The sequence below is a fragment of the Tiliqua scincoides genome, chromosome 1 (assembly GCF_035046505.1).
Source record: "Tiliqua scincoides isolate rTilSci1 chromosome 1, rTilSci1.hap2, whole genome shotgun sequence".
Lineage (NCBI taxonomy): Eukaryota > Metazoa > Chordata > Lepidosauria > Squamata > Scincidae > Tiliqua > Tiliqua scincoides.
The window spans coordinates 160,377,873-160,522,051 of NC_089821.1; the positions used below are offsets into that span (position 1 = coordinate 160,377,873).

Sequence of the window (144,179 nt, forward strand, 5' to 3'; positions counted from 1 at the left end):
CCCTTAGTAAACATACAAGCACAGCCTTCTGAGCCTGTGTCGCAGGAAAAAGAATCTGCAACCATGAGGGGGAAGATAATGTTATCTTTGGTGTTTCCAGCAAAACTGAGAGGAGAGCATTCTCTCTCCCCCCCCCTCCCCATCCATCCCTCACACACTGAGGTCTCAGCTCCCCTCCAAATTGTTATGTTCAAATGTGTCCTGAGTCAACCCTACAGCTTTCTGTCAGAAAGCTTTTATCAGCCTCTCATTGCTCAATAATACTTAGCATTATTATGTAAATTGTAAGTTTGAAAGCATCTCTCTCCACTCTCTGTGTGCTGCCTGCTTCCAATTGCCATGCACCTGGTCTCACTGTGGTTCTCTGCAGTTGTTGCTGTTGCTGTGTCTCTCTGTTGGGCACCCAGATATGTCGCCTGTAGCCAACCCAGGATCCCAGCATCCAACCCAACACAAGGTAACTTACAGCTCAATCCTAGGCCCCTCGGCCCCAGAGGAACAGCGGTGCTGAAATGGCTGCCACTGTATGGCGAGGTGGCGAGGCAGCTGCTGGAGTCTCCTCAGGATAATGCTGGATAATGCTGCTGCAACTCCATAAGAACAGCCCCACTGGATCAGGCCATAGGCCCATCTAGTCCAGCTTCCTGTATCTCACAGCGGCCCACCAAATGCCCCAGGGAGCACACCAGATAACAAGAGACCTCATCCTGGTGCCCTCCCTTGCATCTGGCATCCCTTGCATCTGCATCTGGCATCCCTTGCATCCAATAGGTCTCCTTGGCTCTGCACCTTCTATTGAGCGGGCACAGAACCAAGGAGACCCACGCAGGACTCTGCTGTCAGGGAGGGAGCACAGGATATGGTGGCAAACTATGGCGGGAGGGCCTTTTCCTCCCCTTCCTCGCCCTCCCCCTCTCCTTTTAAAATGCACTCCCAAGATCCACCATCTTCTCCAACAAGCCAAATCTATGAACTTTCAGGCTTTGCCACTGAAATGCTGGGTCTCGGCCTCAGGAAACCAGATAACCCTCATTGCCCAACTGTGAAACTTTGCACAAGCCTTATGTAGAAGGAGAGAGATATCTGCTAAGGGCAGGGTGGGGTGTAGCAATGTTAAGGCTAACAATGACTTTTGTGCAAGTATAAAACACAAATATTAATTCAAAGACAGAAGTACCAAGTCAGTGTCCATTGCTCAAACAGCGAACTAGATATAAGATAACCAGCTAGGTTGCACTACTGATAGCCACAACCCTTTATAAACCCCAAGAATATTTACAAAGAGTTTTTCCAGTTGGTCCAGATGATTTGAGCAAAGTATAATAAGGGTTTTTTTTTCCTTGAGTGCTAAACATATTCCTCCTAGAGACAGTCTGCTAATTAGTCACCTATTTTTACTCTGGCTCAAAGTTAAAAATTGCTTTGCCCTTTCTCTTTGCATCTCATCGTTTGACTTGTCACTTGATTTCTGTCTCCAGATTTCTGGATCCAGAACTTTAGCTTGCTTCATGAGCAGATGGATCAAAGCAGGTGTGGTCCTCTGCCATATCTGAGCAATTTCACTGACACCAAGCACAGTTTGTGGCTATCATGGTACTGTTACAGGCTGCACTTTAAAAAAAGGTAACATGCACAAATGGGCGGACGACAATCATATGCTGGGATCCAGTGTAATGGTCAATGATATGACTGTCTAGTTCTGTGGTGGAAGGAAAATGGAGACAATGGTGAAAGTGGGCTACATTTACTAAAAGTGCTCAGAACCCACCCACCCCCAAGAAAGGTGCAAGCAAGTTCACTCATTCACATTTATTCTAGACATGGAGTTGATGGGGGGAATGGTGCAGGAAGATTAGATGAGCTTTCCAGAGGAACCTGAGAGAGGAAAGGGAAGATCTCTAGGATGCAAGAAGAAAGAGGGGAAATGGGGGAAGCTAGCAGAAGGAAAAGGTTTTGTTTCTTTTATTCCATAGAATCCTATCAGATTCTTAGGTGGGGTGACTCAATTAGGGGGTCCTCAATTGCTGGTTGAGTACCTCTGTTAGGTTCTGCCTTTGTTTTCTTATCCAGTTGAGGGTGCAGGAACTGGCTGGAAGATAATTGGCTTGTTCTTAGATTGAACCTCAGTCATGGGATAGGTAAGGATCATTGGCGGTAAACAACTTTCCTTTGTTTTGCAAAAGTTGTTTTTCATAAACTTAGGAGTCCAGGGAGGTGGCCATAGTCATAAGGCAGAAAATATGCTGTTCCAGCACAGTTTGGAGCTGGAAAGCTTACTTACATTAGGGGGTGTGAAAACTCCATTTACAGAGTAAACAAGCTCCATTCAAATTTGGAGTGTTGAGCTCCATAGATTCATTCCTGGCCTAGGGATCTGCAATCTCTTGCCATCAGTCTTTTTAATAGCCACATTACTAGCCTGGCCCTTTGATCTCCAGGTAGGTACCTGGCACCAAGTACACATGTTCGGATGTGTGTCACCTGCACATCTTGAATTAAATAGAAATAAAATATTTGAATGATTAGGAGCTGAGCAAGACTCAGCTTTCAAGTACAAACAGATTTTCCCATGTCATATCTAGCTTGAGACTAACATGGGCTGGACTGACAATATGTGAAAGGAAGTTTCAACCATACATTTTGTTTCCTATGCAGGAAGTATAAGAGGGGAGGAAAGATGTTGGATGGCTGCATGGGAATTAGTGCAGAGGGAGTCATTGATAAGCACTGCTTTACCTAGGTTCCACCTCTCAGGAAAGGTCTGACTATTCTAGAGACCTGAAAATAATAATTGATTTGGAAATTATTATACAATATATTTGAATTGTGAATCATACATTCATAGAGGATAGGGTTGTGGCAAAATAATGCCTATAACAGAACTTGGGGAAGAAAATTCCTGGCCAGTGGCATTGCTGGCGGGGGTGCAGAGAATGTGGGCAGCACTGGGTAATGCACATGGGGGGTGACCACTACTGGCCAAAAATTTTAAGATCTTAGTACTTTCAAATAATACCATAATGTTACATATCACACGATATGTGGAATTTCATGCAGAGTACAATGAAACAAACAGTATTGAAATACCTCTATTCTGTCAAAAGCCAAAAAGCCAATGGATGGGTAATAGTGCCCACTGCATGGGAGGAGGTCTATCAAGGGGGTGACGCACTGGCCTCCCTCAATGGGTGACAGAAACCCTAGTGACGCCACTGTTCCTGCCAAAATATGTTAGGATGTTTTCTGATTCTAATTCAAAACATTAGCAAGCTTAGAGGTCAGCTGAAGGTATTTCTGCCCACTTAGTCTGAAGAAATAGACTTCAGTGCCATTTACGATCAGCTTCTGTTCCTCAGGGAACTCTGAGAGCTTCACAGGCAATTGTTTCTCAGGTGACTGAAGAAGGTTAGAATTTTTTAAAGTTGCATCTGAGGGTGACATTTTATTCATTTTAGTGAAGGACGACTTGCCCCTAAAACATTAAGGGACCTTAAAGATTCCCTGAAGTGACTCCTTCATCCTCCCACTGCAGTTTTTAAAGGGAATAACCCAATCTATGTTTCTGATAATACTTCTCCATCAGGACCTCTTCAGAGGCTGAAAGACATTCTTACTCAGTCAATTCTTTACGGGAACAAGTGGTATGTGGCAATCTCAGATGCTTGGATAGTCAGTTCTTGTTATCCACTAGGATTAGGTTCCTAGAAACTCTAGCAGATAGTGAATCCGCAGAAAACGAACCATTGATCCTCTGAGATCAATGGGGTTAGGTACAAGGGGTACCTTGGCGGGAAGGGGTACCTTCCTTGTCATCAGAAAAATCCAGCAGAGATTCTCAGGACATCAGCAGAATGCAACAGGAAGTGGTAAAATATCTCTGAATGCTGCAGAGACCTCCCAGAGGCTGCAGGAACCTTCAGAATGGCACCCACAACCAGTGCAAGACTCCTTTAAAATGACTGGCAGACACTTCCATTGGCCATTTCAAAGGGATGCATGCTGGTCACAGGCACCGTTCTGAAGGTCCCTACAGCCTCTAGAAAGTCTCTGCATAGCAGATAACAAGAACAGAGGTGCGAGTAATGAGAGAAGGTAGCAGTTCTGCCCCTTGTGGCTAAGCAAATTTGCAGGTAGCGAATTTGCATATAAAGAGAATTGACTATAAATTGCTGTATGCACATACAGTGAGAAGCAACAACTGGTCATGACTTCCAAGAGCATGTATGCCACGGGTATACAGTTATTTATGCGTGTGCAGGACCACTGCAGGCTTGACTGTTGCAATTCTCTCTCCAAAAGTAATTGCAGCAACTGACTCACTTGTGAAGTAGCCCTCAGCTAGTTACTGCAGGGGAAGGCATACTCCCCTTAATTATTCAATAAATAAGTTATCCCATTAACCAGTTGCTTCCTAAATTTTCATTAGAGCATTATCTGTCAAATCTGCAGATGTTACAAAGCTTGGACAGTTTTCAAATCTTTTAAAGAGGATAAACTAAGGGCGCAATCCTAACTTGCCCTGGAACAGGCAAGCCAGGAGGCTTGCCCTGTATCCAGCGTGGGATTGTGGCCAGAAGCGGCTTAGCCAGAGGCAAGGGGAAACTTTTCCTTTTACTCCTGGGTAAGAGCTACTGGTGCCTATGGGTCTCCTCGGACTTGCGCCTCCTCTTGAGGTGGCACAAGTCCGACGAGAGCGGAGCAGCTTGAAGCCGCTCTGTTCTCCCCGGAGACAGTGGTTGGGATCTGGCATAACTGCCAGATCCCAGCCCCGCCTCCCGCTCCCCACCCGCCCACCCCCAGGACCGTCCATCGCCCTCCCTCCCTGCTTCCCCCATGCCTACCTGTCACCCTTGCATTGGTTCATCCAAGGGACTTGGGCCAGCCTAACATCAGGTTAGGATTGCGCCATAAACGTCTAAATTCATTTTATTTATTTATATTCCTTTTCACGAAGCTTCAGGGTAGTTTGCAAGAAATGATCTCAATGTACTACAAAACTAGGATGTTTACAGCCACATGAAATCCAGCAAGGATGTGTGAACTTTTACAACAAGCTGTGAACACAAATGGTTGAAAATGGTTGCATAAGCAGCAGCCACAACACTACCAAGATGAATTCAAGAGCACAATCCTACCATGACTTTGGACCGGCACAAGTCCCTTGCACAGGCCTGGGAATGTCACAAACATGCTGTAAGGCACATCTGCGCCTCTTTGTGAGTTGGTAGGGCCGGCTCAAGGACATGCACTGGCCTGGAGAGGCCAGATCTGGCTTCCACCATGCTGGTACAAGATAGGTTTGTGCTGGCCTGGGGACGCCGGTGCAGGAGGATTGGGGAGGGAAGGCGGTAGGCAGGCAGGTGAGCAGGCCAGTGGGCAGACAGGGTCTGGGAGGGTGAGTGGGACCAGCCTCCAGCAGTTAGGCTGGATCCTGACCCTGTCCCCTACAATTTAGCTGGCACAGATCCAACTAGTCCCACTGAGGTGGCTGGGGCCTTACTCAGGATAAGGGAATAATTATCCCCTTATTCAGAGTTGCGCGGCAGCCACCTCCAACCCTGCACTGGATACAGTGCAGGCCAGTCAACCTGCCTGTTCCAGCACAGGTTAGGATTGGGCTGTGAAGATTATACCGGTTTATTACAACACATGGGTCAAAGAAATGATGCTGAAGACCAATGGCACTTTAAGTTCCATTAACAGACGCATCGTATCCAAGATTTCCGTTTTAGTACAGGCAGATGGCCCCTGGCATGCTGTGCTTTGTTTTGGATGGCACAATAAGAAATATGTTGTCAAACTGAAATGATTCAGTGAAGCGGTACAAAAAATTAAATGTTCTAATGTCACTTGCCAACAGTGATGTCATGGGCACTCTCCAATAGATTGTCACAACACTCATGCTACCACACTGTTGTCAGCATCAAAATGGCCCCACTAACTAGGGGAGAGTAGCATTTGTCTAACAACAAATGGGTTGTATTAAAAAAAGTAATGTCAACTAAACGTAATCCTGTGCAGGTCTGTGCAGAAGTCTATGCATTGTGTTCAATGGGGCTTACTCCCAAGAAAGTGTTATAGGACTGGAGCTTTAGTTCCACTTAAATAAATGAGACTTCAGCTCATAACTCAGTCAGGAATGACTTCCTCTGGATAAAGCCCATTACATTGAAGTGCTGGGCAAATAGAATTTATTTACTCCCTAAACAGAAGCACTTTCTTGAGGGGAAACACATGGTTCTGGCAACAAATAGCAGTGGCCCATTTGTCAGCCTATAAACTGATCATCTGTGATGTCGCTGCACGTGTATACCATTCCCCTGACTTTTTTTTTTTAAGCAAAAACAGCATTGTGACACATAAGTTGGGACAGAGGAATCTCTGGAGAAAGGACTGCTTAATCTTTGTGTCACTGGGTAGACACTTTGAGTCTACTCTCTATGGGTAGAAAAGCAGGGATTTTGAGCAGACAAGATCAATGAGAGAAGCAGGTCAGTGGGGAGACAGGTGGTCAAATAGGGAAAAGTTAGGTCCTGAAATCTCCTGAACCCTCTCCCTACCTCCAATTTTCTGTCGTGCATTCTGGTTGTACCTCTTGACGTGGAGGAGGAGGTTGCCATGTTACACGCAGTGAATGGAATGTGTTAAGTGTTGTCAGTGATGGACACAAGCTTAACATTTTGCAAAGATCCATTCTGCCTGAATAACACTACTGACAAGGAGTGTCTCTCACCTTTTCCTTCCTGTATCTGAGAAAACATATCTGCACATGTCAGCTGCCAGCTTTAATTCATTTGACTGGAGGTTGCATGCAGCACGGCAAAGTTTAACTTGAATAGTCTGTGAAGGCAAATTTTCATCAGTAGGGCTGTATTTGTTCATTTTTAAAGGGCAATTTTGTTGCACTTCGGCTACTTAGGGCGCAATCCTGAGGCACCTTCGGGCCGGCGCAAGTCCCTTGCATCGGCCCAGGAGGGTTGCATATGTTCGATAAGGCATGTTTGTGTCTTCTCAGGAGTTGGTTAGAACTAGTTGGTTAGAGCAGAATTCAGCCTCTGTGCTGACGGAGGGACCGAGCCTTGCATCAGCTAAGCTCGGCTGATGCAAGACTCTGGGGTGGGCAGGGAGGAGGTGGGAGGGAGGCGTTCTCGGTGGGGGGGAGGGCAGGCAGTGGGCAGCCTTGGAGGTGGGGGGGAGGGGAGCGGGAGGCAGGGCTGGGACCCAGCAGTTATGCTGGATTCCAATCCCATTCTCCGAGCAGCACGGAGCGGCTTCAAGCCACTCTGCTCTCCTCAGACTTGTGCCACCTCAGGAGGTGGCACAAGTCTGAGGAGACCCACAGCGACGGCAGTGGTTTACCCAGGGGTAAGGGGAAGAGTTTCCCCTTACCTTCAGCTGAACCACTGTGGTGCCCTATCTCGTGCTTGATACAGCGCAAGCCTCTTGGCTTGCCTGTTCCAGCGCAAGATAGGATTGTGCCCTTAGTATATTACTGTAAAAGTGACTAAAATAAGAAATATGGCCTTTTCTTCTAACAATTGGCAGCAGCTTTTCAGGGCAATCTTATGCATGTCTACTGAGAAATAAGTACCAATGTATTCAATTGAACTTACAGGAAATGTGTATAGGATTTCAGCTTTTATTTGTTAAGTTGTAAGTACAGTATATAACACCCCCCATATCTCATAAATGCACCTATACTGAGTTTTTGGAAGTATGCATATCTATTTAAATATGATTGATTGATCAATCAGTTACAAGATAGGAGATTAACAGCCCAATCCTGAGCTGCCTGGTGTGCAGGATTGCGTGGCCAAAATGACTTCCAAAATGGCTACCGCGGTATCCAGAGTACGCCAGGCAGCCGCCAGCAGCTCCTCAGGAGAAGGGGACATTTGTCCCCTTCCTTGAGTAAGGGAAGAAGCCCCACAATGGGACTACTTGATTTTGCGGCGGCCCTTTAGCCAGTGCAAAATCAAGGAGTCCCATGTTGGGCTGCACAGTCCTACACAGGACTCTGAATTCAGTGGAGCTGGTCCCTCCCGCCTCCCACCCTGCTCCTCCGCCACACCTCCCCCCACCTTCTGCTCACCCCAGAATGCCTCCTCCCTACCTCCCCTATGCCCCCACTCATTTCTCTGCCGCCTGGCGCTCTGGGCGAGCACTGGCTGGTGGACTGCGAACCCAGCACAGGCTTGCGGTGGGCTAGCTCCAGTGCTGGGCCCAAAGTAAGCCTCGTGAATGTGCCTTATGGCATGTTTGTGACAGTGTGCGCCAGTGGTAAGTTGGCATGTGAAGATCTGGATCAGGCCTTAATTTATCACTTGACTGCCCTGCTCTTAATTCCATATGATACATTGCAAGAAACACATTTACAATCATTTCAACAACTTACCAAGCTAGCAGTTGAAACTGATTGACATTCTCCTCACACCTATAACTAACTGAAGCAAAATACTTCTTGTCTCTTTCAGATTTTGCATTTTCTCCTACTGTTCTCAGTCTAAAACCAACTGATTGCTCTTTGTACTTCTTGGAATTGTGTGGGCTGATGTATTACTTGTGGTGCATTGTCTGATCCTCTCTAATCTCTGTTGATTGATTCTGCTCAGGAACTGGTATGAAACTCATAGCATGCCTCCATTTGATCCAAATACAGTAGTTCTTGTATTCTTCGATATGTTCAGTGTATGCAATTCTACAGATCCTCTGATGCTTTGATGTCATTCAGACTTGTGAAATCCATGGCCCCTGAGCTGTACCACATACACTAGCTGCCTGGGCACAGAAGTCTAATCTCTTTTATCCCCTCCCTGCTTCATTGGCAAAGGATTATCAAGTGCCAGTTGGGTATTAATATCTTGCTAGTAAACTTAGAAGTCAGGTAAGATGTACATGTGCTTCTAACAATAGGTCATTGTCATAAACATGTTTTAAACGATATGCTCTTGTTTAAAATATTTATACCACCTTTCTGTCCATCAAGGACTCACCCCAGGCAACCAACAAGATCAATAAAAACACATTAAAATATTACAATAAGTAATTTATCTACCATAAAATATGTGATATAGATATTGCTGGACTACGAAAACAAGACACAGTTATTACTGGGCTCAAATACCCTTTGAAAAAGTAACATTTTTTCTCTGTGTCTCAAAAACCAGCAATGAAAGAGCCAAATTGGCTTTTCATGGGACAGCATTCCAGAGTTTGGGCATCAACATAAAAAAAGGCCCTGTCTTTGTGACAACTCATCATATTCACAAAGAACAGGAGGATATAAAGTAGGTCTCCAATGATGACCTAATCACCTAGCAGGTGGTTCACATTGCAGGACATTGTCTTTGCAATATAGTGAACCGGGAGTGTTTGAGGGTTTAAATACCAAAACCAGGACCCTAAGAATTTCTTCACTCAAAAAAGCAGTGAAGATAGCACAGTACCATAATAATGTCCCATACTGTGTTTTCTGAGTCCCACTTAGTAGTAGTTATACATCTATATTCTAAACCAACTGAAGTTTCTATGAACTCTTCAAAGACAGATCCACACAGAACATGTTACAGGTGTCTAATCCGGATATTACCAAAGCATGTGAGACACTGGACAGATTTGGCTTGTCTAGGATTGGATACAGTTGGCATACAGGCCTCCAGCCTGAACTGGAGGGGAGAAGGAACCACTCCTCTCCACTGTCTCCACCTGGGCATTCAGGAGCAGTGCTAAATCTATGAGCACTCCCAGTGAAATGAAGCACAGGTTATTTAATCAAGCTTTTGATTTTACAAGCTGATTTTTCCCAATATTATGACAGACATACCCCTTCACAAAGTCTATAGCCTCAGTTCCTCATCTGCTAGCTACTGCTGCTTCAGCTACTGCTGCAACTCTAGAGTAAATTACAGTCAGCACCCACAGTGTGCAAGATATTGTACCAGACATACAAGTGACATTATTCCTGTCCCCAAAGGGCTTGAAATTTACACTACAGACTTCTTTCACTCCAGCTTTAGTAATACTCAACTTCTGCTATACACAGTGGAATTACCGCCTGAAATGTTCAGATTAGGACTTCCAGCATTTTAAAAATGATCTGAAATGGCAAGAAATAATCAAGCATCAGGTAACTGTAACTAAGCCTGTAATACTGAGGTCTATTTCATATTTGTAGTCGTTTGAGAGTACCAGAATCTGGAGCAGTTTCAATCCACACTTTATTTATGGCTCAAGCCCTCCTCAGCTGTTTGCTATGCATGAACAGCAAATACATGAGGAAGGCTACTGAGAATGTGCTGGCTGGCTCTGCAGTGGCTGCCCTGTAGTGAAGCTCACCATGGCCAGGCACTCTGCCAGTAGCCTGTGCATCCCCAGCTGTAATACAGAATCTGTTTCTTTCTACATCCCTTTTCATCAAAGCAAACAGCACCATCTGCTGACTGTTTTGCTGCCTTGCCCTGAGCCTATTGATAATACAACAATACAGAACTTCCTTTTGCTGTAGAATACAGTTGTACCCCTACAATAGTTATTGCCACCTCCAACATTATTGGGTGCAAAGATGAATAAACTTCTGATTGTGTATGGTGGAAGATTTTATTGCTTGCTCCCATTGTACAACTGGATTGTACAGGGTAGCAAGTTTTATACCAGGGGTGTCAAACTCGTTTCATACCAAGGGCAGAATGGCATTCATGATGCCTGCTAAGAGTCGGAAGTGATGTCATTAGGCAGGAAGTGATGTCATTAAACAGGTCATAACCAAAAAATAAGCACTTTTTCTCACTTAGGAACTCATCAGCTGCAAATGTGAGACACTGGATACTGTGTCCAGTGACACAGAAGAGAAAAATATGCAAATCTTGATCATATTTCAAGGTATAGGAGAGCCCAATTTTCATGTGGGCTGCCCTTTCAACAGCAATACCTCAGCACTACTCAGCAGCTGAGAGCCTGAGTGCTGGATAAAAAGCTTCTGCGGGCTGCATCCGGCCCCTGGGCCTTATGTTTGACACCCCTGTTTTATACATTGCTGTTTATTTCAGAACTAAAAGTGAAACACATCTAACTTAGGACTTGGGTAACACAGGCGTACAAGCATGTGCCTGTAATGTTGGATCAAGTCCAATTGCCATTTCTCTCTCACCATATGAACAAGTAGCTACCTGACAGTAAGACAAATTGTTCTTTGCATGTTACATAGGGGAAATTCAGCATTCTGTGTATACCATTGGAAACATTTTCTCTGATTATGCAAAACAACCCCTTCTTTTTTGTAAAATTTGGCCCTTGATGCTACACAACAGGAGACCTGCTCAATGGGCTTTTATGGCCACTAACTACTTTGTATCACTGCAAGGTGTGTCTTCATGGCCCATCTGCCTAAATGGTAGCTGAAATAACTTCTACTGTAATTTGAGGAGGGGACCATATCTACGGGTGACCCATACATGAGGCAGCCTGAAACACCTGCTTCAAGCATCTGGCTGGGGAAGTGGCAAATTGACAGTGAGTGTCCAATGCCTCTCACCTCCTCCACCCAGTTGCTGTCCCATCCTCTTCTGGCTTACTCACTTTGTAGGGCTCATTTCCTCCACCAGCAGAGCTGAAGAGGCAGGAAGCTGCTGCAATCCTCTTCCTGTGATAGGGGAGAGAATAACTGCTTCTGCCCTCCTCTGTGCCTTCACTGGGGAGGTAGGGAGGATCTTGGGAGCAAGTCAAGGTCCTTGTCTAGCCAGTGTGGAAGCACAGAAAGAGGACATGGCAGCAGTAGTGGTGGAAAACATAAGCATGCAAGCCAACATAAAATGGGGGTGAAATTTGGGTGCTGCTTGGGTACCTGTTTGGCTTGGGACAGGCCTGGCCATATTTCAGTAGAACAGCATGTGTTCTGATTGTTAGAAGGCCTAAAAAGCTGCTGTATGGATTCTGGCTCCCAAATGCAACTTGTGAGGGATTTGGGTATTCCATTAACATGGTGCAGGGACTATTCAGCATGCATGCATACCTACTTCCCATCTCCTCATCCTGTCATTTAGGAATAGTTTCATATAAACAGGGCTATCTCCAAGTCTGAGGAAAATTAAATCATTTCATACGCTCATTGTCACAGTACAATGAGCTGTTCATCCAACATCTCAATTTTCTCCACATTGGCCTGGGTGGGAGAAATTTGTGGGTGGCATAGGGGGAAAACTCTCCATAAACCATGGTGAGCCCCTGAATATCAATGGCTTTCCACATATAAAGCCATTTCTTGAGGGCCCCATGTGGTGAGCTTAAATTATGCTACATAAAGTGTTGACCTTAACCAGCCTTGAGAGCCAGGGAAGAGACAAAGTGGCACAGCACATGTTTCACACACGTAAGGTCCCAAATTCAAACCTCTGTACCACCAGCTAAAGATCTCTTTGGGAAGAGAACTATAACAGCCAGTCAAAAGTAGACAAAACTGGGCTACACTGAAATGCTGGGGCTTCTTTCAGCTTTATGTAAAAGGATCGGTAGGAGAATCCTGGCATCAGTTCCTGCTTACTTTCATTCTCTGCTTTCCTAAAATTGAAGAATAATTGTCATTTACCTGTTACACAGAAGTAAACCTGTCAGAGATGATGTCTCATCTTGCAGACAAGACCTTTCTGCTACAGAACGCTGCATGCTGAAACACAATGTGCTTTTGCAATCACAAGTAGTTGGTTTTAATAATATATAATTTGTAAAAACTGGTATGAATCTTTGAGATTAAAAACAATGTAAGGGCTTTTGTGCAATTCTGAAAAGAAACCCGTTTGCTGCCATTTTAAAACTAGGCTGGGCAACCAACAGCTCCAAATGAAATCTGTTATTTCAGGGCAGGAGGTCTGGTCTAGAGGGTATTTTGTATTGGCAACCTTCAGTCTCGAAAGACTATGGTATCGCGCTCTGAAAGGTGGTTCTGGCACAGCGTCTAGTGTGGCTGAAAAGGCCAATCCGGGAGTGACAATCCCTTCCACACCGGGAGCAAGTGCAGTCTGTCCCTGGTCTGTCTCCCTGGCTATGGGCCTTCCTTCTTTGCCTCTTAGCCTCAGACTGTTGGCAAAGTGTCTCTTCAAACTGGGAAAGGCCATGCTGCACAGCCTGCCTCCAAGCGGGCCGCTCAGAGGCCAGGGTTTCCCACTTGTTGAGGTCCATCGCTAAGGCCTTCAGATCCCTCTTGCAGATGTCCTTGTATCGCAGCTGTGGTCTACCTGTAGGGCGCTTTCCTTGCACGAGTTCTCCATAGAGGAGATCCTTTGGGATCCGGCCATCATCCATTCTCACAACATGACCAAGCCAACGCAGGCGTCTCTGTTTCAGCAGTGAATACATGCTAGGGATTCCAGCACGTTCCAGGACTGTGTTGTTTGGAACTTTGTCCTGCCAGGTGATGCCGAGGATGCGTCGGAGGCAGCGCATGTGGAAAGCGCTCAGTTTCCTCTCCTGTTGTGAGCGAAGAGTCCATGACTCGCTGCAGTACAGAAGTGTACTCAGGACGAAAGCTCTGTAGACCTGGATCTTGGTATGTTCCGTCAGCTTCTTGTTGGACCAGACTCTCTTTGTGAGTCTGGAAAACGTGGTAGCTGCTTTACCGATGCGCTTGTTTAGCTTGGTATCGAGAGAAAGAGTGTCGGAGATCGTTGAGCCAAGGTACACAAAGTCATGGACAACCTCCAGTTCATGCTCAGAGATTGTAATGCAGGGAGGTGAGTCCACATCCTGAACCATGACCTGTGTTTTCTTCAGGCTGATTGTCAGTCCAAAATCTTGGCAGGCCTTGCTAAAACGATCCATGAGCTGCTGGAGATCTTTGGCAGAGTGGGTAGTGACAGCTGCATCGTCGGCAAAGAGGAAGTCACGCAGACATTTCAGCTGGACTTTGGATTTTGCTCTCAGTCTGGAGAGGTTGAAGAGCTTTCCGTCCGATCTGGTCCGGAGATAGATGCCTTCTGTTGCAGTTCCAAAGGCCTGCTTCAGCAGGACAGCGAAGAAAATCCCAAACAAGGTTGGTGCAAGAACACAGCCCTGCTTCACTCCGCTTCTGTTATCCCAAAGATGACATTGGAAGGTCACGAGTTCAAGGCCACCAACAGCTCCCTGAATCAGGAGACCTGGAAGCAGCTGACTAGCTGAGTTATTCCATCTGCTCTTTGGTGTGAGTGAAGAAGTGTCTTGGCTGCCCTCCATGGAGGCCAGAAGTGAGACCAGACCAGGAAGATCCATCTGAAATGTTGTGTGGTTCTTGAAAGAGAGAACCAAATCCCCTTGAGGGATTTAGAAATGCCTGCCTATGTGGGTGTAAACTGCCTTGAATAAAGTCAGAAGAGTAATCCAATGACCAGAAAGGTGGTATATAAATAGCTAGTTGTTATTATTATTAAATTGTATCATGAATTGCTTTTCCACAATGACAACTGGTATGTTTAAAGCAACATATAGAAAGAGAAAAAAATTAAAAATAAACCACGTACAAATCCTAAAGGCAAATATTTAAACATTAAGAACTCTGAAATACTTTTTTACAAAGTATGCTATCTTCACCTAACAAAAGTCTCTGTATGATGATGATGATGATGATTAACAGTATTTATATACCACTATTCAACAAAAAGTTCACAAAGCAGTTTATAGAGAAAAAACAAATGGCTCCCTGTCCCAATAGGGCTCACAATCTAAAAAGATACAAAAGAACACCAGCAGACAGACACCAGAAAAGACACTGCTTTGGTGAGGTGGGTCAGTAACTCTCCCCCTGCTAGAAAGAGAAGCACCCACTTGAAAAAGTGCCTCTTATCCAGTCAGCAGTGGTAAAAAAGCAGAGTCTTCTCCTGATGATGGGAAAACATCTGTGCATCTCTGATTTCCTTAGGAAGGAAATTCAATCTGTGCCACCACTGAAAAGACACTGCTGTGTACTCAAGATTTTGTTTCTTAAAATGGAAGAACCACAAGCAAGCACATGGTTTTGAAGTAGTTCAATAGTTTAACCACTACCTCTGTGTCTAAGGGTGCAATCCAGAGGCGCCCATGGGCTAGTGTAAGTCCCTTGTGCCAGCCCAGGAGGGTTGCAAACGTGCCATAAGGAGGCTGACGCAAGCCTCCGTGCTGGCTTCCTCAGCCAGGCTTGCGTCGGCCCTGCTGGGCCAATGCAAGCCTCTGGGGTGAGCGGAAAGGAAGTGTTCCTGGGTGGGGGAAGGGCGGGCGGTAGGCAGCCCAGGGGGTGGGCTGGGGGAGCAGGAGGCGGGGCTGAGATCCAGCAATTATGCTGGATCCCAACCCTCATTCCTGGGGAGTTTGGAGCGGCGTGATGCTCAGGAGGTGGCGTAAGTCTGAGGAGACCCATTGGGGAAAAGGTGCCTTACTTGGAGGTAAGGGGAAAAGTTTCCCCTTACCTCTGGCTGAGCTGCCTTGGGTCCCTATCCTGTGCTGGATACAGCACAAGCCTCTTGGCTTGCCTGTTCTAGTGCAGGGTAGGATTGTGCCCTCAGCCATCTTAAAAAAAAAAAAAGCAGAACTTTTCTTCTTGTCTATAAAGTAATGGTTTACAGCCCAATTCTGAGCTGCCTGGCACATGGGGCTGCAGCAGCACCAAAAATGGTTGCCGCTGCATCCTGCACACTCAGTAGGCAGGGCCGGCAGCTCTTCAGGAGAAGGGGATTTTCGTCCCCTTCCCCCAGGTAAGGCGAGTAGCCCTGCAATGGGGCTACTTGATTCTATGGTGACCCAAGGGTCAGCATAGAATTAAGAGGCTCCGTTTTTTGAGCCTCCGAACATGGAGCCTCAGAATCTGGTGGAGCAAATCCTCACTATCCTCACACGCCCTGCCTCTGCCTCCCCCAGCCCTGGGATGCCTCCTCCCCCCATACCCCCACTGCCTGGTGGTCCTCGTGAGCTAGCACTGGCACTTCACCACTACGGCACATTTGCAACAGTGCACACTAGTGGTCAGCCGGTGCGCAATACATAGGATTGGGCCCTTAATCTGTATCACTGCTGAACGCACACTGCTGTTGCTCATCCTGCAGAAATGTTGTTCCAACAGTTTTTCCAGATTTGAAATGAGATATCTGGATATCTGGATTTAAAATGAGATATCTTCCAGAGTTCACACTCTGGAAAGTTTGATCCTTTAGAGCACAGGTGTCAAACATAAGGCCCGGGGGCCAGTTGTGGCCCCCAGAAGCTTTTTATCCAGCCCTCAGGCTCTCAGTTGCTGAGGTGTTACAGCTGAAATAGCAGCCCACATAAAAATTGGTCTTTCCCAAATCTTGAAATATGACCAAGATTTGCGTACTTTCTCTTCTGTCATTTGCAGTTAATGAATTTCTATATGAGAACAGGGTCGATTTCTGACCATTGGCTGCTTACTGATATCACTTTCTGCTTAATGACATCATTTCCGGCCCTCAGCTGGAGCCCTGAATGCTAACTTCCACCCTCTGTATGAAACGAGTTTGACACCCCTGCTTTAGAGCATGGGTCTCCAAACTTTTTGAGTCATGGGCCACATTAACTTTTCTAAGGCGCTGAATGAGCTGGAGAGAAAAAAAGGATAGTATATACTGTATACTGTACCATTTTTCTACATGCTGTACCATTCCTTCATTACATTTTAAATTAGATGTGTGAAGAAAAGTTTGTCGACATATTAAAAATCAATTTTTATTTAATGTATAACAACTCACAATTCTGGATGATAGAAATTTATTTCAGGATTACTGATACAAAACCACTTCTCCAAGCTGTTCCTGGCTCTTTGTCTGGGGGGAGCCTTTATCTAATCCTCTACTTCATGCCCAGGTAGCCTCATCCTGGAGGTTCTAAACCCCTGGTAGCATTCTACACATGCCCCCTTCCCAACCCCACCCCATTGTTATTTGGCATCCCATCACTATATAAATGCCATTTTCTGCATTGGAGAGCTGCTCAAAAAGTCCCTGAGTGTCTCCTGTGCTTGGGGATTGTTTGCCTGCAGCATAGCAGGCAGGCAAGGCAAGCCTGTAACTTCACTGCTTCCTTTGCAGTGGAGAATCCCAATGAGGGAGGACAAATCAGTCATAGGCCATAAGCCTGACAAATAACATTGTGGGTTAGATCTGGACGTGTTTGGAAGCCATCCTGTATGGGCCCCTGCTTTTGGGAGGTTGTAGCATACTTACAGCCCAATCCTATAAGCCCCACTGACTCTAATGGGAGTTACTTCTGAGTAGACATGCATAGGATTGGGTTCTTAAAAATGCCAGCACATAAAGAATTAGATACATTTGTAAAGGAAATATAAGGAAAGTGCTGGAAATAATGTTATTGTTATTAATGTGTTTTTTATCTTGTTTTAATTCATGTTTTTAATGATTATTGTAAGCCACCTTGTGTCCTTTTAGGGAGAAAGGTGGGGTACAAATGAAGTAAGTAAGTAAGTAAATAATCATGACAACCAAAGCAGCACAAAAACAGCACCCATTAGGCAGCTTTCTATACGAGTGTTTCTCAACCAGTGGAACAGGTACGACCAGTGGTACTTGATGTGGTATCTGGTGTACTCATAGGACCCTGGACTCCTGCCATCCGGCAGTAAGACTAGGAATGTGACCCAACAAGCAGCGGTAGGAGGCTCCAAAGCATGCTTTTCCATGTTCAAAAAAGTCCACCCTGAGCCTCTTACTGGTGTTTGTGATGTGGCATCTGTTCTCCCAACGAGAAGTAACTGGCAACTATGTCATTACTTCTGCCAGTTACTTCAGTGGTAGTTTGAAAAGGTGGACCATGTGAAGTGGTACGGCAGAGGACAAACATTGAACGACACTGTTGTATACCAATCTTATTTATATTAGCCACAAAGTTCCAGCTACAAAGTTCCAAAAGTAGGTTATTTTTGATCAGCTGCCTCTTTTGCTCTTCCGAATGTGCCCATTATAAGATTTCCCAACAATTATGAATCCATCCTGTTTCTTTCAAAGGTTTATTATTATTTATTTATTTTACATCTTTATTCTTTTAAATTCATTGGCACATGCAGATGTACAGCCATCTGAACAGCTGGGAACAAATTTCATGTCAGGCTCTCCAGTGCCAGTTACTTCCAATGGCAAATGGTATGTTCTCCAGGCAAATATCCCAACAAGGTAATTATTGGCAGCTGTAATTATGGGTTAAATTGTCATGAAAATCCTAGTTGTTTTTTTTCCCCCACCGAGACCCCCAGGTCTGTATCATTTTAGAGCAGGGGTGGGCAAACTTTCAAGTTTAGGGATCATGGACTTTTATCAAAGAGGGAATTTCAGAAGCTGCAACTTGTTATCTCACAGATGAGAAGCTGCATCTGCTGAAATTCTCTCCCCTACACCATTGCTAAAGGTCCAGGATCCCTACAGTTGAAAGTCTGCCCAGCCCTGCTTTGGAGTAAAATAAGAAAGAGGGGGAGAACTTCATGAAAGCCAGTGGCTTCCTTCTGGCTGTCCACTGAAGGGCTGCACAGTCAGAGATCTGGTGCTCCAAACAGGCACCGCAGAATCAAATCCCCTCCTTTTCCTGCCTCTCCATTCACAGGAGCAAAGACGTCAAGAGCAGACCGGGAAGCAAAAGAGAGACCCAGGAACCAGCCTGCGGCTCCTCCCTTCCGAACTCTCATGATCCGTCCGATTCCCATTGGCTATGCAAAATAGAGAACGCTCAGCGCACCAATGAGCGGCGGCCACGGCTGGGCTCGCCCAAGCGTCTGCTGCTGGTAGAGCTTGGAGCGTGCAGGGGAAGAAGAAGAAGGAGACAAGAGCCGGATCTTTCTGCAAGTGCAACATGGGTGGAAGGCGCTTTTTGCTGGGTAAGGAAGCATTGGGTGCTGTTGTGAGTTGCAATGGGAGGGGGAGTTTGGCATGGGTAGGCATCGCTGCAAGGGTGCTGTGGGGAGCCCAGGGCTCTTGGGTGAGTCTGCTTGGGGCTGCAGCCCCATTGTCTGGACGGCAGCCCAGTGGACTGGAAGCCATCGTGGGAATTGCAAGGTTGCACGTTCAGGGAATCCAGTGTTGGGGATGCTGGATCCTTTTGAATCGTGCCAAGAGAAGTGTGTGTGTGTGTGTGTGTGTGTGTGTGTGTGTGAGAGAGAGAGAGAGAGAGTTTTATTTGTGTGTATTGCATTCCAGAATGCAGCAAGAGCTCCAAAGAAAACAAGTAGCCTTTTAAAAGAAGTCAGTCTTTGTCTTGATGTTTCTATACAGTATAGAGAAAATGCATCTGCACCACTAATGGGAGTTGTAATGAAAGTGTCTCTTGAACTGTATTAAAGGGACAGAGGACGCTTTGCTGCTTAAGGTTTTTGTCACTACAGTGCCTACCACGCAGCCTACAGGAAGGTGACTTGAGCAAGTGGTGGGAGGCTGTGATCTTAAGTTCTTGGTCTTTCCAACCTTGTGATCCCTCATAAGTATACCATACTAGCCAGAAGTGTGCAGACCTTTCATGTGTTTGTGACAATAAGGGGAGGGGGGGAGAAGATGGGTTTAGTGCTAGCCAGGATGAGTACAGATATTTTTGTAAAGGCCACATGCAAAAACTCCAGTCACTTATAAACATCTTACTGTGAACTTTTCTGGGTTTTGATTGGAAAACTCTCTAGCAGGAAAAGTGCTCTTATATTTGCATTATATTACAGTTCATGGGAGGGTGTGTTTGAGTGATATTTGCTGGAGTGAGTCATCATGTAGCCTGCTGGTGGATGATCCCAGTAACTCTTTTGTCCTGGAGTCTTCTTCATAGGATCCACTGTTCGTAAATTTGGGGCGTGTACAACATGTGGGATTTGGGGAGAGGGCCATTTTGTGCAAGCAGTGTGCATCTATACTGGCCCTATAATAAAGATGGATAAACTTTATATGCATTGGCTGAAGCAGGTTAACCTGGTTCTCTCTTGGAATTGAATACCTGGGCTACTAAAGACTGAGAGGTTTTTCAAAGGAACTCCAGTGCTGAGCTTGAATTTATATTATTTGTAGGTTTTACAAAATGTGCACACTTTTTAAAGAACGCTAAGATTATAACAATTAGTCTTTTGATTACAATCCAAGTAGTAAAAACATAAAAATCAGTGTAATAAACTTGCAAATTGGTACAATCGAAAGCAAAGGCAACCCTTGCAAATAGGATAGATTGGAAGAGTCTTGGAGTGAATTCACTGACCAATCCTAAAATGGGCTAGGATTGGCACAGTGACTGCTGTGCCAGTGTTAGCCATTGCAAATGTGCCATAAAACATACTCATGACTACTTGTGAGTAGACAGTGTGGCAGGAAGGCCTGCATCTCAGCAGGTGCTGAATCCAGCCCAACAGCAGCCAGAGCAGGTAAGTGCTGTGCCAGGTGGTAGAGGGGCGGAGTAGGCTGGAATGGAGGCAGGGAGAGGGTGTTTTGGGGCAGGGAGGAGGGGGATTCAGGCCCAGGAGGGAGTGGGAGCAGCAGAGGAGGCCTCTACTGTATCCTAATCCCCATCACAGGCCTAAAAACCTTATACAGGGCTTGCATCACCAACTTAGTCCCATTAGGCAGACTGGCAATTGACTTTTGCCAATGGAACATTTGTGCCATTACCCCAAGGAGCCTGCCCAGTTTCATTGCTAGATACAGCATGGTTCATGTGACCATGCTGCATCCACATTGAATAGGAGCTGTCAATCTGTGCACCAAACTGTTCCTAACCAAATATGATTTTAATTACATTATTAGCCTTGGTATGCTTATTTTTTTTCTTATGTAAATACTGGGGGGAGGGATTTGGAAATCCAGGTTGGGGATTGTAGAACCATGTATCCATGTTGCGTACCAGCTATTCTTGACTTACTCAGGCCAGTGTCAGACTGCTGTTTTTTTTTTTCTTGTTTTAACATACAGGGTTTCTATTGGCCATAAATGTAGTAGAGCCATTGATAATCTCTGCAAGTGCTTTTGACCTTTTTGCTTTATTTTTTAGGTACAGTAAGCTGCACGCTCTTCCTGGCTGTCAGCGGCTTATATTCCTCCAGTGATGATGTCATAGAGCTAACACCAACAAACTTTAACAGGGAGGTCATTCAGAGTGACAGTTTATGGCTAGTAGAATTCTATGCACCATGGTAAGTCTATATTGAGCAGTGTTTTGGAAGGAACAATTACCACTGCTGTATGTTCTGCCTACAACCTTTACTCTTCATGGGAGGCTGGTGGCTACATGCCTGGAAACAAAGTACTTGGTGTTCTTTCTAAACCATGATACAGGTTGTCTGTTGCATTCAACATTAGTGATCTGGTTCAGTCTCTAGTGTTTCTCAATAGTCTTTGATGGTTAGCATAGAAAATTTCACTTACACTGCATACGTGTATGTTTGTCCTATGTGTGTTTCTTAAGGTCTTGGACGCTTTGGCTGCAACTGTGCCCACAATTAGACTGCTTAGATTGATGCTGGTGGAATTGAAGGACCTTCCTGCATGTAGGGTTACCCTCTTTGTTCTTTGTAAAAATCTTCTACCAGGTTGAGTCTTACTTGAAACAAATTAATACTCAGTGCATGTTTAAAAAGGTACACACCACCAAATTTGCCAACTACTGTCATAATTGATCATTCATTAAATTTATATGGCACTTGTCTCCCACACAGGCACCCAAAGTTATACAGGAGCTTTGGATATAGAGTTTATTTGTGTGTGTTTGATATTTTTGCTAAATCTGTAGAAAGAAAAAATTAATTAAAAGCATGATACTACAATCCTATACACCCTTTCCTGGGAGTAAGCCCCATTGACCACAATGGGACTTACTTCTGAGTAAACATGTGTAGGATTATGTTTTGAGGCAAAGAGTGGCTCTATGATTCAGGTTTCTCTGTGCAGGGACCCGAAAGGGGGCGTTTCCTTTTTTTACTAGGCTTGGGAAATGGCAGAAACTACCAGCCTCTCTCACCACCACTGCTCTCTTTCTCTAAAGCCCAGCACAAATTAATACACTTTTTCTCAGCTATGAATTCTCTCTGTGTGATCAGTTGATTCAGAAGTGGGTGGGGAGGAATCTTTTGTGGTGTTTAGTACTGGGACAGTCTTAGTTGTTGGCATCAATGGTTTACCGACAGTCGTCTTCTCATATGTTTTACAGGTGAGTGTAGGGCAGCCACACTTTTCCTCCTTAAAATAGATCTTTATTTTTAAGTAGAAATACAGCAGGTACAACACTTGGCAGGAAGATGCTGTGATAGCGCTCTGCAGCTGTGTTTCAACCTGCTGCCCATTTGAGACGCAACCTCTACCAGAGGGGAAAAATGTGGCAGCCCTCAGCAGGCGTTAAATCTTATCCAGTTTGCATAATTGTGCTTACTTGGAAGGCACCACTCTAGCAACTGACATCAGTGCCAAACTGTCTGGAAAACTTGAGGACTAAATGGAGCCACTGGTTGTGTAGCTTAAAACCTAATGGTCTGTTCACAGCATGTAGCCTTTACAGGTTGCATATGACTGGCAGAGCATATGCTGTGCTGTTCCAAAGTGTCGAGGTTTGATTTGGTACATATACTTTGGAATAAGTCTGGTCTTTTAAATGGCATTAACACAATTGAACTTTCTCTTCTCCCTCCCTCAAAAGGTGTGGTCATTGCCAAAGACTGACGCCTGAATGGAAGAAGGCAGCCACTGTATTAAAAGTGAGTAAGCTCTCCAAAAGATAAATGAAGTATTGCTGCTTGCTAGACTGACTGATTCCAGCTACTTGATCTTTCTTGTTCTCCTGGCTGCATAAGAGTACTAGTATCTCATTCAAGCCTATATTGGGTCTTTTCTCTTACCCTGTTTCATGTGTCAAAAGTTATTGGACTCAATGGCATAGCTAATGGTTGTGTAGCCTGGTGCCAAGCTCAAAACGATGCCACAGAAGTGATGTTACAACTGGAAGTTACATCATGTACAGACTTTTAAAGTCAAAATCGGGGGGGGGGGAACCCACCTCCTCCCTCCAGCATCTCGTCATCCACTTGCTCTGCTGCCTTCCCCCCCCCCCGTCAGTGGCATAGCTAAGGCATATATAGGTTGAGTATCATTATTCGCGAGGGTTCATTCCCAGAACTCAGGTGGATGGCAAAAATCGCACTATAACAAATCAGTTTAAAAAACAAAGCCCTTTGTTCAGTTGAATTAAAAACAGCCTGTTATTAAGACCCTTAGAAAGGATTATCTTTCTTTCACATGTTTAGGGGGAAGGGAGGGGGTCGCTTGGAGAGAGAATGCTTGATGGATTGTCAACTGGCTGCCCTTTCTCTAACTATTGTAAAGGACTGTTTTCCTTTCAGTTAAAGAGCACTTCTCATCATGGTGAGATAAAAATCTCTACAACAGTAAGAAAAGCATTTTAAAGGGGTGCATTTTTCCCCCTCTCTAGGGATCGGCACTTTCCCTCTCATGTGCAGTGGCCATTCATGTTGAGTCAAATCCGTGTATAAAAAATCAGTGTATAACAAGGTTGAACCTGTATCTGCTACCTGGGATCAAAGAGTTTGTAGCCCCCTTTCATGACAAAGCAAATTTAATTAAGTAAATAAATAAAAAGTGTGTTCCTTATCGGTTAGAGACACTGCTGGGGTGAAGAGGAAGGTTATTCTCCACCTGCTAAATATGAGAGGAGCACCACTTGAAAAAGTGCCTCTTTACCCAGTTAGCAGGGATAACTGTAGATATGGAAATGAGAGCTCATATTAACTCCTTATTGGTTCCATGCTGTATCATGATAACATCTCATTGGCTCTCAGAAGAATCAATCTCATAGGTCAGTTTTGGGTTAAGGAAATCCACTTTTTGTTCCAGTGTGGTTTGTTTCGTTACGTTCTGCATTAAATTCCCTTTCCAATGGTATATAGCGTGATGGTATGATTCAAATGTACCAGGATTTTCACAATTTTGGCCACCAGTGTTAAGCTCTGCTTATTACCCCCCTAAAGCTTGTTGCCTGGTGCAGTTGCTTCCCCCTACACTTCCTTAGCTACACCACCTATTGAACTGTACCCTTGCATCTGCGCCTTTTCTTCATAAAAGCTCGTGAGGTGGGTTAGATGGAGAGAGCGAGTGGCTGCACAGAAAAGCCAGACGTCAAAATTGAGCTGCAAGAAGCAGCTGACTTTACTACTCAGCCTGTTTCTTTGTAAATTAACTGCGGTAGTCAAGCTGGAATAGCATTTTGATGTGATTAACACAGTACTTCTTGCAGCATGATTGCAATTTTAACTTCACTGTTTTGGTTTTAGAAAACTGTGACCTTAAGTTCTTGTTTGATCACAATACCCTTGGCAAAAATATACATAATCACACCCGTAGTTACTTATTTAGAATATTTATCTGCCCCATTTCAGCCAAAAGTTCTCAAAGCAATTTTTATCCAAGAAATGGCTTGTGAATAGCATTTAAATAATGTTCATCTTATGGTCATCTTGGACTCAACAGTAGGGCTTCATGTCCTAGAAGCCTCTGCTTTCTAGACCAGCTCCAGGGGATGAACAATATCCAGTCCTGGGCTGCCTCTGCTGCACAGTTCTCAAATCTGTGCTCTTATTAACTGTTAATTAATTATGCTCTTATTAACTAAAATGGACTTTTATAGTGTCCAGGCCAGATAATGGCTGCAGCGCTGAAATTGCAGGTAGTACTCAAAATGGTTTGGTTTCCTTGGCTTAACACACCAACTTCAAACTAGGTCCAAATGACTTCACAAAAATATCCTGTATATAAGCCTGTATTTTTTTTTTTTTTTGGGTCTTGGGATGCATTTGTTCTACTTAGAAAATCTGTTTGTTTTCTAGGGTGTTGTGAAAGTTGGGGCAGTGGATGCGGATAAGCATCAGTCACTAGGTGGTCAGTATGGTGTCAAAGGATTTCCCACTATCAAGATATTTGGAGCCAACAAGAATAAAGCAGAAGATTACCAAGGTAAAAAATACTTTAAAAAATTGTCAAGCTTTGCCCTTTAAATGAAGAAGGTGAAATTGTATCCACTCATTTCTTGTTTAGTGAAGAAAACTGTTATGTCCTGTCACTTGGTGACATCCTGTCACTTGACAGTCTTGAAACTTGGTTTCAAGGCAGTCTCAGTAGTTGAACTGTATTGTAATGGTGCAGCTTTGGATTATCTCTGCAGAGAGGTAGTAGTTGTTTGTGATTCCCTTGTTCCATATCACCATTTTCCTTTTGATTACCATGTAGACCAGCGTTTTTCAAACTGTGAGTCAGGACCCACTAGGTGGGTTCCCATTCATTTCAATGTGTACTTTATTTTAAAATATTGGACTTGATACTACCATGGTATGTGAGTGTATCTGGGGAAATGTTACAGATCTGTTCTTTTAATAGGCTACTATGTATATGCTTAATAATGATAGTCAATAGGACTTAATTCCAGGTAGGTGTGAATAGGATTGCAGCCTTTGGAACGTTTGGAGGATTTTTTTAAATGGATCAGCAACTGCTTAGGAGAGTTCTTCTTTATTTTAAATGAATTTTTAAGCTTTTAATTACTGCTTTGTTTACTTATTGTAAACAAAGTAAATTTGATTTTGTCGTATAGGGTGTAAAATGTTCTTGCTTGATGTCACTTCTGGCCATGACTTCACTTCCAGCTTCATTACATCACTTTTAGTGGGTCGCAACAGATTGTCATTCTAAAAAGTGGCTCCTGGTGTGAAAAACTGCTGCCTTTTGGCAGGTATGGTTTCTCCAGGCACAGCATTGCGGTGATTGGAGCATCTGCCTATTGATTTTTTTTCCATTTCCCTTCTTTGTGATTGTTGAAGTTAGTGAGGATCATGAAGTTCATGATTGGCTTAGGAAGGGATAGGCAGTGTTGTCATGTGATAAATCTTAACATTACTGCTCAGTATTGTGACAGTCTTTCTCTTGTGTCTCAGGGGCCAGGACAAGTGAATCTATTGTTGATGGTGCTTTAAGTGCTCTCCGATCACTTGTAAAAGATCGTCTTGGTGGCAGAGGAGGTGGCTATAGCTCTGGGAAACAGGTACTTTCATGCAATAATAACCTGATTGTTTTTGAGACTAATGCATTTGTAGGCATGTTTTCTAGCCTGGAATTCTTGCACTAAGGCGCTAGAGCAGGGGTGCTCACACTTTTTTGGCTCGAGAGCTACTTTGAAACCCAGCAAGGCCTGGAGATCTACCAGAGTTTTTTTTACAATGTTCGCGCCATCATAACATATAACATTTATGTGTACAATGTATGTTGGTGTACCTTGAGCCCCACTGAGTATAACAGGACTTACTCCTGAGTAGACATGCCTAGGCTTAGGCTGTGAGGCTGCAATCCTAGCCACACTTACCTGGGAGTAGGCCCCATTGAGTACAATGGGCCTTACTCCCGGCGTTTCCTCCCAGAGGCACCTGAAGGGAGGGGTCGGCACTCTGCGATCTACTCATTTTGCCTCACGATCTACTGGTAGATCGCGATCCACCTATTGAGCACCCCTGCGCTAGAGGCTAGTTAGAAAGCACTTTCTCTCTGGGTTTTGTCTGTTTGTGATAGAAATGCAAATAATTTTATTGAGATTTCAATAACACTTTTACTTGGGTGTAACAAGGGGACAACTGGAAGCTGGTATAAGCAGTGTGGTGCATTTGCTGTTTTTAAAGTCTTGTGTATCATTCATGGTTAGGGGGAAACGTTGGCTCAGTCTTGAAAATAATTGGTTGACCCAGGCTGTGGAGGCATGGCTTGGGTCGAGTTGCAAGGCTAGCCTTTGGCAGTGGCTATTTTGTGCATTCTCTGCAGGTGGTAGTCGCTTGCTCTGCTGACTGAGGTAATGTTGCCTCTTTATGGTGCCCAAGCAGGGCATTAAATACTTGCTTTTTTGTAAAGTGCTTGCCTGTTTGCTCCTCTGCTTCTTTCCCAGCACAGTCCTATGCATGCCAACTCAGAAGTAAGCCCCACTGAGTTCAGTGAGACTTACTCCCATGAAAGTGGGTTTAGGATTGCAGTCTTAATCAGAGGCATCCTACCAGTCACTCTGGGGACCCTGCCTTGGGAGGGGGGGGAGGAATGCTGCTTGCACCTCCCCTTGCTTCCCAACCTCCAAACCTTGTGCCTTGTATAGGAGGGCTGGGATTGTTGGCAGCAAAGCCTTGGGGAATGTTCCGTGTGCCCCTGCTGTTTCCTGCCCTCTGGACCTTGTGGGTGAGGAGGGGGAAATTACTGCCTGTGCTCCTGCTGCCCATCCTCAGGACCTTTTTGGAGGGCTGGGATCCTGGGTGACACAACATGGGGGGAGTGCTACCCACACTCCCCATGGGCAGTGGGGGAGAGAGAAGGCAAGAAAATGCCAGATGCAAAGGAAAATACTAGATGCAGGTTGTCTTGTGTGCTCCCCAAGGCATCTGCTGGGCCACTGTGTGATTGGAAGCTGGACTGCATGGCCTTTGGCCTGATACAGCAGGGCTCTTCTTAGGTTCTTATGTTCCTATGCAAGGGGGGGATTTGGACTGGGGGGGTGAGATTATCTGTGTGGAAATTCTGGTGTGAAGAGAGCTGCAGTCCATTGGCTCCAAAGGTGGGAGGGCAGAGGATCTTCTGTATGGTAAAGAATTGAAAAACAGGCTTGCACAGACAGATTTGATAGGAGGAAGCGGGGGGTAATTAGAAACTAAGGGAAGAACCAGCCAAGGCATCTTCTGGGTATGTGGAGCTGCCAGTTGGGGATGTGACCTGTTGTTCAGGCAAACATTGATGGTGGCGTATGAGGAAACCTTAACCATGGTTGCCTTTGAGTAAGATTTAAATAAAATGGCCTGTTCAGCATGCACATCTGTCTTGTGTAATTATTAATGGGGTGTATTATTCCTTTTATGCCTGTGACCATGTCGGCTGACAGCCACAGGCATAAAACATGTATCGCCCATGTGAAAGCGATTGCACTGGATGAAAATATTTTAAAATTGATTAAAATAAAGAACATGTGATGACTGAAGAATTTGCAGGGTAAAAACAAACCGCTGGAAGCAACAGAGAGAAAAGAAAGTATACTTTGGGGTTGAGCGACGAATAGCAAGAGATAAAAAATGTAAGGAGAAATGTCATGAGGTCTTCGGAGTTTAACGGTGCTGCTAAAGGGCTTTTTAAGCTTGCTTGTAAATGGGTGCAAAACTTGATCTGTCCAGATGGCATCGGGCCTCCATTTCCAGCTGTGATGCTTGGAGCTATTAGTGCCCACAGCCCTCTCCTTTGCCAGAGGCAACAATGAGAGTGTCACGTCTACGTGTGAGTGAGTAACCAGTGAGGGCATTCTATTCCAACTACTGTATATGCTTGTGTATAAGTTGATAAAAAGTGCCTTAAAATGGGCTCTGAAAGCATGGGTTGACTTATACATGGGTCAATGCGGTGGGTGGGGCGGTTGCTTGGTAAGGTGGGGGTTGGGACTGGGCTGAGAAGCAGGATGCAGCGGGGGTGGGGGGAAGGGTTCTGAGGCAGCAGCAGAAAGCAAGTAGCCACTTTAGCTTCTTCTCCAGACTGGTGCTTATGGGAATTGTAGTTCTATATAAGGGCTTCTGCTATGGAAGTGCAGCCCTGGATGCCTCACAAAACCTTCAACTCTCATAAGTCCCTTCATCTCCCTTCCCTGACCCTTAGGAGAAGAAGCCTGCTTTTCTTTCCTTTTTGGCTTCTTGCTCTTGCAGCCTCAGAATGATTCCTGGTACACTGGATTTCACACACCCCAAAGGTTTACCCCTGAGTCATCTGAGGGTCATAGAAAATGCCCTGACTTTTGGCTCAAATGCTGCCCCGGCTTATCTGTGGGATCGACTTATACTCAAGTGCCTGGGGGTTTGTATGCTTTGCCCTACAGCAGTGTGCCCAGGCGTCCTCTATTCCCAGGACACGTCCTCCTTTTTAGCCTTGTGTCCTCAAAATGTCCTCCTTTGCCCTGTGAGCAGCCCCTTCAGGCAGCACATAGCCAGCAAAACATGCGCTGCTGATGGAGCATAGCCCCTGCTAACTGGGCAAGAGGCGCTTGTTCAAATGGGTGCTCCTCTTTTATTCAGCAGGGCAAAAGCAACTGGCTCTCCTCCCCCCAGCAGTGCTTTTCTGGTGATTGTTTGTTTGGTGGTGTCTCTTTTGCATCCTTTTAGATTGTGAGCCCTTTTGGGACAGGAAGCCATTCGGTGCACAATCCTATGCATGCCTACCTAGAAGTAAGTCCTGTTGTGCTTAATGGGACTTACTCTCAGAAAGGTATTTATAGGATTGCAGCCTTGGGGCCAAATCCTATCCAACTTTCCAGCCGGTGTAGCCGTGCCATTGGGGTTTGTGCTGCATCCTGTGGTGGGAGGGTCGTCATGGAGGCCTCCACAAGATAAGGGAATATTTGTTCCTCTGCCTAGGGGCTGTATTGCAGCTGCACCAGGGCTGGAAAGTTGGATAGGCTTGGACCCTCAGTTACTTGATTTTCACTGTAAACTTTTCATTGAAAAGCGGTATATAAATACTGTTAATAATAATAGCCCTCTTGTAATTAATAAATTATGTCATAAATTATACATAATATGGTTTTTAATTTAATAATTACAATAATAAGTAATTTGGGGTTTAAATTAACCACATGAAATCAATACACAAAATGAAAGTTTTTAGCTTTCATTTTGTCACATCCTACAATTTTCTTAGATGTCCTACATTTTGGGGTGCCTGGTCCTCGTTTGTAACCACGTTTGTAACCAAGATGACATCTCATCTTGCACTATAGGGTGGCCGTGAAAGTGGAGGCTCCGGCAAAAAAGATGTGATCGAGCTGACGGACGACACCTTTGATGAGAACGTTTTGAACAGTGATGACGTTTGGCTGGTGGAGTTTTATGCTCCTTGGTGTGGACACTGCAAAAAGTAAGTGATGCCGTTTCGCTGTGAAGCAGAGATACTACTTTCCTGTGTCTTGTACTTATAAGCAACTGTGTTGTAGTGGGACTTTGGTGCAAGGTCACTTACCTGTTTTTGCCTGACCCACAGGTGTGTACATTTGGTCCCTGTTGCGTATATGCAACGTTGGGCAGAAATGGTGTAATTTGTTTTTCACCTTGTGGATAGTGGAAATTCATGCCAACTTGTCCTCATTTTGTTGCCAATGAGTTGAAATAAAGGGTACTTGGAAATAAATAAATAAATGTTACTACATCATGTATAGAATATTTGACCATCATTCTGATCACACAACCACAGTGGTAAAAATCTGATATGAAAAGCTGGCCTTTCATGTAAGAAAGCTACAGGATGAGTTCCAGCGTCTTGTGTGGTTTTTTCTTCTTACAGTCTAGAACCAGAATGGGCATCAGCTGCAACAGAAGTGAAGGAGCAAACCAAGGGAAAAGTTAAACTGGCTGCTGTAGATGCTACTGTGAATCAGGTGCTGACAAGTCGATATGGGGTGAGTAGATGCAGTCAATAGCATTGAAGCTCTGTCTCTTTCTTGTGGGGGGGGGCTCTGAGCATGGTCTCTTTTCAATAACTTGTGTTTAACTTGATACTTTGAACATATAAGCCATTAACTGGTTTTTTCAACTTGACACTTGTCTTAAAATACACACAAGGTTACAGCTTAGCCAGGCTTCATTCCCCTACCTCAGGAAGTTCTTACCATTCATGCATTGGTTCCTATGTTACATATCACCCCAATAGAAGAAAAGCTAATTACCCAAACATACAACTTATAGTATGGCCAAGATTTACTTAAGCCATTTTTCAAGGTGACTGTCCTTTTGAGCCAGCTTGCCATTCTGACTTTTCTTTTTAAATCCTATTGTAGATCCGTGGATTTCCCACAATAAAAATTTTCCAGAAGGGAGATGACCCTGTTGACTATGATGGTGGAAGGGTGAAATCAGATATTGTTTCTCGTGCTCTGGACTTGTTTTCAGCGAATGCACCACCACCAGAACTCCTAGAGGTATCCTTGTCCTGCTAAACTGGCATCTTTCTGACTTGCTTTGTAGAGTTGGCTTTTATTTTTAACTGGAGAAAAAAACTGAAGTTAGGTTTTCTGTAAGATTAAGGAATCCAATTATAGCCACTGAAAACTGAGCTAAATGTTGTATAGTTCGTGTATATTTTCATGCATGAACTATATATGTTATGTTGAAAATATGACTTTTTTTCCAACAATAGGATAATTCCTATTAGGATAGTCCAATTGTTCCTATTATCCAACAATAGGATAATTCCATAACATTGCAAAGCATTGTATATTAAAAGCTAAAAGGTAGTCTTTCTGTCAAAAAGCTCTGAATAGCAAGGGGTCATTTGAAAACCCACTGGCACTATAGGATATACTTATGGTTTAATTTTAACAAAATTTTGTTGGTACTGAAATGTGAATTCTGAGGTTTCTGAAAGGCCTTTTAACTGCCTGGTCCAAGCATTCTGTGGTGTCAAAGTAGCAAATCCAAATTGCTAGACCCTCTGACTTTGAAACAGATCAGCTCATGGCTTTGGGGGAAAAAGAGGTAGAATGATCAGAAGTCAAAGAAGTTTTATGGAATAACGGGACTACACCATGTAGCATTTACTGTTCCTTAGCCAATTTTTAGTGCATGTTTTTGCTTGAAGCAAAGCATTTGTTTCTTTTCTAGGTTATTAATGAAGATGTTTTGAAACAAACCTGTGATGCTCACCAGTTGTGTATTATTTCTGTCCTGCCCCATATTCTTGACACAGGTAAGCTAACAACAAAAAGTGTGTTTTCTCTCTCGCTGTATGTATTGCAACACTGACATTAATGCATTTCTTCTGGAATGTTTGTCGAACAGGAGCTGCAGGTAGAAATTCCTACTTGGAAGTAATGTTGAAAATGGCAGACAAATACAAAAAGAAGATGTGGGGGTAAGTGTAGGTCTCCTTGAAAGATGCCTTTCTGGGAAAGTGGCTACACTACCTGTGATGTGGGGAGAGGGGGGTACTGCTCTGTGCAGAATTGTGTACTCTGATCACTTCCTGAAAAGGCTGGGCTAGTACAAATGTTAGTTTGGCTGTTAAGTGGGAGTAAAGGGCTTGGTGGTAATTGTAGGACTACAAATTCCTTTCATGCTGTTCCTCCCACCCTACCCCCTGCTTCAGTCTTGTCTCTCAGTAGCATTAACACAAATGGGGGGTTGGGGTTGGGCTTTCAAACTAGCTGTTAGACAGAAATGTAAATAATCTTAATGCACAACGCAAAGTGCTTGACATGCGCCTTTTTTGCCTCTTTCCTAAGGTGGTTGTGGACAGAAGCAGGAGCACAATCTGATCTGGAGAATTCCTTGGGAATTGGAGGATTTGGATACCCTGCCATGGCAGCAGTTAATGCTCGAAAGATGAAATTTGCACTTCTGAAAGGATCTTTCAGTGATCAGGGGATTAATGAGTTCCTGAGGTATAAATTACTGTCTGTGTGTTTGCTCTTTCATCAATATCTGGATCACGAGAAAGATACATATGGGTTATCTTGAGTTTGAAAAAAGTTTTATTAGCATTCTTACTTTTTTGTAAGAAAAAAAAACCTTTTTTTCTGGGGTTACCTGATCTGGGGTTACTCTATTTTCCAGTTATGATCAAACTCCTCTTCAATGAGGATATTGTAAGGCAAGCACTTTAGGGATGGTGGGAAAATGAGTTGGTAAAACCAAACTGTTGGCTAGTAGACAGAGCATGGATTGAGTCTGAAAAACATGATTTGACAGACTGAGAGCCCAATCGTGTGCTCAGCGGCATGGCTCCATGCTGCCGAGCACTGTTGCAAACGTGCCATAAGGCATGTTTGCGAGGCTCACCGCTGGGCTCCCGCCCGTGCTACCCCAGTACCAGCCAGTGCTGGGCTAGCGAGGGGCAGTCGCCCGGTAAGCGGGGGTGGGGAGGAGGCTGGCAGGGGTGGGGGGAGGCATGCTGGGGGGAGGTGGGAGAGAGCTCTGCTCCGCAGGATCCAAGACACTTGTGTAGGGCTCCGCGCCCTACACGAGTGCCCTTACCTTACCTTACATTGCGGGGTTGCTTACCTTACTCGGGGGAATGGAACAAAAGTCCCCTCTCCCGAGGCACCTCCCTTGGTAGCCTGGGAGGCACAGGGTCCTGTGGCAGCCCTTCTCTGTGACACTGAGTCTGGACACCCCGGGCAGCTCAGGATTGGGCTGCCCCTGGGTTATCTTACACAAAGAGTGTCTGTCTCCCTGGAAGTGATGCAGCAAATTCTAAATATACTGTGGACTTTCCCTCTTTAGGGAACTTTCTGTTGGCCGTGGATCCACCGCACCAGTAGGGGGAGGATCTTTCCCAAAGATTAACACAGTAGAACCATGGGATGGCAAAGATGGTGAGGTAAGAGACACTGACAAACATGCAGAGCTAACACATTCTCCTTGATCTTGTTTGTGATCTTCCCGTAGGCTTATTATTTTAATAGCACTTTTAGAATCTGCACCTTTCTATGGGCGTCATTAAAACTTGATTATATCCTTTATTTCTGTCTAGAATATTATGTCTTTTACTTTCTTTCTGCCCCGTCAGAAAAACTCAGTCTGGGTTCTAAGCTGACAATGTGTCTTTAATGTTTCTTGCTCCAAGCTTTGACTGTGTTTTCCTGTTGCTGGCATCCTTTTGCTTTCTGTATCCTGTTTTGAGCTCCTCTAAATTGAATTTTATCTGTTACTGTCTTTAATTTTTTTAAATATATGTTGAATGTGTATTTTATTGGTGTTTCCATAACTTTTGTAAGATACTGCGAGGGCATAATTTTTAAAAAATGTCCTCTTGCTTCCTCTTTTATATTTTTGTGCTACCTGCTTGTGCTACCTCTGTGTTGCTCCCTTAAGCTTCCAGTTTTGTGTGGCCATGTGATAAATTCTCATCTTCAAAAAAATCTCTTGCTTTAATCAACTTCCACTCCATTTTATAGTGGTTTTTGTTCCAGTTTTACTACTGATTTATTACGCATTATGTAGTCCTATTTGTATAGCCCTATTTTCTATACAAGGGTGTATTCCCACCCTTATCTGTGATTGTCTCTAATTGTGACCCTACAAGCTTGTTGTACAAATGGTAAAGTGTTTGTTGGTAATAACTTTAGAAATATAGGCTGTCTGGTTTGCTCAGTCTGTTGCTGAGAATGAAATTGGAGAAACTTGCTGGACCAAGTTTGCTGAAATTGATAAGCTCCATACTGCTTGCTCATGTTGTGCAATTTAAGTATATTATTATTATTATTATTAACAACAACAACAACAGTATTTATATACCGCTTTTCAACTAAAAGTTCACAAAGCGGTTTACAGAGAAAAAAATCAAATAACTAATGGCTCCGTCCCAAAAGGGCTCACAATCTAAAAAGATGCAAATGAATACCAGCAGACAGCCACTAGAACAGACAGTGCTGGGGTGAGGTGGGCCAGTTATATGCCATGTAGTTCAATTGTACAGCTAAGGGCACAATCCTAACCCCTTATGTCAGTGCTTTACAGCACTGGCATAGCAGTTCCAATGGGGCGTGTGCTGCATCCTGCAGTTGGAGGGCACTCACGGAGGCCTCCTCAAAGTAAGGGAATGTTTGTTCACTTACCTCAGAGCTGCATTGCCCTTATGTCAGTGCTGGAAAGCACTGACATAAGGGGTTAGGATTGCGCCCTAAATACCATGTTTTGGAAGTAGTTTTTGCCTTTAAGTTAAGCAGCAGTATTGCACCTCATGCTTTAATGGGCAGGTGCAGGGCTTTGTCAACAGTTTTCAAACAAATTGTCTAAAATGCTTCATAGAATAGTGGACTGCATTTCAGAATTTAAGACATTGTTCCCATTAGTAGTTGGGCAAAAATGTAAAGCATGTTTGTTAACCATGTGAACTTTTGAGCTTTTAGTCATGACTGAAGCACAGTGAAAAGACTCTAAACTTGTTCAAAGAAATCTGAGAATAAAACTACTGATGTCTCTGTATAAATGCATCCTCTGCTTTAATTGTCTTGTAGCTACCTGTTGAAGAGGATATTGATCTCAGTGACATAGATCTTGATGACTGGGATAAGAAAGATGAATTGTGAGAGCTTGAAGGCACCATGTTTCTTGAGAGACTTTGGGCAGCAGATTGATGGCCCATCATTGGCAACACGTGGGGATATATCGGCTGCCTTTTTGTTGAGAAAGAAGTCCGCTGTCGGAAACTGTAAAAGTGAACTGTGTGCCTCTCAAGAGAACCATCTTAAAAATTCTATGAATTTTTTGTACTCAGTAAAAATTGATTTGTGTTGTGTGCAACAGATATTTCAAGGACAACACTGATCTTTCATTGAAATACCCCTTGTTTTGGCTTTGTCCAACTGGTATGTGCTGTCTGACCTTGACTTGAGACTTTATTATAACTGGTTTTAAAATGTGATCTTTTCTCTCCTAAAGGCGGTTTCTCTAGCTATAATTTCAGTGAAAGAATAAAACCAATATTTTTGACACACTGTGTCATTGCTGTACAGAACATGTTTTGACAAGTCAATGCAATATTCTGGGTATCATGGCAAGAGTTAATGTGTGGAGAACTCATTACCTACTAGCATGGTACATTTCATTTTTTGAAACCTTAAAACAGAATTTGGGAAAAGCCCATGGTGGGTGTATTCTTGACAGCAATGTCATTTTGAGTTAGAGTCTTTTGGAAGTAGTGCAGCATGACGCTGATTTGGGAGATGGATTCTTGTGGGTGTTAGCTTAATCTTATGACTCTACAGGAAGCAAGTTTGTAGAGCAGCTCTTGCCATGTCAATTGTAGGTAACCTTCAAACTGATTTAGCTGCTGTAGGCATTCTGCACAGGTTGGTCTTATAGTTCCTTACAAAGAGACTTGTGAAAGCCTCTGTAGTTCGTATTAAACTGGAATCCCAGAACTTCTTGAAGAGAACAATACTGTTTAGTCTTATGGACAGCTCTCCCAACATTTTGGCCAATCTTCACTGTTTAGTAAACCACCCTTTGAAAAGTTTGAAGTATAATGCAGTCACTTTTCCATTCTGCATGGCCTCATTGATTACACTTACGCTGAGGTGGCTCACTCTGTTAATGAGTATTAAAGGCCTTTTCAAAGCAATTTCTTCCAACAGTTAACACTGAAAGTCTATACTTTATTAGCCTGTTGCTAGCTAAATTCATCTTGTTTTTTAGCTGTTTTCATCCAACATTAGATACTCATACTGACTGGTGGTTGTGGCAGTTCTCATGTGTAAGAACTGTGTTAAATTTTCCTTTCATTGCTAAACTAAAGCAATTGAACAGATTACCACTTCATAGACCCCTCCTCCAATTAGAAATTAAGTTCTACATAAAAGTATCCGATTATGGTTTTTTAATCCAGGAATGTGCATGTTTGGTTCCCAGACCTGTACATTCAAGTTACAGATCCATGACTTAACAATACTTAAGGATAGTCTTTTGATCATATTTAAAATTCTGAACTGCTTTTTTTGTAATTTACAAAAATAATAAATACAAGTGTAATACCACTGCCTTGTGAAACATGTTTTCTAACATGATCAGAAAAGGCTCCCAAAACTAATACTTTCAAAATAGCAGAGGGCAAGATTACTGTATTTGCAATGTCAGATCTGAGAACAATGAACACTTGCTTACAATTACCTTTAAAAAAAACAAACAACCCTGGAATGGAGGTACTTGCATATTAACTCAATTGTTCATTGATAATTGCATCTTAAAATGCCAGAGGAGAAGTTTTGTAAGTCAGGCATCTCTTAGCTGCTGTCCAGAAGGCTGAGATCAATCTTGAAATAGACATAAGGGAAATAGTCTTGATTGCTTAGTTGTAAGCCAGGGATGTCCATAGAAGTCTGGATGCAAAGAAAGAATGAATAAAAAAAGTTAACACTTTCAGATTGGTACAAGGACATTGTACAGCTACCTCAGCCCTCCAGCTGCATTATGAGAATTAGAGTAGTGGCTGTTACAAGGATTAAAAGAATGCCTGTGAACACTCTTACCACTTGAAAGCACCAAAAATTAAGTATTCATATTAGTGCACTCTTCAGTTCCATAGACTCCCCTATACTAGTACAGATGAAGTACCGTAGATACTCAGGTATAGTACCTGAAATTTTTGCCAAGTAATCAAGCTCCAATTCTCACTTCGCCTGATCTTCAGGTCAATCAGAGGGCAGAGCCTTTCAACTCTGAACAGGTTCTGCTTAGGCAGGCAGCTGGTTAGTTGCTATAGTTACTTTCCTGAGATGTTTCAGCCAAAGTTAACCTTTTATTCCCCTCCGTTCCCTTTTGCTGCTGCAACCCGATTCCCTTTTGCAGAGGCTTTGCATTTGGCAGAGGTCTTTTTTTTCAACACCAGGATGGGATCCCCTTTCCATTTGAAGCAACAATTCCCAGGCTACAATTCAATGCAGCATTACTTAAGAATAACACCCATGGAAAGCAGTGGGTCTACTTCTGAGTAAAAAGGATTGCAAATATATGCAGCTGCACCTCTCTGCTGTGAATTGAATTGCACACTCCCAGTTATGTGTTATGGGTTGTATGTTGTATGTGGAGCTTCTGGCTTAACACACCAGACACCTTAAAGGTGGATTTGATTCATGGTTCTCCTGTAGTGGTTGCCAACCTTTTTCACTTGCATATCCCTTGGCAATAATAAATTGTACCCTTCATATTGGCAAAATGTTTGTAATAATACAAGCCCTCATCTCCTCTCTATGAAAACCCAGACTTCATGTATTCATCACAGTGTTTTCTCTTTTTATCTGTTTGAGGAACAGAAGACTCTGCTTTTGCACTGTTTTGCACTAGAAGTGTGCTGAGAAATTCTGGGTGATTGATCACTTTCCATATTATGTTTCAGCTTTTTTACTGTGCTGGTTTTCAATCACTGGTTCATACATGAATTGATGACCAAAAACTAGCTGTTGGTGGGGCTTTCACTAGCTACCTGCCTTGCTGGTCCTTGCAAGGCATTCTGGAGCATGACCTGCCTTTTTCTGCCATTATTCCATTCTTTTTCAAGTACCCCTAAAAGTCCTGTTGAGTGTCCCTGGGAGTACATGAATACCAGGTTGGGAACCACTGTTTTACTGGTATGTTGTTCACAGTGCACTTACTCTGATAGTGTTTACAAAAAGGTGGTGAAGACCAGAATTTAAAAAGAATAAAAATGTATCTTACGATCTTTTACTATGTTTTTAATAAATTAGAGGCTACAGTTCTTAGGTAACAATTAGTGGTAGGTTATTTTTCAGGATCTGGCCTGGGGTAAAATCAGACAAAACTATAGTCAGACACCCCTCTAAGTTTAACCCCCGACTTATCTGAGGGTCATAGAAAATTCCATGATTGTTGGCTCAAAACCTGCCCTCAACTTATCTGTAGGGTCGACTTATGGTCGAGCGTCTGCGGTGCTTGCTTTGGAGAAAGATGGTAGAGGCAGAGGTTGCAAGAGACTATACACACATTTCTGAGAGAGACCCCCACTGAAGACCAAGGGTCTTACTTCTGAGTAGACCAGCATAGGATTATGCTATTCTTCCATAGGGGAGAGAATCCCCTTCCTCCTGCCACCAGAATAGTGACAGTGTATTTGGAAGTTGCTGGACATTTGGAGAATCTGCCAATAGAAGATGTCAAGACATCAGGGGGCTGGAAGGGTAGTGGTAAGCACAGACTACAGAATCAACTTCACCACTTAAAACTAACAACAGCTCTCTCCAGAATGGCATTTAACCTATTTAAAAATGGTGGAAGCCTTGGTGAAATGTAATTAAAAATATGGTGTGGGAAGCCTGTGAGATTTTTGAAACCTGTTCAGCATTTGCCAATGCATTAAGTAGGATGGAAGTGGTAGGGCTCTAGAAAACCAGTTTTATCAGGGAAACCTACATTCTCCAATATCTTCTGCGGTATACTGTTTTAGATCATGGGTTACAGAGGCTCTACCAAATTTTAAAGAACCCACAGCAACCTCCTATGCTGTGGTAGCCTACTTAATCTTCATATTTTTGGTACAAAGGTGTATGTTTATAAATTCATGGAGAGATGGATTTGTAAGTATTCAGGGGAAGTTAGAAAATAAATGAAACACCAGCCCAAGGTTCAGTGCCAACTGGCATTACAATAGTGTACACATAACAAGTGGTGGTGTAAAAACAAGGCCGGTAGCTATCTTGTGTCAGTTGGACACAATGAACAATAAAATCAGCTAACCAAAACTCTTGAATTAGTGGGTGAAAGACCAATGGCAGCAGGAAAAGGGGGATCACCAGGTTCCAGCATCTTAGGAAGATGGTGGTGAGTTGCATAGATCAGAAGTGCAATGTTCTCCTAGATTCCAACTTATTTTTTTCTTTAGTTTTCTATAAAGAACTATTACAGTTTTCAAATTCAATCAGCAGGGATTGAAGGAAAATGGCATTTTGGATTTTTGAGACTATTCTTCTTGTTAAGCAGTTACTATGTCTGTACGGTATTTTTACATCCAGTCACAGGGTATTTTTCATTAAAGGGAGTGAACACTCACATCCATTATACTAGCTGCTGCTACTTCATCCAGATGTTTGAAGACTGCGTTAAGGACATCTCTCAACTTCTTTGTAGATTTCTTGTTAGGCTGCAGTATCATTGCCTGGAAATTCACTGGTAGTCCATACCTTATAAAATACAAAATGACAGGATAAACTATCAACAGATACTAGATTACATTCAGAATGTAGTAATAGGACATAGGCTATTTCAACTATTTCCATTGAGTTTTGGATGGTGAAAAACTATTCACTGGAACAAACTGCCTGTTCCTGATGCAAAAAGTTTTACTCTACCATGACATCTGTGAAGAATTTTTTTTTGGGGGGAGGGGGGGAATCTAATCATTAGAGGTTGCTTATTTTCCCCTTATTACATCAAATCTATTTCACTGAGCTTACCTCTGTCTTGATTTTTAGTATTGTAGCACATTTCACATGATAAAGCAAGAGTTACAGTACAAGTCTTGCCACATTTACTCAGAAGTAAGTTCCACTGCATCAGTGGGGCTTACTCTCAGGAAACTGCATCAAATTGTAGCTGTGAGCATAGATTTATTTCTTTTCACTGAAATAAGTGCAGATTGAAAAATACTAACTTTGGATTATACTGTACAACTCTGAGAATTTTGATCTTTGATATATCAATGCACTTACCTGAGGACGGATTCTGTGAAAACTCTAAGGGCCTTTATATGAATCCAAGCCACAAATGCTTCACTGAAGTTCACCTTTAACCAACGCAACAGCGGACCCTTCGGTGGGGGAAAAAATATGGTAAACTCACTTATTTGGAAGACCATATAAGTATAAAAATGTTCTTAGCCGGTGGTGTCTGTCTGAAATAAGGTTTTCCATATGATAAAAAACTCCCTAATCCATGCTTCATTTTAGCCCTGTTCCAATGCCAACAGCGCTGACCCTGCAGTTGGGCTGGGTGACATGGTCTGAATTTCTATTTAAGAGCAGCAAATTGTCAATTATTTAATCACCATATTTTTAGCACTATGGCAAGCAGCATATGGATTTTCTGTCCTTGGGCATAAAATTGTTCATGACTTAGGCTGGCTGAGTGATGGTGGCACAGGCACAATGTTCCACTCCCATATATTGCTGCAAAAACACAGTTTTACTTGTGCTCTTCTTCTTTTGAATAACTGGAGGGAGGATGGGTTCTGTGATGGGTCCTTTCTAAAAGAGCACACAACTTTTGAAGAGAAAAGAAGATTGGACCTATGAAATGGTGGAAGGATCGCCTTGCTGCTGCCTTGCCACTTAGGTTGCTGAAAAAAGCTAGCTAAGTCTTCCTGTGCTTGAGTGTTAGAGTGCAGGAGCATTCAAAAGATTACAATGACAGCTCTGAAAAAAGGACACAAAATGGAACACTGTCGTCGAGCAGCTCTGTTACGAGCTGCTTTGCACAGCAGTATGATGTTTCTGTGCCTCACGGCCGAACCACAATCACCCCCGGCGACAAGGAAGACTCAGAGGCAGAAGTTCTCCTCCACACTCCTCCTTTACTTATGTACAGATATTTACAAGTCCAAATAGTACAAACGGTACACGATCCACTCTCCAACCAACGTAGCCTCTGGCTCACAATGCTCTGCTTCTCCCACACGCTTGCCTCTGCTGGACATTTATATTTCTTGCAGCCAATCACAGCATTGGACATTACTGCACAGTCATGCTGACTGTGCAGCTGCTGCCACACACACACACACACACACACATGAGATCACCTGATGCAATATCACCAGATATTGCATCAGCATGAAGCTCCCAGGATGCTGTGCACTCCTGGTTTGGCCAAGGCTTCAGGCCTGATACTGTGCAGCCAGTAAATTACCAGTCAGGCCGGGGTTCAACCCGTGACAGTCACTAATTATGACACATACTAGCTTGCAGGCGTATACGATATTTGTGTTATGTTCCATCCAATATTCTGGGGGATATACCCAATAATAGCTGGGGGAGAAATCATAGGTTATATTATGCCTTTTAAAAAATTTGAATATAGGAAGAGTGGGAAAACATGTTATCGGAGCACTACCTTCAGAAGAAGTAGCAGAATGTAAAGAATGCAATGAGTTCACTATTAATGTATCATCCAGAAAGACTTAGGCAATTCAGTGGGACTAGTGTTTATTCCTGGATGGAATAAACCATGTTGTGCCTCACTTTGTCAGGAAGGCAGTGCTTCCTAACATACCTATCTGTCATCTAGGCATGGAATATTGGACAACCAGCTTCTGTGTGCTGAGGCAGCCTAATGCAGCATACTCACATACTGTTGCTTCTTATCAGAAGCCAACTTCTTCATTTCTTCTTTCTCGCATTTCAGTTCTTTCTCATCAAAATAAAATTCCCGCACCATGAACCTGCAAGCAAAAGCAAACAGATCAACACTCAGCAGCTGTATCTTATTAACCCACTGCATTGAGAATATTGGGCCCTGCCTTTTATTTTATGCTGTGTAATAATGGCCACTACAAGTGACGTCAATTAAGCGTATTATAAAGAAGCAGTGGCAGATCATGGCAGCACAGCAACTTCTACAAGTAAGTCAACTCAGGCCAATTGCAAACGCTCTCTAGGAAGACTTCTTGTACCATTAGAATGCTTCCCCCTGAGTGGTGCTAGTCTGTGGATCCAAAGTGATGCATCCGGACCAAGAAAACGGACCTGTTACAGTTAGTGATACATACCTAGAGTCAGTCCATACATCAGAAAATTTATTCTGTTACACTGGGCCATAAATTAAATAGGGCCTACAGCAGGGCAACAGTGTCAAAGCTTCCTATCACCACCCCACAATCTTCTTGATCAAGCTCTGCCCCCGCCCCCAAACATGCTATTTAGGATGCAGTCCTAATCAACCTTCCAGCATCGAGATAAGGGCAATGCAACTCAGAGGTAGCCTCTGTAACTGCCACCCAGCTACAGGATGCAGCACATGCCCTGTTGGCACAGCTATGTCAGTGCTGGGAAATTGGTTAGGATTTGGGCCTTATACAAGAAAACAGAGACATGCAGGGAACAAGTCACACACTGAAAGTAATGTACAATTAAAGTAAAGCGCATGGAGCAAGAACAGTTTACTTGTTTTCTCTTGCTTTGGCTTTGAAGTCATCTATCACTTTTCGGAAGAGCGTTACAGTGAACAGTCCTCCCTCTGCATCCTCGGCTATCATCCTGCAAAAATAAAATACACACTGGTGAGCAGAGGTGGGAGCTACCAGGACAGCTTCATTCCACAGAAGTCAATTATTTAGCACTCACAACAGCAGAGGATGTATATATGAACTATGTCAGCTTCAGCTTCATGCATTTTTGACCCTGTCAATCTTTCCCTTTTTAACTGGATTAGCAAAAGAAAAAGTTTGCTGACTCGTACAGGTTTTATTCCCCAAGAGGCAGATGGTGTGCAGAAGCACATTAGGCAGGTGGGTATACTCAATGAAGAGGTGTGAAACAGGTGTGCCTGTGAAGGATCTAGTGAATTTGGAGAAGGGCAATATTGTTGCCTTTGGCAGTTTGCTTAAAACCCTTTCTTTCATCTACACATCATCATTAAAAACATGCACAGCCCACCAGATGTTGGTGACTGGATTGGCCTGTTGAACATCAGGTCCTTCCCAAGATTCCAGGATCCCAAACTTTTTTGACTGGCAGGTCCCTTGACCTACTGGGCCACTGGCCATGGTGCCCTATTAGGGCTACAATCCTATACATTGTATAGGGTAGTGGTTTTTTGTGTTTTTTTTTTGCAAGAATTCCACAGCTCCCTGGAAAACCACAGCACACTGTTTGGGAATCACTTACCTAGGATATTCACAGATATGTTTGTAATATGGGTTCTGTCTATTTTTATCTACTACAACACAGCCTGGGCTGGACTAGTTCTGTGCAATTTGGGGTCTAGCCAAGATTGTGGGAATCTCAGAGATATCTTCATAGGAATCTTGTTCTTCCAAACAACATTGTTTCCTAGAGCTGTGCTGGTGTAATTTGCTCAAGGCCAAGAACATCAAGATATTTCTTCAGACTTCTAGGCACTGCTCAAGGACTCCAATAACAATTGGCACCACAATGACCTCCCAGAGATGCCCAAGTTCTTCACAGCTCGTAATTCTCATGTTCATTACATATTACTGTTATTAAGGGTGCAATCCTAACCCCTTATGTCAATGCTTTCCAGCACTGGCATAGCGGTGCCAATGGGGCATGTGCTGCATCCTGCAGTTGGGTGTCACTCATGGAGGCCTCCTCAAAGTAAGGGAATGTTTGTTCCCTTCCTCAGAGCTGCATTGCCCTTATGTCAGTGCTGGAAAGCACTGACATAAGGGGTTAGGATTGCACCCTGAGACTGTTTATATACCACTTTTCAACAAAGTATTTCATAATACATTTTACATGGCTAAATAAATCAATATGCTTAACACCTGCTTTAACCCTACACAAAAGAAGCAATGCTTGGATCAGCAGAGTCCAAAGCATCCAAGACTGACACCAGCTCTCACAAAGGTGCTAAACACCATCTCATGGTGGAGGGAACTTTTTACACTTTTGTCTGAATGAGTTCTTCCTTCTCCCTTCATCACTACTAGGCTGACCAGATGAAAGGAAGGTCAGGGCTCCTGTACTTTGAATTGTGCATTCAAAGTAGTTGGACAGATGATACATTTGAATAGTTGGACAGATGACACATTTCAAGGAGCCTTGCATGACAAACTGCATGGGCTTAAATTCCTTTTACTACAAAACTCTTATAAATACAAAAACCTGTCCTTCACATCTGGTTACCCACCCAAATGAGCTACCTTCTCAATGAATGCTGACCTCATATCATGCTCAACAAAGTGCCACCAAAGCGGCACATGCAGACAGTAAGAGACAAGTGCTAAAAGCCTTGGAGTAAGGACCCTGCTCCATAAAAAGATCAATCTGAATTCAAGCCCCGTCAACCCTAGAAGGTCTATGCTTTTCTCTCAGGGTACTTCATTGCTCTTGAATCTCTCATTTCCGGTATCCACCTTTGGGAAGACAGGGAAGTAAATGAGGTTTGATGGGTGGTAAATCTATGAGTCACAACAAGAATGAGTCTTAAGGAAGAATGTACCAGAGATATGAGCCCGTTCAGAAATCTCACTTACTTTGTAGAGCGAGGAACCACCATGTCAGAGAGCGATTCATATGTTTTTTGCCATTGTACATAGCTTGACCTGAAATAAGAAAGAAAACCTTTGTACGTTTACTAAAGCATTTCTTGATTGCCAGGGTTATTTTACATACAGATTGAATTGCAACATTAGAAAAGCCTTACGTATTTATGGAATCCAAATTTGAACCCTGAGTCTAATGCAGAATTTTAGGTCATTTTTTCCATGGGGTACACATCCTGCACGTAGGAATTTTGTGAGCTAGGATTGTGTAGGGGCCAAGTCATGAAGCTATGAACCAAGAAATCACTAGATCAGTAGTTCCCAAACTGGGTTGGGACCCACTTGTGGGTCACCAAAGACTGATGGAAAGATCAGATAGTAAAAGATTAATAATTGCCTCAAGCCCTGAGGCTATTCAGAAATCAGATACTGTAGCTGCTAATTATCCTGCAAAAAGCTCAGTTCCTGCAGTTCGCAAGCATGTGAAAACACAGGAAGATAAATGTTTGAGGGTCTTTTTTCTGATAATTATTACTTATAAATGAATGAATATTTCTTTCTAGCTCTCCTTTTTTAAAAGTCTGGTAAATCTAGATGGGTCCCAATAGAGTGCTGTTTAAAAAAGTGGATCCTGGCTCTAAAAAGTTTGGGAACCACTGAACTAGATTAACTCTCACCTCCGCCACAAACTCTCGAAGTGGCCAATAAGCTACCCTATCAATTTCAAATCTGCAAAAAGGAGAAGACAAGTTTGCTGAGAAAATTACTAGAAATAACTTATGTGAGGTTCACTTTATGTGGAGTGCTTTAAATATTCCAAGATGCTCTGTAAACGTGGAGTATTGTTACATCTATACACAGGAGGGCTGCAGTTGAACTTACTTGGGAACTACAACAAGTAGAGTGATGAGATACTCAGAGTTCAACACAAAGTCTTCCTTGTGCACTATATCAGTTAACGTGCGCGTCAAGAGATTTCCCCTAAGAAATTTAGACAAAAATTAGAAACAATGAAATGAGGAGATACAGTACATGCACTACCAACTGCTGATCCTTGAAAATTACTAATGACTAGTGGTGGTTATAGTGGTACTGAAAAATGAGCCGTCATTTCTTTGTAGGATATCAAGAATTCTTGGGGCAGTTACATCCATCACCACCACCATGATGAACTAATTATCTGAGTGTATTTGGAAATTCAGGCCCTATACCAGTTTTGTATCCATTTCTGTTGGCTTCTGGTGTTCATATCTATGAAGTTTAGATTTTTATTTAACCCTAGTCCATAGTATCATCTTATCTATTTGTTGGTGTTTAACTTTCTAATGGTGCAATCCATCCCTTGACTTGGGCCAGCACAAATCCTTTGTGCCTGCCCAGGAGGGTTGCAAATTTGCCATAAGGCACGTTTGCACCTCTCCAGGAGGAAGCCAGGACGGCACTCAGAGAAGCACTGGCCTGCGGAGACTGACGCAAACCTCTCCAGCAGTTATGCCAGATCCCAACCCCCATTCTCAGGAGAACAGAGCAGCTCCAAGCCGCTCCACTCTCCTCAGACTTGCGCCACCTCAAGAGGTGGCGCAAGTCTGAGAAGACCCATAGGGGCCAGCGGTCCTTATCCAGAGGTAAGGGGAAATGTTTCCCCTTGCCTCTGGTTGAGCCACTTTTGGCCCCTATCCTGCGCTGGATACAGCACAAGCCTCTTGGCTTGCCTATTCCAGCACAGGTTAGGATTGTGCCCTAACCTGCTTCCCCACTATCAGATGCACTGAACAATACTTCAGGATCATATCACTTGTCTGCAAGGCTACATTGTCTGGCAGAGCTATGGACACTGACCTGTCAGAGCACCACCCAATCAAGTCAATGTCCTGTTGCACAGACAAATATAGCACAGAAATACATGCATACTCTTAGAGATACATACACTGTTTTCCTTTCCAGATTCTGGAGATTTCCTTTGATGTTGTTATACACAGCTGCTCGGTTTTTCATGTCCGTTTCTATTTGTGTAAGTTGCTAAATATAAAAAGGGAGAAAAATCCAGCTGAGCAATAAGGACTGAATAGCTTTCTCCAGTTAGCAGTTTTGCAATAATATCACAGATGGAAAAGGCTACAATGAGTGCAGATTTTATTACTAGATTTACTAGGCATCAGAATCCGATGCTGATTGTGCAGTTCAGACAAGTAGCCGTTCTTTGAAAGACGACAGGAACTCAGTGGATGGTTACAGTTGGGAGACTAGAAACATCTGCACATCAACCACTTTTGCTACCTGTTGCATTTTCAGTGTGTTCTGTTTGATGTAACTTAGGCAGAGGTTTAACTAGGGTGAAGACTGAGGGATACCCACCCTAGGCACTGCCCCAAGGGTGGGCGCATGACTGCCCCTCAGGTTTTGCCCAAGCTACAGGGGAAGTACTGGTGGCTTTGCACCCCCATTCCTTCTCCTCCAAAGGGAAGCCTCCAAGGAACGAGGAATATGAAGATGCTGCAGCAAACACCCCCTCATTCAGAGACAATCCAGAAATGACTGCCTGGCACTGCAAGTGGTGCAAGGCAGTTACTTCTAGGTTCTCTCTGGAGGACGCACTGGTGGCTTCATGCCCTCATTCCTTCTCCTGTGAAGGTTCCTCCTTGGAACCTCCTGTGGAGGTTTAGTCTCCACAGGAGAAGGAACGGGAGGCATGAAACTGGCAACAACCCCTCCTCCAGGCAAAACCCAGAAGTGTGACACAACATCACATGGCATTGTGACATCACTTCACCAGGAACTGGGGCAGTGAATTTCGCCTTTAAATTTAAGAATTCTGGCTGGGGGATCCAAAGAACCACTTTAGCTGCATCCTAGAATTTGGGCAAGGAGACTGGTCTGATACTGGCATTCACTGATTAGAAACAGGCCATCACTTTAGGCTTAGGGTGATTGGTTTTTCTGCTGCATTAACTTACTTTTCTATTAAAACCTCTCAGCAAAACACACAGAGTGCTCAGATTTGTTTCTGCTAAAGTAACCCACAGAATTCTCACTGCCTCTAATCAGAGGGTGACTGCACATGATCAATCCTGAGAATGGTTTTTATGAGGCTGCTTATCTGGAAGAAACTTCATATTACCTTTGCCAACACTTCTGAAATATTCTTCAATGGCTGCTTTATGGGATATTTCGCCATGTCCCATTCAAACTTTGTCAGGTAGCTAATTAGATCAACTGAAAAGATATCAATAAATTCATTAAAATAGCAGATTTGTCAACAACAAGCAGCTTCAATATTTTCGAGCCAGGGCCAAATCCAGTGTCACAGCTTGCATCTGACATCCATGTTTGGGAATGATGCTCATGCATGAAAAGATGTGAAACTTTTGTTATAGGTATTCCATAACTGGATTATTTTCATATCCAGCTGAAGCTCACATCATCATTTCTGAGAAAACGGTGAAGGATTGTCCATTCAAATAAAACTTGTGTAGGAATCCATAAGAATCACCCCAAGAATCAGTCTACATATACAAAATGTCATGCAAGGTCTGCCTCTCAGCAGCTCATGGCAATTGCCTCATCAGTGATAACAGTGATGGCTTCAAACCAGAATATCCAGTCCAAATGCATTGAATGCCCAATCATCACTTAAGGCTTCAATCAGGATCAGTTCAAACACACAGAAGTTTTTCCATTGACTTCATGGTGATGTGGACTACATCCTAAACATGTGGTTTGATATATATGTTTCGCCTTACAAACAACAACAAAAATAAAATTTTGAAAACATCAAACCATTGCAGGATCTTTGAGAGAAGTTCAGTCCCCCAGAATAAAAATTCCTTAAGTAATTTGTATTAATTCTGGAATTGTGTGGTGATAAACCAACAGTGAGATGTGGATTCCTTGCTTATAAAATGTTCAGACAAAATCCTGCCCCACATTCCTCACAGCAGTGTGTAATGGAAATGTGCAAGATCTCTCAAGGAGATAGCATGTGGTGTCAACAGTGACCCCTTGCTCTGGCAGGCAAGCATGGGGTTAACATCAGGGCCTTACAGCCCAATCCTATGCATGTCTACTCAGAAGTAAGTTCCATTAGAGTCAATGGGGCTTACTCCCAGGAAAGTGTGGATAGGATTGGGCTATTAGATTGCAGTGAGTGTACTGCACACCTGCAGATACTTGGAGGCAAAAAGGCCCTCAGGTTTAAAAGCAGCACCTGCAGAAGGAAAAGGGGTAGTAGAAGGAGGAAAGCTTGGAGGGAGGAAGGAGAGTTAAAGTGATGGATTAATTGACTGAAGAAATAATGGACTGGCTGATGGACTACTGGACCTTCTGACTGACAAATGGACTAACTGATTAACGGACAGATGGGCAAATGGACTTCTGAGGATTCCTGGGATGGGACTTCTGGAGACTGCTGGAACAGAAACTGCTGAAGACACTGGAGAATGGTGTGCGGCTGTTATGCCCAAGACCTGCTTAGGACCAAGGTGTTGCTGTGGTGGCTGGAAAAGCTGCTGGCAGGAGAGGGGAGGAAAGAGGATCTCTGCAGGTTGAACAGGTGAGCTCCCTGGTGGTGGGGTCCAGCAGTGCTAAACTAGAACCCCAATGTTGGGGTTCAGCTAACTTAGGCACAGACCCATCCAGCCTGCAGCTGATCCCCAAGCTCTGCTGGTCCAGTGTCCATATTTTCACAGCAATGGTACTGTTCTCTTACCTGAGAGAAGCTCCATGGCTGGTGCTTTTTCATGCTTTCCCTGTCCACAAATGGTTTTCCTCCAGAGGGCCATGTAATGACTCAGGGCCTCTGGAGGAAGCTCACAAGGGATGGGGAAAGCTTGAGATGATGGCACAGCAACTTGCTCAGCCACACAAGTCACAATGGAGTTGGCTTATGGTGCTGCCATCCCACTTGGGAGTGATGGTAGAAAAGGAGTGTTTGCTGCTGTCTACTTCTTCTCAGTAAGCTCTGCCCCGTTGGGCCCTTGTAAGAGTTTTGGGCAATGGTGGGCAGAAGTAGACACCTCTCTTTCACCACTGGCACCTGCAGCAACAGCAGCAGCACCATTTTAGAATTTCCAGTTGCCCAACTCCCTGATGCATGTCATGGAACTGCCACAGCTGCCTTATACGCTCACTGCCCAGGTGACACAGGGTAGACCAAGTGAAGGACTTTGCCCCAGTCCTCCAAAGCCTTCTGCTACTCTTGTCAGATAAAATTTCCCATCCATCCCATGCTTGGGCCCTGGATAAATACCATATAAAAACAACCGGTCTCAGGAGAGGAAAATAATAGAATGTAATGGTATAATGATAATATTTAAGCAACTCTACTTTTTGCCTGCTATATGTCTGCTGTGAAAAAGCTTTCCGGCAGCCATAGCTTGCAGATTCAGCAGCTTCCACTTTGATGACATGAAACTTGCTGCCTTTTCAGTATCAGGATTTCCTTCCCTAGAGTTACTCTAGTCCCAGAAAGAATCACTTTACAGTCTTAGATTTCTTGGGTGTGGAAAGTCTAACAAGCACAGAAAGAACAAGATACAAATGGTCCCAAAGTGAACAGACTTCACTTTTATCTCCGTCACAGAAAGGCATGCATGAAATTACCAAGGCCACAAATGAAGGTCTGTAAAAACATGCTGAGAGGGATCGCTGGGCTTTGAAAGGACACTCGGTATGTTTGCTTGGGTGAATGGTGAACGTGCTTGTGGTAGAACTTAGCTCCGCACAATCCTGGTTGGCTGGCACCTGTTAACGTCATGCTTCCCTTCTCAGCCTCTGGAAAATTTTGGTAGTATCTTTAAGTTCCATTTTTTTTTTCAAAAATAAGGTGATGAATCCACTTCGGATAGCATGAATGCACAGGTAGAATGTTTTAAAAACGAAAAAGGCAGGCAGTCTGCCAGAAGCATGGGGTGGGGGATTTGAAACAACAAAATCTGGGGTGGAACCACTGCGAAGTATGTCTGTCAGAGGTGCTGCAGGGGCAGGAGGGAAGCTAGGGTCACCCTGAAGCAGGCAAAACTATGTAAACCTGTAGAGGCTCACATATTCACACGGACTTTATGACACTTTGGAGAGTCCACTATGGAAGAACTTCATCTGCTCACTACAGCATGCTTGGGTTTTGAAACTGGAGGGAGTGGCTCTGATGTATCTCTCAATGAAGTCAATGACAAAACTCTTGTTGATTTTACTGATGATGGTTTGTGCAAGAATAGATCTACTCAGACTCTATCTAGATCTTATACTTCAACAGCCAGGCCAAATTAGATGTGATAACAAAACATACAGCTCCTTAGCAGCCGCCCATCCAATTCTTCCTTCTCCCTGTAATTCTAGCACAACATACCACATATCAAAATGTGACAGTCCCACGTTTTCTCACCCAGTATCAACTGCCGCAAATTATTGCAGGAGGGCAGCTGGGAAAGACACAGAATGTTGTGACATCATATCGTGAGATCATTTCTATTCGCTGATATGAGAGGAACAAGATGTGCGACTGATGTTTTGGGGGGCAGCTGCATGCTTACTATCATGTCTAATTTGCCAGCCTTCACTATTTGTGTTCAGACAAAATGGTCCTTGGAGGATTAAAAGTGTTCATAATGTAGTTTAAGCACAAGGCAATTGATCACAAGAACACTGGTTTGTGTAACTAATTCTCACACAGTCCAATAGTCTCCATGTCCTCTTGCTGTGCATGCAGAATGGTTAGAAGAAGAAGAAAAGACTGGGGAAAAAGAGGAATAAAGGGGGGGGTCAAGCCTGCTGCTATCTGAGTCATAGGGAGATGGTGATCAAGCTACGAGGTTGTTACTAGAGAAATCCGTCGTAACCTGATCACTGTACCCCTACAACCAGATCAGTCAAGTATCAGTCAACCAGATCAGTCAAGATACAGTCAAGTATCACTAAACACATCTATCAATGCATGCTTGCAAAAAACCAGATGTCACCCATACTCAACATACACTTTAGATATTTCATCTTATTCTTCACTCCTGAAACACAGCATGTATTATTACACTTTAAAAGATATTCTACTTAAGACAGGTATTGTGCACAACCAGAAAGGACTGAATTCCACTCTGGTTTTAATATCATCCTAGAAGCAAATTTAACATAGCATTTGAGCAAATCAAGAAGGCTGCAATCCTATGTGCGCTTACTAGGAAGGTAATCCCACTGAAAAGTGTTTAGGATTACACTGTAAGTAATCCTATCTATTCTGTATTCTGTTACTATTGTGTAGTAATCCTGTCTATTCAGATTAAAGAGAGGAGCTATAGTCACAAACTAGTCAACAAAGGGCAGTAATCCAAATCTTTGGAAGCAAGGTCAGTCAAAACTGTTTTGCTTTTTCCAGTTTTCTCAGCACTTGTCAGAAGATTGTCTCCAAACCCAACCTTCAGATAGGGAGAGAATTTTAAATACGTAGTTTCTTGGGTTACGGCAGCCCCAGTTATGGACATCAGCTTTTGAGAATAGAAAAGAAGTGGATAATCATAATAAATGGGACCTGTACATTAAAGAACATCAACTACCAGTAAACAGGAAGGCAGGATGGACAAAAAAAATCCACAGTGGTGGAACTCTAGCTCCAGTTCTGGACATTTTACTATCTAGAACTCAGGGCACTCCTGTCCAGATCAGCTCAAGCCTTCTCCTGTCCTTCCTCAACTACAACTTGCCCTTTTCTATAAACAACTCTTATAAATTCTGGCCTAGTTCAGCCACAGTAATAATCTGATTCATGATCCTGATGCTAGGTAGGTTACATCTCCTGGCTGAGAACATGATAAATACATATACAACAGTGTTAATACTAGAACTGTTTTTTCTCTCACTGCATTTCAAAACAGTTATGTTTTGTTTATTACATCAGATTCATGATCCAGTTAGTAGAGGCTGATGGAAGGAATGGATCCCTAATTGGGTGAAAATTGCATGTACAAATGATTGCTGTGTGCATAGGTAATATGCACATAGCCTTTAAAAAAGAAGATTCCCAGCAACTGGCCATTCAGAAAGGGGGTAGGATCTGGGCTCGGTCCCTGCTCCCACTCCCCCCTAAATAGCTGATGATGGGATATCAGCTTTTAAGAGGGTTAAGAACATTTCCAGCTGCTCCTCCCAGAATCTAAAGGATCAGAGTCCAATAATAGACTAAAAAGCTTGTTTCCACTTTTAATTTAACACCTATTAATGTCTTCAGCAAAATTAAATGGAAGCATACTAGACAAACACTTGCAAACACAAACTAGAACTACACAAGATGCAATTCATATTCCATTATAAACCCTGCCAGTTTTCCACTGATTGCTGCGGGTTTAATACTGCTTGAAGTTGTCACATCAGAAAGATGTTTTCTGCTCCTGGTTACAGATGTGGCCCATTTCCAAGTATTTAATATGTAGCATGAAGAAAAGAAAAATACAGCAATCACTGCATACTTCTCTGGACTGTTAAGAAGAACAAAGAATTGAGAAGGGGGGATGGGCAAGCAATGAGTAATCACTCTTTTTGAATCTGAATTCAAGACTTATAGTCAAGCAGTCACAGGATTAGTTTATCATGCAAAAAGGAGGAAGAAAGCCAGTGCTTACTCACTATACCAACACCCCACCATCTACAAAGAGTTGTGAAAATCTAACAACGAGGCAAAAGGAACTGACTCTGGGTGTGTTATTGTTTAAAACTGGAGTAGCACTCCAACAACTAAACATATGGACCCACCCATCCCTCCTGTTTCCATTGGAAACTGGACGCTACAAAAGGACAACCATACAAGAGCAAAACCTCAAGAATATCTGGGTGTTGTAGTACCTACCTCCATTTGCCAGCAGGTTTTCCTGCACTCTGTCTTTTGAGTCTTCCATAACGTCTCCAATATTCTGGGCAAGTTTCTTTATTACACTTTAGACAAATGAAGCACAGTTAATGGCAGTTCAACTAAGTAATAAAGTTATGAAGTAACTTGCAGCAAAATAATTCTAAACGAATGCTTTTAGAGTAGAGAGGTCCATACCCTGAGATAACTCTTGTACCTTAAGGATTGCTTCAAAGAGGCTTACTGACACTGCCTGACTGCTGATGTGGTACAGTTAAAAAGGTCTAGTGCCCCATCAGCCAGGCACCAACATAACAGACTCTCCTGACATCTAGGAATTGGAATATTTTCTAGCGTTGTGTCGTTTATAGAGTAAGTATGGTACATTCACACAACCAGGCTATTCTGCAGTTTTAACAATCACCTCATGAAAATTGTGGTAATTATCATCATTGCCTAGTGTTTGTTTATGAAATGGTTATCTGCAGGTTAAAAGATCCCTCAAGATATTAGGAGCCAACATCTGATCAACATTCTGGGAGCCCATACTTCTGATCGATAGATCAGGAGTGTCAAACATATGGTCTGCAGGCCGGACAGGGCCCGGATAGAAGCTCTGTATCCAGGCTCTGTGATAATTGGGCTGTCCCTGCACCACTATTAGCTGCTGAGCTTGAAAGTGATGCATTGGCAGAAGTGGTATTGCTGAAAGGATGGTCCATACGATTCCATATCTTGAAAATTTGATCAAGATTTGCATATTTTCTTTTCTGTCATTCACCAATAATAAGTTTCCAAGTGAGGAAAAAAGTTACCAGGTAACTTCTGGTCATCATCTGCTTAATGATGTCACTTCCAGTCCCCAACAGACTCCATGAATGCTATTTGACCCAGTGTACGAAATGAGTTTGACACCCCTGCTATAGACCATGCTTTTTCCCTATCACTGCAAATGAATGACACAAAATGGCTGGGAGAATTCATTAGTTCCTTCCAAATGGTTATAGAAATACATTAAATTTTCAAGTGGCTTTTAGAAAAATTTGAACGCATTAAACCAAGGGTATCTTGTTATTTCATTCATTCAACCTTTATCTGGCATAAATATTTGGTAAATAAGGTCTCTGAACAGATACCATACCGAGAATAGAGACCTAAGCAATACACAGATCTATCTATCTATCTATAGGTGTGTGTGTGTGTGTGTGTGTGTGTGTGTGCGTGCGTGCGTGCGTGCGCACACATAAATGTACACACAAATACATACAAACATAACATTATACATATGTGCATAAATTATTTAAAAAACAGAAAACAGCCAATTACGGACTTTGCCAGGATGTGATCTACTCAATGGTTACTTGGGACCAATAGCTTGGCTCGGTTCAAGTTACTCAGGTTTAGAAACTGCAACTGAAAGGGTTATATGCTCATCGTCACCCCCCAGAAGGTATTGAATTATAGCATTCTCTGAAAGCCCTGTTTTAGCACTAAGCAAGGGAGAGAGAAATTGATGTCTTAGCGTTTGATATTTAGGACAACGCAGCATAATGTGTATAGATGATTCTACTTTGCCTAAGAAGCAGTTACACAAACGTTCTCCCCTGGAGGCATTTCTATATCTGCAGAGTAGGTCATTAGAGGGGGTCGCATTACAACGTGCCAGGGTGAAAGCCCTCCTCTCCGGGGGCCGTATTAGGAGGGACAGATATTTTGGTTGTTGACCAAATGTAATTTTAAATTGGAAATTCAGCGGGGAACATTTTTTTTGTGCTGCACCTAAAATCTCTTGCCTCTCTATGTCATGTAGTCTGGTTGTCATAAGCCTGATAATAACCTCAGGAGAGGAAGCCCCTTGTAGATCAACCTCAAGTCCCATCTGTTGGTTTTTTTTTATAGAATAGGGCTAGGCAAGGAGATCATTGGATCGGCCAACAGCCCCTTTAGCAGCAAATCATGATCAGCCATGAAAAAGACTTTGGCCCAGTATTTTAAAAAACTGGACCATGCATGTAGCTCCAATCTATGTTGACCTGACTCCAGGCAGAGTGCTGCATATGGAACACAATGCAGTAAGCCAAAAAATTTTGTAAAGGGATTTAGACTGGACCCTTTCAATTGTATCATTTAATGCCAAAATCCATACAGGGATGGATTTGGGGTATAACTTTGGCATTAAAAGCTTGCAAAGCAGCTGGTACAAGAGTTGCCCCAAGAAAAGAAAAAACAAGTTATGGCTTGGACAGCTGGTTTGGATGAATTAATTGCAATTGAACGATGGGAGGACCAGGAATGCTTATAATGAAACTAAAGGCCAAGGTACTGGAATTCCTTGACCTGCTGTATTAGTTTTCCATTGAAAAGCCAAGACTGTGGTTTCCATGAGTTCTCAAAAACCACTATTTTGGACTTTTCATAATTTACCTGCAGAGAGTTAGTTGCGAGATATTCAATACAGGCTTTAACCAGCCTTTGTAGCCCTATTTTTGTACGGGAGATTAGAGCCATGTCGTCAGCATATAAAGGTAAAGGAATGTCCACCGATCCCAATTTGGGACAATGTGTGTCAAACTTTGTTAGAAAGGGGGCCAAGTCGTTGATGAAAAGAATACACAAAATTGCTGCCAGCACACAACCCTGCTTGACCCCCTTGTTGATTGGGATTGGAGCTGAAAGGTGACCCTGCGGAGATAATTTCACTTGGCATATCTTGTTGTTTATGCAGTGGTCCCAAGGACTATCTCCAGATGGCCAAAATGAAAAGTATTACCTTTCCAGATGCATAACTTTGTTCACACAAGGTTTAAATACAGTCTTGCTGTAAAGCTTTAGGTTGCCAGATAAGTATCCCATAACCTTGTTGTGTAATTTTTAAACTGGTTTTCAAAGGAATATACCATTTGATGAGAGAGCATATAAAGAGTGAACAGGCAGGCCGAGAGCATCAGAATGTCAAATGCTGCTTTATACTGACGCGGAAAATACCTGGCCTCTCTGTGTAAATAAGTAATAAAAGTACATGGAAACAATAGACCCTGAAAACTCTTGCCCCTTCTCTGCTGTCCTGGCCAGAAGCAGTTCTGACAGGTTTCTGCTGCCTAGCTAGGTTTACCACCACTTCTCACATGTGTTGATCTCATAACAGTCCCACTGACAGCCTGTTTCAATGGAGCAGAAATATAAATGTGCTGGTCATTTGCATAGCCTCTGACCAATCACATTCAGTGAGGGCTTAGGTGTCTGTAACATTAACCCTTGTAACACACAAGTTCTTCTCAAAATGCAACACTTCCTCAGCTAGAAGCCAAGCATGTGTTTCACCTGCCACACCATCATCCTCATTCACTTAGGGGTGCAATCCTAACCAACCTTCCAGCACTGGCATAGCGGTGTCAGTGGGGCATGTGCTGCATCCTGCAGTTGGGGGGGCAGTCGTGGAGGCCTCCTCAAGGTAGGGCAATGTTTGTTCCCTAACCTTGGAGTTACATTGCCCTTAGGTCAGTGATGGAAAGTTGGGTTAGGATTGTAGCCTTGGTCTTGTGGGAGCTAAGCATGCAAGCAACAAGAAGCCTCAGCTTAGCCACACCCTCATACCGTGTTTACTCAGAAGTAGGTAGAAAAGGGTTAGGGCAGTGGTTCCCAAAACATTTTGACTGGCAGCTCCCTTGACCTACTGGGCCATTGGTCACAGCTCCCCTTTAGGGCTACAATCCTATACATTGTATAGGGCGGCGGGCTTTTGTGAGGATTCCACAGCTCCCCTGGCCCCAGAAAGCCATGGCTCACAGCTGGGAACTGGATTAGGGGCTTGCTTTCCATCTAAGTGGCTGCTCTGACCTCAGCCTAGCCTGTCAGCAGCACTAAGATGATAACACCAGACTATGTTATGGGGCTTTGTAAGAATATATAAAGCATTGAATATTGTGTAAAGCAAGAATATGCAATGATAATATGTAAAGCACTGCACCATAAATGTGAAGTTATATTATGCAGAAAGTATGAGTTCTGTCTTACTGAGTCAAGCAGAATGCATCATCTTATTGAAGCAAATACACATTTTATTGATAAATGCTTCCCCCCCCCCCCCGGCCCTGGGTTCCACAAGATTTTGCCAGTCTACCCCTGTGCACTCCACTACCTGTACTGATCCCTAAAGCTTCTAATCTTTTTATTTCTGACAAGGAGTAAAAACAGGATCTGGGCCTTAATTAGGATAACTGTTCTTTAAGTAGAATAAGGCAAACTGGCTCATCCTGGCTGACTTCTAGGGCTAGGTTTAAACAAGTCTAAATTGGGTTAACACAGGAACATTGTGTCTTATCAAAACAACAGCCGCTTGCAGTTTGTGTGTAGTAAATAAGATCTATTTTACCTTTCAGCAAAGCTATCAAGTTTCCCCAACTCATCGGAGAGGCCAACAAGAGCATCTAGTGTTCCTACCTGCAGAAGGACATATAAGTACATTAAGCATAAACAAGCCATTTTTGAGGCATATTTTAACCACCAGCTTTAAAAAAAAGTAAGTTTTCATTGGTAAATGAGATCATTATTCAGTTAGTAAGGTTGTTCATAGGAAATCCAAGGGAGTGCTTTTCTTTAATAGAAAATGATAGCAATGCCTCTCAAAGATTCTGCCAACAAAACGTCTACTATGAATAAGGAAAGAATGTATGTTGCTGTCTCATGATTATAGAGAACAGAAGCCTCCTTCCCATTTTTTGGTTCCTCAGCAACCTTGGAGCTCACAATCAGAAATACTGTCAGTTCTGTCTTGAGCCACTAACCTCAATACAGCTTTTGTTACTGGAGTGTAGTAGACTGAACTATCACCCCAACTGATCACCTCCTGTCTCCCCAACATCTAAACACGCTGTGGAGAGCGACCAGTTGTGCCAACTAAGGGCCCAATCCTATCCAATTTTCCAGTGCCGGTGCAGCCATGCCAATGGGGCATGCATTGCATCCTGTGATGGGGAGACAGTCACAGAGGCCTCCTTAAATTATGGGAACATTTGTTCCATTACCTCGGGGCTACAGTGCAGCTACACCAGAGCTGGAAAACTGGATAGGATTGGGCCCATAAATTGCTCATCTTGTTCTTCATGTCAATCAATTTCAACAACCTTTAATGGCATAGCGTTCTTCATATCTTATTACAGATTCCCATTTTCTCTAAAGTAGATATGAACCAGCACCTCCACCATTCTAGTATATATACACTATCATAACCTTTGACCATGTCGACCACCATGATGTCACACAGTAAGACAGACAAATTTCAATGTAACCTCATACAAGAGAAAGACTAAACTAAAAAAAAAACCATACTTCATATGATGGTGATCTAAAAAGATCTATTCAATAAGGTCACAGCTTATGTTGAACAAAGAGATTCAGGACACTCCCTCAAATAAAATATCACTTTAAAAAGTCTCCAACATATTTCAAAATGTCCACCAATTATTCAATCTTCCTTTTAAAACAGAGTGAAAAGTTGTACTCAAAAGTTCACCGAGGTTCAAGTTTCAGTCTCAGTGATGACTGTCAATTAGGTGTCAATTTTTATTTTCACAGCCTAATCCTGTGTATGTTTTCTTGGGAATAAGCCCAGTGAATTCACAGGGATTGATCCTGGTTGCAATTCTAGGCACGCTTACTTAGCAGTAAACCCCATTAAGTTCAGTGGGATTATTTCTGAGTAAGCATGCACAAAGTAAGGCTGCATATAAATTAACAGAGAGGTTTGACCAACAAGGGTTGCTGACAGACTTTCGGTTTATGGATTACAAAGTCTCTTTAAAGCTTTTCTCCATAGACAACAGATCTGATGGAAATCAAGTTAAAAATCCATTTTTGTCTGCTAGCAATTCATGCATTATTTGACTATACAAAATGGAGCACTGTTTTTATCCTTGCAGTATTTCAAAGAGAAAGAAAATAAAAATGCATACTTCTCAAAGTAATCTTCATTTGACCTTATGTACAAATCATTTGGACATCAATGCAGTCATCCAATGAAGGAAAAGCAAATAGATCCATCCCATCCCTGCCCCTTCCAAGCTGTTGTTCAGGTTTATTCCTTCCCATTTTTACCTTGAGATCTGGAATGATGAACTTGCTGTTGCAGGACAGGTTGGCTTTGGCTGTCACGGTGTTCATCCTGTCCCAGGCCACCATATTTGCTTTATCCCCTGGTGCCGAAATTAACCAGAATTCGGACATGGCGTACCCAGATCCCTTCACTCGGAATCACTACAGCCAAGAATGAAAACAGTTCCCACAAGAAGTCAGTACGAAGGCAATCTTCACGGTTTCAGATTAATTTTTTCAAAGGCAGAAGAAAGCTGAATATTTCAGTCTGCAGAGAGAGAATTAGTCACCTTCCCATCCAACTCTTGAATTAAAATGTTACGTGACCTTCCTCTGAATGTCACAAAAAGGAGGAAGTCACTCTTTCTTTCTTTTTTTTTTTTCTCCTTCTCTGCTCTGAGTTGTTTCATTTGGTCTGCAGGAGGAGTTTACTTCAGGCACCAGTGGCCTTGTGACTGAAAGCTACAAGGGGTTGCAAAAGCAATAATTTTTTGAAAATTATTATTATTATTCCAAGAGCAATCCCACCAACTGAAGTACAACATGAAAGAGACTCTGGCCTACCGGCTGTGGGGTGCTCTAGGATCAATTATGTACTGGAATAAGTAACAAACCCCTTTTGGAAAAACAGCAGTGAGGTTGGAGAGCCAAGGCACTTTTAGGTTGCAATCCTATCTACGTTTATCTAGGAGTAAGCCCCATTGAAGATAATGAAACTGAGTAGACATGCATAGGAGACATCTGAGTAAACTTGCATAGGATTGGGCTCTTATTTTATTCTGTAGGTTAAAATACAGGTCACCACCTCTTAAGACATTTAAAACTTCACAGGGATTTCTCCACTCTTTGAAAAGGTAAAAGCACTCCTTGGCTACTAGCATCCTACTATTAATTTCAAGTGACAGATCAGAGAAGGTTAAACAGCCATGACAGGGAGAAACTAAAAAAAGAGAGGCCTCTCTTACACCGATCCAGGCAAGCACATACTCACAAGTCGCTCGTATGAGAAACCATGCACACAAATTGGTTCCTCAAATGATCCATTGATATGTGTCCCCAAAACAGCCTTGACATACACTGATTCTAGAAGCAACTGCTGCGAAGGAACACTATCACCTAGTGAGTTTGGGGCTAACGCTATACTGAGGAGGTCTGTGCTCAAAGTGCAGCACAGGCATGGATTTTACTCACTGATGTTAGAGCAGATCAGTCTCAGTATCCCATTCTGCAAAATGGGTATGAAAATAATCCCCTTCACAGGCTAGTTACTAGCCACTAGTGTGTGACAAAACAAGATTAGGAGTTCAACGGAGCTCCTGGATTGATTTGAATCACTGTTCTAAGCCACCTTGGGGATCATTCTGATAGAAAAGCAGGGTATAAGTCTATAAATAGTCCTAGACAAAGGATAGGCAGTCAGTACATAAAATGTGGTAGGCTAACCCACTTAAAAAAAACACCTTTTTTTTAAAAAAAAAAAAAACCTGTTTTTCTTATTGTGTGGTTTACTAAGGACCAGTGGTGCAGTTTCCCCCTCCCAAAATTTAAATCCCTTATGATTATTCATCAGGGACACATCTGTGGCCAGCTTCCTAGATTCATACACACCAACTATTGTTAAGAACATTTAAATTAAAATGAGCTTCAGTATTAACTAGGAGGGCATTCCAAAGGCACAAAATATTTATCTTAAAAATGGGGGGGGGGGGAATGGAGGAAGGGATGACCTTGCCATAGTTCTAATGAATATCAAAAGTTACTACAACAAATCCTTTTGAAACACAGGGCTATGTTTTCCTGAATGTACCCAACTGACACTCTCCCAATCCAAAATGGCACCCCTAAGTGCCATTCACAATTTGTAGATTGAGTTTTTTTTTAATGTGGGTGCATCTTGTATGTCAGTCCAAAATGTAAAAAGTGTATTTGAGTTAATATATATGTATTTATCCAGTATTACATACAGAGTAAATATATATTCATATACATTAATACAGTACTTTTCAACCTTTTTCATCTCATGGCACACTGATAAGGCACTAAAATAGTCAAGGCACACACACCATCAAGTTTTTGATAATGGACAAGGCACACCATGTAGCCAGTGGGGGGGAGGGCACACATCCCCCGTTGACCCTACTAATAAATGACCTTCCCCCAAATTCTGTGGCACACCTGTGTACACACACACACACACACACACACACACACACACACAATTTCCTGACATGCCCCAAAACTTGCAGACTCCCAGTTTCATCTGCATAGGGGGCTGAATGAACTTTTGTGCCTGCTCATCTGTTATTCCAGTAGTTTGCTGCCATCACTTAGAGTCGCTTCTTACCCCAAGAGGATCCAGTGCCAGCGGTGGACCTCGCCACAGGGGAAAAGCTGGGAGGAATCCTCTCTTCCATCCCAGGCAGAGTGATCCCCAAACAGACAGCACCGAGAGCCCGCAGCCAGCCCAACGTCTGAGCCCCGCGCATTCCACCCACTCCCAGCCAGCTCTTCCCTGCGGGGCACTCCAGGTTGCTCCAGGAGATCTCCAAGGCGTTCAGCCAGGGTCGCTCCTGCCTCCTTTACCTCCTCGGGATCTCCTCCTGTTGAACTTCTCCCTGCTGTGGAGAGCCTGCGGGGTCCGCCCGGCTCAGCACACAGGAGGCATCCTTCTCCCTCCTGCCCAGGGATGCTGCTGCTGCTGCTGCTGCTCTCCCCCTGGAGATGTCCGCCGAGCCTTTCCCAGGCAGACCTCTGGCTGCGCAGCCGGAGGGCTGCCCTGCCCTGCCCGGGCGGAGCTGCGAGGTACCGTCTCCCCGTAGCCGCGGATTCCGCCAGCTGCTGCATCCGCGGTGGGAGACGCAGCGCTGTCCCTCTAGAACCACCCGCAGCGTCGCCACAGGCAGCGGCTGCCCCGCGCTCTGCGTTTGTGTCTTGCACAGCCCTCCTCTGGTCGCCTGCAGGCGGCGCTGGCGCAGCTCCTCCTCCCTTCGCCGCTGGCGCTGCTGCACCCCCTCCCCGGCTTATGCAGATGACTTGGGGGGCGCTGCTTGGCGCCGGTGGATCAGCTACCCCCAGGATCAGATTTCAAAGAGCTGGGCCCAGGCAGGGGGAGAATCTTTAAGAGCCCAAGCCTGTGCCTGTCTACTCAGAAGTAAGTCTCATTATAGTCAGTGGGGTTTACTCCCAGGTAAGTGTGGATAGGATTGCAGCCTGGGAGCCTAATCCTAGGCACGTCTATTCAGAGAAGTAAGTCCCATTATAGTCAATGGGGTTTACTCCCAGGTAAGTGTGGATAGGACTGCAACCTCAAGGAAGAAGGATTCCAAATAACACTACCATCCATCCTTACAGGTGTGGTTAGCTAGCCACACTTGGGATTGCCAGCTCTCAGGGTGAGGATTGAAAGCAATCCTGATGATTTTGCCAGGGTGTCTCAAAGGATTTCCAACATGCCATCTTGCAGGAAAAACAAATCTCTTGGAAGAGCTTCAGTTGGGCTTGGCCACCCTAGCTTGCACTACCTTATGGCAGGGTCATTCAGTGGGGTTAATTGGTTGCAGAGTTGTGTGGGCCCCCCCACACACACATGCACTACACATGTAATGAGTTGGATGCCCCCACACACACACATACAATTCATATGTAATGAGTTGGATGGCCCCCTATATATGCATTACACATATAATGAGTTGGGTGCCACCCCCCCTCCCCCGCACAGACATGCATTAGTGTACACAGCGTGGGGACCACATGTGAAAATTCTTGAATGTGCTCCCTTCTGTTCATGAGAATGTCTTTTGCCACTCCTCCCCACATCAAGGACAGCCACGCAGAAAGCGTTGGTTTCCCTCAGACAGGTCACTGAAGCAAAATGGCATTAACAATTTGCAAGGGAAAATAAACATTTATTAAATTTATGTCACAGAGCTAGGAACTAAAGAAGAAAATGAGAAGAGCAACATCAGACATGCTTTTTGTGTCTAGGTGCAGGCCAGAGGAATTGGCGAAATATTTTCATGGTGTGAACTTTTGCGTTGCCTGCTTATTGAAGAGAGATGTAACGAAGTGAAATGAAACAAAGTACAAGAAGCAAGTTCCCAGCAGTAGGTAGTATGTGACAATGAACTGCACAATAAAGTTTACATAACATCGTCTAAGGAAAGGTTGGATGGTCAACTATCAAGGATGCTGCAGTCACCTGCATTGAGCAAAGGGCTGGATTAGATGACCTCCAAGATGTCTTCCAACTCTGACATTCTATGATTCTCTGAAAACATTTCTTTCTTCGAGCAAATTGTTCAGCCTGTCCTCCCTAATTCCTGACCACAAGTAGTTCTTCATTCGCTTAATAAGCTTAGTGTCCCTTGCATGCTACAGAGACTGGCAAGGCAATGAGCATTCTCCTGCAAATGTAAATCTGAGGGAACACAGATGCCAGACCTTTTGCCAAAAATTCACTTGCAAAGTTCAAGTGCAGTGGCAGGGCTCCTCTGGAGGAGGAGATTCAAGTGTCGCCTGATTTTTGTAAAACAGGCAAAGTTCATCTTGCAACTTGTTCTTATTTAGATATCATGGATATGTAGTGGACTGGGATTCTATAAACTTTGCAATGTCTTCATCTTCTGCAACAGCCCGTGATGAGTCAATGATGGATGAGAACCAGCTTGAGAGTTTCCTTGTGGTCTTGGCTAGGATTTGGAGGTCTGAAAAAAGCATAGCATGGTAGTGAGGAACACTCCAGCCCCAAATTTATTTTCAAAGCGATAGATTGCATGTTCTGTATTGACTGGGAGCCCAGTCCTATGCAATTTTCCATTGCTGGTGCAGCCATGCCAATGGGGTATGCACTGCTTCCTATGATGGGAGGGCAGTCACAGAGGCATCCTCAAGGTATGGAAACATTTGTTTCCTTACATTGGGGCGGGGCTGCACTGCAGTTGCACTGGTGCTGGAAAGTCATAATAGAAGCACTTTCTCCAGCAGATTCACCTGGGTGTTTTCTTGAGTGCAGTGGCAATAGTTTGCCCCTCAGTGATTACCAAGAAGACTTTGGACACAATCCTAAACAGGTCTATGCAGAAGTAAGTCCTATTGTATTCAATGACTTACTCCCAGGAAAGTAAGGTTAGGATTGCAGCCTTTGTTCGGTTGCTCCGCTTCGTCCATGGTGAATTTGGATCCTTGGAGAAACTTGCTTCAGATATGAGTCAACTGAACTTGTACCACATTGAAATCAGAAGGAAGAACTCAGAGAATTGCATCTTCATAATAAGGTCTGAAATGCTGGCCCAGTGGCATATGAAGGGGGTGGCTGGGAGCCCTTGGCTCCAGGGGGATGTCCAAGAAACTGCCCCAAGGCACCAGGGGTGGCGGGGGTGACCCTGACTGTAGCTGTGATTTGGTTAGTGCTGGCTGTAGCCACCTGCAAGAGAAGCATGAATATTTGTATGATTATTTGTACAAAGTTAGGAAGTTATATATCAATATACAAATAATAACTTTTTTTAGTAAAAAATTTTTTACTAATTTACTGAAAATTACTAAAAAAAATAAATATACAGACTTTCAAAGCTTGTGTGTGTTTGTGCGCGCAGGGGGGGGGCAAATCCTATCCAACTTTCCAGCACCGGTGCTGCCTTAATGTAGTCCCGAGGTAAGGGAACAAATGTTCCCATACCTTGAGGAGGCCTCTGTGACTGCTCTCCCATCACAGGAAGCAGTGCATACCCCATTGGCACAGCAGCACCAGCAATGGAAAATTGGATAGGATTGGGCCCAGAGAGAGAGAGAGAGAGAGTTCAATAAAAGACAATGTTCACTGCCTATGCTTCTTCTCTGGTCATTATTATTATCCATGTCATGTCATGACTATTACTGAAAATAATTTTGTCATAGGGGGTTGCCAAAAATTTATGGGCCCTGGGTGCCAAATGACCTCGGTATGCCACTGCACTGACATGCTCACTGCTTCAGTGTTCTGACCCTTCCCACTACCCGTCCAGGTGGGAGCCCTGTCAGCTGTGGCTATCTGGCAGATCCTATATTGCTGGGAGGGGGCGGTGGCTGGTCAAGTGCTGCACTGGCTGTGTAGTGCCCCAGCAGGCCTTGTGTGTGGTCGACCAAAGGCTAGCCACCATGGCCTTCTTCTGACTCAGTGGTCCTTTTTGCAACCCACCAAAAATCAGTTCACAACCGATGACCCACTGTCATGACCCACAATTTGATAACTGCTCTAAGGCAAACAAGTCCTTCTCAACCTTGGGTCCCTAGCTCCAATATGAGCATAACTAGCATATGTAAACCCTAGTTTGAGAAGCCAAGTTCTCTGTGGCAAAGAAAGTCATTCTTTACATGCCTAGTAACCTTTTTTAAAACATAGTTTTGTTTTGTATCCCTCTGTTCTTAAGAAGGTAGTGTAAAAAGGAGGGAGAAGAAGGGGTATGGACAAAAATGGTCTGCACACTACTAAAGTTTTTTAAAAATTCTCTGTGAATTCTGGTATAGTGTGGCGTCACTTGATCTCTCTGCATCACTGTGGTGCATAGAGATAGAAAAAGGCATTTTCTCTTCATGTCTTTATATCCCTGGTCAATGAAAGCGGCAACCAGTTTGAATTAATACAGAAAGAGCCAGTAAGGACTCTTTTTTTCTTAGGTCTGTGGTTGGGACAGCCCATGGACAAAATGGTACTAAATGCTGGCCCTCTAGTGTTTCTCAGTCAGGACCCACTAGGTAGGTCAAGAGCCCATTTCATGTTGAACCCCTTTCATTTCAATGTGTATTTTATTTTTAAAATATTAGACTTGATGCTACCATGGTATGTGACTGCATTTGGGGAAATGTTACAGATCTGTGTTTCTAACAGGCTACCCATGCATATGCTTTTAACAATGGTAGTCATTTGGGCTTATTGCCAGGTAAGTGTGGATAGGATTGCAGCCTTTGGGGTGTTTTGGGAATTTTAAAAAAACATATCAGGAACTGCTTGGGAAGGTTAGGAGGGTTCTTGATTTGGTTGTATGGGGGTGTTAAAAATTTTCTTGCTTGATGCTGTCACTTCCTGCCATGACATAACTTCCAGATTTGTTACATCACTTCCTGTGGGTCCCAACTTTCTAAAAAGTGGGTCCTGGTGCTACAAAGTTTGAGAACCACTGCTCTAGTATATTTCTTAACTCTACGCTCAGTGACACAGTGATAGAAAAAGACAAGACTGATGCACATTGGAAGCCACTGCTGGGGACACTATGAGCTGAATTAAAGTTAACCTATTCACACTAAATAAGACCCGAGTCAGAAGGAGCACAAATCCCTCTTGGACTGCTTTCATTTGTTCGGTGGGGGAAAAAGACACCCAACTGCCTCCAGCTGCTCCCTTGCTTTTTTTTTTTTTAGGCAGTGAACTCACACTTCACCTAACAAAATGCTGGTTTTGACCTTTAAACCCTATATGGCTTGGGGCCAGGATATCTGTGGGACTGCCTTCTTCCATACAATTTGTTCTGAGCGCTCCAGTCATCGGAGAGGGCCCTTCTATGGGTGCCACCACTTATGGAGGTGTGAAGGGTGGTAGCAAGGGACAGGGCCTTCTCTGTAGTGGCACTGGTTCTATGGCACTCCCATTCCCTTAGCTTCTGAACTGCTCCTCCCTTGGAGGCTTTCTGGCAGGGCCTGATGACACTTCTTGCGACATTTGCCTTTTGATTTTAGGGCTTTTAATAGGAGGGTTTTATGCTGTTTAGCAGGCTGCTTTTTCATCAGTTGACCATTTGCTGCTGGTTTTTAACCCTATTCTGGGCTTTTATTTTATTCTTTCTATGATATCTTAATGTTTATAAATGCGTATTTTTTGATAATGTTTTGGAAGCCACTCTGAGTGCCCAGCAGAGAGGAAGCTGGGTAAAAATCTTGTCAGTATGTAAGGCTGCAAGCCTATCCACTCTTTCCTGGGAGTAAGCACCATTGACTCTAATGGGACTAACTACTGAGTAGACATGCATAGGATTGGGCTGTGAGGCTGCAGTCCTAGCCCCTTTCCTGGGAGTAAGCTCCACTGACTACAGTGGGGCTTACTTCTGAGTAGACAGGCATAGGATTGGGCTCTGAGGCAGCAATCCTAGCCACTCTTTCCTGGGAGTAAGCCTCATTGACTCTAATGGGGCTTACTTCTGAGTAGATATGCCTAGGCTTGGGCTCTAAGTAAGTAACAAAATGGCGCCAGACTCTGTCATTTTTAGCTCTACGGGCTCAAAAGAGAACTCTATGGTCAAGGGCAGGGGGAGGAGCTGCGCTTTGAACCCGGAAGTGCAGGCTGTGCTCCATCTGCTCAAGCCGGCTTGACCCTCGGGAAGATGCAGGTCTCCAGCCTCAACGAGGTGAAGATCTACAGCCTGAGCGCCGGCCGGAGCCTCCCCGAGGTGAGCGCGTGAGCCCCCTCCCACGTGGCTCTGCTGCTGACCCCTCCCCTGCTTTCGAACTCTCCGCTTCTGAGAGTTCCATCCAGGCACCGGCTGCCCAGGGGCGCGTGCTCGCCTAGCCTCGCCTCGCCCGTTAACAGCCTCCGCCAGTCCCAGGCTGAAGGCTTCGAAGGCTCATCGCACCCGCGAGCCCCTTTGCCAGAATAGCGAGGCTGCCATCCTGTGCACACTTTCCCGGGAGGAAGCCCCACTGACTAATGGGGCTTACTTCTGAGTAGACACTCATTGGGAGCCTGCAATCCTAGCCACACTTCTGCAGGAGTAAGCCCCATTGACTCTAATGGGACTTCTGAGTAGATGTGCACAGGATTGCGCTGTGCAGTTGGTGGTGAGCTCTGCTCTCATCGCTCTTTTAGGGCCCAATCCTGTCCAGTTTCCCAGAGGCCTCCTCAAGGTATGGGAACATTTATGCCTTTGCCTTTCCAGTGTTGGACGGTTGGATAGCACTGGGCCCTTGGGAATAAGCTTCAGTGTACACAGTAGTTCTTACTTCTGGGTACGGATGGATAGGATTTGGAGGTCACATGTGTTGTCTGGATCAGTGTTTCTGAACCAGTGGTATGAGCACCACCAAGTGGTACTTGAGATAGTGTCTGGTGGTACTCGTGGGACCCTTGGGTGCCTGTCACCCAGCAGTGAGACCCGCAGTGCAACACGACACACAACAGTAGGAGGCTTGGCTCGGCTCAGCAGGCAGAGCCCAAAGCTTTTCCACACTCCCATGTACCCTGAGCCTCATACTGGTGTTGATCAGGTCACATCTGGCCTCCCATCCCAGAAGTAACTGGTGATGATGTCATCAACAGTTGCTTCTGGTGATACTTCAGATAGGTAGACCACGTGAAGCGGTAAGGCGGAGGACATAGATTGAGAAACATTGGACTAGGTGTACCTGCTTAACCCTTGACTGGGCCCTGCTTAAGAAAGGGGAATGATCACAAACCTGCAGTGTAAAGAAAGAATGCCAATAAGCCCGCAGAGGAACACTTTCTGGTCACTTCATCCACAGCCTCAGATGGCTGTCTTTGCGTTCAAGATGGATGGAATTTGTTGTGGGTGGGTTGATGATTGAATAAGGCTGTGCTGGAGAAGGTAATGCAACCCCAGTCCATGTGAATGTACTCCAAGCCAAGACCAATGCATCCTACATGTTTTTTTTTTCCTTTGGCATTTTAGGTTAATTTTTCTGCAAGCCTTCAGTTGCATGGTAGAGTGGTGCATTTTGTCTGAGAGACAGGTTTGTTTTGAGACTATTTTTCTAATGTATTAGGTGCCCAGCTTTATACAGCAATCTTACTTTCAGCTGGCATGGAGAAGATATAATTTCATCTGTCCACCTGAACAGATTTTTATGAAGGCAGTCACTTTGAGTGCCATGAATGACCAGAAAGTGTGCATCCAGAGTTTGTTGATATTTTTGTTCTTTATGCCAGTTTTGTGGCTGCTTATTCTCTGCCTTCAACAAGGTTTAGTCATGCCTAAGTAAATTGTAACATAAGATGTGCACATTATCTGTGTTTACTTGAAAGTAAGCACTACTGAGTGTGCTGATATTCCTGATCATTTTAATGCTATGATTTTCGAGTGTGTATTTAACAGACAGCCCAACCCTAGGTTGAGCTGCGCAGCCAGGCCATATGGCTTGTGTTGTATCCAAAGCACCTTAAGAGGCAGCTGGAGGTTAGCTCTGGGTAAGGAGATATTTTCCCATCTGTATGGGGCTGTCACTATGGGGCTTCCAGCTATATAGCTGACACAAATCCAGGAAGCCCATGTAAGGCTGCCTAGTTCGGGAGCAGGGTTTAGGATGCAGTGTGTGCCGCCACTGCTACTCTCAACCTCCTCCTGGACCCAATACTCCCTTGTTATGTCCCTGTCCAGATATGCCCCCTCCCCCTCTGCAACACGCCCTCCTGCCACCCTCTCCCACCCACTGCACTGCCCAGCACAAACCTATCAGTGCTGGCCAATGCAGGGATCAGATCCGGTGATGCTGATCCAGTGTAGGCCTCCATGCCAGCCAGTTCTCAAGTAAGCACAAACATGCCTTATGGCATGTTTGCAACACTCTGGGCTGGTGCGAGGACAGCTGTGCCAACCTAACAGAAGGTTTATCAAACATGAGTCTTTCTTTAGTTTGTTTTGTGTAATAATAAATAATAATACAGGTATTTCTATACCGCCTTTCTTGGTCCTCAGATTTCTCCTTGGACTTTATTCAAGGCAGTTTACATAGGCAGGCTAATTAAATCCCCGTAGGGATTTTTACAATTTGAAAGAAGGTTCTATCTTTCAAGAAACCACAACATTCAGATGTTTCTTTCTTGATCTGGTCGCACATTCTGGCCTCGATCATCCTCCGACACTCAGTGCAGATGGAATAACTTGGCTCATCTTGTCAGCTGCTTCAAGTTCACACGGTGCCGGTGGCCTCAAACTGGCGACCTGCGGATGTTATCTTCAGGCAAATGGTGGCTCTACCCTCTAGACCAGACCTCCTGCCCGTGTATACCTCTTGCCCAGGTGTATACCTGTGGTATTTCCATCAATAGGATTGCTGCAAATTGGAACTGGTGATTTGTAATTTTCTTTAACTTTTTTACCTTTGTTCTTAGGGCAATTAGATATTTTTGTTCTTTTTTAATATATTTTTGAAAATCCATCATGTTTATAAAACGAGAAAGATGTGTGTTATCCAAGTATCCTAGTCAGCGGAACAGAGGTTCTGTAGCCAGTCGCTCATAAACTTTCTTTGTTCTTAACTTTGTAGTCTGTTGCATCAGTGCAGATGTGCCTGGTTGCTTGGCTTGGTGGCTGCTGTTCAGTACATGTGAATGCTAAATCACAGGACTGGATAAGTGATATGAAAAATCTAGTTTGGTCTATACTACAGTACAATGAACTGTAAAGAATGAACTGATCAGTTTGGACATGTTCCATAAACTCATTTTTCAGTCCTGTTTTGCTGTTTGTGTAGAATGCCTCTGTCCCTTATCACTGATTCTCTGATTTTGTTGTTACAGTGGCTTTCTGACAGGAAGAAGAGAGCCCTACAAAAGAAAAATGTTGGTGAGTTAATGTAATCATGCCCTTGCATATACAGAAGTGTTGCACAAGTTTCATTTCTGCTTCCAAAGAATGGTATGATGGGACCTACAGTTTAAAGGTTAAAAGCTATGGCTCTGTAATTTGTAGTCTGTAGCTAGCTTTAGGTGCTGGTGTGAGTGCACAATCATGCAACATAGCTTGGAAGTTTTTAAAAAAAGTTTTTAAAGGCATTATCCTTCTCCATTTTTCAGTTCTGTTTTAAAATTTTGGATTTTGATTCTGTAGTCCCTGTTGACATGGTTGCATTTATTTAAATAACTGAAGACGCCACATAGGGTACAATTCAGCTAATACTCTCACTGATTTCCATAATCACATTAAAAACAAGCCTAAATTTTCCTTCCTTGAAATCAGTGGTACTTTAAAAGTTAACTTAATTTTGGGCTGTGCCCTCAGTTATTAAATGAGTAACTTGCATTGTAATCCTGTACATCTCTATCCACAAGTAAGTCTTGTTGAATTCAGTGAATTCATTCAAGGTGCACAACCTTGTAGCCTTAGGCAGCAACCTTAACCAATATTCCAGCACTGACTTAGCCGCAATGCAGGCCCAAGGAAAGTAACAAACATGCCCTTACCTTGAGAAGGCCCCCCTTGACTGCCTCCCATTGCAGGATGCAGCGCACATCACATTGGCACAACCAAGTCAGTGCTGGAAACTTGGTTAGGATTGCAACCTTAGTTATTAAATAAATGTAATTTAGCGAGAACCTTAAAAGGGAGACACAAATCCTTGCAGGATCAGCACATTATTAAATTAAAATTTTCTCTGTCAATTTGCTATTATACAGAATAGCTATAAGGACAGTAAAAAGATGTAGACCTCAGTCCAAGTTTCAATAGTTTTGGAAGCTTTCATTTTAATAATATGAGGTGGCTGTCGTTCTTCCCCAAAAGGAAAATGATGAAGTGCTATGGAGGGAATGATTGAGAGCAGAGGTCTCCAAACTTTTGGGCCAGAGGGCCGCATCAAATATCTGGCGTGATGTGGAGGGTTGGAAAAAAAATTTAAATATAAAATTTAAATAAATAAATTAGAGATAGAACTTCGATGAGTGAATAAATGAATGAATGGACTCATTCATTCAACCTCTCTGGCCCTCAGAACACCCTTCAGACACAATCGGAGCACAGTTCTGGTCATGTTCAGTTGAGTGGGCCAGAGGCTTTCAGGGGACAAGTGGTTGGCTGCTGGCTGGAAAGAGGCTTGCTGTGGGCCACATCTGGCCCCCGGGCCGGGGTTTGGAGACCCCTAATTTAGAGGCAGCTTCCACTATATTGTAATCCAGTTGAGCACCCTAGCATTATATCGGTATCAGTGTCCAGCATCAATTTGTTACTTCAGTGCAGCAGTTCCAAAACAGGGTTGCGGCCTGGTTTTTGGTGGCTCGTGAAACTGGCAAGCTGATAGCTCACAAGGAAAATGTATTGAGCCCTATGGAAAATGAAACTAAGCTGTAACGCATATTTAGTCATGAGTAGATGACCTTGCCTTTGTCCGCTTTGAAGGGGAGGTTGAGAGGAACATAATGCCACCAGAATGGTCCCAGTCCAATGAACGCAGGCCCCAAAAATCTCTCAAGAAGGAAGCCCCCCCTCCCGCTGACAAGGAAAATGTATTGAGCCTTATGGAAAGTGAAATTGAGTGACACATGCATGCTTACAACAGTAGGCAAACATGCCTCAACTCATTGAAGGCCAGGCAAAGGGGAATGCAAGGCCACCAGAATGTTGAGCTCCACATTCATCAGTTCGGGACCAAACACATCAGAATGTGCCCCCCACCATAGAGACTTGAGAGGGCAGGGAGGAGATGGGACGAGGCAGGGGAAGGGCAGTAACAGGAGTGGGGAGTAGTCAGATTGGGCCTGGGAGGTGGATGAGATTGGCCCTTACCTCAAGGAGACCTCCATCAGCTGAAATTCCCCCATGGGATGCTGCAGAGCTTGTGCCGTCGCTGCTGCATCTCTGCACAGGAATTTAGTTATGATTGGGCTGTTGTGTGCAGAAGGCGTATAGTGCTTGACATCTGGGGAACATATCCTCTGCACTATCCAACGTATGCTGTAGCAATTTGGTGTATTTTAATATATCTGTTCTGGGCTGTTCAATCTAAACCTAGGCTCTTGTCTTGCAGCAGTATTTTTGCCATAAGAACAATATACGTCTGTGATATGTCAATTAGGCCATCTTCAACTCACTTGTCTTTGTTTCTAAAGATATTCATAGGAGAATTGAACTTATCCAGGATTTTGACATGCCTGCTGTGAGCACGAAAGTCAAGGTGTCACGAGATGGGCAGTATGTTATGGCAACGGGTGAGTGTGCGAACAGCTTGGTCTTTTCAGACTGATGCTTGCTTTAAGGATTGGTTTGTGAATATATTGTCTCCAAATCCTGAGATAGTACAGTTCATGGCTGAGGAGGACTGGATTGGGTCAGATGCTTATGCGACTTCTGCAGGACAGCAAACCCAATATCTGGCAGATGTTAGTATCGCATAGAGCAGTGGTTCTCAAAACTTTTCACATCGGGACCCACTTTTCAGAATGATAATCTGTCGGAACCCACCGGAAGTGATGTCATGGCCAGAAGTGATATCATGAAGCAGGAAAATTTTTAGCAGTCCTACAGTCCTATCCCCACTTACTCAGGAGTAAATGCCACTGACTATCATTGTTAAAAGCATATACACGTAGCCTGTTAAAAGTACAGATATGTAACACTTCCCCAAATGCAGTCACATACCATCAAGTCTAATATGATAAAAATAAAATATTGAAATGAATGGGGACCCATCTGAAATTGGCTCACGACCCACCTAGTGGGTCCTGACCCATAGTTTGAAAACACTGGATAGAGTGTATCTGCATTTGACGGCTGAAAGCGATTGTGCAGCTGCAATTTCATGATTTTATTGTAATACTTGGCATTTGTAAAGTGCTTTTGAGTACACAAAGCACTTCACATGAGTTATCCTGATGGAATCCTTTCAATAACCCTTTGAGGTAGTTAAATATTATTCCCACACTGGAGCTGAAGCTGAAAAGGGGTGGCTTGTCTTAAGTCTTGTTCGTGGCAGTGGCAAGAGCCAAACTGAAGAAGTTCTGATTTGTAGCTCATTTTTATAGCCACTACACTGTATCTTCAGCTTTCTATGCTTCGTTACATAACTATACATCCCTTACAGGACAATCCTATGTGTGTAAACTCAGAAGCAAGTCTTGTTGGAAGTCTGTGGGACTTACTGCCAGGAAACTATAAGATTGCAACCTTAGTTTGCTTTTGTACTATGAAAACAGAATTTTGAAGCATTTTAAAGACATACAATTAAAATCTGACCTCTTCTGATGTGTAGCATAATCCCATGTTTTTACTCAGAAGTCCCATTATGTGCATTGAGGTTTATTCTCAGATAAGTGTGCATAGAATTACAACCTACTTCCTAGGTAGTATTATTGAACACAGTGGGACTTGCTTCCCAGGAAACGTACATGTTAGGACCTCTGGCATGTATGGGATTGTTCTCTTAAGCAGTATGCACAGGCTTGATTTTCCCTAGCCATTTTTTTCACGGTTGGATCATGTCAGCATTTCTGAAACTGTGATTTCATCAGCCAATGTGTGGTGGGTCTCAACCCAGTGCTTGCTGTTTCACCGCAAAGCATTCCTGGGAGCCACCAAAGACTGCTTCCAGGTTGCACCGGGCCCACAACCCACTCCATTGGCCTCCGCAGCCCCCAGAATGCCTGGGGAAGTGACCAGAAGTGACTTCCAGTTTGTGGATACAACTTACAATTTACTTCCATAACTTCTGGTTTGCTTACACAAGGCATTCTGGGGCTTGTGGGGGTGACTCCAAGTAATACTTTGCGGCATGACAGCAAGCATCAGGTTGCAACCCAGCACAGACGACAAAGTGGGTCATGGCGGTACAAAGTTTGAGAACTGCTGTATCATGTGATTTGGTCCTTTTTGCTTTAAATTTTTCAAATACTGAACTTGATTTTCCTAAGGAATTAAACAGATTTGTTTGCTTACATCAGACATAATATTTATTTCAGGGACATATAAACCAAGGATTCGATGTTTTGATACCTATCAGCTGTCCATGAAGTTTGAACGATGCTTAGATGCTGAAGGTTAGTAAAGCTAATTATGCTGGAAATGAATATGAACTACAGTGCAGCAGATGAGAAAATGTTAGAATTGTGTCAAATGATTAAAATTTGTACAGCTAAATGTGATAGAAATATCTCCAACTAGATCATTTTTTCTAGACCACTTTCTCTTCCTTTTGAAAGTACAGTCATGAGCCACTTAACGATGGAGATGCAAACCAACATCCCCCTCATCAAGCAGAGCTTGATGCTATGTGAAGCCTCCCAAGGTGACAAGGAGCTTTTCTGAGTCTCAGAGAGGCAGTGCACAACCGCAGATGTCTGTATGTGGCTTCTGCCTGACTCAGACTGAGCCCTAGAATGAAAAAATGTCACTTTCATTTTTTTTGAAAAATGTGATTTTTTTCATTCTAGGGCTCATTCTGAGACTGGCAGACATCCTTTGTCTCTAGAAAGGTGGCATCTACAGGTTCAGTCAGCCATGGAGGGTTCCGTAATCCCCGTGGATACTGGGGCATTCCTATACTGTGTTGCAGTTCCTTTGTTTGCTTCTCAAACAAAGGCAGGAATTCAAATCTAATCCAAGAAGAGCATGTTGCCACAAAAGAGAATAACCCTTTGTGTACAAAACATATACTAGCCAGTTTCTTATGGGATTTGTGGGAATAACAATTACAGTGGGCCCTCAGTATCAGTGGGGGATCCATTCCAGGACCTCTGTAGATACAGAAACCCACAGATGATAAAATCAGTGGATCTCGGGTCTTCTAATCCTCTGGAGCCGAAGGAAGCCATGCATGGCCTCCATGCACTTCAAAACACCCTCCAGAGGTGACCAGAGTATAGCTCTGGTTGCCTCTGAAGGGTCCACGTCAGGCTGACCCCACGGGTTTGGGACCCTCAAATAGTGAAATCCATGTGTGAAATCCCAAATCTGCAGATACAGTGGGCCCACCGTATATACTTGTGACTGGCCAATTCAAAAGCAGGAAACATGGGGGCAGCCCTTGAACCTCCCCTTGGCTATGATCAAGGGGGTGGCCTTATCCAATGGAAAGGCATAAGCAAGCCTGGCCTGCTGCCAGCCTGTCCCATTTGTCAGCTAAGTCAAATGCACATCCAAACTTAAGCCTTTCTAGTGGATGTGCAGTGAAGAAGCTGCCCAAGTTGTCTCACTGAAGCCAGCATTATGCTACACATACTCAAAAAAGACCTGTTTATTGGGGTAAAGAGTCCCCATTCACAGCAGAGGCAGTGACATTGGGGCCTGTCTCTTCTGTTGCCTTCCTGCTATAGTGGGAGATGGGCACAGGGTCTGTTTACTGTGCTCCTCCTTGGGTTTCAGATATGGATGAGGTTAGAGTCCAGAACAGCTTTGCAATGCTCATGCAGTATTGCAGCCATAGGACTATGCTAATGACCTTGCTCTTCTAGGTACTCTCCCTGTCTTTTTAAGGTCAGAAAGTAGACATATTTTGAGAGTAAGTTTGAGGTGATGGGATTAACAATGTTCTTTAAAGGTTAATGTTTTACTGCCATCTAAATTATGAGCTGTTTTTTTTCTCTCTCCAGTGGTGACATTTGATATCTTATCAGATGACTACTCAAAGGTATGTCTTTTATTTTGAAGTGACTTACAGGGGAAATTGTAAATGTTACACTTTATTTTATTTGTTTAAACGATTTCCTATGCTGAAGCAAATGACCAAGGCAGCTATTTTATAATTGTTGCAAGGAATTAGGTGGTTTTGACTATTCTCTTATTTGAAAAACAAAAAACTATATACATGCAAACAAACCTAAAAGAAAAGGTTTATTTAGTGTATGTTATATTTAGGCTGCAATCTAACCTCACTTTCCTGGGAGTAAGTCCCATTGAACACAATAGGACTTACTTCTGAGTAAACCTGGTTAGGATTGAGCTCACAATGACTTGCTTCCTTTTTTAGGGTTTAAGTGGGGTTAATAATCCCCCTCCAAACCTAAATCCTTTGCTTTATTTTTCAGATAGTTTTCCTGCAGGGTGACAGATACGTGGAATTTCACTCACAACACGGTCGTTATTATAGAACAAGGATACCAAAATTTGGTAGAGATTTCTCATATCATTATCCATCATGTGACCTGTATTTTGTAGGAGCAAGGTATTATATTGTACTCAGGTTTATTTAATTGTGCATTCATTTTTATTTGAAGCTTATGGTGAATGTTGTGGAAAAACATTTTATGCAGTTCATGATATATTTAAAAAGCTTTCAGAACGAAGAGACAAAATATACTTTGTAGGAAAATCTGGGAAGTTCTTTCCAAATACAGTATATAAATACAGTGATATTAAAAAAATACAGTAAAGCAGCAATGTTGGTTAACTGGAATCTTTACCCCACTGCCTTAGACGGAGAGAGATACCAGTTAAATGAGTGTGCTGTTTAATGTAGCTTTGCTAAGCAAATCCCCCAGCATCCACCATCACTTACCTGACAATGATGCTGTGGTGCTGCTCTGCTTTCCTTCCTTCTTCATGAGTGCCCTCGAGGAATGGAGACATTCTAGTTTCTTCCTCAGAAAGAACACCTTCATTCCTAGAGGGCCCCCATGAAGAAGGAAGCCAGAGTGGCACTACAAATGCCTGTTAGGTGGAGCCAGGATAGTGTAGTAGCTTGGGAGTTGGACTTAGACCTGGAAGATCCTGGTTCAAATCCCCATTCAGCCATGGAGCTTCCTGGATGACCTTGTTCTAGTCACTCTCTCTCAGCCTCACCTATCACACAGGGTGAGGACAAAATGAGGGAAGGAGCTATGTGCACCACTCTGAGCTTCTTGGAGGAAGATTGGTATAAAAATGTGAAAAAATAAAATTTTATTTAATTTAACTGTCTGACAGGCCATGTCTCTGGTTCAGCTAAGATTACTTCTACTACTCTGTTCTGAGCTCTTGCTTGTACCCATACGAAACACAGCACTAGAATATAGAAGTTTAACTAAAACTGTATACTTCTAGCGCTCTGTGGTTAAAAACACAAAATTTGATATTTACTTGGGAGGAAGACCCTGTTGAACCCAGATAGCCTTACTTCATAGATTATTAGAAATGCCTCCCTATGTTAGTGTCAGCGCTATAAGGAAATTCCTTTTTTATTTTAGTCGACATTCAGTGGAGACCCACAGGTGTAAGTGCTTTGTAGGCCATTCATCCTTGTCCTAACAGGAGGCTTACTTGGAAACCCTGTTGTGACTAGTACTTGTGTATAAGAGTTTCAAGAGTGCTCACACTAAAAGTGGACTAGTTACCCTTAAATCTTCCTGATGTATCACTACAATCAGAGCTGTGAAAGTGTGTGCATTTTTTAAGCTTTCACTACATTCTTATGGGTGAAGTGTTTTCTGGATTCCAATCCATTTTCCAATCAACCAAAAGGTAGAGGTTGGTTACAAGCAACCCTTTAACCATAAGTGTGCACTTGAAATGTGTTAAAACAAACAGATGGGGTGTTTGATTTTACTGGGATTTATTCAACTTAAAAACATTTTGGTAGTGCAAGAGGATTTTTTAAAAACAATTCAGTCTTTCAAAACGCTGTCTTATTTTCTAGGAATTTTCCAGTTATCACTTTATATGATAACTGGGAAATTCCTAGAAAATAAGAGAACGTTTTGAAAGTTTGAATTGTAAATTCAATGCAGATATTTCTGGCTCAATGCAAACATTTCTGAATAACCATAACAAATTAAGTAAGCATTTTTCTTTCATTTATTGGAGTCGGGAAGAATGCTTCTTGAGCTCAGTGGTTTCAGACTTGGCTTTTGTAAGGAAATGCTGCATGTCAGCCACAAAAGTCCTGTTTGTTGCAGAGGATTCTGGGGAGCATTCTAGGGCATACGCCCATTGGCTATTGGGCTTCATCGTCTCATGGTGTGAACGGAGACTGGGTTCTAGAAACATGCTGCTGTGGTAGCATTTTGCAGGGGACAGTTGGTAGTTATTCTTGAGACTGAAGCTGCATGTTTTTGCACTTAATCAAATGGCTCAATATACATAAGGGAAATAAGTTTAGATTTTTCTTGTTGTTCTAGCTCTGAAGTATACCGGTTAAATCTAGAACAAGGAAGGTACCTGAATTCCTTACAGACAGATGCTTTGTAAGTATCTTCAGTTTATTAGACATATCTCTTTCCTCCAGCAGGTGGAGACAAATGGCTGTTTTTGTGGTCAATTAATATCTATACAGTAGAGTGAAACATGCAGGTGTATTGTAAGTTTTATTATAAATTGGTGGCATTTGGTCTGGTTTATGTTTTAAGATTGTAATCCAACAAAAAGTCTCATGCTTCGCTCTTTAAATTGTCTATCAACAAAGGAGCTTTAGAAATTTTATGGGGGATGAGCGTGCAGTGTGGAATGGGTGGAACTGGAAAATTGGTAGACCAGGATCTCTTTCACGATAAGGAGTTTTTTATATACTTTTTATACTGTACTTGCATAGTTATGATGCCTATTTTACATCAGATACATCAAAGTATCAATTTGTGCACTCACTACTTTGAGATATTTTATTTAATCCTAATAAATATATTACCCTACTTAGGATTTTCTTTGTCTAGTTGACCAACTTTGCTGCCTAGGCTATTGATCTCTGTGCAAAAAGAACCAAGGAAAAGTATTTATTGTGTTCACTCTTCCTGGCACATAAGGTTGAATTGATTTTCAATGGTTTTCACAGATTTCACAAGTTTATTTCTTGTCCTAGTTTATCCGCATTCAACTTGTTTTTACTTCTTAGAGAGAATCATGTCTGCGACATAAATTCTGCACATGGCTTATTTGCAACTGGGACAATTGAGGTAAATGTTTCACTTTCCTGGAAAAAAACTGCACAATGGGTTCTTAATTTTTTTGCACTCAAATTGTAAAAAATATCCAAAAAGGGATAATATTCAAATCACAGGGATCAAATCACATAGGGATCACAGGAAGCTATGGCTCCCTACCACATAGGCAGCCTTTGTGAGCCATGGGCCTGCGTGCTGTCTGCCCCCCTTTCCCTCTGCTCCTCTTTTGTGCATGAGAGGTAAGGGAACATTTTTTTTTTTTGAAAGTAAGCCACAGTTCTGTTTACTTCAGAACATAGGAGTGAACTCCCATTTACTTAGTTAGGGAAACAAAACCAGATTGAAACAGAGAAGAAACAGAAATTTGAAACTAGCCCACCTCACCCCAGCAGTGTCTTTTCTAGTGGCTGTCTGCTGGTGTTCTTTTGCATCTTTTTAGATTGTGAGCCTTTTTGGGACAGGGAGCCTTTAGTTATTTGATTTTTTTCTCTGTAAACTGCTTTGTGAACTTTAGTTGAAAAGCGGTATATAAATACTGTTATTAATAATAATAATAATAATAATAATAATTAATAATAACCACCACAAACTGGTTCGAAGTAAGCCACAATTCCCAAATTTAAACAACATGAAACTGTGGATATTACTTCAAGTGAAAATCAAAGTTTCCCCTCACCTTCTGCAAACAAAAGGGGAGCTCGCAAACATGGTCACAAGCAGGCTACTGTGGAATATATATTTGCCTTCCAATTGCTACATTGGAAGTAATGTACATTACTACAGAAAATTAATTCTGCAGACATATTTTGTGAGACAAAGGATGCCACCTATGTTTTTGTCCTGGGTTGGATATTGAGATATTTCATACCAATAGAACAAAATGACTAGTTTCATGAGAGGTCAAAAGATTAGATTGATCTTTCCAAGCAATGAGGCTCTGTTGAGGTGCTCTGAATAGCATCTGGGAGAGTGGGCTTGTTGCTGGGTCATAAAGAAAAAAAAGAGGAAACGAGACCCACTTCTGCCAAGCTGTGCTACAATTGCACCATGGAATGTTGGCATGGCTGTTTCAGCAGATACAGGCCTGCTGGGGGAAAGAGACCTACCCACAATATATAGCATAATTGCAGCAGGCTCTTCCCATTGACTCACCTCATCACAAGGCATGCCATTCAGTTGCTTAACACACTGCATCAAGCAGGGGTCTAGCAGTGGCCAAAACCACTGACTTTGTCCTGCCCCAGGTTACTGTTAGGAAATGCTCATTAAGAGGATCAATATTGGATCCCTTTTGTATGCAGAAGAAAATTGAAATGTGGGATTTAATATCTTTTTGGAGTCTCTTCAACAAAAAAGTGAATCAACTAATGGTGGATGAGCTGAATGAAGTGAGTGCACTGACTTATGTTTTTCTTTGTGTTCCTCAGGGCAAAGTGGAATGCTGGGATCCTAGAACAAGAAACCGTGTTGGCATGTTGGATTGTGCATTAAGCAGTGTGACAGCTGATAGGGAGTATGGAGTGTTCCTTTTTTGTTTATTTGCTCTTAACGTAGTTAATAAAAATTCTCTGTATAATATTTTTGACCAAATACTTTAATTCTGATTCTTGCCATAGTTTACCACATGTCACCTTCAAACTGTATTTGTCACGATAGTTAACTTGTAATGATAGTGACCTACTTGCTGTTTAAATTCTTATAGGGTGGAGGGCCTGCCGTCTATTTCAGCCCTGAAATTTGATGGAGCTTTGAAGATGGCAGTTGGAACGTCCACAGGGCAGGTAGCTATCCTATCATTTTTCTGCACATTTGGAGTAAGAGTTCTGTGCTAACTAGTAGTAAGGGCTTACATTAATAGCGCAGTCCTATGCGTGTCTGTTCAAAAGTAAGTTCCATTAAGTTCAATGAGACTTACTCCCAGGTAAGTGCATAGGATTGCAACCTAAGTCAGCTTCCTTGATGTTAATGGCTAGTAAGCAAGACTATGGCCCAATTCAGACAACGTGCAAAACCATCGTTTAATCCATGGGCACGTCACGATGCATCACAATCTGTGTGTCACAATGCCTGGGACATTGTGAGGCACCCTCTGAGGGTGTCATGTGAGGCCCTTCACCCAGCAGTGAGACTGCACCACAAGTCTAGAACTAGCAGTAAGGAGGCTGGAGGGGGGGAGCTCCTGCACACGAAAACCATGTTTTAAAAAACTGCCCTGGCCAACCTGGCTTCCTTACTGCTATTTTTGGGTTCTGTTCAGCCTCACAGCCCAAAAGTAAGTGGCCAGTGACGTCATTGTGTGACACATTTTGTGTCATCACCATTTACTTCTGGGTTCCAGTGCTGGTGAAGGATGTAGCTGGCTGGGTAAATTTGGGAAGTACTGGATAATCCTTGTCCAGCATGACTTCCCTGAACCTCAGCCCCACCCCCAGTACACAAGGAGAGGAAGCTTTCTACTTCAGTTCTAAATTACAAGAAGTCAGGATTTGCTGTGGGGCCTGGAATCTGGCAAATACTTGCATGCCTAGTTGGAGCATGAAAAACCAGGATATGAAACTGGGATTCTATAGAATGTAGTAAATTAATTTCAAACTGTGAATGTGGATGTGATGTGAACACAGTAGCTGGTGTTCTGCAAAGAAGGTTACGGTTTTGAAGAAAATCAAAATAAAATAGTTGATGCACTCTTTTTCTTCAGGGATTTAGTTCATTTGTTGCATGCTCAATTTGGATAATGCTTATTGCTTCTTTTGTGCTCATCACACTGGTTCCCCCAGAGAGAAGTGATTGGGTGGAAATCTACAGGGTGTATCATTTTGATGCATACTGTGCCTGCAGGGGATAATGGCTTTATTTCCTCAAATTTTTTTCAGACTGAATAAACAACTAACAGTGGTTAAGTATTAGTGGATGAAATGAGAGCATGTTGGTATAAGGCTGGTCTGTCAGGTTTGTAGTCTGATGGTCATATATTGCAGATCACAAGGAGCCTGATCTCTCCCTCCCCCAAGCCTCTATGCTTGCATCCATTGGACATAAACAGTGAGGATTTGTCAAGCACTTGATGAGATCAAGGTTTGGCAGATTCAGACACTAGATAGCTTTTCTGCTGTTGTAAACAGTAAAATGTCCAAATATGAGTAATGCTAAATGCTGAAATGCTTAGAACTGCTGTTTCAGATTACTCAGCAATAGATCTTATACCTTTTTGCATTTTTGTAGATTTTATTACTTAAAGGACGTGCATAATGGTGACAGAAAAAAGCTCTCTCTGCTCCTCCATTTAAATAAGACTACAGTACTTCAAAATTCTCTCCATTTTTACGGGATCCGTTTCAGCTATGATCTTTTACAGGTGACTTGTGATTAAATTGGGTCTGCTTGAATGTTTAATGCTAACCTAGTTCTTTTCTTGGTACCAGGTTTTGTTTTATGATCTCAGATCAAGCAACCCATTAATAGTGAAGGATCACCAATATGGCCTGCCTATCAAATCAATACAATTCCACAATTCATTAGATTTAATTATTTCTGCTGACTCACGAATCATAAAACTATGGAACAAGGACACAGTAAGTCTTGTATTGATTTTGACTCTTCCCTGAGTAGTTTCATTAGTTCAAGTTAACACTACATTTTTCACTAACATTGCATTTCAGTAAGGGGAATATGTGTGAGTGAATTTGTTTGAGACATAAAATTATGTTTGTGATATAGCAAAATCAAACTATTTCTGCCTGGTAAAATCATGTATGAAGATACATAGGTGCCTCTGGCTTTTCATCAACATAATCATAATCAAATCATAAGAGGAAAAGCCTGTGTGTGACAGACAGACAGACAGACAGACAGATAGACAGACAGACAGATAGATAGATAATTGTGCAAGAACTAACGTAGAAAGCTACACTTTGATATCCTTATAATCTGTTTCTGGACCAGGTCATACAAAACACAAAAAAGTGATCTGTCCAGGCTGGCAGTGATAAGTTGACACACAAAGTCAGAGCTCTAGAATCTGGTACACTCTTCTCCCTACACTAATTCTGCTTGCCCTGATGATCAACCTGTATGTCACCCTCCCACACCTCATGATGGCAGCTGGCAGGGATCTCCAGAACTGCATAATGTCCACAGACGTGTAGATGGGCAGCAGCAATTGAGGACATATGCTCTTCTGGGGGGTTACCTTAACTGTTAAGATGTTGTTGTCTAATTTTGTGAAATAAATTTTTAGTAGATACTTCTAAACCATTATTATCTTAGGAAGTGCGCTATAGTAGATACTCTGGATCATGTCTTTTAGCCTTCATCCTCAACTGAAACAAAAGTTTAAGTGTGTGTACTTCCATTCACTTCCACTCATCCCTTATTGTCCTGGCCTCCCTCACCTCCCACCACTGAAGTTTTTGTTGTAAGCTTCTGGGGTAAGAGCCCGTTTCTTTTTCTTAGCGTAGTCTGTAGAGCACCACATACATGATGGTGCTATATACCAAAGCAAAAGGAAGATGAAGCCTTTCATACCTGCCATATGCATTTGTGCATGGGAAAGGGTGGTAGTTCTAACTTCCTTGTTGTGTAGTCACTGAGACTATTCATAATAGCACTGCTCGCTTCTGGCTCTTTCCGAGGTGTCTAGGTCAAAAAGACTCGTATGGTGCAATTCTATACATGTTTACTCAGAAGTAAGTCTCCTTGTATTCAGTGAGACCTACTCTCAAGTGTGGACTGTATAAGATTGCAGCCTCTGAAATTTTAATCAGTAATTCAGTTCCTGCACCTTCTAGCTTTCCAAAAAGTATACATAAATTTATGAAGTGCTTTGTTACTTTTCAGCGCTAGATATTTTGTGCCCAGTCTTATCTCTGTTCCCAAAAGCCTGAACTTCAGTACCTCTCAGAACTCATAGTTCTCATGAGTTCATGAGTTCTCAGAACTCATAGCTAATTAGCTTTGTTCAGTGTCTTTTCAAACCTTCTTATTTTGTTAGTTACTGACTGATTTTAACACTAGTCCTGCCTTGACCCACTTTTCTGAACCCATTGTGTTCTTTCAAGCAAAATGATACACTAGTTCTATGTGCTTATACACACTGAATTAAGTGGACTTGAGTGTGCATAACTCCACTGGATTGTTGTCATAGTGCAGTCCTAAGCAAATAAGGTGAATAATTTTCCCCCCGGTTGAACTTGTAGCTGAGATTGTACATGCAAGAAAAGTTCAGATGCTTCCTGGCATGTCAGGTGGAGAGCTGGTCTTGCCTCAAGGCAGATTCCGCTCTTACTCTTTGAAAGTTGTGTGTTCCCACTGGTCGCACCTTCTCTGATGCCACTTCCTGACTGTCTCTGACTGGGAATAAATGGAAATCAATGAGAGAGGCTGTGGGATGGAGAGCGGCTTTGATGCTGTATATTTGCCTGCAGCTGGGGTGCATCCAATTTTTTGTTTTCAAAGTGTGGTGGTGGGGAAAACCCCTTCCCTTTTTAATTATCTTTGAAGGCAGCAAAATTAAAAAGGGAGAGAAAGGAAGTACCCAGGAGGGAGGTGATGCTGTTAAGGAAGCAAATGAAAAAAGGGAGGAGTCAAAAGAAAAGCCTGTTTTCCCATGTTTAGTCTTTTAGGGACACATGCTTACTACAGTTCTGCAGAGCAGTGCCTGGATACCATTTTTCTTACTAGCTGAGTACTTGAGTGTCTCTAGAGTCTGTCTTAGCTGTCCACCTGAGAAAGGGTTGTTCCCACAATATCCAACTGCTCTTGCTTGCTTAACTAAAACTATTCTCAATTCAACATGAGACAGTTTTAGGCCGAACCCCTCCTCTTTTTTTATATTCCTCACAGATAGTACCTAATCTTTTTGACAAAGTGCCACTCCATTGTGTCTGAAGCACATCGATGTAGGCTGTCTATTCTTCCACCACCCAAGCTTTGCAGTGGTTTCCTGGGTAGCCGCCCTGGGTCCCGTTAGGGAGAAGGGCGGGATAAAAATAAAGTTTTATTTATTATTATTATTTCCTCTCAGGGCTAGTGCGGCACTGGTCAGGCCTGATTCTATGCCACATGCACATGGGCCCTCCTGCTTCCATCCTGCTACCTACCCCTATGGCTTGTGCCCCAGTTAGCCATGCTTTAGCAGTTCACTTTGAGTGAGGTGAAGAATTGTTGTTTCATGGAAAGGAGAAAATGAGGAGAGAAATTGTCCAACCACAAATGAGAGGATATGCAGCCTGTTCCTCTCTTCAAAGCACTTGCCCTCCCCGCCCCTTCTAACTTAGGGCAGATTTTGACCTCACTTCTTTTTTTCTCCATGTGAGTCCTTTGGACTCATTCCTCTGGAGAAATAAATGTGGAAAATGTTGTACTGGAATGGAAAATCCACATACTTCCTCTGAAAGAAAAGGGAAAAAGAAATCCATTGCATCGCTTTAAAGGTTGAGCGAGGCCATGTCCATACACAGCATGAAAAAGCAGAGCTCAATTTTTGTTCCAGGCTGCAGGATGAGCCCTGCCATGGTGATCATAGGGGAAGCTCTGTTCCTGGTCCTCCCTTCCCCAGATTTGCCCATATGTCAGGAACAAACTTTCTGCCGCCACGAAGGCAAAGCTAGAAAGAGAGAATCCTCAAAAGTTATATGGCTTAATTCCCCACATATCTGGGCTGTAGCACTTAACCCAGAGTGTAGGACAAGGCTCTGATTTAACTAATCGCAGAGAAAGTAAAGACTTGAAACGTAAGAGTTTATTAAAAATACAAAAATGGGATGGGAGGAGTTGGATAATACAAGGAGGAAAGGATACAACAAGCAGGCTTGGGAAACAATTTGGGTGTTGGTAGTGCCCAGGTGTGGATCTCAGCAAAAACCACAAGCAGACAATTACAGGCCAACTTATAAGCAAAATAATTTTCCTTAATGCACCTAATCGCACACTTCCCTCTCTTCCCTTCCCTCTAAGGTCAGCCTAAGGAAAGTCCATTACACCTCTGATCCTATGAAAGTGGATGAGAGCTTAGCAACACACAGCTGCAGTCTGGGGAAACTAAGCCTGAACATGCCCAAACATTCTTGGGCTTGACCTTTAGAAACCTAGATTCATTGATTTTCTTGGTTCATCTTGTTGGATGGTTTACCACTGCCTTATGTTCTTATGTTGTTCTTTGTGGACTTGGATAGTGAAGATGAGCAGTACAAGTTTCCTTGGTCATGTGGTTTTTCTGCACTGATGCTAATTTCGAAGTGTCTCAGGGAAGCTTTTTCCTATTGAACATTATGCATGTGAACATTAAGCTTTTCTTATGAGAAATAAATGGGGGGGGGACATAAGAACAACATAAGAACAGCCCCACTGGATCAGGCCATAGGCCCATCTAGTCCAGCTCCCTGTATCTCACAGCGGCCCACCAAATGCCCCAGGGAGCACACCATCAGGGCACGGGGACCTATTGATCTTCAATTTATCAATGAGATCTGAAACATCTTCTCTTTTAACCTCTATCTGACTTAATTCTTTGGTCAGGAGGGGCCGTTCGCGCAGCGGTATCTACCCGAGGTCTTCTGCCATGAAGACAGATGCAAAGAACTCATTCAATTTCTCTGCCATCTCTAAGTCTCCTTTTATTTCCCCTTTCCCTCCCTCACCATCCAGAGGGCCAACTGCTTCTCTGGCAGGTTTCCTGCTTCTAACATACTTGAAGAAGCTTTTATTATTCCCCTTAATGCTGCTGGCCATGTGTTCCTCATAGTCTCTCTTGGCCTCCCATATCACCTTCTTACATTTCTTTTGCCACAGTTTATGTTCCTTTTTATTCTCCTCATTATGGCAAGACTTCCATTTACGGAAGGAAGCTTCCTTGCCCTTTGTGGCCTCTCTAACTTGGCTAGTTAGCCATGCGGGCACCCTCCTGGACTTAGTGGAGCCCTTCTTCCTTTGCAGTATACACTTCCGCTGGGCCTCTATTACTGTTGATTTGAGCAACCTCCATGCACTCTGTAGAGACTGGATTCTTTTTACCTTCCCTTTCAACCTCCTAACCAGCCTCCTCATTTGAGGGAAGTCCGCTCGTCGGAAGTCAAGGGTTTTGGTGAGAGATTTGCCCGGTATTCTTCTCCTGACGTGCATGTCGAAACGGATCGCAGCATGATCACTGTTCCACAATGGCTCAGTAACATTGACATCTTTAACCAGGTCCTGAGTACTTCGCAATATTAAATCCAGAGTCACCTGTCCTCTGGTGGGCTCCATGACTAGCTGCTCTAAGGCACAGTCATTTAGCATGTCAAGGAATCCGGTCTCCTTTTCGTGACCAGAACACAAATTGACCCAGTCAATATGAGGATAATTGAAGTCCCCCATGATTACAACCCTGTCCCTCCTTGTCACCTCCCTGATCTGTTTCCTCATTTCAAGGTCCCCTTCCGGTTTCTGGTCTGGAGGACGATAGTATGCCCCCAGTATTACATCGCTCCTCAGGTCTGGTAATTTAACCGATAGACATTCTATGGAGTCGGACCCACCTTCAATCTCTACTTTGCTGGATACTATCCCTTCATTAACATAAATAGCCACTCCACCTCCAACCCGCCCCTCCCTGTCCCTCCTGTAGAGTTTATAGCCTGGGATTGCGGTATCCCACTGGTTCTCTGCATTGCACCAGGTTTCCATTATGCCCACTATGTCAATGTTTTCCCTTGTCACCAGACATTCCAGTTCTCCCATGTTTGCTCGGAGACTTCGGGCATTTGCATAAAAGCATTTGTACATGGAATGCCCCAGGATGGGCTGCTTATTAGCTCCTTTATCCATGAATCCTCTCATTGTGCCAAACCATCTATCACATCCCATCACGCTACCATTCCCAATTTCTTTTCCTACTCTGCCTTTACCTTGTTGTTCTCTAACTTCCCCATCCTCGTCCCATAGGGATGAGGAGTCCCAAACCGGATGCCCCTCTGCTCCTGTCGGCCTTCCCCCAGGGATCAGTTTAAAAGCTGCTCTGCCACCTTTTTAATGTTATGCGCCAGCAGTCTGCTTCCATTCTGGTTCAAGTGAAGCCCGTCCCTCTTATAGAGGCCCCACTTGTCCCAAAACATTCCCCAGTGCCTAACGAATCTAAACCCCTCCTCCCTACACCACCGTCCCATCCACGCATTGAGACCCCTGATCTCTGCCTGCCTAGCTGGCCCTGCGCATGGAACAGGTAGTACTTCAGAGAATGCTACCTTTGAGGTCCTGGCTTTCAGCTTCCTACCTAATAGCCTAAATTTGGCCTCCCAGCAGACATGCACTACAACCGCTACCTCCTCCCCAGCACTATCTACCAGCATGTCTAGACGAGAAGTGATGTCCGCAACCTTCGCACCAGGCAGGCAAGTCACCATGCGGTCCTCACATCCGTAGCAAACCCCCCTCTCTATGTTTCTAATAATCGAATCCCCCACTACAAGAAGCCCCCACCCCCCTCCCACCAAGAAGTATCCTGAGTGCATTCAGATACAGGCCCGTCCCCTGGAGAAGGGGTCCCCCCTAAGGGATTGTTTCCCTCCTCTCCAGGATGATGTCTTCCAGCCCCAAGACTTCCCACGCCTGAGGAGCTGCACGCCTGAGGTTGGGACAAAGCCTGATCGTCCCCAGAAGTCTCCCCATGGTCCTTCTCTGCCTTCCTCTGCTTCTCCAGGTCGGCCACCAAGGCTTCAAGGGAGCGGACGCATTCCCTGAGTCCCTGGAGCTCCTTGCACCGAGGACACACCCATGACTTATGCCCCAGAGGCATATAGTCATACACGTGACACTCGATGCAAAACACTGGATAGCCACCACCCTGCTGCTGGGGTTTAAAAAACCCACAGTTTAAAAAACTGCTTTTTACTGTTGCAGAGAGACAGTCATACAAGTGATTACAGGTATAACCTAAGTATCTACAGATTTTTCTATCTCAAAGCTGATGAGAAGGGCCCTTTAAATTAAAGGAAAACGGTCATTTAATAATGCCAGAGAAGGAAGCCAGCTGGCAATCCATAAATCATTCTCTGTGCAGGTTTCACCCTTCCTTTCCCCCTGAGTGAAAGAAGGCTAAATGGCAGTGATTATCACCTTCTCCATTCTTTCCCCCTTGCTGGGGCTCCTGATGAAGGGAGGGATTGCTGCCTCCTAGTGAAGCCTAAAATGTGTGTCTAAAAATGTGGCATAAGAGTGTGTATTTCTCCAGCTGCACTGCGCAAAGAGCGATGTGTTTGTGCAGGTAAGGGTAGATAGGCAGGTAGCCAACTGTAACAGAAAATAGATCAAACTAGGTATTGTATCCCAGGGTTCCAGCCATCATTTTCTCAAGATCAACTTAGCTGCAGGTGTCTTTCAATGAATTAAGAGCATTTGTCATATATTGCATATGAGATCATCTACTTGACTAGGCAAAATTTGTTATAGGCTTCAGGTAACTCAGAACTACTTCAAATACTGAAGATGTTTCTTCTCAGGGCAAATCCATCAAATATGTGATGGTGGCCTTAAACTTCAGCAAATTTAAATTGCATCTGGCACTCTGGGGAAGGACTGTGTATGACCACAGTGATTTTTTTTGTTTGTTGTATAGATCACACATAACTATGAACTATGGGTTGTATCCTGACTTCCTCTTCTGTATTCTGATCCTAGAAGATTGCCCTGTAACCCCAATGCTCCTTCCACCCAATTGAATCCTGCTCTGGAAAGTTCCCTGAGCTTTTTGAAAGGAAAAAGCTTCTTGGGGGAAGGAAGGGCCAAGGACGTTTGCTTCCACATATACACTTTAGGATACAACCCCATGCTGTTAAGATACTAATGGGAAGATTGGAAAGAGCCATGGCAAAAGGCCTAGAGGAGATCCTCATTTGGAGAATCCTGGTCTATATCACAGAATTATTTGACTGGTTTTCAAGCATGGATATGATTATTGCCTAGCTATGTTGCAGGTTGATTTTTTTGCACTTACTCTGTGTGTGCATAAACTTCTAAAATAACCATTTTCAATCATGGGTATGATTATTGCCTAGCCATGTTGCAGGTTGATTTTTTGCATTTATTCTTTGTGTACATAAACTTCTAAAATATCCATTTTCAATCATCTCTATTGCATATTCCTTGTATTTCAGGGGAAAATATTCACTTCCATAGAGCCTGAACATGACATTAATGATGTTTGCCTATATCCTAATTCAGGTATGTAGAAAATACTTTTGCCATTGATGTGTTCACCAAGCAGGAACTCCTTAAGTTACTCTGTTTGGAATAAGTTGCCACATGTGAGAAGTGGGATGGAGTCAGACATGCACCCAGCAGTCATTTTTGCAGAACTCTCTTTAGTCTTTGATTAATTTTTCAGTTTTGAACCCCTCCCTTTCCCATAAGTGTGTTCCTGTCAGAACTGGATATTTGATTCTCCCATCTCCAAGTTTCATAATGAATCACATGCAATGTCTGACCTAATATTGTCACCTGACACTCTGTCTTATTAATGGGAAGAGTATTTCAACAGGTTTTTTATATTTTTCAAGAAACAGATGAATCGGCTGTGTGATTAAATAGGTGTGTCTCTTTTCTTGTGAGAAATGATCAAAGGTAGCACAGGTAGGAGAGAGAGGCTGAGGCATCTCTTAATTTTACAGGTTCTCCCCATATATGCATTTCTTCAACCTAGGGAAAAATTGCTTCCTGTATCAAGCTTTTTGCAAATGTTGGCATACTTAGTAGATTAGCTTCTTTCTCCTAGTGAACTTGCTGCTGAACAAAATCATGTTTATTCCTGATGAGCAGGAGGAAAAGGAAATGGTCTGTAATATACAATTGCTTCTTGTATTCTTTGATTTAAGGTTACAGCACTCTTTCCAGAAATTAATTTTTTACTGTTGACTAGCTAACCTAAGGCCAGTGCCTCTCCTGTTCTGTCACAGACAGCTGTTTCATTAAGTCTAAAGAGCATCGTTATGTACCCATTAATATTTTAACAAGGCAGATTATATTGCCTCACCCATGTGAGTTGTGTTTATTAGTTCCTTCTGGCTATAGGATGCTCTCCCCCCCCCCCCCATTGGACTGGGTGGTATCTGTTGGGACACTTCTAAATATTTTTTTTTTTTTGCACCATCAACTTCTTATAGTGATGAGTTGCTTCCAAATGAAAATTCTTAACTGAGAAGCCAAAATCGAGCCTGAATGACCCTTGTGTTGAGATATAGCTCTTAGCATAATGTATAGCAGTGCTTCCCAGACTCCTACAAGGGAGCTGGGAGCACTGTAAATTGTTGTGGGAGGGGGGGAAGGCACAGTGCAATCCCCAGGATTGTGCTGCTGCTGTGGATGGGTGGGATTTTTTTTACCTACCTGCAGGTAGTGCTGCAGTCCTGGGGGTCTGGGGAACCCTCTGCAGGGTAGATGTAGATGGGTAACAAGCAAGACTTTACTAATAATTAAATCTACAGCAGAACACTTCATAATCTTGAATCTTGCTCCCTTCAGATCAATTGTAGTTTTGGTGTTGTCCTTGGCATGCTGGCATGTTGGGAGTAGGAAAGTTACTCCTCCACTTACCTGTGCACCCCACAAATAAGCCTGCAAGACAGAGGCTTGGTTTTAAGCTGGGCCACTTTATTAATAACACAACCACAGCAGGGAGAAAACTAACTTCTCCCGCCATGTGCAGGCATCTATCAGGGGAAACTGTGATAGTATATCCCCCAGATTCATTGACGAGACCATCCTGGCTCCAAAAATCAGTTTGAACTTTTCATGATCAACCCTCAAGGGTCAAGCAGCTGGACTGCACAGAGTCCCACATGCCAGAAAGCACTTGAGGTTGCCTTTGTTAATCCAAGCCAGAGTGCTCATCTGCCAGCCTTGCCGAACCGGAGAACATCTGGCAAGTGATACTGGTTTACCCACTGACCATGCTTATCTCCAGGGTGTGCACCAAACAGCCAGTTTATGACTCCCATGCCCACATGTCACCTACTTAAAGTGTCCAAAGAATTATTATAATAAAAGCTACAAGTAGAATGTCTAGTGGAAAAACCCACCCACCCTGCAGGTCAGTCTGGGTTAGGCAAAAAAACTGTCATCCAGTTTGCTTTCAGGTTAGCAGCAAATCTCAGACTGCCCCAAGGAGGGATGCGTGAGGTTAGAAACACCAGGACTGGATTGATTGGTAGAATTAAAACTGAGTGCCAGCCATCACCCAAATGTCAGACTGCCAATCTGGTGCCCGTATTTTCTCACCTCTGCTTTGCACACCCAGGAAGACCAGGCAAAACCAGCCATCACATGACAAGTATGTGTCATCACAATTCTCAGAGATTGGTCTGAAAATACTGCTCGCTGAGCAGTTGGGGAAAGAACCAGAGCACTCCCATTTGGGGTTTTATACTGGCTTTAATACTGACTTCGTTCTCTATAGAAGTTAGAAAAGAATCAGGTTTTGTGTTTGCCAACAGTCTCAACTCTGTGATCTCTAGGGATGCTGTTTACGGCCAATGAAGCCCCTAAAATGAACATCTACTACATTCCAGTAAGTACAGCAATTTTTTTACTGGGTTCTGGTATTCTGGACAATAAGAAATATCTCTGTTCTCTTTTATTTTGAAGTCAGCATAGAGTTCTAAGTATTACGTATGTGACATTTAAAGTTGTAGTAGTTCTGAAGGTCAGTAAAGTAATATGGCCTTCCTCAGATTATATTCAATTTTAGTTTGTGTCATCCACTTCATGCTGACAAGCATACAACAGGATTTCATAATGAATATATTTCATCCCCAACCCCATGAAATAATGCAAATCTCCCACCATTTTTTAAAATGGAATAAAATACTGTACTGAATATTGAGAATTGTTTTTGTTGTTGCCTCAATGAGCCAATCCTGAAGGCTTCCCCTTGCTGATGACAGTTTTTGGGCTAGTGATGATGGGAAATCCAGGTGATTTCTGAAAGACATTTATTTTTCTGTTAAAACAAAGTGCAGGTATGCCCCCTTATCCATGGGGGTTCTGTTCTGGAACACCCCCCACACACACACACACACACACAGCTGAAACCACAGATAAGGGCCAATGCCCATCCCATGGGCCCATGGGCAGGAGGTCTGGTCTAGAGGGTTGAGCCTCCATTTGCCTGAAGAACATCCGAAGGTCGCCAGTTCGAGGCCACCGGCACCGTGCGACCTTGAAGCAGCTGACAAGCTGAGCCGAGCTATTCCATCTGCTCTGGGCGTGGGAGGATGGAGACCAGAATGTGCAACCAGATCAAGAAAGAAACACCTGAATGCTGTGGTTTCTTGAAAGATAGAAACCTTCTTTCAAATTGTAAACATCCCTATTGGGATTTAATTTGCCTGCCTATGTAAACCGCCTTCTAAGGAGAAATCTGAGGACCAAGAAAGGCGGTATAGAAATACCTGTAATTATTATTATTATTATTATTCTCCCGTAGTCCCAGGCAGCTGCCCCCACAGAGGCAAGGGGGACTCGGTTCCCCTCAACTCCAGAGGGACCTCTGAACTCAGCAGAGGCTGAGGATATCCACCCTGGCCATCTGCCGAGCTCAGACTGAGCTCTGAGGCAAAACACACAAAAAAACTCCCGCTACATCCGGTTTCACAGAGAAACCAGACATGACATTTTTAATGCCTTACAAAGCATTGGGAGGCCCAGTGAAGCCATTCACAGGACCCTTCAGAGGTGACGGGGGTAGAACTCTCCTTGGCTCCAGAGAAGGTGCACGCAGGGGTGCGTGTGCTTGGGGGCCGGACCTGATCTGCAGATAACTGAATAATAATAATAATAATAATAATAATAATAATATACAGTATTTATATACCGCCTTTCTTGGTCTTTATTCAAGACTTTATTCAAGGCGGTTTACATAGGCAGGCTTATTAAATCCACGCAGGGATTTTTACAAATTGAAAGAAGGTTCTTTCTTTCAAGAACCACCACATTCAAGGTGTTACACTCCGATCTGGTTTAACATTCTGGCCTCCATCCTCCCACGCTCCGAGCAGATTGAACAGCTCAGCTGCAGCTTGCCAGCTGCTTCAAGGTCGCACGGTGCCGGTGGCCTCGAACTGGCGACCTTGTGGATGTTAATCTTCAGGCAAATGGAGGCTCTACCCTCTAGACCAGACCTCCTGCCCACAGATACAGATTCCACAGATACAGGTTCCATGGATATGGGCCTCCATCCTATACCTCTAAAATATGTGTAAATATTGGGGTTGGAAACTGAAGAGCTCCTGCAGGCATACACAAGGGCTCGGTTTTCTTTTTTTCCTTTTTTCCCCACTCTTTGACTGTCAGATTTCCAGTCCACACCACAAACTGGTTTTGAAAGCTCCTTTGGTTTGAAAAGTGGCTTGTGGTGTGGCATGAGTTGGGAGAACTGTGCTTGAGAGAGACCAGTTCAAAAGTGGACATGCAGAACAGGTCGCTGAGTTTGTTCCGTATCAGCCCTTTGCTGCCACTGCTGATGTTCTTTGGCTGGAGGTTGAACGTATAACCCTAACTTAAATTTAAGTGGTGATATCCATCTTTGCCATCAACTGCCTACTTTTGGGCAGCATGCGATATCCTGTTCCAATTGGTTCACTTCAGAAATGAAACACAGTTGTGGTCATGGAATATATTTAAAGTATTTGTTCTCACCTTTAAGTGTGCCAAGAAATGAAAGAAAGGGCCTATTCACATTTTGGTTTGGTGTGGCATGTGCAGGAAGTAAGGCTGCTGCTGGTTGTTAGATTGTATTGACACATTTTGGTTTCAAATGCCCTGCTTTTTTTCTTCTCTGAACTTTGAGAGAACTTTAGGACTGCAGTCACAGCCTTCTGGGATGATTTCATGGAAGGAAAAGTGCTGTGAAATCCATCCAAATGACTGCAGTCCCATGACAGAAAATCACTTTGCATTTATCCAGCTCACAGTGGCTGACTTCCTTCAGATTCTAACTTGGAATTGGAACTCAAACTATACCCAGGTTGCAGTTCTTCACTTCTTGTACCAAGCACACCAAAGATCTGGGCATTTTTGCAAGCTTGCATAACAAGTACAAAGAATAGAGGGGAAAAATGGTAGACATGTAAAGACACATTACCAGTGAATAGAGAGGACAAAGTGTTAGAAAAGGGGGGAAATCCCACTTTAATTTGCATAAATGAAAGACCTGGAGGCTTAAAATTGGCACTTAAATGACGCACATTTTCTGTTAACTTGGTGGGGGGGAACCCTCCCATGCAGAGAGTTCATGCTGTGTCTTTATGGGAGGGTCCATAGCTCATGCTTTGCATGCAGTAAGTCCCACGTTCAGTCTGCAGGTGGGCAGAGAAAAATTCTGGTCAAAACTGTGGAGAGTTGCTGCTAGTCATTGTTGGCAATAGTCAGCTAGGCAGGTCCTTGGTCTGATTTGTATAAAACAGCTTCCTGTGTCTTTGCTTTTCTTCCAGTTGAGCTCTGTGCATCAGCAGGAAGTTATACATGCAAGCCTCCTTCCACTCTTGCTTTCTGAAGTACAGCAAGTGGTCACTTAGGGCGCAATCCTAACTAACTTTCTAGCACCAAGGTAAGGTCTGTGTAGCTCCAAGGTAAGGGAAAAAAAATTCCCTTACCTTGAGGAGGCCTCCATGACTGCCCCCCTACTGCAGGATGCAGCACACTTCGCATTGGCACACCTATGTCAGTGCTGGAAAGTTGGTTAGGATTTGGGCCTTAAAGATTGTCTTAGTCTTGTAGGTCTTAGTCTACATTGTTTCATTTTAAAGTTGGTCACCAGTTCTCAATCTTCTGACCTCTGCATCATCCATGGCTGCACATTGTAGGGCTAGGAAGCCACTTCTGGGTTGCGCTGGGCCCTTGACCCACTTCCTTGGCCTTGTCATGACAATGCTTTGCAGTGCTATAGGAAAGTGCTCAGTGAGTCTGCCACTTGAGAGAGTGTTATTAAGCCCACCTATAGTAAAACTGGTTTTGTTATAAGTCGTTTTGCTTAAAGTTGCAGTTTCCAAGAACCTATCTATAATTTTAAGTGAGGACTTGCTGTACTCGATAAACTTGAAACAGTGTTTACATTTTAATTCCTATTGCACATTTTAATATCCAGGTGACGGAAGTGACTGTCTTTTCAGGACACTGTATCGCCTCTGATATTCTACCTGGGAGTGAGATTGAGAAAGGGTTCTTCTAGTGCAGTTTCTCTCCCTTAGCTAAGAACTAAACCAATTTCCTTGCTTTGCATATGACCATCTCCCATGGCGAGGGGCCATGTCGAGGGGCAGTCAAGGAAGGAAATGTACACATGAGCCTAAGGTTCATTCCCAATGTTGCCATGAGTAGAATCCCCAGTGAAAAGTAGCACCTGAAGAAGACAGGCATCTGCAGTTGCCTAGTAACAAATTCTTGATTCACAGAGAGATTCATATTTTCCAAGTGAACCTGCTTTGAGATGCCTACAGACCTTGCTCTGAGGTGCCTAATGACCCATATCTGTATTCCAGATACCGTGTTTCCCCGATAATAAGACACTGTCTTATTATTATTTTTGGACAGAAAAACACCAGAAGGCTTATTTTCAGGGGAGGGCTTATTTTAATGAACATTGACAGCAATTTTAATAAACAGGTAAATGTGAACAAATCATGCCCCCTGAGTTCTTCTTTTATCCTCCATCATGCCCCCTGAGTTCTTCTTTTATCCTCCATCATGCCCCCTGAGTGCTTATTTTATCCTCCATCATGCCCCCTGAGTTCTTCTTTTATCCTCCATCATGCCCCCTGAGTGCTTCTTTTATCCTCCATCATGCCCCCTGAGTGCTTCTTTTATCCTCCATCATGCCCCCTGAGTGCTTCTTTTATCCTCCATCATGCCCCCTGAGTGCTTCTTTTATCCTCCATCATGCCCCCTGAGTTCTTCTTTTATCCTCCATCATGCCCCCTGAGTGCTTATTTTATCCTCCATCATGCCTCCTGAGTTCTTCTTTTATCCTCCATCATGCCTCCTGAGTTCTTCTTTTAGCCTCCATCATGCCCCCTCACTCCCGCTTACATACCGGGTTTTTATGTTGTCCTGCCTCAGCTCTCCTCCGCGGCACTGCTCTCAATGGCGCCAGCAAGCAAATCACTGGGGAAGAACAGGATGACGCGCTCACTGCTGCAGCTCTGATTGGATGCAGCTCGGAGCGCGGCGTGCGTTTCACCCGGGGGGGGGACGGTGCATACAGAGGGTACCGTAATGTAGCGTGTAGCGCAGGGGATCACCTTCACTACAGTAGCAATCTCAATAGGGCTTATTTTCGGGGGAGGGCTTATTTTAGAGGAATCTTACACAGTAAGGGGAGGGCTTATTTTCGGGATAGGTCTTATTATCGGGGAAACACGGTAGTTAAGCTCTTCCGGGCCTTTCTGTAGCATTTGCGGCACTCTTCGGATGTTATTGGTCTGAGCTCACATGCTCCCTGTTCACTGGACCGCCTCTTTGCTTGAAGATGATCTTTGCAGTTCACTTGGTATTATCTTCTCTATCCACTGAGTCCAGATAGGAAGCTAAGAAGGCATTCTCTTTGGCTGTTCTCCAGCTTTGAAACTTTGACAACATTGAAGCTTTCCAGAAATATTGTAAGACCTTTTTATTCAGCCAAGCTGTCTGAGAGGACGGTGTGTTTAGTGTGTTTCCTCCCTCAGGTACTAGGCCTCCAGGATTTAGTGAAGGCACCATTTTAATTATTTTAAGTTTTTTTTAATCGATTAAGCAATGAGTGAATTTTTACCAGTGCCACGGAGCATCTCTGTGAAGAACGAAAATGAATGTGATGTCAGAAATCCAGGAATCTCTCTCTGCTAAAAGTAGTGGGCAAGGGATCTGGCTGAATTCCATGGCACAGTGGGATTGTGCCCCCCCCCCTTGAACGATGGCCCCACTCCCAATTCCTCTTCCCCAAATTAGTGTTAGCTATGGAGGGAAAAACATAAAATCACAATGTTTGCCTGTGTGTGTGTGTGTGTGTTTCTCTATATAATTATTATTAACAGTATTTATTATTAACAGTATTTATATACCGCTTTTCAACTAAAAGTTCACAAAGCGGTTTACAGAGAAAAATCAAATAACTAAATGGCTCCCTGTCCCAAAAGGGCTCACAATCTAAAAAGATTAATCTAAATCTTAATTAAGAGTAACTGAGGGAAGGCAATCTGAATCAGGATTGTAGCATGGGGAGGAGCTTTCCCCTTAGCTACTTTTAATGAAAAAACCTGCCTGCCCACCCCAGACCCAAAGTTATTAAATATGTTCACATATCTCTGATATCATGTGCAGTTTAGTCCTAAAATGGTGTGGGCACATTCATTCATCATCAAAAAACAAATCAGGGTTTTTCTTTCAGGGCTTTTTGTGTATAAGTTTATGCACATTTATAGATTATAGGTCATATAATTGTGACATCTTCAGTTGGGTGACAGCTCTATTAATTGCATAATATAGTTAGTGTTACTTGCAGCCCAGTCCTTTCTAAGCACTGCGCTGGCAGAATACCTGTTCCACCGGTGCACACTGTCACAAAAGCACCATAAAGCACTTTCAACAGTGCTAACAGCTGGCACACTGGTGGAGAGGCCAGAGCCTTCCTGTGCACACCATCGGCCATCAGAATGCCCACTGGAGCAGGTAAGTCCAGCACAAGAGGTGTAACGGAGAGAGTGAGACAAGTTTGGGCGGATTGAGCTCAGGAGAGGGCAGGATTGATGGCACCAGCACACACTATATCCTAAACCCCTTTCCGACACCCAATCCTCCTGCATAGATCAACTCAGACTTGTGGCAGCAGTATCACTGGTGCAGGTCCAAGTTGACCCATAGCGGCTGCTGGGGCTTACCCTGGGGCAAGGGGACAAATGTCCCCTGACTCTGAGGAGATCTCCAGCAGCCAAAACTCCCCTACAGTATACAGCTGTTGCTATGCTGGCACCGCTGCATCACCACGTAGGAATGTAGATAGGACTGGGCTGCAGAAACGTCATTGGGGTTTGCATCACCTGGTACGAGAGCTCATTGTGTCACCCCCATGATGGACCTCCTCCCATGCCAGACTATACAGAATAAATTACAATATCATACGCACAACCTAAATGCATTGGCATCAATAGGGTTGGTGTAATCCCCATTAACTTTATTTATTTAAATATATAACAGTATAGGTAACTTAGCAAATCTGTAAGCCACAAATAACCAGTGGCCAACTCACACTGTATGACACTCACATACAGGTTGAGCCTCATTATTCACATGGGTTCCAAGCACTCATGTGGATGGCAAAAATACAGCACTATAGCAAATCCATTTAAAAAACAAAGTTTCTTTGCTCTGGTGATTTAAAGACAGTCTTGCTGACCTTTGTGATGTAAGATAGGAGTCATTTAGACAACAATTCATCAATCAGTCTTCCTCCAAGCTTAGAAAGGCGATTCACTTAGCCCCTCCCTTCACCAATGCAAAGTGATCACTTTTCTTTCACTGCTCAGGGGGGAGGGAGGGGTCACCTGGAGAGAGAAGGATTGATGGATTGTCAGCCAGCTGCCCTCTCTCTCTCTCTCTCTCTCTCTCTCTCTCTCTCATTAAGGAGGCTATTGTTAAAGGACAATATCACAGAAGTGTTCACATGTGGGAAAGCCTTCAGTGCTAGGCATTTGGCAGCACTGTGAAAGAGAATTTTATGACTTTATGTGTTTCTTATGTAATTTATACTGTGTTTTTAAACCATGTATGCTCAGTCAGGCTGCAGTTAGGTATTACAGAATGTACTGGATAAAGTTGCCTCAACCACCGAAGACTTACTAATCACTTATCTCAGTCTCTGCTGGCTCTAGAAAACTGTGGACAAAGCCCAATATAGGTTGTTTTAATATGAGGATGAGATGCAGTTTTGTCACAGTTTCCAAATTCTGTTGCAAGAGCACATTCTTCTTCTCCCTCCCTTGTCCATCCAACCTCCCCCCCCCCCCAGTGGAATCTTTTAAATTAAATACATTCAGATACTGTCTCTGGAGCCTGTATGCCATAGTGTGGTTTTCAGGTGAAAAGCTAGAGTTTGTTAGGCATTTGCTAAGCACAACCCACTGAATGATATTAGACAACAGTGTTGTTTGTCTCTACAAACAGGAAGTGTGGGCTTCCTATCTGTGGTCAGATAAAGCACTTTCAGTGTAAAAACTAGCACACTGGGCTTAATCACAACAAAGGAAATCCTCTGCTTCCCATCATAACCTGTTGCCTCAAAGGAAATGCGCGCTTGTGGGCATGGGTGCGGAAACCATCCAATGTGTGACACTCAGGAAGTAATTTTGTGGTCATCCTGTAGAATCTTAACACATTTGGTTGTTATGTCGGGAAGCCTCTGTGTGCCTGATATGCAGGTGTGAAACAAATAGTGCTGCTAGAAGCAAGGTCGCATGCCGATAGTTAACTGCTAGGGGCATGCAGATCAGATCCAGCTTGTGGATAGCGGCAACAGTTTGGCTCAACTGCAGTTACCTTAGTGGAGCACCTTGTCAAGTTGTAGAGTTTGAGAGCAAAGGAAATAGGTTGCACATACCTACAAGGATTCCATATTGCTTTGTCTTTAAGAGTTGATGGTGTTGAAAGAGAACCCAGAGCAGTGCCTGGAAAGAGAGATGGGACCCCCTCTATTACCAGCAGAATAGCCTAAATCCAGAGCAGATACTCCCTTGCCCTTGGGATGCCTCCAGCTCAGCAAAGCCTTTTAAATAGGCCTTGTGCCATGTGGAAAATGACTCACAGCCAGAACACAGGAGGCTTTAGCTAGGAAAAGGATCCCATAGAGTTGGGGCACCTTCCTCAAGGTTCCTACTGCACACTCTCACTACACCACTCCCATCTCTTCAGTGACAGGGAGCCTCTGAAGTCTTTTCTAAAGAAGAGAGGTTTTTGCAATCTTCTTAAAATCAGGAAGAGGCTTGGGTGGGCTCCACGAAGTAAAACACATGACTCATTTAAACACAAACCTGTAGCCTAGTAAACCTGTCAAATGTTGGTGAGAGCTGGTGGGTCTGTTGCAAAAGGGTCTGCTGTCAGTGCAGGAGCAGGGGTGGCAACACATGGCTCATGGGCTGCTTCTGACCTATTAAGGCTCTGTCTGACCTGAAGTCTAGGTATCGGAGGGAGAGGTAGAAAAGGGGGTGTATTCAAGGCTTGAGAGGCTTTTACAACTTACATGACTCAAAGCCACTTAAGCTTCTGGCTCCACAAAGGGCAAGTTTGAACTGGGGGAAATCTTATAATGGGGACTCACAAAGACCTCCAAAGATCATTTTTAGGTCAAATTTAGAGGCGGAGGATAAAAAGTCTGCAGTAGAAGGCAGTGTGTCAGAATTACCTAGAGAGGAGCTTTCTGTGTTTAGAGTTCTAAGAAGCCATTGATCCTGTCAGTACTAACAAATAGTTAATGTATCCTCTTCCTTGGGCAGCTTGCTCAGAGGATGAGTAACACGTCCATAATCCTCCTCCTAAGCCAAGGAGGCAGCCCTGGTATGTGGGAGCTTCACCTGCTGGTAATTAAACAGTGGCTGGAAAAAATCCTGGCAGATCGAATGATGACACACAAAGGATAAATCCATCTAAAGTTCCACTTTGCAGCTGTTGTGGCTCTTTCACGCTTGCCATTAATTCCAGTTTCCTTCCCCTTGCAGAGAGGGCTTTTGATGTTCACCTTGATTTGCCATAAACTGCAGTTACTCAAATAATCTAACTTCAGTGGGTGTGACTATGTGTACATGAAAGCAGGAGATTGATTGATATCAGCAGTGGAAAAGTGTTAGCAGGTTTGAATTTGGGAGGAAATGGAAACCTGCATTTTCAGAAACATCAACAGCATGGCATATTTAACCTCTCGACACAGGTGGGATCGTAACTGGACGCCCAAAGGATTCTAAAAATCTGTAATACTTTTACCTTTAACCTGAGCCATTTTATAGTCCATGTATTCTTGTAGGATAAAGGCATCCATTGTTCTGTGGCCTCTGAAGCTTTCCCCTTCTCAGTTTTGCTATAAAAGTTTGTATTTGGGGATCCAATCCCAAATGCAGTGTTGACCAAATTAGGAGTTGATCTTCTGTTCTAAGTAAAAAGCATTAATGAACTGTTGCAGAAACTGTCTGTCCTTTTTATACGTCTCCAGGTTTTGGGGCCTGCTCCAAAATGGTGCTCATTTCTGGATAATTTGACAGAGGAGTTGGAGGAGAATCCAGAGACAACTGTGTATGATGACTATAAGTTTGTAACAAAAAAAGACCTTGAAAACTTAGGTAAGTGTTTACTACAATTACAAGACAATTTTGTCTTGTCCTTTTCCTTTGGGTATGCTCTCAAGGATTCATTTCGCAAAGGTGCTGTTCCAGCTACTTTATTGAAGTTCATGAAGATGCATAGGACAAGAAACAATGTAGTTGCTTAGAGTCCACCCCAGCTTGTTTCAGCTCATGGTATAAAATTCCATTGCTGAGTTCCCCAAACATTTTCTAATCTACATTGGGAACCTCTTCTGCTTTGGTCCTTTTTTTTTCTTGAAAGAATGTATGTATTGGTTTGTTCACCCCACTTAATGGCATCCATTTGAGAAGGGATAGGAGTTTTGTCTGACACTTAATAGCAGCAGCATTTAGGCAAAGCCACTGATGAGTTTAAAATTTGCTTGTCTCTTTGGCAGTAGGACTACTACCACAAAAAAATTCAAGCTCTGCATGTGCACGGAGTGAGCCCTGTCCTGGACTGTGGCAAGGATCCAGACGAACCTGGCCCCACTCCATCTTTTCTTCCTCCTGCAATGCCTTCTGGGCTTGCATTAGGATGGCTGCATTGCGTAAATGGCTTGTGCTAGCATAGCTTTCCTACTACACTGTGATTAGCTGCCTCCTGCCAGCACAAGTGGATTTAGGAAGGCAGTGATTAAGCACTTTAGTTCACTGTAAAATCCTGTTTCAAGTCAGTTTGCTTAAGGTTATGGTACAAGCGAGCTACAACTTTCTCCAAAATTGACAAGTAAATAGGTCTGTGTTGCATCCAAACAATTGTTTTTGTTATTGGCTTGCTCCAGTTTTAAATTGTGAGCCACTTTGAAATTTATATCTGACAGAAGAGCAACCTAAAAATGTCAGTGTCAATAAAATATTCTTCTGTTTCTCATGAAACCTAGCTTTTCAAATCCATGTGGGTTTTCTCTTGCTAGATTGCCTGTTGTGCTGTTGTTTTTGATTTTCAGTTTTAATTACTTGTTTTGTTTGAGGTTTTTCTGTGCACTGCCTTGGGGGGGGCTCATAGGGAAAGATGGTATAAGGATGTAAGTGATAAAGTGGTATTCTACACTGTTCCAAATGGATCTTTTCAAGCTTCTGAGGAAGAAATTGCACCATTGTTGTGACATTGGGTGCAGTGTGTGTCAGTTGCCGTGTGTGTAAGTTGCCAACTGAAAGAATGACTTGCAGCACAATCCTCTGTGTATCTGTTTGGAATTGAGTACTTCTGAGTTCAATGGAATGTACACCCCATCAATGTGCATAGGATTGCAGCCCCATAATACAACCCAACATATGAATAAAAGGCAGAGCCCACCCTGTGTCCTGGATTCTAACAATGTTGTTGATACACATGCTTGTCTTTCTCTCCAGGACTTACTCATCTCATTGGATCACCACTTCTCAGAGCATATATGCATGGCTTTTTCATGGACATACGGCTTTATCACAAGGTAAACTGCCTAAATCATTAAGTCCAGTATTTAAAATATTTAGAGCAGAAAGGGATAATAGAAATGTGTTGTGGGTATTCATGTTGGTCTCTGCCTGAGAGGGCTATCGGCCAGTACTCTACCGCAGCACCTTGCTCTGGTGACAGGAGCCGGTGACCTCCTCATGAAAGTCTTACCTGGGCAGAGGGGGCACCTCAGAGATAGGTGAGGGAGGGGGTTGGCAGGACCCAAGTCATCCTCTGCACCTGGCTGGTTCAAATGTCCTTGGGTTGATCATGATTCCGTCAGAGGGTTGTACCTGGGACTTCCATCCTCAACAGGATGACTAGATACAATGGAGGACACAGTGCTTATCCCTTTAACCACTGTATGAAAGAGGGAATTTTGGCAGGTGCAGCTTTTTAAACCTTTCCATGCTGAGCTGCACCTGCCAAAATTCCCTCTTCTATGAAGGAGTTAAACATATAGGCACTCTGTACTTCATTGTATCTGGTCACCCTGATCTTCAGTGTCCAAGCAGCTCCTTTAGCTGCTAGCCAACCACACAGCATAGGCTCACTCTCCTTTAGGGCCTCTTTGGCTTACCCCCAAACCCAGATCTACATTTCCTTTCCCCACCTCCCAAGCTTCAATCCCTTGTTCTCCACCTTCTCCTCCCCCATCTTCATTGGGCCTGAGTGGCCTCTTTGAGGGGGAGGGGCCACTGCCTTCAGTGGACTGGTAGAGGTCATTTGACGCATCTGGAAACAATGTGTTGGTCCTGGCCTGGCACCAAAACCACTGCATTGGGTGCAGTCTGTCAGCCAGGGACAGGACCATTCCAGAGGAAGAGTAAGTGTGCCCACCCATGTGTGCATTTTTGTTCTGCTTCCTCTGCCACTTAATGTGTGTTTGTTTACAGGTTAAAATGATGGTGAATCCCTTTGCCTATGAGGAATACAGAAGAGAGAAGATTAGAAAGAAGATAGAAGAAACACGTGCACAAAGAGTACAACTAAAGGTAGAGAAGCACCTCTGCAGGAAATGGAACTGTTAGGGAGATGTCAATGTGTTGGGGGGGGGGGGGTTTCATTCGGCTGTGCATATGAATCTGGTGCTGCTAAAACTTGCAAATTCTCATAAACTTCAAAAAATGTGGGTTTTTTTTCCCTTGCCTAGAGATGAGGCTCAAACAAGTTCAAACCTAAACAGTGAAAGGCATGAATAAGTAGCTCTTTTTGAGTATTAGAAGTGCTTTGTATTCTCTCGGGAATCCTTGCAACAGTCTTATATGGGAGTTCAGTAGTCTTTCCCCATGGTGCGCATGGGTGGCGTGGGTCTGAAACAAAGAGACAACCATGACATCATCACTGAGATGAGCTTTGAACCAAGATTTTCCTGGATAATTGTTTGTTGCACTCATAACCAATTTTGTACAGCCTTGTGCACAATCTGTACATGGTTCATAATGTACATATAGATCATGTTCATAATGGCCATGATTCATACATTATGGTCAATATCTGTACAGCAATGTACTTGATCTCTGTTAAACATTTGAAGGCTCCATCTCCTGTGCTCACGTTTAGAATGAACACATAGAACTGCTCAGATGAAAATTGCATGCGCAGACACCTGTTCATGTATATAATATAAAGTATGAATAGCAAGTTGTCACATGGATAACTTCATTCCACATACCCATTTCTGAAGCGACACAAAACTTGGTATGTTATGTAAGTCAGTGTTTCTCAAACTGTGGGTTGGGACCCACTAGGTGGTTGCGAGCCAATTTCAGGTGGGTCCTCATTCATTTCAATATTTTATTTTTAATATATTAGACTTGATGCTACCATGAGAAGGGAGTGCATTTGGGGAAATGTTATAGACCTGTACTTTTAACAAGTTACTCTGTATATTCTTTTAACAATGATAGTAAATGGGACTTACTCCTGGGTAAGTGTGGGTAGGATTGCAGCCTAGGATTGTTAAAAACTGTCCTGCTTGATGATGTCACTTCCAGTCATGACATCACTTCCAGTGGGTCCTGACAGATTCTCATTCTAAAAAGTGGGTCCCGGTGTTAAATGTGTGAGAACCACTGATGTAAGTGATTATCCTAAAAGAATATTAAAACCTGATCCCCATTTTTACCCATCTCATCAGAGTACATACAGATGCCTAAAAAAAATTATCCCAACAACCTTATAACACTGATGGTGAATTTTTTGACTAGATGTGTGTGGTCATATTCTGATTCTTATTTCATTGCATCTCGACAGACTGTGTAACTGTATCCATGCAGATGGGCTATAGCTTGATGAAAGTGCCCATGCTTGACATGGGTCCCAGGTTCAGTCTCTTATCTTCAGCAGGGCTGGGAAAGATCTCGGCCTGGAACCCTGAAGAGAGCCACTTCTAATTAGTGTTGCCTATCTGGGCTAGCTGGACCAGTTCGCTGATTTGGTGCAAGACATCTGTGTATGTTCTCTTGTATTACAATTCAGTAAGGAGAAACAACCACAGTAAGGACTCCTGTCTAAGACAGGCAACCTGAAGTTTACACCTCATGGGAGCTGTGGTAGTGCAGTTTGTTCCTCTGCCACTGAGAAACTCTGGCTTATACTGCAGCCCTTCCTTGCAGAAAGCACAGTGTGAGGAGGAGCCGTAGCATGTGGGCCTGTGGCTTCTCAGAGATGAAAGAATTAAAAGGTTTTTTAATCTTACTGAGACTTCCAATTTCTGATAACTGTAAATTCATGTTCTTTAGTCTGTGTGTCATGTGGAAAGTGCAAGATAAAGAGGTCTGCTTTTCATTTACTAGAAACTTCCCAAGGTGAATAAAGAGCTGGCACTGAAGCTAATCGAGGAAGGAGAAGACGAGTCACAAAATGCAAGGAAAAAGAAACAAAAGGTAGACTTTGCTTCCCTGTGTCTGCCACTTCTTATGAAATAGCAGCTGTGAAACCAAGTGGTTTTAAGTAGTATCCAGAATACCAGATAAATCAATGTTATATGAGCAAATTTCATGCTGGAGGGGTGCTGTACCATCACTGGAGACCAATTCTTTGTATGCAGACAGTCCAGACCCAGTCCCTGGCAACCATAGTTGATAGATTTTGGGTAACAGTGCTCCAAAAGACCTTTTCTAAGGTCTTAGAGGTCCAATCAATGTAGATGGTTTTTATGGGCAATATTATAACCTGGTAAAAGTCAACTTCATATGCTCTTCTGAGGTTTGTAATTCATTATCACTTGGATTACACTATTTAATATAGAATATATTGCGTGGGTTGTATCCTCAGTTTGGTCAGTCATGACTAAGTTCCATTGAAATCGGTTGAAATTGTGTCATGGCAACATAACCGTGATGGATTCAGCGGGTGAAGCACTAAATAGGAGCGGCTGGGTAGCTTTTGTCACATGTGTGTCATGTCTCCAGTCACTCTGCCATTTAAATTTGGCCTTAAATCTATATCTGTTTAAAGGTAAAAGACATCCTTAACAACCGTTTCTGTTTCCCTGATGAGACATAAACCAGCTGATGTCAGTAACGTTCGTGTTCATTATTCTGTCTGCATATTTTTAGACCCACCATTACTGCTCAAAGAATTTTCCTTTCTGGGCAGCTGTACAAACAAGTTGTTGGACCAGACTGAGCCCCAGGTGTGTTAGTACTTTTCCAACTGCAGCCATCAAATGACATTTTTGAATGAATAAAAACTGAACATTAAGCCACCCAACATAATGGTCATTTTAAAATTAACACTCCATCTTAAAATGAAGCTGCCTTAGGGCCCAATCCTATCCCATTTTCCAGTGCCTGTGCAGTTGTGTCAGTGGGGTGTGTGCTGTGTTCTGTGGTGGAGGGACAGTCACTGGGGTCTTCTCAAGGTATGGGAACATTTGTTCCCTGATCATGGGGCTGCATTGTGGCTACACCGGAGCTGGAAAGTTGGATAGGATTGGGCCCTTACTTGTTCCAGCATATAAGTGAGGTGCTGAGGATGCCAAAGGAGAAGATTTCCTTGCCAGCCACACAATGAAACAGTGGCTGTGGTTGGTACATTGTACCATGGATCTTGTAGTAGTATTTGTTTAATGGCTAACACATACACGTTACCTTACTGTTGTGGCTTCCACCCTCGTTCAATTCATGCTATCTTAAAGCAGTTTGTGCAGGCTGTCAGGGGCTATTCTTTCCCTCTGTTATAGATGTAAAAATATTCATTTATTTTGACATATTTAAAGTGAGTTATGCACAAAAGGAGAAACTTTGGTTTATCAGGTAATTTCTGTCATATTTGCCATGCTGTTAATTGTCTAACAAAGGTCAGTGTTATACTTCTCTGATGTAACACAGCATGCTTTCAGGAAGCCTGCAAACAGACTAGCAGGCAAATATGAAAGTCTGAGTACTGGGTCGCCTTGATTACCTTGGGCATGATCCAGAGGCACACAGAGAATATCCCAATGCTTCCATATTGGTACCTCCTTGCTCCCACCAAACACCTTTTGACCAACTTATTATGTTTGTTTTTTGTTAAAGGCAACATTTTCTGGCTAAAGAACTAGTAACTGGGGAATTCCAATTAAAAACAGCATACAGACACAGAACCGATCTCCTGCCCAATGGTTTTCAAAACCCAGTAAAAAGCAGATGTGGAATTTGCTGGGGGAGAGTATCTGCAAATATGGGAAACACTCAAACAGCTGAACTCCCTCTAAATCGCACTCGTATATCAATTGGCAGAATGCAGTAGTTACCATGGGCAGATCCATCTTCCAGACCATTTGTTAGCTACAGTTCCATTTTAATAGTTTACAACCAGATATTAGGAAGCTCTGGTCAAAGCTTTCTTGTTCCTATGGCATCAGCTTCAAATATTCAGGAATCTAGAATTTTTCGATTCTTCCCATAGCTTGCTCCATGACTGCTGAAAAGTATTTAGTCTGCTGCTATCAGTGAGTCATCCCTGGTAACAATATAATTCCAGTACGTTAAAATGTTTTGCATTTTTTAAAACCATGTTATATCCTATATAGGATATGCATTGTCATATGTTGCTATATATTACCTGAGATTCTATATGTTGATACATTCAGACAGCTTGCAGTCCATAGAGTTATACGTTACACAGTGACACATCTGATGGTGACACAGTTTAGGCAAAGAACCACTGGTTGCACCAGTACAACTCATCAGGTCAATTCTGAAGACTTATCCCTGGATAAGACACTCGTCTCATGCTTACAAAGATAGTGAAATGTTCCAAAGAGATGTAAAAGAGTGAAGAAAGTCAGCTTAATTTCACAAAATGCTGCTTGCTTAATGCATCCTATAGATCCTATGCCTTTTAAAATAAGTGTATCAATGTGCTTAAACTTTACAACTAGCTTTCACATGGTCCTTTTCTCTTTCAGAAAATGCCTAGCATTCTTAGTGATGATCGTTTCAAAGTCATGTTTGAGAACCCAGATTTCCAAGTGGATGAGAAGAGTGAAGAGTTCCGGTTGCTCAATCCACTTGTTTCTAAAATAAGCGAAAAAAGAAAGCAAAAGTTAAAGATGTTAGAGCATCAGCAAACCCTGGGAGAGGTAAATATGTTTGTCATCTTTTGCGTTTGTCATCTTTGTAAGTAAAGAGTAGGCCACAGTGTGTCATCTCCACACGGAGAATCGGGAAGAGCATAACATTACTCTGGAAGAAACAAGGAGATGCATTTAGACCAGTGATTTTCAATCTTTTTCATCTCATGGCACACTGACAAGGTGCTAATATTGTCAAGGCACACCATCAGTTTTTTGATAATTGGCAAGGCACACCATGCTGTTGGTGGGGAGCTTACATCCCCCAAACGCCCTACTAATAAATGAACCTCCTCCAAATTCCCGCAACAAACCTGCAGGCCATTCGCAGCACACCAGTGTGCCATGGCACAGTGGTTGAAAATTTAGCTGGTTTAGACATTTAGCTATGTTCTAATGTCAGCTGTGATGTCAGCTGTGTCAAAATCTGATGTCAGATTTTGGGATGGGTCGTCATTTGGATGGCTTCTGAATATCAGAAGAGTGGCCATGATAGTCTGTTGCAGGAGCAAAAGAAAAATAGTATGGCACTTTAGAAGAATGGCTACAGCTCATTGGTTGAACATGTGCTTTGCATGTACATGGTCACAAGTTCCATCCCTGGCAGCTCTAGTGATAGGATCTGGGATAAGAGATCTCAAGATCTTGGAGAGCTGCTGCCATGGAAACAGTGCTGGACTAGATGGAGTCAGTCTGAGGCAGTGCCATATGTTGCTATGTTCAAAGACTAATAAATTCATAAAAAAGAGAGACTAAATCGCCTGGTAGGGGTGGGAGTAAGTAAAGACCGAAAAGGGAGCTCATAGTATTGTGGTGGTTTGTCTTGTTTTTCCCACCTGTGTGTAAATGCTAAATCTCACTGTGAATACATTTTGTCTTTATGCAAGAGAGTGCTCTGGCTTGGCACATTCCATTTAGAATTATAGGTTTAATAAGAAGCATTCAAATAATACTGTTGCAGATCTGTTCAGTGTGTACGTGTATATTTGTATATGTCTTTCTTGATTGCTAACAGATTTTTCTCAATCGTCACCTTCTCCCATTCGTGCATATGTGGAGTGTCACGTACTCTAATTGGGTAAATAGTTCATTTGAGGGACATTAACACGTCTTTTTTTTTTAAAAGCAACTATTTTTGTCCACAGGAAGAAGAGGAAGAACCAGAAGGAAAACCAAGTGATGCAGAAAGTTCTGAGACTTCAGATGATGAAAAAGGCTGGGTTGAAGAGGTCAGGAAACAGCGCAGACTTCTACGCCAGGAGGAAAAAGTAAAACGGCAGGAAAGGTTCAAGGAGGATCAGCAAACAGTCCTGAAACCTCAGTTTTTTGAGATTAAAGCTGGGGAAGAATTTAGAAGTTTCAAGGACACCGCCAAAAGGCAAAAGTTACTGAAGTAAGCTGGTATCTCTGTTTCATTTGCTTGACTTGTACTTAACTGTTTTCTTCATTATGGCTGAGATGCCAGTTTATATGGCAATGGTTTCACTGGCTGCATTTGAAGTCAGTTGTTGATACAGCCAGGCACTGTGATGGGGAAGAGAGCATGTCTTAATTTGCCATGGCTTTTAACTTGCACAAATTGAGGAAGGGCTGTGGTTCAGTGGTAGAGCATTTGCTTTACCTGCAGAAGGTCCCAGGTTAAATTCCCATTATCTCCTGGTTGTGGCAGGGATGGGGGGAGAGAGAGAGAGAGAGATTCCTGCTTGAAACCCTGGAGAACTGCTGTCAGTACTGTCAATCCATACTGGCATGGACAGAGCAATGGCCTGACTCGTATAAGGCAACTTCCTCTGAAATGTTTTAGCCCCAATCCCTAGCAACCAAACCTTCAAGCTACTTTCTGAAAACCATGTTAGAGCCACAGATGGAGGGACACCAGCAGTGCATGGGGTTATCGTACAGAGGGAACATAACCTAATAACGTCAAGTGGAGCGTGGGAGGTGAAGGGCCAGAGAGAGGCCTGACTGGGAAGGAATCCAGCTGGAACGAGGAGTTCTATGAAAGACTAGAACTATTCAATTGTAAAAATCCCTACAGGGGTTTAGAACAGCCTCCCTATGTAAACCACCTCTGATTAAAGTCTGAGGAGAGATCTGATGACCAAAGAAAGGCCGTATATAAATAATAATAAATAAATAATAAACTTCAAAGTGCATGCATTTTGATAGGTTATTTATTTGTAGCTGTTTGTCGGGATTTGAGCTACTGCCCATCCCCTGGGTCCCTACCTGTATAGGTACAGCTGCCTGTATAGGGCTTCCAGGACCAAGCCCACCTGGCTTATATCCTCAAGGCTGTCTTTCTCCCCACTTCCTCAGCCTCAAAGCAACAACAGGGTTTACAGCACCCTACTCCTCAGCCTCACAGCCTTCTGGAGCCTCCCTTCTAGCTAGCCTCAGTCCTCAGTCAGCCCTTTCTTATCCCTGGCCCTCTCCTAATATTACCCTGACCTTGGCTGGTCCCTCCGCTGTTCCCGGCTCCACCCACCTGGCCTGGTCACCTTCTGAGTCCTAAACCTCCTCTTCTGAGAGACAGGAAGTATCCTGCAGACACTTGCCATGCCTTGCTTCTCTGCCTGATCCATTGTGTGCCAGCATGCTCCACTCAACAGACCAGTGCCTATGTCCTGAGGCCTTTCCGACCTCAGAGGGCCTGTTCTGGCCCTGTACCTGCCAGGCAGGCCACTTACCCTACCCAATAGGGAAGCATTCAAGGCAGCTATCATAAGAGTAATATTTAAGAAAAACAGACCCTCAAATATAACAGGCAGACAGCTAGCAGCAAACACTGGCAATAGCTGCATTAATCAAACAAACAATAGCAATGCTAGTAACAATATAAATCAATATAAGCAGAGCAGTTCTTTTATAACCTCCAAAAAAGCTTAGGCCTCAAAAACGAAACAAAACAGATGTACCTTTAACCTCTGACAGAACAGTCATTATAGGCCTAATAAACTATCTATATCAGTTTTAAGAATGTCACCTACATTCTCACAGCTCCCTGTCCCTGCACAGGCAAGCTTGCTTTCCCTCTCTGTCATGGCAGCTTTATATTGTGAACTTCTTTGTGCCTCATGGAATGATGCTCCAGAGGGTCCCCCAACTTTGAGGGCAGGATGCAGAGTGTTGCTTCCACAGGACAAGAGCTGAAAAGCCCCTGTGGCTTAGCAAAACAGTACAATATGCTTTGCATCTTGGCTGTATATAATAAGAGGGACAGACTTGTGTTCCACTTGTGGCTTGTGTTCTAACTTTCTAATGAAGGCCTGCCTCTGTGCAAAAGGAAAAAAAAACATGGTTTTTACCAAATGTACACCATCTGGGTATATGTGCAGCCTAGTTGACAATCTTTTTTGTACATATGCAGTATATGCAAAGGATAACTATGGCTCCCCCATCCACTTCATGCCTATACTTTATATGGAAGCATTTGTGGAATGATTTATGATTCTTCTATAAAACTGGGTATTTGTTTTGACTCACTATCTCAGTGTTAATCAAAGCTTAATTTCTTGATGCTAACATCTTAAGTCCTGATGATCCTGTTATCCTAGGAGAGAGAGAACTGCCTCTACCAACTCCGGTGTTTGTACCCATGCAATATTTGGGACAATAAAAATGAGATTTCTGGATAAGTTGTTTAATAATGTGATTTGGAATGGCAGCAAATGAACTTTCTCTGAGTATGCATATAGATGGTTTGAATTTTTTTTTAAATATAGCTACAGAAAGCTGAGAGACTGATTTTTCTTCCCATGTTCTATAGAAAAACACTTGGAGACCGCTTGCAGCTCGAAGAGAAGGTTGGCGCACTTAGTGTACACGATACTACTATAGGAAGCAAACAAGTTACCTTTAAATTAAAAAAGGTAAGCTAAAAATCTTCATTAAACAAGTTAATATAATATTAATTTTAAGGCTGTAGTCATGCTAAATGAACTTTCTGGTAGCTTACTTTCCTCTTTGAACTCTAAATGTTGATGATTGTCTCCAGGGTGGGCAGTGTGCACTGTGCAAATTTTGCAGATTTGCATGATCTCCTGCTTCTAGCCATGAGGAGGTGCAAGGAGCGACATTTAGGTGCTGAATCTTGGTCCCAATTGGCAATAAAATCTCACACAAAGTTAAAATTGCAGCTTATTTCAAGGTTCCTCCCGAGACAAAACAACGGAGAATTTTCAAGGGAAGCCAGCTGAGTTTTTATAAGATAAATGAAATTTCCCAGGTGGGTTACAAATAATCTCTAGTCCTGGCAGGCAGCAACTTTTGATTGGTCTCACCAAGGCATCTTGGGTTCTGTTTTGGATCCAGTGAAGGTTCACTGTAATCAGACCACACTTCCACTCACACATGCAGTTTTGCTCTAGAAAAGACAGCCAGTGCAATTGAAATAGCTCCCAAAAGCTCCAGTGTTTTTAAAGCAGAAATATTGCATGGAAACTTTGGGCACTTGGATTTGGCCCACAAAAGCATCATAACCAGACTGCTATGAAATGAACGGATGAGCTAATTACATCTACATAGGTTTCTACTAACTAGTTTGCGATTGTCTGCATAATAACATGAATCAATATAACCATATCGTTTAATAATTTTTAGTAGAAGTACATGTGGTGATGACTGAAACTAGGTTAATTTATACTACTGCACATAGAAATGCTTTTTTTCTTCATAAATCAGACTCCTCTTCCCACCCACCATCCCCCTTCTTGTGCTCCAAGGCATCCTCTTGGCCAATTTGTTATGGTTTTATGCTGAATTGTACATTTGTGCTCTTAATCAAAAGTAGAGGAGGAGGAAAAATATTCATCATGGGCTCCCACTGTTCAGCATTTAGTTCAGCATGTGTGAGCCTGTACTCTGTGAATATAATGGGTAGCCAAACTAATGTGGAACAGAGGTGTTGAAATAGAAGAATGTGAGTTCACTGGAGTGTTTAGTGACATCAGTCAAGCACACAAACCAATATAGTTGTTTAAGTTCACACTATTTGGCTGAGATAAAAGGTAAACCCTCACATACTTCTCTGAGACCAATACTGGCAGCTATGTACTGTCTGTTGTGAGTAGAAAATTGTAACAGTGAATAGAAATATGGAGAAGATTATCAAAGTAGCAATATGTTACAATTATCTTAATGTTGTTTACAGTTCAAGCAAATAAAACAAATACATCAAACAACACTTCTTCTTAGGCTGCAATCCTAACCACACTTTCCTGAGAGTAAGCCCCATTGAACAAAATAGGATTTACTTCTGAGTAGACCTGGTTAGGATTGTGCCCTTGATCATATCAGCTGTCACATCTATTTGCTTCATCAATTAGTAAATCCAATAAATATCATATTTCACTTCAATTAACTATCGTATCGCTTCACCCTAGTGTATTTCTACACAGTTTATGCATTAATCAGAATCCCTCTCCCAGTATTGAAAGAATCCATCCATCGCCCTTGTATTCGCTATGTGTTACGTCCTTCCTTCTAGATAACGTAGTGTATATGTTAATTTTACACATTGTCGAACTGACAAATGTTTTTCCTGCTTCCTCCTTTATTACTGAAACTTCCACTTTTCAAAACTGTATTATAGCAGTCTTTATAAAATTAAATACTAGCCATTTCATTTCAGTCACAGTATCTCCAGTTATCAATACTGCAACCATAAGATATAATGATTTCACTCCAGGTTCCTGTATTTTTGTCAGTATTTGAATCCAGAAAAATCTGAATGTGTGCATAAGAAAAATCTTGCTGGATCACAGAAAGGAACCATCTAGACTACCTTCCTTACATCTCACAGTAGCCTGTTGGATGCTCCTAAGAGCAGACAAGACAAGATACCTGTATCCTGTTGCACTCCCTTGAATCTGGCATTCAGAGACAGGCTCTCTCTGAAACCTGGAGATTACATACATGCATGTTAGTACATTTCTGTGTCCATAGTATATATTTCCATGGAGTCCATTGTGATAGCAAAATATTTTAACATAATTTTTAGTAAAGTGGAACATACTGCAAGACTCTCATTCCTGTGCTCCATACGTAGGCCCATACAATTGGAAAGCTGAAGTACTTAAGTGAGGTGTGTCTAATTTTGCTTGTACTTCAGTACAGTAATTCCAAAAGCTAAACTGTGTAGTATCTTTTGTATACAGGCGTGCCTCAGTATCCGCAGGCATTCCAGAATCCCTCACCCCCTGGATAGATGATTCTGGGGATGCCTCCCGCCCAAAAGAGGTGAGGGGAGCTATGCTCCCTTCACCTCCAATGGGTCTTCTGAGTCCCACAGAGGCCACGCGCATGTGCGCACCCTGGCTTCCTTGGCTCTCCTAATGTTTTTTTTTTAAGGCATAAAAATCACTTCCAGATTTACAGAAAAACCAGAACTGACTTTTTTTTTTTTTTGCCTAAATGGCCATTCTGCAGCTTACAGAGGCCATAGGCAGAAGACTGGAATGGGCATTCTGGAGGCTGCAGGCAGAAGACTGGAGATGGGCATTGGCAGATGGACATTCTGAGGCTTGCAAAGGCCATGGGCAGAAGCCCAAGGCGAGGGGAGCATAGCTCTCCTCACCTCCAGAGGGTGCAGGGAGTGTGCGAGGAGGCTCTCTCGCATCTGCAGTTAACTGAACCACGGATACGAGAGCCCACCTATATTTACATTTCTGTAAATTAAAACAACAATAATCCTATGCTGTCTATTTCAGAAATTGTTCTTTAACTCAAATCAGGTAATGTTTAGTGACTCTTTTATATATGATTTGAAAGTGAAATGTTGATTTCTCTTGTGCAACTTTTTCAGTCTGAGCAGCAGAAGAAACAGCAGGAAGCAGAGCACCATCACCATCAAGAGAGGAGAAAGCTCCGACGTTCAGCTGGCCACCTTGGAAATAGACGGGGACGAGGACGGCCATTCCATTGACACAGCAATTCTGCTCCTCCTCTTGAGGGACTCACAGAGACCCTTTTTTGCCGAAGTCCACAGTAGAAAAAGGACCTCTTCCTATGCCTGTTTGACAAGGGAGAACTATATGCAGCAAAATTCTGTGGTGCCAAAAAAGAAGAACCACACAGTGACACAAGATATTTATGTTGTTAAAGAGCATTGTATAACCTTGTTTGTGATTCATATGCAAAACTGTGTGTACAAGGTTGAATACAATCTTTTTTTAAAAAAAAGAATGCATTTTAGCCACAGTATGTTGTTTCAACTGGCCTTCATTTTCAACGACTGAAAAACTTTAATCTGCCAAGACTTAAAATAAATAATGAAAGCCATTTTGTCCTGAAACAACTTGAAGTCATGTTCATGGAACATTAGGAAACAAAATGATCTAGGTATTGCCGGAAACTTTTGTCTGAAGAAAAACCAGAACTTTGTCTTCCAAGTGATCCTGTTGAGTAAGCCCTCCTAGCAAAAGATTTGTGTTATCTTCAAGCTCCTTTCCCCTACACCCCCATTATGAAATGTGTTCATAACCTTACAGGGAGACGTACTCAGTGTACATGTCTCTGCAGCTGTAGGTATGTTTGCATTTGTGTGAGTATCAACATTACTGAATTAGGATCTAGAGAGGAAATGGTCAGTACATCCTCACCAATCTGCAAAACCAGATCCAGCATAAATATACATTTCACCTCATGTGATTACTCTCTTTTATTTCCACAGCTGATAGAGATCAGACCTATACATGAATAGGTGAACACCTTTTAAACCATTAATTGCATTTAACAGTGAATTTATTCCATGTGTTAATCTCTGGTTGGCTGTTGAAGTCTGGCAACAGACCCATGTGGGTTCTAGTCTTAAGCCTGCTTCCCCTACTGCACATCATGACCTATCCAAATTAATGCACAGTGCTTATGCACTGTGACACAGCACAAGTATTGGCTTACATGGAAGAAAAAGACATAAGAAGAGCCTTACTGGATCAGGCCAAAGGTCCATCTAATCCAGGATGCTCTTTCCTGCAATTCCCCACCAACTGCCTCCAGGAAACCAAATTTACAAGAAGGCATACAGGGGGGCCCTGTATCCTCAGATTCACTTATCCATTGATCGAGTTCACGGGGACTCCTGCGCACGCTCCCCTGACACACACCACCTCTGGAAATAAAGGGAGCAGAGCTCCCCTTACCTCTGGAGGGTCCTCTAAACCCAGCAGACTGTGGACATTAATCTGTAGTCTCTACAGGGCTCAGACTGAGCCTTAGAGGCTAAAATGTGTCACTTCCTGTTTTACGAAGTTACTTTTTAATGCCTTATAAAGCATTAGGAGGCCTGGGGAAGCCCTGGAGGGCCTTTATAAAGCGTTAAAAAGTCACTTCTGGTTTTAGGAAAAAATGTAAGTGACATTTGTTTACCTCTAAGGCTCAGTCTCCGCCTAGCAGAGAGCGTGGATGGACTTCTGCAGCCTCTGCTGGGTTCAGAGGGCCTTCCTGAGGTGAGAGCAGCGGAGCTTGCCTCTGGAGTGTGGTGGTAAGCATCCTCTCATATCTGTGGATTCAGGTATCTGCGGGGGGTTCTGGAATGGAACCCCTGCAGATACGGGGGCACACCTGTTTTTCTCTCCTACCACTGCTTCTCTCCAACTGGTATTCAGAGGTATGCAACTAGTATTCTGCTGGATCTGGTGTGACAGCCATCATGATTGTAGCCATTGATAGACCTAGAAAAATCTAGGGGGGAAAAATGCTTCACACAATGAAAAAAGCAAAAATCCTGTGCTGGGTTCTCTACAATCTATGGATCCACCTGGCAATGAATTCTTGTGGGTTTTGACTGTGTATGTTCATCCCAAAATGTCTGGTAGCAATATAAAAAGAAAACCCATCTTCTACAGCTAATCTTCTTTTCTGACTGAGGTTTGATTTGAGAATAGGCTCATCCTGCGTGTATTCTTTATTACAGGTTTCAGTCTGTGTCTGGTATACATAGAAGATCTGCAAGACACAACTTTCAGGTTTTATGTTTTTCAGGTGACGTTTCTGAAAAGTAGGGCACTAGACTGAACTTTAACCATAGATGTCAATGGCCTAAACAGTATGTGTGCAGAACTGCTGTGATACGGCTGCTGTGAGATTACTAATTTATGACTTCTACAGTGAAAATGTCCCTAACCGGCACTACAGAACTGTGACCCAGTTCTTGCCATTTGAGAGTAAGCCCTCCTTACTCTCCTTTCCTAGCATGAACACTTCAGTGCTCGTCTTAATTCTGATGTCTCTTGAACCGAAGGATGAGAGTTTATGGCGAGAAATCTCAAATTCTGGAGAACTCTGAATCTGCTACTATGAACAGCATGTTTGTTGAAATATATTTAATTTGTAGGTTCTGCTGTGGTTGTAGGGGGTGATAGTTGCCTACATAATCTGGACACATTTCAAATGTTTGTCTTGTGCTAGGGCAAGAGAATACATCTGAGAATGGGGGAATAGGAAAGGCGACTTGGGAGAGCTTATTGGAGGCTGTTGCTGGTAGAGATGTCGTCGTCTTCCTTTCTCTGGCTAATAGAAGCCCCTCACAGAGCCTTCTGGTTTCAAAATCCTATAAGCAGAAAACTGTTTGACCACTTTTCAGGATGTGTTTTCACAGCAATGTGAACAAAAACTTTTTAAAAATAAAAGTTGAAGATTCCAGGACTCCAGAGGAGTATTCATTATTCCATTCTATCAACACTGATCACAACCATGTTGATTCCTGGACCTCAATAGTGAGAGCTTATTTACAGATAACTCTTCTATGTAAGCACTGTTCTTTGAAAGCATATTTGGACAGGACAAATGAGGTCATTAAATGCTTTGTGTTGCTTTGCAGTCATAACATCAAATGTCTGTGCTTAGAAAGGGCATTCACAGCTTAGAGTAACTACAGCTTCACTGCAATATGATTTGATGATTGAATAGTGAATCTCTGGTGTCTATAAGATGATTATGGCAATAAAGCACTGGTAACTATGTACACAAACTCTGGGATCCTTCTAGCTTACCTATGGGTTCCAATCAACTTTTAGACTCCAGGTCTTTGGCAGTGAGCTTGGAAACCTGATCAGCAGAACATCATTATGATTCAGAAATCAAATGTTTTTTAAATATCACAATCTGCACTGCACAATATTTTCTGATGATTTGAATTGGCAAGTGTAGAAGTGAAAACATGAGTCTTGGCCACTACTTATTAAGAGGATTGCTTCCCAATCTTGACATCAAATTACTGGTACAAAGCTCTGCACTAGGGCCACTGTGGTCCCTCCCATTGGCACTGATTCCTTCTGCGTGCAGTACTGTGGGTTCAGGGGTCAGCCCAGTCAGATGGGCCCCATGATTAGCATGGGCCATTGGTCAGTGTCCAGTGTGGCAGACCCCTGATCGTTCCTGTATATGGTCATTAGCAGCACGCAGGTGAAAAATTACCCAGGCCTACAAAAAAACAAAACTTTTTTAGTTGCCAAGGATGTTTGAATGAATATAGGATATTTTGGGGAATTCAGAATCCAAAAATGGCATTGGTTTTGCTCAGCTGGCCCTAGTCTTAGGGGTACGGCATGGCCACCTTATATGCCAGTTCAAGCAGCTTCCTTGTGAGGAAGCAGACACCATGACTTCCATGTAGTGAGAAGCAGAGGTTCCACATTGATCAGACCTCCCCTGGAGTAGTATCCAATTTTGGGCACCATACTTAGGACAGATGCAACCAAACTAGACCAGGTTCAGAGAAGAGCAATGAAGGTGATCAGTGGGCTGAAGAACAAGCCCTATGATGAATCAGGGAACTTGGAATGTTTAACCTGGAGAAGAGAAGGCTGAGTGGGGATATGATAATGTTCTTCAAATACCTGAAGGGCTGTCATATGGAAGAAGGGACAAATTTATTCTCAGCTGCCTCAAATAGATTTAATTGGTAAAAACTGCCAGAGAGAAGATTCTGGATGGATATCACAGGAGAAATTCTGAACGATAAGGGCAATTCGGCAGTAGAACAAACCAAAGGAAGTAGTGGATTCTCTCTTACTGGAAATCTGCTTGACAGGCTTGCTGGAGATGCTCTCGGAGGATTTCCTGCTACAAGTACGGGTTGGACTAGATGCCATTGTGGATCCCTTCCAACTCTGATTCTATGACATTTCCTGGCCTGAAACCACCAGTTCCTTTCTACCACATAGAGACCAGATTTATGTATCTGTGACATCTTGAGGCAAAACATATTCTTGTTTTAAAAGGGCTGAGTGTTACAAAAGAGTTCTCTTGTTACACAAATGTGGATTATTGCTTATGAAGCTGTATATGCCTTTTTACCATTTACTTGCCCACTTTAGCATACACATTTATTAGAATTATTTATTTGTACTTATGAGAGACACTTAGCAGCAGTGTGCTCCAAGATGATATTCTTGCCCCTGCAAGGCTGCAATCCAGCTAGAAACTGCAGGACAGAACCCATCACTTAAAAAGTGATGCCACACATTTGTCTGGGGGGGGGGGGAAACTGTAACTTGTTTAGTTCTACTAGCTGCATGTAGGACAACTATTGTAAAATCTCATTTGTACTCTACTGTGGAGCTTTGTGAGCCACTTTGGGTATTTGCTTTGGCATGGGAAAGGTGGGATATAAATTTCTCATATAAAATCAAATCAGGTGCTTGATAAGCCCCTCTGTGCTAATCCCAAAGACAGCAGCAAAAATGGCAACCAGCATAAATGGTTGGTGGTGGGTTGCAGTTGGCTTAGTGAGTTGCAAGTTTTGCACCACTTGGAGCGATTTCAGAGATGTTATTTATCTGGTGGCCAAAGAACACTTGTATACCCTAGATCTTTTGTGATTTAAGTTCCGAGAATTCCTCCTTTACATCCTCTCCAAAGCTTTAATCTTGCTTAATGGATTTTATCAATGAATGTGGCTTTTCTTCTTGGCTACTATGAACTCCATATCTGTGTCTAACTGATTAAAGGACCCATGATTATTGATTTATGTGTGAACCATCAGCCCACAGGTCATTTCCCACAACAAGGCATTGGAATAGCACAATGTGACTATTCATTTTTTCAATGTATTTTTAATGCATAATAAGACAGCATTTTATGCTCCAGTTGGCAGTTGCTCTGGGTGGGACTGAAATATAGCATTAGATGGCTATTCTTAGGGCCAAACAACATGTTACATAGAGTGTGTTTAGCCCTTATTTTGAAGAAAGAAAGGGGGGGTGCAGACTGCCCAAACTACAGTGGAGGGTTGAAGTTGTTTTTTTTTACCTTCTAAAGAGAGTGAGAGATCAGGAACCAAAACTTTAGCAACACGCTAAAGAGAAGACTTCATGCATAATGCATTGTCATCATGGCTAGTCGCCAATGATAGACTTAACCTCCATGGCTTTGTCCAATCCCCTTTTAAAGCCATCCAAGCTTGTGGCCATCGCCACATCTTGTGGCAACAAATTCCACAGCCTAATTATGTGCTCTGTGAAGAAGTTTATAGATCATGGTCAAACAGTTTTCCACTGTATTCTTCCTTTCAGAATGTGTGTGTGTGGGGGGGGGGGGGGTGATCAGAAAATCCAGTTTTTTTCTGATTAAACAGAACTGCACAATCACTATCACTGCTGGTCAATTTTGCCCCACTGGATAACTGATATAAAGTACTATTTAAAAGAGGCGATTGTGAACTTTCAAGGCCAATGTGACAGAATAGAACTACAGCATATTATGAAGTGACACACACCAGGAAAATGCAAAATGTGATGAAGTCACAACATGGGATATGTGTGCCTAAATGTGAAGATATGCATTTTGTAATGGTAACTCTGCACAAAGAATAATGTCGAGTTCTGCCCAGAGTATATGGATACATTCAATAGGATAGCCAAAATCTCCAAGCAAAGACTGTGCTTCTTGTGGTGTGTGAGTGGTCTTCACTGTACCCTGAACTCTATGCTCTGTAGCAGCAGTCATTGATTCAATTATATTAGTATTTTGTCCTGAGGATTCTGGGTTCCTTCATTTTAAGGTCAATCACACAGTGGTGCAGGTGATGTTGAACACAGAAATGAAACATATACCCAGTGCATTCTGCTTAAGCCTTTTCTGTCCAACTTTGCATATGTGCAACAGGGACCAAATGTGTACACCTGTGGCCCAGGCAAAAATGGGTTTAAGCATTAATCTCAAGTAGGAATTATTATTTATTATTATTATTAACAGTATTTATATACCGCTTTTCAACTAAAGTTCACAAAGCGGTTTACAGAGAAAAATCAAATAACTAAATGGCTCCTTGTCCCAAAAGGGCTCACAATCTAAAAAGATGCAAATGAATACCAGCAGACAGCCACTAGAACAGACAGTGCTGGGGTGAGGTGGGCCAGGAACTGATTGATTCAGCATTAAAGTTCTATCTATCTATCCATCTATCTATCCCGTCTTTTCCAAAGTGCAAGGTGGCTTACAAAACATAAAATTATAAAATAAACAGTTCAAATCTAGATCATTTAAAACCAGCACAGCAAATAATGTAGTACTTCCAAAATCCTATAGGTGGTGACAAGTAAAAAAGCAGTACACAAGCTAAAAACATGTGAATGCACAATAAAAAGAGGCCGCATAAAAGACAACCAGGAGTATTACCATGTTGAAAGTTGTCCTTCCATGGATGGCAAATATCAAATGAATCTCCACTGGGTGTTCTGAAACACAACCATTCTTCCCCCAGAGGAGTTCACTTATAAGTGTTTGAAAATGGTGATATTTACTTTACTCAGCATTAAGCCCATTGAGTTAATATACAGCCATTAAGGCTGTAATCCTATCTTGCTGACTGGAAACAAACTCCTCTACTTATAGCCAACAGTGCTCTTGTCAAACTGTGACCTTTGAGGTTTCTGATCTTGCTGCTTACTCCTGGCTTTGTATTGCTTCTCCATAACCACATGAGTCAGATCTACACACAAGGAGGCAGGCACACAACTTCTCCAATCCAATCATTTGCTAACTTCTCAGTAGCCACTGCCTTTTCTGTTTCCTGGGTGTGGATCATCACCTATTCGCTGCCTTAATCCCATGACATGAATAACTCAGTGATTCCTTAACCCAGAAAAACACAAGGCTGTGTGACTGATGTTACAAGCGCCATGTGAGACTTCGGTCTGGTGATGCACTTGGCTTTAGCTTGCCCCACATAGCTGCTGCTGAGTCCCCTTGCACCTTGAGAACACCCTCTAAGCAATTTAAGCTGCTTAAGGCAGAAGGCTGGGAAGGATGTGCTCTCTTGGTATGAAGAGAGAGAATCCCACCATTTGTGGGGCCTTTGTAAAAAGAAGGAACTTTTTTTCCATACCCTAGACAGGGGTGAGCAACCTTTTTGGCCTGAGAACCACATTATAGAAATTGTATGAAGGGCCATAATGCATACTTGTTATGATTACCATCAAAACATTGATTCTGTAAACCCTTTTTGTCTTCCATTTGTTTTTCAACACAAAATGTTCACTTCTTTCTTTCTTTCTTTCTTTCTTTCTTTCTTTCTTTCTTTCTTTCTTTCTTTCTTTCTTTCTTTCTTTCTTTCTTTCTTTCTTTCGCTCTCATTTTTTGAATTACAAGTGTTCTGGAGAAAACCCTTTCCTTCTTTGCTGTCTCCATTCTTGTTCTGTCTTGTTTACTGCCTTTTTAAAAAAAGGAGTCTGCTCCCAGACATGACCCACTTACTCATGTTCAGCTTTGGCATTGTTGGTCATATGGTGTACATCTATGCTCCTTCTTTTGTACACACACCCCTTAATACTGCATCAGAGAGCAAGATGCAGTACATTTGCACAAGCACAGTAGTACATTTGCAGTACATTTAAGCAGGCAGCATAAATTTATGTGTGCATGGAAAAGTGAGTCTGGATTGTGAGTCACAGACAGGGGGCAATGAGAGGGCCAGGTTGAAGCTGCTCACGGGTGAGATCTAGTTCCTGGTCCTTACTTTGTCCCCCTGTGCCTCAAAGTCCCTGCCAAAGAGACTTCTTGAATTTTGCTTATTAGTAAAGTCTTGAAGTTGTGGTGAATCCCCAAAGTAGTAGAGTTTAAATTGTAGAGCAGTGTTTCTCAAAGCGTGGGTTGCGATCCACTAGGTGTGGATCAGTGTGCAACGTGTGTATACTGTTTGGAGGCTCATGTAGAGATACTTTTGGAAATTTTGAAGCTCGGAAAAAAACCCAGTTTTTTTACGGGGTTTTTTGGGGGGAAAAATGGAAATTTTTGGAAAAAATGCTATATTAGCACTTTTTTTTTTCTTTTCCAGATTGAAAGTCATTCTGTTACTTTAGGAACATAAAATATGACCATGGACAATTTGACTTGGCATAAACTTATCACAACTAGTATATTAAAAATATAATATATCCAAACAATTATTACAAACAGAATTTACGTTTTTTAATAATATTTATTTGTAATTGTAACAAATGGAGCAACAATCTCCTGAACTGTTTACTAGTTTATGTGGAACAGACAAGAAAACCTCCACAAAACAATTTTTAAAAGTCCAGAAGTAACAATTAGTCATATTTCCTCTCCACAGTATTAAATAAAAATTTTAAAAAACCTTTCTCATAAAAAGAACAGAAGAGGGAAGAAATGTACAGAAGGGAGTGGGACTAAGTTTCAAAGAATGGGCATGAAATTTAATCAGAATCATTTTCTGAGCTGTTATTATCAGTATCAGTTTCAGTCTCTGCTTCTGCAGCTCCTCTGTTATGTCTGTCATTATCACAGGTATTATGGACTTCTAAAAACTGAAGGTTTGCCCAGATTGAAACAAGCTTCTCTACCCTTTCACATGTCATTTTATTTCTTGATTTAGTGTGTCCAAACACAGACCAGATTCTTTCACATGCTGCAGAAGATGGAAGAATCTGAAGAAGGCGAGAAGCAAGAGGAGGCAGAGGCTGTGTTGTGCAAAGACCTTGCCACCATGTTGCAGGAGGAATATGTTTGGCAGAATCCCAGATTGCATTCCTGAACCAAATCCCTGATGATGTTCTATATTCTGCAACATTTGAAAGTACCTTCCCAACTTCAAGTCCTCAATGTGATGCTTGTTTTGTAATCCAGTCAAATGCACTAACAGTGCAGTCATCACTTATGTTTCCACCTTTGAATCTTGGATCCAGCAGATTTGCAGCAACATGAATTGGATGGCAAAAAAAATTCTTCCCTTTTTTAAACAAAAGCTTTCACTTTACTTTCTTCTATAGTTGTAAGTGGAGATATACAGAGATTTTCAAAAACAGTTGTTTTTATCTTGGTCATTAAATAAGGAATTTCTGTCAAAAGTGCACTATCTGATTCAGATGCAGTGATTGCTGCAGCAATTGGCTTTAGAATCTTCAGGGAATTTTGCAGCCGAACCCAGAAGACATCCTGATCAAGAACAGTGTTTCTTAGCCTCCTGGGTACTTTAAGATCCTCAACTGTTACTGTTTCTTGAAGAGCTTCTTTGTTTTTTAGTAAACTTTCAGAGATCACCACTCCAGCCCATCCAGTTTTACTACAAAGCTTCAGTGTCACTAAAAAAATTCTTTGCATTTTTTCCCACTTGCTTCTTCTTGAAAACTGCACCTACAATATGAGTACCTTTTACATGTTTTATAACTTCTTTTGCTAGTCTATAGATCATTTAAAGGATGTCCAGTTTCATCATATCATTAAGAAGCAAGTTGAGCCCATGAGATGCACATCTTATTGCAGTAATATATCCATTATGATCTCCCAGGCTGCTTTCAGATTGCTGGTATTGTCAGTCAGCAAAGCAAATACTTTACCACTCCCAATTTTCTGTAGGACTTTACATATTTTACGGCTGCTATACTCTGCAGTATGTCTGTTCTCTCCTGTTTCAATAATTTTGTAAAAAACTGGTTGAGGTGTTTTTATAACAAAATTTATAATTCCTTCTCCTCTCACATTTGTCCATCCATGTGTAAGTAGTGCAAGACACAGTGCTTCATTAATTTTTCCTTGCACAAATTCCATGACACGTTCATATTCTGACTCCAAAAGAGGCTTGCTCAACGAATGTCTGCTGGGCAAATGGTATGATGGTCTTAGTAATTTCAAAGCTTCCTGCCAGTATGTATTTTCAGTTATTGAAAATGGTGTTCCAGAAGAATATATTGGTCTTGCAAGAGTTTGATCAATTTTTCCTGATCTTCAGATGTCATCTTATCTACAAATGAAGTTATTGAATAATTTTTGGATGCAGCTGTCTTCAGTATCTGTTTACTTGAAGATGCTGCTGATGGTACAAGACTTTGTGTTGCTGCTGATGTTACAGATGGAGTAGAAAGAGGATTTCTTGAACGAGAACGTTGAGAAAACTATGTGCATTTTCATCATTGTGGTCCTCTTCACTTAGATCCATGAAGGATTTTTTAATATCTACAGGACACTTGTTACATACAAGAATGTGTTTTGTCATCCTGGTAGCATTTGGAAATGCATATTTCATCTGACAATATTTGCAGATCACATTTTTCTTCTCAGAAGAACTTGTAATGTGAAAATGCCTCCATATGCTAGATGTTGGTCTCACCATTTTCCTGAGGGGAGTAGGAAAGAAAAATAATTCAATGGCTAGTTTGCAAGAAGACACTAATCTATGGTTGTGGGTGGGGGAAGTAAAGAACCAGATTAGTAGTAATTAAATTATTATTTACACAAAAGTTATAAAGATAAACTAATGTAGCTAAATGATTCAGTTTTCATAAATTAGAATAACCTGATACCATACATATTTTTTAGAAATGATTTGGAAAATATTTGAACACCTTGTCTTAAAATATTTTATTCAATATGTTACAGACAAACAGACGACCTTTATTAGGCATAGAACTTGGCAGTTGCCTGAGCAACTTACACAAAAGATTACATTCAAGCAGGTCATCAGAACAAAAATAAGTGTAGATTCAGATAAAATTTCCCTCCACTTTACATTTAGTTAAAATCTCATACATAAAAAGTCCGCCATTGGTTTTACCATTTTCTCATTTGTAAGTAATATTTGTAATTTCAATTCATCATGACAGTCAATTTAGTATTGGCAACCTTCAGTCTCGAAAGACTATGGTATCACGCTCTGAAAGGTGGTTCTGGCACAGCGTCTAGTGTGATTGAAAAGGCCAATCCGGGAGTGACAATCCCTTCCACACCAGGAGCAAGTGCAGTGTGTCCCTGGTCTGTCTCCCTGGCTATGGGCCTTCCTTCTTTGCCTCTTAGCCTCAGACTGTTGGCCAAGTGTCTCTTCAAACTGGGAAAGGCCATGCTGCACAGCCTGCCTCCAAGCAGGCCGCTCAGAGGCCAGGGTTTCCCACTTGTTGAGGTCCACTCCTAAGGCCTTCAGATCCCTCTTGCAGATGTCCTTGTATCACAGCTGTGGTCTACCTGTAGGGCGCTTTCCTTGCACGAGTTCTCCATAGAGGAGATCCTTTGGGATCCGGCCATCATCCATTCTCACAACATGACTGAGCCAACGCAGGCGTCTCTGTTTCAGCAGTGCATACATGCTAGGGATTCCAGCACGTTCCAGGACTGTGTTGTTAGGAACTTTGTCCTGCCAGGTGATGCCGAGAATGCGTCGGAGGCAGCGCATGTGGAAAGCGTTCAGTTTCCTCTCCTGTTGTGAGCGGAGAGTCCATGACTCGCTGCAGTACAGAAGTGTACTCAGGACGCAAGCTCTGTAGACCTGGATCTTGGTATGTTCCGTCAGCTTCTTGTTGGACCAGACTCTCTTTGTGAGTCGGGAAAACGTGGTAGCTGCTTTACCGACGCGTTTGTTTAGCTCGGTATCGAGAGAAAGAGTGTCGGAGATCGTTGAGCCAAGGTACACAAAGTCATGGACAACCTCTAGTTCATGCGCAGAGATTGTAATGCTGGGAGGTGAGTCCACATCCTGAACCATGACCTGTGTTTTCTTTAAGCTGATCGTCAGTCCAAAATCTTGGCAGGCCTTGCTAAAATGATCCATGAGCTGCTGGAGATCTTTGGCAGAGTGGGCAGTGACAGCTGCATCGTCGGCAAAGAGGAAGTCACACAGACATTTCAGCTGGACTTTGGACTTTGCTCTCAGTCTGGAGAGGTTGAAGAGCTTTCCGTCAGATCTGGTCCAGAGATAGATGCCTTCTGTTGCAGTTCCAAAGGCCTGCTTCAGCATGACAGCGAAGAAAATACCAAACAAGGTTGGTGCAAGAACACAGCCCTGCTTCACGCCACTTCGGATGTCAAAGGGGTCTGATGTGGAGCCATCGAAAACAACAGTGCCCTTCATGTCCTTGTGGAAGGATCTGATGATGCTGAGGAACCTGGGTGGACATCTGATCTTGGGGAGAATCTTGAAGAGGCCGTCCCTGCTGACCAGGTCGAAAGCCTTCGTGAGATCTATGAAGGCTATAAAGAGTGGCTGTCGTTGTTCCCTGCATTTTTCCTGCAGTTGTCTAAGGGAGAATACCATATCAGTGGTGGACCTGTTGGCTCGGAATCCGCACTGCGATTCTGGATAGACGCTCTCTGCAAGTACCTGGAGCCTCTTTAGTGCAACTCGGGCAAACAACTTTCCTACAACGCTAAGGAGAGAGATGCCGCGGTAGTTGTTGCAGTCACCCCTGTCACCTTTGTTCTTGTACAGCGTGATGATGTTTGCATCCCTCATGTCTTGAGGTACCCCACCTTCTCTCCAGCAGAGACAGAGGATTTCATGCAGCTCAGTGGTGATGATCTCTTTGCAGCACTTTAGGAATTCAGCAGGGATGCTGTCTTTTCCAGGTGCCTTGCCAAAGGCAAGGGAGTCCAGGGCCATGTGAAGTTCTTCTAGGGTTGGTTCACTGTGAAGCTCCTCCAACACAGGCAGACACTCAATGTTGTTCAGCGCTTCTTCGGTGACTACATTATCTCTGGAATATAGCTCAGAGTAGTGCTGCACCCAGCGTTCCATCTGCTGCGCCCGATCCTGGATGACCTCGCCTGTTACAGACTTCAGAGGGGCAATTTTCTTCTGTGTTTCTGTGTTTCTCCCTCTGCAATCCTCCATTAGCCCCACCCCTGCTCCCTCTCTCTCTGCATGACAGTCAAAGTGATTGACAAAAAACGGATCCAAATCCATAGATCTAGACTCCTTGTAAAGCAGGCAGTGGAGCACTATGTGGATCAGAGACTCCCTGGATCCCAACTCACAGGAACAGGAGCTTTATTCAATATGTTAAAGTAAAACATTCCATTATCATTTTTTTTTCTTTTTTCAAATTTTCAGGAAGAAAAAAAAGGCTTCAGAAAAAAAAACTGTTTTTTTTTCCAAATTTTTCCAGTTTTTTTCCAGACCTTCACATCATGGAAGCTCTTCCTGTTCAGGCCATGTTTGCACTGATCCACTCAAACAACAGTTGTTTATTCCGCAGTGCAGTGCAGTACTGCTGTTTTGAATTGTCTGTACTGCCAGCTGTGGTTCTCCATTGACTATGCAACTAGTGGTTCAACCTCTTCTCCCCACCCTGATGCTAGGCTTGGGAGCCAAAAGTTGGGTTTTCTGTTCTCACCCAGTTTTCCTATTAATTTTGTAATGTTAAAAAGCAAAAATATGTTTTTGCACATGTATGCCTTGTGCACGTACGCATATGAGACAGGCGAAGATCTGGAAGCAGTGCTAGGAGCAATTCAGATCAGCATTCCATGCCATCAGTTTGGAACTACTATTGCCTAAGCCAGCCTGGATCTCCCCACTGCAAACAGTGGTACAGAGGACTTTGGTTGGCTTCCTCTCTCAGGGCCCAATCCTATTCAAATTTCCAGCACTTTGGACTTCTTCTGCCACAGGCTTTCAATTTCTACTTGTAAATCTTTGTATTTTTTCCAGTTCTTTTTCTTCTCTCTTCTATCCCCTGGTATTGCTATATCGCGTATGTCAAACTTGTTTTTCTTTCTTCTCAACTACAGTTATATCTGGTGTATTGTGCAATAGATGTTTGTCTGTCTGTAGTCGGAAATCCCATAATATTTTGTCATCTTCATTTTTGACGACTTTTTCAATGTTGTGGTCCTACCAGTTTCTGGCTGCAGGTAGCTTGTATTTTTTACAGATGTTCCAGTGTCTCATTGTTTCTACCTTACCATGCCTTTGTTTGTAGTCTGTTTGTGCCATCTTTTTACCGCAACTAATTAGGTGGTCCACTGTTTCATCTGTTTCTTTACAGAGAAGGCACTTGTGGTTTGTTGTTATTTTTTCTACTTTTGATTTTATTGCATTTATTCTTAATGCCTGTTCTTGTGCAGCCATTATTGGACCCTCGGTTTCTTTCTTCAAGTTGCCTTTTTAGAGCCACTGCCAAGACTTGGTGATGTTTGTATTTCCAGTAATGTCTCGCAAATATTGTCCATGCAGTGGCTTATATTTCCACTTTTCCGCCTGGTTCTTTGTTTTTTAAATAAACCTGCTTTGTTTCATTGGTATTTAATAATAGCTCGTTGTTAACCATTTTAAGTGCATCCTCTTGGCTATCCTTTATATATTCTTCAAGGCCTCTTTTTTCTTCTTCTACTGTTTGATGGACTTACAACATTCCTCTTCCACCTGAGCTGCGAGGGAGATACATTCTGTCCATGAGGGTGCAGAGCATGGTTGATGGCCATTATCTTTCTGGTCAAGATCTAATGCAGCTGTTTTCAACCACTGTGCTGTGGCACACTGGCGTGCTGCAAACAGTCTGCAGGTGTGCCATGGGAGTTTGGGGGAAGAGTCATTTATTGGTAGGGCCATTGGGGGATGCAAACCCCCCTACTGGCAGTACAGTGTGTCTTGTCAATTGTCAAAAGAATGATGATGTGCCCTGACAATTTTAGTACCTTGTCAGTGTGCCATGAGATGAAAAAGATTGAAAATCACTGATCTAATGTCTCTAGCTCTGCCTGTGTCCAGTCTACTATTCCTGCAGTGTATCTAATGATGGGTATAGCCCAGGCGTTGAGATGATGATAATAATAATAATGAGCAGAGAAGGAAGTGTAATGTTAACTTTTTTGGTCAGGTGTTTCCAGCCCCCCCCCCCCCCCGTGTAGCTATTTTCAGTTCCTAACATTAAATTAACCTTATAACCTCTATGAGAATCCACATAACTCATAATCAATTGCTGTGTATTTGACCATTCTTGGAACACAACAGCCTCTTGGCAAGGAAGGAAGGAAACCCACCAGAACCACAGCCCTGTCCCATACAAAAACAGCAAGAGATGCCTGATGATTCAAGTTGCACATTAGTTAGTGATAGTTGTTCATTCATCCTTTGCAATGGGTCATAATGGGACAATAGTTAATAAATGAAAAATGGATTCCACTGTGATATACCAGAATACCCAGTGAGACCCCTCTTCTTTCTCTCATGGTTGGTAAGACAAAAGCAGAACTGGTGTCCTGTTTTGGTATTTGTGTTCCTTCCTCCCTGAACAGGAAGTATGCCTTCATAAACACTTTTGGAAAAAGTTATTACTGTGAGATCACAAAAAAATGTGATAAACATCTGCACTGATTTTATTTTATTGCATACAATCTATGAGATAAGATATGAGGTGGTGGCACATATCACACTTACCTTGCAAGGGCTGGAAAAATGGATAAAAAATGGTGTTTAAAAAATCACCAAACAGGAAACCACGCTAAGAGCATTTTTTTCTGGGTTTGAATCCCCCTATGCTGCCAACTGACCCAAAGGACAAAATCCTATCTAGACCAGTAAAATTCCATCTGCTTATTTTCATGGAGGTTGCTTAGCAAAATATGTTAATATGTTTGGTCTATCCACATTACAAGTGAAGGTAGATCCTGAATGAGCAGTTGAGGCTCAATGGATAGCCTAAGAAAAGACACTATGCTCATAGCACACTGTTTTCAAAGTAAAATGACTTCCCTTTATGCAGGAAAGGAACACCACGCATGCTCAGGTATGGTCTTATCTGTTCCTCTTCATGGAAAAGAAATGTTCAGGGATCCTCGGCATGAGGTGCCAGAATGATTGGAAACAAACACTGGCAACCCTTCTTAGAAAGGAGAAATGAACAGAACACTTTTGCCCAACACACCACATCAGGGACTGAGTCCCAGATTGCCGCCTGTGACTCACCACAGAATGGGTGCAAAGTATTATGCCTTGAGAAGTATTGTGTTTTAAGTGCTGGGAAAGAACTGATGAAAAAGGAACACTCTTGCAAGTGTTGGGCACAGGTGGGTGATTTGACTCAAAAGACTCTGACACAAGTCTCAAAACACATGTTTTCCCTGACTCCTGCGAACTCGAGTTCTGCATAGTGGAAATGGAAAAGGTGCAAAAGAGAGCGACTAAGATGATTACGGGGCTGGGGCACCTTCCTTATGAGGAAAGGCTACGGCGTTTGGGCCTCTTCAGCCTAGAAAAGAGACGCCTGAGGGGGGACATGATTGAGACATACAAAATTATGCAGGGGATAGACAGAGTGGATAGGGAGATGCTTTTTACACTCTCACATAATACCAGAACCAGGGGACATCCACTAAAATTGAGTGTTGGGCGAGTTAGAACAGACAAGAGAAAATATTTCTTTACTCAGCGTGTGGTTGGTCTGCGGAACTCCTTGCCACAGGATGTGGTGACGGCATCTGGCCTGGACGCCTTTAAAAGGGGATTGGACAAGTTTCTGGAGGAAAAATCCATTATGGGTTACAAGCCATGATGTGCATGTGCAACCTCCTGATTTTAGAAATGGGCTATGTCAGGAAGCCAATGCAAGGGAGGGCACCAGGATGAAGTCTCTTGTTGTCTTGTTTGCTCCCTGGGGCATTTGGTGGGCCGCTGTGAGATACAGGAAGCTGGACTAGATGGGCCTATGGCCTGATCCAGTGGGGCTGTTCTTATGTTCTTATGCATGTTTTGAAATCGAAAGTGACCCAGTACTCAGGAGTTTTTCTGGAGAACAAAGAATGTGCAGTCTTAGTATCCTCCTCCACAGTCACCTGGGAGGAAGCCCCATTGACAGCAATGAAACTCTCTGAGGCTTCTGAGCAGAGATGCAAAGGAGTGGGTTGTAAGCCTCCCAGCTGCTGTGGGCGATGTGTGCACCCACCTGCCACTTCTGTTCCCTCACTCGCACTGTCCGTCCCCTCCTGCCTTGCAAGCTGGGATGCCTCCTCACTTCCTCCCTGTTGGTCTGTGGCATGCTGCTTGGCACTCCTTCTGAGGGCAGAATTGGGAGCCATGATGTGAATGGAGGTCAGTAGGTTTGTCACTGGGGTTCGTAAGGAACCGATTAGTGCTTTCTGCACTGCCGCACTCACTCTAGGAACAGCAGACCTTTTGCTTACAGATGGGATGGGGACATAAGGGGGTGTACACCCATTAACACTTGTGCATGAGTCAAGTCAAAGGGGGTGGGGGCAGGACTAGACTTGAGTCTCACTGCAATGGATTGGCACATCCCTGGTGTTGAGATGTAATTCTGTCTGCAGCGTTTGCCCTGTGATCACTGCCTTCTAATAGATTAGTATTATCCTCATCAGATGATAAACAGGGCTAGCCCAGTCCAGCAGGGCTGTGACCCTGCAAGCATCATCCCTCACCTAGCTCCTTATTCTTTCGCTTTGCTCTGCATCTCTATGGTTTGAAATAGTGTGGCAGAGGAGGGCAGAACAAGGACGCTGGGACCAACACTGCTTACCTTAGCATCTTCCAGTTTCCTTGTTCCAGTCCACTCTGCCATGCTTTTTCAAAACAGAATGGCAGAGTGAAGAGGAGGAAGCAGATAAGCTGGGAAAATTGGAGGGGGGGGAGGAGGAGGTAGGTAGGTAGTGGCAGCAGCAATCCTGATCCCCTAATCAGAAAAAGGCTATGACTAACATCATCATCTTCTTCCCACGCATGGAGGAAGATGAGGAGGCAAGCAGGCAAGCTAAAAGGGCAGCAGCCACTATTTATTGTCTCCCCTCACTGAGGAGGAGGCAGATGGGCTAAGGCAGCAGCTGCCCCTATTGTCACCACCTCCCCTCCCCTTCTAAATTGAGGCAGAGAAGAGCAGGTGTGTGCATGCACCCCTTTGAACAAGGCTGATAGCAGCAGTGGGGAGGCAGCCTGAGAGGGATGGCTTCAGGTGCCAATTTTTCCTTGGGCCAGGCCTGATGATCAACATGTGTGTGTGTGTGAAATCATAGCATATTGATCTCTGAAGGAATTGCAGAAATATTTGCCATGGAACAAACGTAGGCTTGGCCTGGAGTAATGTCTTGCCCCACACAGTTATGTTCGAAACAAAACAGCCCTGGTGTGTTAAGACACTCATCTCACATGGAGAAAATGCTGTGGCTGGAAAGAATTTTCCCATGATCTCAAACATCGAGTATCTAGGGAGGATCTCTCACTGAATCCAGCATTTGTCACTTCAGACATGTACTATTCTTCCACATTGGAACTGAAGGCAGCGTTTCGAGGGGGCTGAGATTACAGGCATGCTTCTCCTCCATGTGATATCCTCCATGTGAGGTAAGTTTCTGAACAGGGCTCCTGTCAAAAATAAGGCAAGAACAGGCCCTACACATCCATCCATCCATCCATCTGATTGGGAAACCTGGTGCAGTCAGGGTTCTGGGAAAATACTGACCCACTGCATGTACATACAGAGCTCATTCTCACTTTCAGCTGGACACGGAGCCATTGAGATGCGGTCAGTGAGCACAATCTCTTTCTCCCTATCCCTCCTTCCCCCATGGAAAATTTGAATATGAAAGTGAGAACGGGGCTGTGATATTTACACTGACTTTCATGGATATGAAAATTCAGTCTGAGGTGATTCATATGTGATGGCTGATTCTGAAAACCGTGTCAGCGAGTCAATGAGTAGGTTTGTGAGTTCATGATTAAAAAAAAAAGATTTTAAACTATTTCCTGCTTTTTCTACAGGTGGCAACACAAAGCAGCTTACAATATTAAAACAAAGCATGAATAATTAAAAGGCAAAAAACCAAAATATAACCAAAGGGCAGAATATAACGACATCAGCAAAGAACAAAACCACATAAGACACCAAAACCAATTTTCAAAATCGTCAAGTGGAGCCAGGTTGGTCAGTGGGCGTTTATTCCAACCAATGGATGGTGATGCAGATACATCCATCTTTGTCTAGTTTTCAACCTTCAGAGTATTTGAATGCATTACGCAGAAAATCTTGGCTGGGAAGAGTTTTAAAGGCAGGTTCTGTTTTATTGGGAAATCCAAGAACTTTGTGTATTATAAGGTTTCATTACACAAGGGAAAGTATTTGATGAATCAGAAGCTGGAATGATTTGGAGATAATGTAAAACAGTCGGAAATGTTTTCTGAATTTTCTTCCATGATGCGATCTCATCATGATGCGTTTTTCTTCCATAACGCAGCATGATGTTTTTCTACCTTCCCTCATGTCACAAGTATTCAAGGGCAAGAAAGCATAAAATATTTGAAAAAATATATTCACCATGAAGCCAATCCTAGGTAACCACAATTTGGGCCAAACTTGCAAACAGCAAACTTGGGGCAAATAGCAATTGGATATGCAGCAGATCATGTTTGCTCAGCATCTTCTTTAGGATGTGAGGACTCCTGAGCCTCAGACTGGGGACCAAACTTTGAGACAACATTGAGAGATGAGACGTTTGCAGTCAGATCTCAGGGTTAAACATCAAATAAATTTGTCATTAAGAACTGGGATTGAAGGTGAAATTATCTTCTTTTAATCAAATAGCAGCTGCGGGGGGAACCAATTCCGGTGGGATCATGGGGAGGGGGGGTTACACTTTCTCCCTGTCCTATTTTCTCACAAAAATGCCACCCCTAAAATGGTGATTAGCCTCCCAAACAGTGGTATGTTGCCAATAGTTCCTTCCCAAAGCTAATAACAGCTTTGGAGGCATGCATAAAAATAGGCATTTGGTACCTGGGACCCTGACCAAGAACCCAGACCCATCAGACGGTCCACCCAGCCAGGTCAATTCTTGAACCTTCAATGGCAGTGGTAGCACCTAATATGCCATTAGGGGGGTGGGCAGGGGTTGCCATGAGGGGCCCAGTGCAGGGTTTTGCCTCAGAGCCCCCAGCAATCTAGCACAGGGGTTTATGATTTTCATTGGGAACACAGTGTGGAGGGAAAGGGTTAAATATCCTCTCCACAGACAGCACAGTCCTGATCCTCCCCCCCCCCCAATTCAGTGTAAAGATGGTGACTCTAATGGCATTTCTAATATAGTTATGGTGTGAACTTTTAGTATGTTCTTAACCTTTTTCCTGAGGATTAAATCTAAGAGTGCTAAATTTTGGCTGAATTGTGTCCTGGACTTTTTACCTATTTGATGCTAAAAGTTCTTAGGTGTCTTTAAAAAAAATGGAGATGCATTCAATCACATGAGCTGCAGACCTGCACTCTGAAGGGGTGGGGCCCTTGCATTGATTTACTACCTCAGTGAGAACTAGACCTACGTCAGTGGTCGTGGGTGTAACATGGGATTGCTTTCAGTCCAGGTAGATGTACTTATTTCCTTAAAGTCATGCCAAAAGTTTAATAGTTGGAAGAGCAATTCAAGGAGACACATCTGCAGGATGTACAAATCAGGGAAGAGCCTTGCAATTTGGCAATCCTATCGGAAAGGATGATGATGGTATTTTGTTTTGTTTTTAATTAGGCAAGATGGGGCAATTTATCAGTTCAGCTGGGATTATGCTTCCTTTCTCAAGATGTTTCCACATACCAAGTGTTCAGGGAAGATAACTCCAATCCGTGATTTGATGGTGGTGCTTCTGAGCAAGAGGTCAGAAACACGTTTCCTAAAAACCAGCGGTAATCTTTAAATAAAAGGGAATTACTGTAACCTACTTGTCTGGGTCATTTCAAACAGGGCCCAGGCAGGATGAGGAGGCTCCACCCAGAGCATGTGAAGCTGAAAGGGGCGGGGTGTGTGAAAAGCTTCTCTGCTCCACTTGGCTCCCTCCACCCCCTCTCTCCAGCCACAGGTGCGACAGACACATTGATGCTAATGGGCAGTGGTATACCAAGGTCATTTGGCACCCAGGCCCATAAATTTTTGCGGGGGTCACATATAACATATAAAAAAGAAACATGTTTCTCTTGCAGTTGGCTGCAGCCAGTGTTAGCCAAATCATGTCTGCAGCCAGGGTCACCCCCTCAGCCATACTGGGGTAGCTTCTTGGACATCACCCTGCAGCCTGGTATCAGGGGCTGGGGGGTCCCCCAGCCATCCTCTTCATATGCCACTGCTAAGGGATATGTAAGATTTTTTTTGGGGGGGGGGGAGATGGCAATTTGGAGCTGGCTTGGGTGGTGTGCAAACATTGGCCTGGCCAGCAAGGTCTTCCTGCCACCAAAAATATCATAGACAGTAGACCAGGCTTCAAACAGCCCATCCTAATCACAGAAGAGAGAAATTTGAACACCTGTCTCACTCCCCCAGTTGCTCCACTGCTACTTAATCATCTGGGGTCAGTTCATCCAAACCACCCTTCAATATGCAATTGGTAGTATTTTATCTGTGCACTGAAGGGAGGCTTGAATTAACCATGCAATTAGGTAGTTGGGGGATGCATACTAGGTTGGGGGAGATGTGCCCACATCTTCCTCCAATTTGAAGCAGGTTGGCCCCATTTGTTCTGCTCTTCAGGGCCTTCTTGGCCTATTTCATGCATCTGGTGAACTTGATATGTACCATTTTTTATTGCTTTCTTATAAGCCTGAAGAATATCTCATTTCTGTCAAGGACTCCTTCAAGCTCAGCAGTCGTCCCACCCAGAGAGATGTACATTAACAAAGCAGTAAGTCGCCTTTCTTGAAGTCATGAATGTCACATGAAAAAGACTTTCTAGGTTCAATGTCAGTTTGGAAGAGAAAGGAATCTTTCTTATAAAAGTGTCCTTTCCGATGACACTAGTTCGGTTCAGGCATCATCTCCTGTAGGTTGGAATATGCCACAAGTTTGAACATGCTCCCTTCCTCTTCAGCCTTCCCATAATTTCTTCCTCCCCTTCCTAGTATGCTTTAACCAGAATTTGCTGTGACATCCAAATCAGGCAATGGATGTGGGTGTGGTTGACATAGACCTTTGGCGTATGAATATGTCAATTTTATATATCATGTACATGCTAGTATTTACTGAAGTGTGTGGCTCTCTGAACTATAATTTTTATTTATGTTCAAAGACTTATATCTCACTTTTCTCATACCTGATCCCAAAGCAGCTAATAAACATATCAGTAAAATAGTTTTAAAAACACATGCAGCAAGCGAATAGCAGCACAGGCACAAAACCATCTCAAAATCACCACAATCCAAAGCTGGCAAAACAACATAATAACCACAAATGAAAAGCTCAAACAATCTTAAAAAAAAAAAAGGCTCTGGAAACCCCAGGTCTTTGCTTGGAGACTTAGGAGTACAACAAAGGAGTACAATAATGGTGGTATTATTAGTACATGTTTATTAGTACATGTTTTAGTACATGTACAAAATTAGTACATTATTTGTACATGTTTATTAGTACAAATATGGCTGTTACCCATGTTAACCTTCACACAGAATACATTCAGGGCCACCACTGAAAAGGCTGTGCCTGCAGTCCTATCCACACTTTCCTGGGAGTAAGCCCTATTGAACACAATAGGATTTCCTTCTGAGTAGACATGCCTAGAATTGTGCCCTGAGTATAGTATTTGGGGCCAAACTACATTCTGTGTTAAACCTGGCATTAAGTGAAGCGCTTAACATAGGAAGTGGATCAGAAGACACTTCTCTTTTTAAAATAAATATAATTGTGTGTGGGGGAGGGAGAGGAAATCTAGCTCAGAACCTTTGCATGCAGAGAGTGGGGATAAATATCTGCCACCTATGATGTTTTTACACAGAAAATCACCCCTCTGTGTGGCTGTCTGCAGGAAATATTATTTATAGACTCATCCTAAGGACCATTTATGCCACCGCAAGGAGCATTCTGGCAGTGTAAACAGCTATCCAGCTGTCACAAACGTGACATCCCCAGAAAGCACAGCCTGGCCACCGCTGAGCCCGCACGAGGATAGCAGACGCTCACCGACACCGGTAAGCGCACACAGGAATTGGGAGAGAGGCAGGAAGCAGTGGAACGGGGCACGGGTGGGCAGGGCAAGGAGGTGATGTGGGCAGGAAGGAGACTGGATTGCGCCCAGGAAGGGGCAGATTCGGCAGCAGCAGTAGGAGGCCTCAACATGCCAAAACATCCCTGTAGAATACAGCAGAGGCCACGTTATCACCACTGCATCACTGTGTAAGGAGTTAGGTAAGATTGGGGTACCCAAGTATTTACTTACGTTAATAAAATAGTTTCAGGCATACCTCACTAATACGGTGGGTTAGGTTACAGACCACCACCATAAAGCGAATATTGTTGTAAAGTGAATCTTTATGTAAAATGAGACTTTTTAAGCTTAACCTGGTTAATAGTGGTGGCAATGGTTCTTCCTGGTAGCACATCTGGTTGACTGGGTAATGGAAGGAGAGTTGTTCTAAATATGTGAAAGAGAAGGATCAGAAAGCTAAACATTACAATAATCAATGTAGGAAATTACTGACAATTCAGAAGAGTAATCAGAAAGAGAAGAGTAAAAACCAATTGGAAACAGGATAATGGAAATGAAGAGGATTGCGAAAGTGTTATCAACTAATACAGATAGTCACAGAACTATCTAGAAGAATAAAAATAGAATAAGGACTTTGCCCATTTGACATAAGAGAATAAAATTCATAATGCAAAGAGAATGAGCAAAAGAGTGGTTCAAAATAGACATTCAAGACAATTAAAAAATGAAAGAAAATAAACTAGAGGACAGATAAAGAGAAACAGAAACACACAAAAAAAAGAAAAGTATGTTTAAAGGCAGAAGTACAAACATCTAGAAAAAGGAAGATTGATAAAGAAGGGAAAATAGGAGACAAGAGCTAAGAAGGAATAGGAGCAAGTGGACAAGTTGATGGATTTGGAGAGAGAACTGGAGAAACCTTAGAAGGATGAACAGTAACTGTGAAGAGGAATCTGGAAAGGAGGAGGAGGAAGTAGGATAACCTAAGATTAACTATCTGCATTCCAAAACAGTTTACCGAAAAGAGGGAAGCCCTGACATCCCACCTGGTTAGCTTACTAGCTACGTGCCCCCTTCAGGTGTTGGATGCTTGTGCTGTATTGTTGCAGTATTCTCCCTTATAGCTCCCTTATAGCTGGCTCTCTGGTTGGTTGGTTTTCAGATTTTTATACCGCCCTGCCTTCAATGAGCTCAGGGTGGTGTACATGGTTCCTTCCCTCCTTTTTATGCTGGGTGACCTTCGGCCAGTCATTATCTGATAGCAACTGGCCCATGGTCACCCAGGCAGCTTCATGGCTGAACAGGGATTTGAACCTGGACCTTCCATGTCTAAGTTCAACACCACAACCACTACACCTCTGCCTGAGTAGATTTCTCTCTGTCTGTAGAGATGGCGTCCATGTTTTTCTTCCATCATCAGTTTATTTTCCAATAAAATTGGCATAACACTGAAAATAAAAAACTTGCCCATCTTGTAAGATAAAAAAGTAATTTAATTTGTCATAGATATAGAACCAAACCATTATTTTTCCCTTCCACAGCCTTAGTGTTAGCCAATGGGCCACTTTAAAGATGCATACTTTTAATGATTATATGCAGAAGAACAGTACATATTTTGGTTTTCCAGGAGAAATAATAGCCCTCACCTTGTATGAATAGATTTTGTCTGGAAGTCTCCATATCCAAAATGTTCTGATCATAATGAAGTCAGTGCAAGGGATGGATTTGCTCTGAACATCACGTTACTACAAGTTCTTGGGTTCATAATTTTGCTACCGAAGGGAATGTTGAAACTAATCAGTTGGTCTAAGAGGAACACATCAATTTTGCAGTCTGACATGCTTTGTAGGTGGATGTCACACAACTCTTCATTTATTACAGTGATGGCACCTTCTTTTGTTGTGTTTTGAGCACAATTACTTCCTTATGCAAGAACCTGAGGAGCCAATCAAAGGTTTGCCATGGGCTGCATCCTCATAGTTATTCACTGCAACTTGTCTGAAAGGGGCTTGTTCAGCCACTTTGTATTGTGCCAGTTATTCTTTCATATGAAACACTGTTATGCTTTAGGACAAAGATACAGAGGCGCCTCCTGTCTGACTGCGTTGATGCCACTAAAAACAGAACTACTTTTGGCCTTCCCTAAAATTTGGCTTCAGTAGAGGTCTTTTGAAAAATATAGAGAATTTGCTGTCTACTTCGGGTTAATGCTTGATTTACACTGTTGTTACTGCATCCCATAAATAGAGCTTTCTCTATCACAACATTTCTAGATACATAAACCATCACGACTCACTTGTTTGAAAGTTCCTTGCGCTTGAGACCCAAAATACCCTTTCGCCTTTTTTTTAATGCTTTGATCTCATGCCTGGAAAAAATCTTTTCCTTGAAATGGGTGAAAGTTATTTCAATTCTAATAATGCATCAAAGCCAATATAGTGTGGAGTTGATCCAGACCTCAGGATCTCTTTCTCCTTTTCAGTTTTAATTTGCTGTTTTCTTTGCTGTGAATTTGGTGAGAGCCTTTTAATGTCTTTTGATGCTCATGAAAACAAGAGATTAGGAGCTCTTTATGGAAGGATTTGGCAGTCATGGAAGCTTCCTTGTGTAGCAGTACTTTGTCAGCTGCGGCCTGCAGTATCTGTGGACCTCTTCTAGTGCTGACCGCTTCTCCCCTCTCATTTATAGAAAGGACTTACAGATATAGCGGAAATATTCCTGACTGAGACACTTGAGTACAGATGGAGACTGCCAGATCTTCCAAACAAGAAGCTGATTTGGACAGAGTCATCAACTCTCTCTGGTTTCAGATAGGGGTCTTCCCCAACCCTACTTGGAGATGCCATGGATTGAGCCTTGGTCCTTACTCATGCAAAGCATGTGCTCTGCCACTGAGTTATAATTTTCCATTTGTCCCAGAATGATCTTTACATTTCTGCCAAGAAATAAAAATAGGGGCGTGCTTGTATAGGTCCCAAATTGAGTTACCAGGTGGGACACATCCAAAAACCTGATATTTCTGATCATGGTGATATCAGAAAGCAGGGGCTGGTGATGACACCTCATTGTCAATACTTGAAAAATGGGGGGGGGGTCTGGTAAAGGGTCAAGATCCAGTGGCAGATGGGTGGAGCCAAGTAGCAACCTCCAAATGGCCTGACATTAGCCTTTGCATCCACCAGAAAAAGAAGCAAATTTGAAAAACTGAGCCATTTCTTTCTAACTGACAAAATGAGTCCCAAATGCTGCAGGTCATGGCTAACAAGCTCCGGTATACAAGGAACCCTCCATAGCTGCTGAATTCTCACACTGGAACACACTACAATATGTTTCCAAAGGCTCTTTTTTGCATATACCCGCCTATATCAATTTTCTTGACTCTAGCTTGTCTTCTGCCAGCTTCGGAAGTGTGTTAGTAAACTGACCTAAAAGCTTCCTTAAAGAAACATAAACCTTAGTACTGTGTATGATTATTATTATTTTGGCAACCGTACAATTCCTTTGTCACTATCCATTTAAGACTCCTTGCTATGGGTTAATGTTCATAGTTTAAACAAAAAGTGTTTGGAGAGATG

The 144,179-nt window shown here is 43.1% G+C and overlaps 3 protein-coding genes across 3 annotated transcripts; 2 read left to right on the forward strand and 1 right to left on the reverse strand.

Annotated features, from left to right (window-relative positions):
- The first annotated feature begins 18,726 nt into the window (after positions 1-18,726).
- Positions 18,727-35,458, forward strand: PDIA6 (protein disulfide isomerase family A member 6). Its single transcript, XM_066612040.1, has 13 exons — positions 18,727-18,832; positions 20,971-21,112; positions 22,609-22,666; positions 24,809-24,935; positions 25,910-26,016; positions 29,752-29,888; positions 30,312-30,426; positions 30,805-30,945; positions 31,628-31,712; positions 31,805-31,877; positions 32,248-32,406; positions 33,248-33,344; positions 34,984-35,458. The coding sequence occupies exons 1-13, from the start codon at positions 18,808-18,810 to the stop codon at positions 35,053-35,055; spliced, it is 1,338 nt and encodes a 445-aa protein (XP_066468137.1). The 5' UTR covers positions 18,727-18,807; the 3' UTR covers positions 35,056-35,458.
- A 1,239-nt stretch (positions 35,459-36,697) lies between these two features.
- ATP6V1C2 (ATPase H+ transporting V1 subunit C2) lies at positions 36,698-59,742 on the reverse strand. Its single transcript, XM_066612054.1, has 12 exons — positions 59,614-59,742; positions 57,893-57,960; positions 53,521-53,606; positions 47,812-47,906; positions 46,621-46,712; positions 45,576-45,674; positions 44,685-44,753; positions 42,631-42,723; positions 41,816-41,909; positions 40,186-40,283; positions 39,528-39,657; positions 36,698-36,843 (listed from the first exon to the last, which is right to left on the reverse strand). The coding sequence occupies exons 1-12, from the start codon at positions 59,740-59,742 to the stop codon at positions 36,748-36,750; spliced, it is 1,149 nt and encodes a 382-aa protein (XP_066468151.1). The 3' UTR covers positions 36,698-36,747.
- Positions 59,743-67,938: 8,196 nt separating this feature from the next.
- NOL10 (nucleolar protein 10) lies at positions 67,939-120,112 on the forward strand. Its single transcript, XM_066640007.1, has 21 exons — positions 67,939-68,027; positions 71,111-71,156; positions 73,415-73,513; positions 75,260-75,337; positions 76,889-76,926; positions 77,324-77,460; positions 79,391-79,456; positions 80,098-80,158; positions 81,574-81,659; positions 81,849-81,927; positions 83,569-83,718; positions 91,273-91,339; positions 93,628-93,680; positions 103,341-103,467; positions 104,827-104,906; positions 105,808-105,906; positions 107,710-107,799; positions 110,310-110,483; positions 111,620-111,867; positions 114,244-114,346; positions 117,280-120,112. The coding sequence occupies exons 1-21, from the start codon at positions 67,962-67,964 to the stop codon at positions 117,397-117,399; spliced, it is 2,067 nt and encodes a 688-aa protein (XP_066496104.1). The 5' UTR covers positions 67,939-67,961; the 3' UTR covers positions 117,400-120,112.
- Positions 120,113-144,179: the final 24,067 nt, after the last annotated feature.

What these genes read in the sequence shown, in the direction of transcription:
- PDIA6 (XM_066612040.1), top strand. Translation starts at nt 18,808, where the DNA reads ATGGGTGGAAGGCGCTTTTTGCTGG. An exon ending in TGGAAGGCGCTTTTTGCTGG is followed by an intron (nt 18,833 to 20,970) that starts GTAAGGAAGCAT and finishes TTTATTTTTTAG; the next exon opens with GTACAGTAAGCTGCACGCTC. An exon ending in GGGATTAATGAGTTCCTGAG is followed by an intron (nt 32,407 to 33,247) that starts GTATAAATTACT and finishes TTCCCTCTTTAG; the next exon opens with GGAACTTTCTGTTGGCCGTG.
- ATP6V1C2 (XM_066612054.1), bottom strand. Translation starts at nt 59,742, where the DNA reads ATGTCCGAATTCTGGTTAATTTCGGCACCAGGGGATAAAGCAAATATG. An exon ending in AATCTGGAAAGGAAAACAGT is followed by an intron (nt 45,675 to 46,620) that starts GTATGTATCTCT and finishes TAAATTTCTTAG; the next exon opens with GGGAAATCTCTTGACGCGCA. An exon ending in CTGATAAGAAGCAACAGTAT is followed by an intron (nt 40,284 to 41,815) that starts GTGAGTATGCTG and finishes CCCCCACCGAAG; the next exon opens with GGTCCGCTGTTGCGTTGGTT.
- NOL10 (XM_066640007.1), top strand. Translation starts at nt 67,962, where the DNA reads ATGCAGGTCTCCAGCCTCAACGAGGTGAAGATCTACAGCCTGAGCGCC. An exon ending in ACATACGGCTTTATCACAAG is followed by an intron (nt 104,907 to 105,807) that starts GTAAACTGCCTA and finishes GTTTGTTTACAG; the next exon opens with GTTAAAATGATGGTGAATCC. An exon ending in CAAGGAAAAAGAAACAAAAG is followed by an intron (nt 107,800 to 110,309) that starts GTAGACTTTGCT and finishes TTTCTCTTTCAG; the next exon opens with AAAATGCCTAGCATTCTTAG.